This window comes from Carcharhinus amblyrhynchos, chromosome X, assembly GCF_965287045.1.
Source record: "Carcharhinus amblyrhynchos chromosome X, sCarAmb.v2.hapA, whole genome shotgun sequence".
NCBI classification, from domain to species: domain Eukaryota; kingdom Metazoa; phylum Chordata; class Chondrichthyes; order Carcharhiniformes; family Carcharhinidae; genus Carcharhinus; species Carcharhinus amblyrhynchos.
In genome coordinates, this window is record NC_137359.1 from 15,930,714 (window position 1) to 16,052,609 (window position 121,896).

The 121,896-nt window shown below is 47.2% G+C and overlaps 2 protein-coding genes across 3 annotated transcripts in view; one reads left to right on the forward strand and one right to left on the reverse strand.

The window, feature by feature from the left end:
* The window catches only part of rdh5 (retinol dehydrogenase 5 (11-cis/9-cis)), a 20,241-nt gene extending 13,363 nt beyond the window's left edge, over positions 1–6,878 (forward strand). For both annotated transcript variants that reach the window (XM_080217955.1, XM_080217954.1), the window contains 3 exons: positions 731–989; positions 1,756–1,919; positions 4,519–6,878. In XM_080217955.1, the coding sequence (XP_080074081.1) occupies positions 731–989; positions 1,756–1,919; positions 4,519–4,742 (647 nt within the window). In that variant the 3' untranslated portion in view covers positions 4,743–6,878. The remainder of the gene's footprint in view (positions 1–730; positions 990–1,755; positions 1,920–4,518) is intronic.
* A 47,200-nt stretch (positions 6,879–54,078) lies between these two features.
* On the reverse strand, positions 54,079–103,337 carry cd63 (CD63 molecule). The gene is made up of 8 exons (XM_080217874.1): positions 103,230–103,337; positions 102,872–102,975; positions 65,393–65,581; positions 62,770–62,844; positions 61,324–61,416; positions 59,476–59,601; positions 56,776–56,859; positions 54,079–56,182 (listed from the first exon to the last, which is right to left on the reverse strand). Exons 2-8 carry the CDS (start codon positions 102,935–102,937, stop codon positions 56,117–56,119), a joined length of 699 nt encoding a protein of 232 aa, XP_080074000.1. The 5' UTR covers positions 102,938–102,975; positions 103,230–103,337; the 3' UTR covers positions 54,079–56,116.
* Between the last annotated feature and the right edge of the window lie 18,559 nt (positions 103,338–121,896).

The window sequence follows — 121,896 nt, forward strand, 5'->3', positions numbered from 1 at the left end:
AAGCAGAAGTTATAATTCTAGGTTAGGTTAGGTTGATTGGCCATGCTGAATTGACTGTAGATGTGTAGGTTAGAGGATTAATGGGTAAAATATGTAGGGATATGGGGGTAGGGCCTGGGTGGGATTGTGGTCGGTGCAGGCTCATTGGGCCGAATGGCCTCTTTCTGTACTGTTGGATTCCTATGATTTCTATTTGATCAAGAAATGTAACCCTACATAGAAGATTTGGGGTGGGCACAGTGGTGCCTCACAGCGCCAGGGACCCAGGTTCGATTCCCGGCTTGGGCCACTGTCTGTGTGGAGTTTGCACGTTCTCCCTGTGATTGCATGGGTTTCCTCCGGGTGCTCCAGTTTCTTCCCACAGTCCAAAGATGTGCAGGTTAGGTGGATTGGCCATGCTAAATTGCCCCTTCGTGTCCAAAAATGTGTAGATTAGATGGGTTAGCCAGGGGAAATGTGTGGGGTTATGGGGATAGGTTTGGACTGAGGGCTTGTGTAAGGTGCTCTGTCAGAGAGTCAGTGCAGACTCAATGGACCAAATGGCCTCCTTCTGTGTGGTAGGGATTCTATGATTAGCTATGATATCAAAGGTACACTTGGAAGCAGCAGTGAGTCACTTTCTGGTCCGTGTGAAGAAAGGGTGAAAAAAATGTCGCAAAATATCCCCTGATTTCAGTCACAATTCTTGAATGTCTCAAGTTGTCTTTTGTGTGTGTGTGTTTCTTGACAGGCCTCTGGGGGTTAGTGAATAACGCGGGCAGGGCTATTCCCATTGGCCCAACGGAATGGATGACAATGGAGGATTATTTCAAAGTACTGAATGTAAATTTGATCGGATTGATGGAGGTCACGCTGACCTTTCTCCCACTGGTCAAGAAGGCCAGGGGTCGGGTGGTGAATGTGGCCAGCGTTATGGGGAGGATGTCGTTCGCAGGCGGTGGATACTGTCTCTCAAAGTGTGGAGTGGAGTCTTTCTCCGACAGCCTGAGGTTAGCGTTGGTACTTGCACCCACTGGTATTGGACTAACAAAGGCATCATGCAATATATGTGTGTACCGGTCAGTCTGAACTCTCCCCAAGGAGCTAAAGTATTCTTAAATATCAGCAGTTGTTTAAGCAACAATAATCTCTCTTGCCTCACTGCATGGAGTCTTTCTTCTCTTTAAAAAAGTTCCAAAGGGGTGCCATTCGAATCATAGAATATCTACAGTGCAGAAAGAGGCCATTCAGCCCATCAAGTCTGCACCAACAACAATCCAACCCAGGCCCTATCTCTCTTACCCCATGTATTTACCCCAGCTAATCCCCCAACACTAAGGGGCAACTTAGCATGGCCAATCCACCTAACCTACACAGCTTTGGACACTAAGGGACAATTTAGCATGGCCAATCTACCCTAACCTACACATCTTTGGATACTAAGGGGCAACTTAGCATGGCCAATCCACCCTAACCTGCACATCTTTGGACACCAAGGGGCAATTTAGCATGGCCAATCCACCCTAACCTGCACATCTTTGGACACCAAGGGGCAATTTAGCATGGCCAATCCACCCTAACCTGCACATCTTTGGACACAAATGGACAATTTAGCATGGCCAATCCACCCTAACCTACACATCTTTGGACACTAATGGACAATTTAGCATGGTCAATCCACCCTAACCTACACATCTTTGGACACTAAGGAGCAATTTAGCATGGCCAATCCACCTAACCTGCACATTTCTGGACTTGTTCCATTTTCCTTTTTAGGCGGGACATGCACTATTTTGGTGTTCGGGTTTGCATCATTGAGCCTGGCTTCTTCAAAACAGCTGTGACAAACCTGGAAGGCATTGAAAATGACCTGCAGCGTCTGTGGGACAGACTATCTCCAGAGGTCCGCCAGAGTTATGGACAGAAATACTTTGAGAAGTGTAAGTGGCACTCACTTCAGTCTGACTGGACTGAATCATACAGCGATGGCTCTGACCACCGGGAACCCCTGTTAGGAAGCTGGATGATGTTAGAGTCATGGAATCTCTACAGTGCAGAAGGAGGCCATTCGGCCCATCGTGTCTGCTCTGACAACAATCCCACCCAGGCCCTATTCCCATAACCACATGCATATATCCCAGCTAGTCTGCCTGACACTAAGGGGCAATTTAGCATGGCCAATCCACCTAACCTACACATCTTTGGACACTAAGGGGCAATTTAGCATGGTCAATCCACCTAACCTGCACATCTTTGTTCAGGGAGATAGTTACATCAGTCAGTTGCAGAATAGATTGTTCAGGAGATGATCTGTGCTGGGACCCCAACTGTTGACATTATATATTAATGATTTGGAAGAGGGAACTGAATGTATTATCTCCAAATTTGCAGATGATACAAAGTTGGGTGGGAAGGTGAGCTGTGAGGAGGATGCAGAGATGCGTCAGTGTGATTTGGACAGACTGAGTGTGAGGGTATCTACATAACAGATACAGTATAATGTGGATAAATGTGAGGTTATCCACTTTGGTAGCAATAATAGGAACATAAGAACATAAGAACATAAGAAATAGGAGCAGGAATAGGCCATCTAGCCCTTCGAGCCTGCCCCGCCATTCAATAAGATCATGGCTGATCTGTTGTGGCTCAGTTCCACTTTCCCGCCCTCTCCCCATAACCCTTAATCCCCTCTCTTATCAAGAACCCATCAACCCGCTTCTTAAAAATATTTAGCGAGGCAGCCTCCACCACTTCAACGGGCAGAGAATTCCAGAGATTCACCACCCTTTGAGTGAAGAAGTTCCTCCTCAACTCCGTTCTAAACCGCCTCCCCTTTATCTTGAGGCTGTGCCCCCTAGTCCTACTGTCTTTTTTGAGCAGGAAGAGTCTCTCATTATTACTGGAATGGGTGTAAATTGAGAGAGTTGGATACTCAGTGAGACCTCGGAGTCCTTGTGCATCAGTCGCTGAGAGTAAGCGCGCAGGTACAGCAGGCAATAAAGAAGGGAAATGGTATGTTGGCCTTTATAGCGAGAGGATTTGAGTATCGGGATAGGGATGTTTTACTGCAATTGTACAGGGCGTTGGTGAGGCCACACCTGGAGTATTGTGTGCAGTTTTGGTCTCCTTATCTGAGGAAGGATGTCCTTGCTATAGAGGGAGCTCAGCGAAGGTTTACCAGGCTGATTCCTGGGATGGCAGCTCTGTCATATGAGGAGAGACTAAGTCGGTTAGGATTATATTCACTGGAGTTTAGAAGAGTGAGAGGGGATCTCATAGAAACTTATAAAATTCTAACAGGGTTAGACAGGGTAGATTCAGAAAGAATGTTCCCGATGGTGGGGGAGTCCAGAACTAGGGGTCATAGTTTGAGGATAAGGGGTAAACCTTTTAGGACTGAGGTGAGGAGAAATTTCTTCACCCAGAGGGTGGGGAATGTGTGGAATTCACTCCCACAGAAAGTAGTTGAGGCCAAAACATTGTGTGATTTCAAGAAGAAATGAGATATCGCTCTTGGGGCTAAAGGGATCGAGGGATATAGGGGGGAGGGGGGATCAGGATATTGAATTTGATGATCAGGCAAATGCAATATTAAGTGAATAAATTTAGGATTGTTTTTGGATATCAGTCAGTTCATGTGGTGTAGGTACACCCACAGTGCTGTTAGGGAGGGAGTTCCAGGATTGTTATTGGACATCAGTCAATCCCTGTGGTGTAGGTACACCCACAGTGCTGTTCGGGAGGGGGTTCCAGGATTGTTATTGGACATCAGTCAATCCCTGTGGTGTAGGTACACCCACAGTGCTGTTCGGGAGGGGGTTCCAGGATTGTTATTGGACATCAGTCAGTCCATGGGGTGTAGGTACACCCACAGTGCCGTTAGGGAGGAAGTTCCAGGATTTTGACACAGTGACAGTGAAGGAACGGCCGATATATTTCCAAGTCAGGATGGTGAGTGTCTGCTGCCCTTGTCCTTCTCTATGGAACTGGTTGCCAGTTTAGAATGTGCTGTCTAAGGAGCCTTGGTGAGTTGCTGCAGTGTATCTTGTAGATGGTACACACGGCTGCTACTGAGCGTCGGTGGTGGAGGGAGTGAATGTTTGTGGATGGGGGGGCCAATCAAGCGGGGCTGCTTTGTCCTGGATGGTGTCAAGTTTCGAGTGTTGTTGGAGCTGCACCCATCCAGGCAAGTGGGGAGTATTCCATCACACTCCTGACTTGTGCCTTGTAGATTGTGGGCAGGAGTCAGGAGGTGAGTTACTCACTGCAGGATTCCCAGCTCTTGTAGGAGGAAAAAAAGGTTTGTTACAGACCCCAATTCCCTACAACCTTTTCTGTGTGTTTTCCAGTGACTTTGCCTATTCAGGAAAGGGGAAACAGCCTCATGATAACTCATTGGCATCACTAAGCAAATTTATATAATTGATGTAGTGGGGTCCGGGGTAAAATGAAATGAAGAGATGGTATATTTATGAACACTGAGTACCTTCGGTACAGAGCAGTCCAGACTATTTGAAGGTGTTTCTCTTTCCTTTCCAGATGTTAAGGTCCAGAGGTTTTCCATGAATGCGATTTGTGATGGGGACCTGTCCAAAGTCACAGACTGTATGGAGCATGCTCTAACCGCCAGGCACCCTCGCACACGATACGCTGCCGGTTGGGATGCCAAGTTATTCTGGATTCCTCTCTCTTACATGCCAACGATTCTTAGCGATTTCATGCTAGCTCTCCTCTTGCCAAGACCTTCCCAAAGTGTCTGCTAAATGGGGGTTAGAGCTCAAGTCAGCAGATCCGAACAAGGCAAAGGGACTACGCCGGTCCACAACAACTCTAGGGGCTGATTTTCAGGGCTTCCACCTCATGGCAACAAGGCCTAAAATGGAAGGTCCCCACCCAGTGTCCAATCCTCACTTCCAATATGGTGACTATTTCCAATCCATGGTAACAATGATCATCCTCAGCTGCCTGATCTAATTCCCACTCTGATTTTTTTTAAATGTCCTTTTATGAGATGTGGATGCCGCAAGGTCAGCATTTGTTGCGCAACCCACCATGGCACAGTGGCACAGTGGTTCGCACTGCTGCCTCACAGCACCAGGGACCCGGGTTCAATTCCAGCCTCCGTTCACTGTCTGCGTGGAGTTTGCACGTTCTCCCTGTGTCTGCGTGGGTTTCCTAAGGATGCTCCAGTTCCTTCCCACAGTCCAGAGGTGTGTAGATTAGGTGGATTGGCCGTGCCAAATTGCCCCTTAGTGTCCAAAGATGTGTAGGTTAGGTGGATTGGCCATGCTAAATTGTCCATTAATGTCCAAATCTGTGCAGATTAGGTGCTAAATTGCCCCTTTGTGTCAGGGAGACTAGCAGGGTAAATGCATGGGATTACGAGGATAGGGCTTGGGTGGGATTGTGGTTGGTGCAGGCTCGATGGGCCGAATGGCCTCCTTCTGCAATGTAGGGACGCTATGATTCTAATTCCCCTTGAACTGAGGGTCTCGCTCAGCAATTTCAGAGGGGCAATTGAGAATTAACCACATTGCTGTGGCACTGGAGTCACATGTAGGCCAGACCAGGTAAGGACGGCAGATTTCCTTCCCTAAAGGACACTAATGAACCAGAATGGTTTTTAATGACAATCGCTGATCTTTGTCATGGTGACTGTTGGGAGACGAGCTTTAAATTTCATTTACTAATTGTATTTAAATTCCACCAGCTATATGGTGGGATTGGAATCCCTGTTTCAGAGAACATTATCTTGGGCTTCTGGATTACTAGGCCAATGACATTTATCACCGTGCCACTGTCTTGCCATGATTGTAGAAGCCTGATGTAATTTTCAGATGGCAGGCCTGCGTTGTGCCCACTCTACCAAGCACTGGGCGGCATAACGGTCTAAATGTTCTACGTGGCCCCACAAAACTCTTCTGGCTTGCCGCTGACCTACCCTCGCCCTTCCCTCCAAATTTAACTGGGACTTCCCGCCTTGGATCTATGGAGGATCTTCGGAATTTCTGCAGGTCACACCCTCCCATACCCACCCACCCAAGAACACGTGTTCAATTACTCATTGGAGCCATAGCTGGGGCCTCATGCTGAGGATGCTGGGCGAGCAGGAAAGTTGCACTGTTCATTTCGGGCCTGATATCAGCCCAAAGCAAAATCACCCCCTAGATGTTGAGTCGATAAAAGACGAATTATAGTTTTCTCAGGCCTTAGACAAGTAAGTTGTTGTTCTGCGATAGTTAACAATTTCACACTGTCTTCGGAGAACGACAGATTTATCTGCAAGTATGCAGTTGGCGCACTGCGCCACAGGTTGCCCGATTGGTTTTGGTCCCTCCCTTGTCTCTAACACCCCTGAAATGGCAGATTTTGGGCACCTTCTTCGCCGTCACTGGGTGGAAAGTAGTTTGCTGGAATGGGGAAGAATTAGACCGGGTTTCGAGCCTGAGTTTCCCGGAAGCATTTGTAAGTTACATTGATAAAAGTCAGAAGGCGCCAATGGCCATCTATCCTCCTCTTATCCGGAACCCAGAATTCACAGCCAAGGAGTCCAAGAAAGGAAGAACGGCGCAGTGAAGATATGTGAAAGGTTCCTTGCTTCTCTGAGAGAAGGCTGAGCAAGGAACAGCAACTAAGGTGATTCCCTCTCGCCCCCGTTCACGACTCTGATGCAAATTCTAATGCAGAAACTGGCGAAGTGCTGGAAGGTCCCGGGCATGAGGAACCCAATTTCAGCAGAGGGTGGAACCAATGAAGAGATGGGGGGGAAGGAAATCACTGTAACACACCATGAGTCTGGCACTGTTATATCTCTGAGAAGTATTATGAATTGTGTTTGCCAACTGTTTTGTAATGGAGGTGGAAGTTTGTAAATCAGGCAATAAATTTTCTAACACTGACTTTGGTTTTTCAATCTCATTCCTTTTAAAAAAGAGAATTAAATAGAACTCATACAGGCCAAACTGGTCAATGTAGATTTTTTTATGCTCCATACTCCAAAGGCAATCCATATTCAAGATCTGGACAATATCCAGGTTTGGGCTGACAAGTGACAAGTAACATTCGTGCCACACAAATGCCAGCCAATGACCATCACCAATAAGAGACACTCTAACCACTGTCCCTGGACATTCAATGGTGTTACCATCGCTGAACCCCCGTTCTCAACATCCTGGGGGTTACCACTGACAAGAAACTCAACTGGACCCAGCCATATAAACACAGTGGCTCCAAGAGCAGGTCAGAGGCTGGGAATCCTGCAGTGAGTAACTCACCTCCTGACTCCTGTCCACCATCTACAAGGCACAAGTCAGGAGTGTGATGGAATACTCCCCACTTGCCTGGATGGGTGCAGCTCCAACAACACTCAAGAAGCTCAACACCATCCAGGACAAAGCAGCCCCGCTTGATTGGCCCCCCATCCACAAACATTCACTCCCTCCACCACCGACGCTCAGTAGCAGCCGTGTGTACCATCTACAAGATACACTGCAGCAACTCACCAAGGCTCCTTAGACAGCACCTTCCAAACCCACCACCACTTCCATCTAGAAGGACAAGGGCAGCAGATACCTGGGAACACCCCCACCTGCAAGTTCCCCTCCGAGTCACTCACCATCTTGACTTGGAAATATATCGGCCGTTCCTTCACTGTCACTGGGTCAAAACCCTGGAATTCCCTCTCTAACAGCACTGTGGGTGTACCTACACCACATGGACTGACTGATGTCCAATAACAATCCTGGAACTCCCTCCCTAACAGCACTGTGGGTGTACCTACACCACACGGACTGACTGATATCCAATAACAATCCTGGAATTCCCTCGCTAACGGTATTGTGGGTTAACCCACAGCACGTGGACTGCAGTGATTCAAGATGGCAGCTCACCACCACCTTCTCAAGGGGGCAACTAGGGATGGGCAATAAATGCTGGCCTAGCCAGCGACACCCATATCCCACCAATGAATTAAAAAAAAAACACCCTCCACCTCCCTCTGTCCAATCTGAATGAGAGGAGTGTCATGTGGAGTTACATCTGTTACCAGCATTCTTAATTTAAAAATGATTAAGGGTTTGGGGGAGGAGTCACACTCTTACCTCTGAGGTTGTGGGTTCAAGTCTCACTCCAGAAATTTCTACACATGATCCAGCATTGAATCGCCATCATGTGGATGTTAACAAATCCATTTAAAGGACAGAGAGTCCTCCTGGATACCCTGGCAATACACATCATGATCTGGCCATTTTCACATTGCTGTGTGGGGCAGTGTGTCGAAGCTGTTGTGTTTTCGATGATAGAACAGTTACTACGGGTCATTGGCTGTGAGATGTGTTAGCAATGTCCCAAGGTTGGGAAAGGTGCTATCTAAATGCAAATTCTTCCTAACACGATCCCATGAACACTGCCAGCAATTGTCGCTGCAAGGAGTATGTCGTTATGCCAAAGGGTTCCCCATGCAGGCTGAGTATCTGGGCGGCACGGTGGCACAGCTGCTGCCCCACAGCACCAGGGACTTGGGTTTGATTCCTGGCTTGGGTCACTGTCTGTGTGGAGTTTGCACATTCTCCCCGTGTCTGTGTGGGTTTCCTCCAGGTGCTCCGGTTTCCTCACACAATCCAAAGATGTGCAGGTTAGGTGGATTGTTACTTACTTTAGGGGGATTAGCAGGGCAAACACATTGGGTTATGGGGATAGGGGCTAGGTGGGATTGTTGTCGGTGCAGACTCGCTGGGCTGAATAGCCTCCTTCTGCACTGTAGGGATTCAATGTCTGAACAGATAACGCCCGTTCGAGTGTACACAGCATTTCTTTTCAATTCGTTCTCAGGATGTACGCATCACTTGCCCTGAGAACGCGCTCTTGGCAACAGCGGTGAGGCGTGAACCGTCAGAATCTTCCACCCAATGTGTGGAGAGTATATAAGTGGGCAATACTGTCAATACTCACCAGAGGGCAGCAAATGCCCTTCCTTACAATTTCCAGCTGCTGGATGGTATTAGCCAGGGAAAAGGGCGTCACATAACGGGTTTCTGTTCCGAAAATCGTGTGGAACGGAATGTGACGTGAGTGTACCTTTAAGAGTTTTTTTTAAGTCATGTTTTCTGTAGCTCTCCCCTGATGTCATTTTTGCCAAGTTAGTTGGAGAGGTTCTTTTACCTTGATGAAGGTCAGCTAGACTCAAAACGTTGGCTCAATTCTTTCTCCATAGATGCTGTCAGACCTGCTGAGATTTTCCAGCATTTTGCTGGTTTTTGTTTGAGATCCTTTAATTGCTCCTTAAGTGGCTTAAATGGGGTTGTTCATTTTTGCTTTGGGAATTAGTTTTATTACCCTGCATTGTCAGGAGGAAGAATGTTCACAGGTCAGGTGATTGGAGCACTTTCATTTTCAGTTTTGCGCTGCAGGTTTTAGTTTTAGAAGGGACATCAAACTGGAAAGAAGTCTTTCTCTCTCTTTCTCTCCCTGGTTTTGGAAACTCTGCTGGTTTGGCAGAAAGCCTTCCTGCAGTGGAAAATCTGCTGTTGGTGGCTTGACCAGAAAGTTTCCCTGTCTGGGAAGCTGTTCTGACTTCAAACTGTTCTGAGTGCTTCTAGAGAACTGCAGCATTCATCCAAAGGACTCAGTTCCAGTATCACGTGAGCAGTAGTCTTTGCTGTGTAAAACCTGTGAAAAGGGTTGTTTATAGGATTAGTTTTGATTGGAACATGTTAGATATATTTGTTAAGGGTTATGCGTTGTTGTGGTTGTTTTGTTTTTGTTTGTAATTGATAGAAATTATTGCTAATTTTCTGACAATACATGTTAACTGTATTCTTAATTACACTTTGTTTAATAAAAGCTCCTGAGTGGGTCACTTGAATCACACCCAAAGTGAAACATCTCATGCTTATCCTAGCCAAATTCCGATGCGAAAATTATAATCCAGGCGGGCTCCATATAATACTTTGGAATTTCTAACCTAAACCATAACAAGAGGTCACTAAGGGAATGCTTGTTTCTAAGAATCCCCAATGAAGCCCCGAGCAGAATTTCCCTGGCTCGTCACACAGCAGCAAGAACACATTGCATTCATATAGCAACCTTTAACAGAGTAAACTGTCCCGAGGTGCTTCACAAGAGCATAATCATAGAATCCCTACAGTATAGAAAGAGACCAGTCAGCCCATCGAGTCTGCATGAACTGTCTAACAGGCCATCTTACCCAGGCCCACCCCCTGTCTATCCCCATAACACCACGCATTTACCCCACTAACCTGCACATCATTGGACACTAAGGGGCAATTTAGCATGGCCAATCCACCCTAACCTACACATCTTTGGACACTAAGGGGCAATTTAGCATGGCCAATCCACCTAACCTGCACATCTTTGGACACTAAGGGACAATTTAGCATGGCCAATCCACCCTAACCTACACATCTTTGGACACTAAGGGGCAATTTAACATGGCCAATCCACCTAACCTGCACATCTTTGGACTGTCGGAGGAAACCCACACAGACACAGGGAGAACGTGCAGACTCCACACAGACAGTGACCCAAGGTCAGATTCAAACCCGGGTCCAATGTTAAATTGCCCCTAATGTCTGGGGGATTAGTAAGGTAAATATGTGGGGTTATGGATGTCGGGCCTGGGTTGGATGGTTGTTGGTGCAAGCTTGATGGGCCCAATGGTCTCCTGCTGCTGCTGGTTTCTATGTTTCTATGCTTCTAAAATCTTCTCAGAGTTACTTAGCCAATGTGCAGAGTGCTTGCTGCAAAACCACCTCAATTTCAAATTGAATCTAATTTATGGTCCCCACAAAAGAGGCGTGCAAGATCCAGCTGACAAGAGTAGCATTCCACCCCATCTAGGGCTTGATCCTATGCTTGATTTTAGTCAATTGTGGCCGGGTGGCCAACAGCAACAGTGAGGGTGACAGTAACCTCGAGAATCAAGCATGCTGGGAAGTTTGGTCAAGTCACATTGCACACTGATGCAGGTCAGAAAGGCAGCAGTGAGTCGTGACCTGTGAGCTGTGACCTGACACTTCCTGTGCTGACCAAATAAGGAGGGTTGTTTGGACTATGATAGACACCCCAGAGCCATTGTTACCATATATGGTGAGGCAAAGTAATGTACATGTAACTTATTTACGAGTATCTTCGTTGGTTATAATCGAACATTGTGATCGTTTTCCGATGTTATGTTGAATTGATTTGATTTATTATTGTCACATGTATAGGGATACAGTGAAAAGTATTGTTTCTTGTGCACTATATAGATAAAACATACCGTTCATAGAGTACATAGGGGAGAAAGAAAGGAGAGGGCGCAGGATATAATGTTGCAGTTACAGATAAAGTATACAGAAAGATCAGTTTAATGTAAGCTTAATTCAAAAGTCTGACAGCAGCAGGGAAGAAGCTGTTCTTGAGTACGTGACCTCAGGCTTTTGTATCTATTTCCCAATGGAAGAAGGTGGAAGAGAGAATGTCCGGGGTGTGTGGGGTCCTTAATTATGCTGACTGCTTTTTCCAAGGCAGTGGGAAGTGTAGACAGAGTCAATGGATGGGAGGCTGGTTTGTGTGATGGACTGGGCTACATTCATGACCCTTTTGTAGTTCCTTGTGGTCTTGGGCAGAGCAGGAGCCCAGACCAAGCTGTGATACAACCAGAAAGAATGCTTTCTATGATGCATCTGTAAAAGTTGGAGAGAGTCGTAGCGGACACGCCAGATTTCCTTTGTCTGAGAAAGTGGAGGCATTGGTGGGCTTTCTTAACCATAGCGTCAGCATGGGGGGGACCAGGACAGGTTGGCTGAGTGCCAGAGAACTTTCCAGAAGAAAGTGAGAATTTTAAGATGTAAGATATGCTTCGAGTCTTTGTCCTGAGTGAAAACGCGAGACTCACATTTGCAACGTGCGAATGTGAGTTTGTGTTGAATATTGGGTAACCCGAAGTATTGAATGAAGTTTTGTTTCAGTTAAATTTGTGCTGACACTGTCACTCAGACAGGGAAAATATCTGGGGAAAAGGTTTAAGTTTACAGTTGGATGACACAGTACTTTCTATAACTCAGTTGACTTTGTCATATGTTGGTAAGATATAGGAGCAGAATCAGGCCATTCAGCCCATCGAGTCCACTCCGCCATGGCTGATATGCTCCTCATCCCCATTTTCCTGCCTTCTCCCCATAACCTTTCAACCCATTAAAAATCTGTCTAACTCCTCCTTAAATGTACTCACTGTCCTGGCATCCACTGCACTTTGGGGGAGTGAATTCCACAGATTCACAACCCTTTGGGGGAAGTAGTTTCTCCCCAACTCTGTTTTAAATTTGCTGCCCCTTATCCTAAGACCTCTTAATGTCCCACAAGAGGAAACATCCGCTCCACGTCTACTTTATCCAGACCTTTTATCATCTTGTAAACCTCAATTTGATCTGCCCTCATTCTTCTAAATTCCAGAGAGTGTCGGCCTAAACTGTTCAATCTCTCTTCATACAACAAACCCCTCATCTCTGGAATCAATCTAGTGAACCTCCTCTGAGCTGCCTCCACTACATCTTTCCTCAAATATGGGGACCAAAACTGTGCACAATACTCCAGTCTCACCAATGCCTTGTATAGTTATAACAGCACTTCCTTATCTTTATTCTTTTAGCTATTAATGCCATCATTCCATTTGTTTTCTTTATTATCTGCTTTTTAAAGTTCATTTATTCGTCGCAAGTAACGATGAAGTTACTGTGAAATTCCCCTAGTCTCCGCACTCCGGCACCTGTTCGGGTCAATCCACCCTAACCAGCACGTCTTTCAGACTGTGGGAGGAAACCGGAGCACCCGGAGGAAACCCACGCAGACAGTGACCCAAGCCGGGAATCGAACCCGGGTTCCTGGTACTGCGAGGCAGCAGTGCTAACCACTATGCCACCGTGCCACTCACTGTACTTGCATACTAGTACATTTCTGTGACTCATGAACAAGGACACCCAGATCCCTCTGCACCAAAGCACCCCGAAGTCTCTCCCCATTTAGATAATAAGTCGGCATCGCATTTTTCCAACCAAAATGCTTGACCTCACACTAAGCCACGTTAAACTCCGTTTTGGCCCACTCTCCTAACCTATCGATATCCATTTGTAAGGTTCTTATTTCCTCATTGTAACTTACTGTCCCACCTAGTTTTGTGTCATCTGCAAACTTGGCTATGGTACCTTCCACCACTGTATCCAAGTCATTAATATAGATTGTAAATAGCTGGGGTCCAAGGAGCAAACCCTGAGGCACCAGTTATTCTTTGCCATCCTTTCTCCTTCACTCTGGGCCTTGTTGTCCTGAGGCACAGACTGTGTTTATGATTCCAGCTGCCGTGGTGACCAGAATTGAACCCAATTCTCTGCATGTGGTGGAACCAGTTCATAATAATGGTTGCAGGCGTGTGTGCAAGTGGATTCAATAGCACCCTTTTGCCTTTGCCTGGAGACTGAAAGGCGGGGGGTGGAATAAAGCCCTTCAGTTCTGAGTAATTCTCCACTTGAGGACCCCAATGCGTGGCCAGTCTGCCTGACACCTTATCCATCTCCCCCATCCCCCCCCCCCCCGCCAATATGGAGGACAGATAGGGGCAGGTGGGAAAATGAGCTAACAAATAAAGGTCGACACAAAGAAAATGTTTCCTCTTGTGGGAAAGAGCTTCACTAGGGACCGTCAATATCAAATAGTCACCCAGAAATCCAATCAGGAATTCAGAAACTTCTTCAGCCAGACGGTGGTGACAATGTGAAGCTCACTCTCACACGGAGTGGTCAACGTGCAAAGTGTCGATAGATTTCAGGGGAAACTGAGCAAGTGGGGGACGCACGGTGGTACAATGGATAGCACTGCTGCCTCACAGTGCCCGGGACCTGGGTTCGATTCCTGTCTCGGGTCACTGTCTGTATAGAGTCTACACATTCTCCCCGTGTCTGTGTGGGTTTCCTCCGGGTGCTCCAGTTTCCTCCCACAGTCCAAAAGACGTGCTGGTTAGGGTGGATTGGCCGTGCTAAATTCTCCCTCAGTGTACTCAAACAGACGACTAGGGGATTTTCACAGTAACTTCATTGCAGTGTTAATGTAAACCTACTTGTGACACTAATAAATAAAAACTTCACTTCAACCTAATTGTATGAGGGAGAGGGGAACAGAGGGGTACAATGGAAGTGTTAGACGAGGCTCGAGTATAGCATGAAGAACAGCATGGATTGCATGGGCCGAACGGCCTGATTCTGTGTTGAATGGCCTATGAAATCCTGTGCAACACTGATTCTGTGGATGTCCAAATAGCATATTAAATTGGATGATCAGCCATGATCAAAATGAAAGGCGGTGCAGGTTTGAAGGGCTGAATGGCCTCCTCCTGCTTCTGGTTTCTATGTCTTAATTAATTTAAAACTATCTGCAAATCTTGTTAGAGGCTGTGTGTGAAGCTGCTTCTGTCAGTGCCAAAAAAAAGTGTTTTGGTTATTTACATAGTGCCTTTGAACCTTTATCCATCTGTTGTTGAGTTATTATTTAGCATTTCTTCTCCAGTTAGCCTCCCACGACCGTACACAGAGTGAGGCTAAGAGAGGAAGCTCATGGCTGCTAGGCCAGGCAGGGTGCAGCTCATCAACTGGCCACAAGATGGAACCATTGAGAGGCTCACAGAGACACTCCAGCCAGGAAGATGACAACTCCCTACCCGGATTTCAAAAATGGATTTGCACTAACGCAGAGAATTACCCTCTAAAATTCCTCCAAAACTAACTTCTCTCCTCTCCCCTCCCCCTCCCCTGGCATCACTGATTCTTGCTGGGGCCAAGTTTCAGAGACACTGCTTTTACCCTCACCCACATGGCCATCTTGCCAGTTGATGGGTTGCTTTACTATGGAGGGCATCACTTCAGAATGGATACAAGATGGTATTTAAAAGAAAACTTGCAGAACAATCTCTCCCCCCCGCCACTCTGCCTCTCCCTCAACCTCTGCACACATACACCCAGCCAAAAGCAGTTTGGAGCATTCTAAAGATGTGCAAGGTGTTATATGAATGAAATTTCCTTTCTTTGAGATATATAGCTAGTGACAGAATCCTTACCCGGCTGTATAATCCAGTCAGAATGAATCAGGTGACATTGTTGAAATCTCACTTTCACTATCATATTCTCACATGCAGAGGTTTAGCACATGCGTTTGCAGGCACTTGCTATCACTGTGCCCCCGTCTCAATGATCCAGTGACCAGGCCGCTCTGGTTAAAGCACAGATGGAGGCCATTTAGCCCATTTTGCCTGCTCCAGCTCTCCGAAGGAGCAATGTGCTTGGTGGTACTCCCCCCTTGCCTTCTCCCCGTATCTCTGCATACTCTTCCTTTTCCGATAATGATCCAATTCTCTTTGGAAAGCCTCGATTGCATTCTTGGCCTCAGGCAGCCTCTTCCACATTGTAACAACTCAGTGAGGAGAAAGTTTTCCTCATGTCTGCAGAGCTTTTTTTACCAATCGCCTTAAATTTGTGTCCTCTGGTTCTCCATCCGTCCACCAGTGGACAGCACGGTGGCACAGTGGTTCGCACTGCTGCCTCACAGCACCAGGGACCGGGGTTCAATTCCCAGCCTAGGTCACTGTCTGTGTGGAGACTGCACGTTCTCCCCGTGTCTGCATGGGTTCCCTCCGGGTGCTCTGGTTTCCTCACACAGTTCCAAAGACGTGCGGGTTAGGGTGGATTGGCCGTGCTAAATTCTCCCTCAGCGTACCCGAATAGGAGTGTGGCGACTAAGGGATTTTCACAGTAACTTCATTGCAGTGTTAATGTAAGCCAACTTGTGACACTAACAAAAAAAACTCTCAATAATACGAATGGTTTCTCTCTCTGTACTCTGTCCTGCCCCTTCGTGATTTTGAAATTCTTGATCCAATCTCCTTCCCTCCTCCAAGGAAAACAGTCCAAACTTCTCTGATCTATCCACGTCACTGAAATTTCTCTTCCCTGGGACCATTCACATGAATTTTTTCTGCACTCTCTCCCATGTCCTCACATACTTGCTCAAGTGTGGTGCCCAAAACTGGACACAATACCACCATTGCAGCCAAACCGGTGTTTTATGCAAGGCTAGTCCGGTGTGCTACCAAGAAAGGCCCAGGCTTGATTCTGGTTAGGCCCAGTTAGCCGATCACGGCCAGTGTGCCAACCAGCAAGTACTTCTGAGTCAGAGGGAGAGCTGCCATCCTCCTCCCTCCCTCATCAGATGAGCTCCCCACTCCTGAGCATGGCTGCAACACACTGTGCATTGGAGGAGGGGCAGCTTTCTATTCAACTGTGATGCCCCATGGGGGCGAATAGCCCACCACCCTTTGCTTCGCACAAATGGCAAGTACTTCCGCGGGGGATACAGCCTTTGTGCAACGGGTGACATCAAGGGAGGGAAAGGGTGGGTAGGGAAAGAGAGCAGTGACTGATGGCAACAGGATGGGTTTGGGCATTTAACCAGGAGCCAAAAGTTTATTTATTTATTAGTGTCACAACTAGGTTTACATTAACACTGCAATGAAGTTACTGTGAAAATTCCTTAATTGCCACACTCTTGTTTGGGTACACTGAGGGACAATTTACCACGGCCAATCCACCTAACCTGCACGTTTTTCAGACTGTGGGAGGAAACCGGAGCACCCGGAGGAAATCCACGCAGACACAGGGAGAATGCGCAGACTCCACACAGACAGTGACCCGAGCCGGGAATCAAACCCGGGTCCCTGGCGCTGTGAGGCAGCAGTGCTAACCACCATGTCACCGTGGTGTCCTCACAGCGATATGAAGGAAAGGATGAGGATATAACGTTGTCTCACTTGTCAAGTGGATTTTGCTGCATATCACACCCTCACAGCTCCACCATGGTGCACTGATTGGATTTAAATTGCCTACTTTAAGAGCATTCATATAACTGGAGCTTTATAAAATGAGCTGTCACTTAGCCAACTCTTTAATAGACATCATCTTGATCCGTGTACAAAGGCTGCAACATGTTTTGCACTTCCAGTGATGTCTGCTTAATTAAAAAACACCAATGTTTTGTGTCATAATTGCTTTTTAATCATGCATTTCACAGCAGTCTCATGTATCTGTGTCGAACACAGACACACATACAAATGAATCATTTTCTGAAGGACATGCTTAGATATTCAGCAGAATAAATTGCCCACAGCTTTGCAAGAATTGAAACATGAACATTTTCTTCCTCCCCTCTCCCTCCCCCATCCCGACTCAAGCCAGGCCCATTCCCCAGCATCGTGTGCGTCAAGTGTGCTATTCGACTCTGGGTGGCATCGCAGTCGATGCTGTCCTTGCGCGTGCACAGTGGGGGAAAGGAATTGGAGGCTGGAGCATAAAAGCCAGAGGGGGCTGCTCTGCTGAGGCCTGCTCTCAGCACTGAAGTACTTCAAGAAAGGTGGATAGAATCCCATAGAATCCCTGCAATGCAGAAGGAGGCCATTCGGCGCGTCGAGTCCGCAATGACTCTCCAAAAGAGCATCTTACCCAAGACCACAACCGCTGCCCAATCTCAACACCTCTGTGCATTTACCCCCACTAATCCACCTAACCTATACATCTTTGGACACTAAGGGGAAATTTAGCACGGCCAATCCACCCTAACCTACACATCTTTGGACACTAAGGGACAATTTAGCACGGCCAATCCACCTAACCTACACATCTTTGGACACTAAGGGACAATTTAGCATGGCCAATCCACCTAACCTACACATCTTTGGACACTAAGGGGCAATTTAGCATGGCCAATCCACCCTAACCTACACATCTTTGGACACTAAGGGACAATTTAGCACGGCCAATCCACCCTAACCTACACATCTTTGGACACTAAGGGACAATTTAGCATGGCCAACCCACCCTAACCTACACATCTTTGGACACTAAGGGACAATTTAGCATGGCCAATCCACCCTAACCTACACATCTTTGGACACTAAGGGGAAATTTAGCATGGCCAATCCACCCTAACCTACACATCTTTGGACACTAAGGGGAAATTTAGCACGGCCAATCCACCCTAACCTACACATCTTTGGACACTAAGGGACAATTTAGCATGGCCAACCCACCCTAACCTACACATCTTTGGACACTAAGGGACAATTTAGCATGGCCAATCCACCTAACCTACACATCTTTGGACACTAAGGGACAATTTAGCATGGCCAACCCACCCTAACCTACACATCTTTGGACACTAAGGGACAATTTAGCACGGCCAATCCACCTAACCTACATATCTTTGGACACTAAGGGTCAATTTAGCATGGCCAATCCACCCTAACCTACACATCTTTGGACACTAAGAGGCAATTTAGCATGGCCAACCCACCCTAACCTACACATCTTTGGACACAAAGGGTAAATTTTGCATGGTGAATCCACCTACCCTGCACATCTTTGGAGTGTGGGAAGAAACCAGAGCACCCGCAGACACGGGGAGAACGTGCAGACTCCACACAGACAGTGACCCAAGCCGGGAATTGAATCCGGGTCCCTGCCACTGGGAGGCAGCAGTGCTAACCCACTGTGCCACACTCAAATCTCGGTCCCATGAGCAAGATTTGAACCCACAGTCCTCTGGCTCGGCCTTGAGGCCTAGCCACTGAAGCATGCACAAGAGCAGGCTGGTGATATGAACAATTCTCCTGTTTGGAGCATTGAGGAGCAGACTGCTGTATACACCGGCTGTCAGGATGGACAGAAGGTGAATATATACCACTTCTCCTGAAGCAATGAATTCTCCAGCTGTTCTGTACCGCCTCTGAGTCACCGCATTGCCAAACCTGTACCAAAAAAATCAGAATGCACTGCAGGAGGTCAGAGAGTGTCTCTGGACAATTGATGAGTCACATATAAAGCACGCCCCATAACTCGAGTACAGTACAGCCAAACAGTCCTGAGGACAGAACAGAATGATGGACAGGGATACAGGGAAGACACACAGCTGGAGAGCTGTGAGGTACAGAATTAATCCCTACAGAAATTAAAGATCGATTATCGTACTTGACGGCAGACAAAGCCGGGAGAAAAATCGAAAGGAACAAAATGGAGGGTAGTTTTGTTTTGACTTCCGCGTTGCTACGGCAGCTCATCAAAAGTACTCAAAACATTGGGCGGATGATAGAATTCCCACAGTGCAGAAAGAGGCCATGAAGCCTGCCCCCACTCTCTGACATCTTACTCAGGTGCAACCGCGTGTATTTACCATGGCCGATCCACCCAATCTGCTCACAGTCACAGAGTGAACAGGCGGGACTTTACAGCCTCGCCCGACCCGGAATTGGAAAGCCCCGCCCGAGGTCAACGGACCTTCCCATGCTCCGCCCCTCCCCCTCTCTGATTCCCGAGGTGGGTGGGATGGTTCCACCCTCAGCGTCATAGAGTTGTACACTGCAGAAAAGGCCACTCGGTCCATCAATTCTGTACCGACTTTCCGACAGAGAATCTTACCCAGGCCCTATCCCTGAGCGCTTACCATGGCCAATCCACCTTTTTTTGTTTATTTATTCATGGGACATGGCTGTCGTTGGCTGGGCCAGTTGCCCTAGTTGCCCTTGGAGGGCAATTGAGAGTCAACCACATTGCTGTGGCTCTGGAGTCACAGACCAGGTAAGGACGGCAGATTTCCTTCCCTAAAGGACATTAGTGAACCAGATGGGTTTTTCCTACAATGGTTTCATGGTCATCAGTAGATTCTTAATTCCAGATATTTTTATTGAATTCAAATTTCACCATCTGCCGTGGTGGGATTCGAACCCATGTCATGGTAGCACAGTGGTTAGCACTGTTGCCTCACAGAGCGAGGAACCCAGATTCGATTCCCGGCTCGGGTCACTGTCTGTGTGGAGTTTGCACATTCTCCCCGTGTCTGCGTGGGTTTCCTCCGGGTGCTCCGGTTTCCTCCCACAGTCCGAAAGACGTGCTGGTTAGGGTGCATTGGGCGGTGCTAAATTCTCCCTCAGTGTTACCCGAACAGGAGTGTGGTGACGAGGGGATTTTCACAGTAACTTCATTTCAGTGTTAATGTAAGAATGTTTGTGACATCAATAAATAAATAAACTAAACAGAACATTAGGTGAGTCTCTGGATTAATAGGTCTGGCAATAAAACCACTCGGCCATCGTCTCCCCTTATCTGCTCATAGTCAGAGAGTCATGGGATGGACCTTTCTTGTCCATAGGAATTGTAGCAGAGCGGGACAGGGTCCATGCAAAGGTCTGTTGAGCTGTTCTTTGGCAGGACCTTCCGGCTTTGGGGCGAACACGGCTGAAAATCCCACCCATAGAGTCAACAGGGCAGAAAAGGCCATTCGGCCCATCAATTGTGCACCGACTCTGTAACAGAGCATCTTATCCTTGCCAATTACCATGGCGTTACCACGGCCGAATCTGTTCATCTCTAAACATGGAACAGAACCACATTGGATCAGTAAAAACGCACTGTAAATACAGGCCTCCCACTCTGAGGGAGTTGGTTAAATGTGGTGGAATAGCGTGAAGCATGACCACAACGTGGCAGGAGCAAGTCAGCGAAGGAGTTTAATGTGAACTTGACTCAAAACAAAGTTTTTATTTTGAAATTTATCTATTTTTTTTTCAAAAATATACTTTATTCATAAAAATCTCAAGTAATCTATTACAATGTACAGGGCTTCGAGTAGCAAAACAATGCGGAATCAAAACATTTTTGCAGATCTGTCCAAACTACAGTGACTACATTTCACTACTTAAAAAACTATGTCCATGTCTCAATATTTACATATTTGTACTAATTACCATGATTACATTTCAATACTTAAAAACTATATACACGCCTCAAAAGATTACTGTGTGCCGTTATTGCTCAGATTGGCACACAGTTACGCAGGTCGAGGGTATTCTGCAGTTCCTGGGCCCTCGGTCTGCCTCCGTTAAAAGGCCTTACAGTGTGGCCTTTCCCCATTGTGCCTTTGCAGCGGCTGCCCCAAGCTTCAGCCCGTCCCTCAGCACGTAGTCCTGGACCTTGGAATGTGCCAGTCTGCAACACTCGGTCGAGGACAGTTCTTTCAGCTGGAAGATCAGCAAGTTTCGGGCGGACCAAAGTGCGTCCTTCACCGAGTTGATGACCTTCCAGCAGCAGTTGATATTTGTCTCGGTGTGCGTCCCCGGAAACAGCCCGTACAGCACAGAGTCCTGCGTCACCGAGCTGCTTGGGACGAACCTCGACAAATACCACTGCATCTCGCTCCAGACCTTCTTTGCAAAGGCACATTCCAGAAGGAGGTGTGCGACCGTCTCATCCGCCCCACAGCCGCTTCGAGGGCAGCGTGCGGTGATGTTGAGACCTCGAGCGTGCATAAAGGATCTGACGGGGAGTGCCCTTCTCACCACCAGCCAAGCCAGATCTTGGTGCTTGTTTGTCAGTTCTGGTGATGAGGCGTTCTGCCAGATGACACTGACAGTCTGCTCAGGGAACCATCCGACAGGATCCGCCGTCTCCTTTTCTCTCAGGGCCCCAAGGACGTTACGCGCTGACCACTGCTTAATCGCCTTGTGGTCAAAGGTGTGTTTGCGGAAAAATTTCTCCACGAAGGACAGGTGCTGCGGTATGGTCCAACTACTCGGAGCGTTCCGCGGCAGTGTGGCCAGACCCATCCTTCGCAACACTCGGGACAGGTAGAACCTCAAAAAGTAGTGGCACTTGCTGTTGGTGTACCGAGGATCTACGCACAGCTTGATGCAGCCGCACACAAAGGTGGCCATCAGGATGAGGGCGGCGTTGGGAATGTCTTTCCCTCCGTTCTCTGGAGATTTGTGCATCGCCTCCCTCCGGACGCGATCCATCTTTGATCTCCAGATAAATTTGAAGATGGCCTGCGTCACTGCTGCAGCGCAGGATTTGGGGATAGGCCACACCTGCGCCACGTACAACAACACGGACAGCAACTCGCACCGGATCACCAGGTTTTTCCCTGTTATGGAGAGCGAGCGTTGCTCCCACAAGCCCAGTTTCTGCCTGGCTTTCGCGATGCGAAATTTATCTATTAGTCACAAGTAGGTTTACATTAACCCTGCAATTTTCACAGTAAATCCCCCACTGTTTGGGTACAGAGGGAGAATTTAGCACAGTTAATGCACCCTAACCAGCACGTCTTTCGGACTGTGGGAGGAAACCGGAGGAAACCCATGCAGACACGGGGAGAACATGCAGACTCTGCGCAGACAGTGACCCGAGGCCGGAATCGAACTGAGTCCCAGGCGCTGTGAGGCAGCAGTGCTAACCCACTGTGCCACCCACACAGAGCAGAAGAGAAACAGGCCGTTGCCCTCTGCCTCCCGAGGTCACACAACAGGGCAGCCCGCTCACCACTCCTCACTCTCCGCCGTGATTGGCCCAGGTTGGCGCGCTGTACCTCGATAGGCTCGTGGGGCCCATGTGACCCCCCCCTTAAAGGGGCCACGCTACCACAAATTTGCAATTTCCACCTGACCTGTTGTTGAGCTTTTTATGAATTAATCATGATGGCACAGACAGCTTTTTAGAGTCTTTTAACACGTTTGCTTCGAAGTGTGAATTAAGTCTAATTATAGGCCACAGCCAGAAAATGATGTGTCGGAAACAAGTATGCTTAACGGCTGAACGGAGTTGAACTTAAACAGTCTGATGAACAACCAACTCAGAACAAAGCCCGACTTCACTTTCACTCTCGGTCAGACTCCAGATTCCTCCAGTACAACTCCTATTTGGAAGTGAAAATCTGCCTCCTTGTTCACGATTAATCCTTCAATTAACACTGTAGAGGCTGGAAATCTGAGATAAATATCAGAGAATGCACAGTGGTTAGCACTGCTGCCTTACAGTGCCAGGGACCTGGGTTCAATTCCAGCCCCGAGTCACTGTCACGTTCTCCCCATGTCTGTGTGGGTTTCCTCTGGATGCTCCATTTTTCTTCCCACAATCCAAAGATGTGTAGGTTAGGGTGGATTGGCCATGTTAAATTGTCCCTTAGTGTTAGGGGGACTAGCAAGATAAATATATGGGGTTGGGGATAGGGTCTGGGTGAGATTGTTGTTCGTGCAGTCTCCATGGGCCGAATAGCCTCCTTCTGCACCGTAGGGATTGTGTGATTCTAAAATGGTGGAAATGCGTTCAGCATCTTCGGAGGGAGAAATGGAGATGGTTCCAGGGCGTAGCTTGGAAACAATTTTCCAGCCCTTCCTGCCACTGAGGTCTTCCACTCCTGCCGGCAGCGAGACCCCGCAGCGGCTGAAGGTGCGGACACGCTCAGAACCCCGTGGGCTGCGATGGGACCAGAGGATCCTGGCGCCATCCAATGGTGGGCAGCTTCATTGCAAGAAAACACCCCGGGGGGGGGGGAGTTGGTGGAAAATCCCGCCCAATGCGTTGGCGCAACTCCCAGAAGCATGATTCACAGCGGCCGATCCAGATGGGGGGGTGGTCGGCCATTTTAACTATTAAAGGATCCCCATTAAAGTCAAACTTTCAGGCCACATTTTGCCAGGGGAGGAGGGCACACTCACCTGCCAGCCATCGAGGGCCACAGAAAGTTTCAGCCCAACCTTTTCCGTCCAATGAGGCAGAGCTGACTCCTGCTTGTCGCCTATCCGATGCTGCCCGGCCTCCTGAGGGTTCGCAAGCCTGTTTGCCCTTTAATTCGGCTCGTGCGGTAACTGTGTGGAGAACCAGCTTCCCGCCAGTCTTGCCTCCTGCGGAAACCCACATGCCAACATGAGGACAGCATCAGCAGTCAGCCTCTCCTTCCTGCCGGTGTGACTGAATTGATTCGTACGTAAAGCAAGGGTGAGTGAAGTGAGGTGTCTGCTGATTCCACACAACATTGAGTGTGAGAGCCGTGCGCTCCCTCTGTGTCCAAAGTATCAATAATTCTTCTGTTTTTACCATTGGGAGTTGATGACAGTCCCATTAATATATAAATGATAAAACATTTTCCATAACTCATTCCGAAATATTCATTCACGGGATGTGGATGTGTGGATTCATTCACGGGATGCGGGCATCGCTGATTGGACCAGCATTTCACAGAATCATAGAATCCCTACAGTGCAGAAGGAGACCATTCAGCCCATCGAGCCTGCACCGACCATAATTCCACCCAGGCCCTATCTCTGTAACCCTATGTATTTATCCTGCCAATCCCCCTGACTCTGAGGGACAATTTAGCATGGCCAATCTACCCAACCTATGCATCTTTGGACACTAAGGGGCAATTTAGCATGGCCAATCCACCCTAACCTACATATCTTTGGACACTAAGGGATAATTTAGCATGGCCAATCCACCTAACCTACATATCTTTGGACACTAAGGGGCAATTTAGCATAGCCAATCCACCTAACCTGCACATCTTTGGACACTAAGGGACAATTTAGCATGGCCAATCCACCTAACCTGCACATCTTTGGACACTAAGGGACAATTTAGCATGGCCAATCCACCTAACCTGCACATCTTTGGACACTAAGGGACAATTTAGCATGGCCAATCCACCTAACCTGCACATCTTTGGACACTAAGGGGCAATTTAGCATGGCCAATCACCCTAACATACACATCTTTGGACACTAAGGGGCAATTTAGCATGGCCAATCCACCTAATCTGCACATCTTTGGACTGTGGGAGGAAACTGGAGCACCTGGAGGCAACCCACACAGACACAGGGAGAATGTGCAAACTTCACACAGGCAGTGTCCCAAGGATGGAATTGAACTCAGGTCCCTGATGTTATGAGGAAGCAGTGCTAACCACTGTGCTACCATTCTTAACTTCCCTCCATTTCAGAGCTTTTGGAAGTCAACCACATTGCTATGGGTCTGGAGTCACATGTAGGCCAGATCAGGTAAGGATGGCAGATTTCCTTCCCTACAGGACATTAGCGAACCAGATGGGTTTTTATGACAATAGTTTCACAGTCATCAGTAATTCCAGATTTTAATTCGAATCATATTTCATCATCTGTCGCCATGGGATTCGAACCTGGGTCCCCAGATCTTGTCCTGGGTGTCTGGAATCCAAGTGCAGTTACAATACCACTACCTGCATTAAATGTATTGAATCTTAATCATGGGGACATGGTTCGTGAACAAGCCCAATTTCCACTCACTAGCCTAGGTCGCCTGTTACTGGCCTGGCACATAACAAAGAACAACACAGCACGGGAAACAGGCCCTTCGGCCCAACGAGCCCGCGCCGCCATTTTAACATTATGATTGCCCTCCTCTACCTATGACTTTTGTCTACGCCTATTGGGGAAGATTGAGGGAAGACTAATTTAGGGACAATTTGTCACACCAATCAGCCTAAGAGCTCATCTTTGGGTGTGGGAGGAAACCGGAGCACCCGGAGAAAACCCACGCAAGCACGGGGAGAATGTGCAAACTCCCACAGACGCTGGCCCAAATCCATGTATCTGCACAGCAAACAGTGATAGTCACTGAGCTGTCGTGTTGCCCGTCAGTTGGTCCAGTTTAAGTGTACACTAACGATGTGAAGCACTAGGCAACTCTCGAAGCAACATCCAAGAGCAGCCCTCGCACGACCCACTGCGTGTATGCCCCTTGTTGGACAACAAGGCAGACCGAATCACCTGTGAAGTAAAAGAAAAGACATCAATCAACATGCACATTTCCAAGTGCTCTCCCATCAGCTCAGTAACATCCTCAGAGAAATGATACATTTTACACTGTGCCCGGATGTTTATCACTTGGCAAGTGCTGGCTAACATCTGCTGATTCAAATGAGATAATACGACTCCAAAGCAACTCTTCCGAGGAGGCAAGGCTGTTTGCCGAGCCAATATCCCCACCCTCTGTACACGGCTAACAACAGCTAAACAGTTTACTCAGCTCAAAGCTGGTGACTTGTCCACAAAATGTTCGCCCTCTTTGTCAGCACTTCCAAGCAATTCATTGTTTGCTAAGAGGACAGAATTGTTTCTTCAAGGTGTCAACTAAACAGAGATGTGCTTACTATTGTCTCATTACGTATCTGGCCTCCAAACTCCAGTGTTATCCTCCCTTGTTAATTCCTGCAATACCCCATTAGTTTATCAGCATCCAAACTGGCTGTAGCATTATAGAATCTTACAACGCCATTCGGCCCATCGGGTTTGCACCAACTCTCTGACAGAGCACCTTACCCAGGCCCACCCACCACTCCACCCAATCCCCACACCCCACATCTATAACCCGCCAATCTCCCTAATTTACACATCTTGAACATTAAGTGGCAATTTAACTTGGCCAATCCACCTAACCGACAAATCTTTGGACACTAAGGGGAAATTTAGCATGGCCAATCCCCCTAACCTGCACATCTTTGGACACTAAGGAGCAATTTAACTTGGGCAATCCACCTAACCTACACATCTTTGGACACTAAGGGGCAATTTAGCATGGCCAATCCACCTAACCTACACATCTTTGGACACTAAGGGGCAATTTAACTTGGGCAATCCACCTAACCTACACATCTTTGGACAGTAAAGAGCAATTTAGCATGGCCAATCCATCTAACCTACACATTTTTGGACACTAAGGGGCAATTTAGCATGGCCAGTCCATCTAACCTACACGTCTTTGGACACTAAGGGACAATTTAGCATGGCCAATCCATCTAACCTGCACATCTTTTAGACTGTGGGAGGAAATTGGAGCACCCAGAGGAAACCCACGCAGACACGGGGAGGAGATGCAATTCCACATAGACAGTGACCCAAGGCCGGAATTGAATTTGCATTCCTTGTGCTGTGAGGCAGCAGTGCTAACCACTGTGCCACTGTGCCATCTGTTCAATCATGTCTTTCGAAAGGGAATTGCAGAAGCAGGCAAAACTCGTCGCTACAGCTAAAGGGTGGGGAGTAGGACTGGCTGAGCTGCCCTCAAAGAAAGCCAACACAGACATGAACGGGCTGAATGGCCTCCTGTGCTGCAACTGTTCAATGCTTCGCTGTTGTGAGATATGAAAGGCAGTATAGAAATGGGAGTGCTTCTTCTAATTGCTTGGATTTTGTAGTCGTTTGAAATTTTCCTTGAAAAATAGACGAAGAGAGCTGGAATAAATCCCAACACAAGCTTGGTTCTTAACAAGACCTCTTCAGTTGCTATTTTCATCCAGCAAGTTTATTTGGCAGCACTAGCATTTGAAGCCTCAAGCTCCTTCGTCAGGTAAGTGGGAGTTCTGTTCACAAACAGGGCATATAAAGACACAAACTCAATTTACAAAATAATGATTGGAATGAGAATCTTTACAGGTAATCAAGTATTAAAGGTACAGACAATGTGAGTAGAGAGAGGGTTAAACACCGGTAAAAGAGATATGTACTGTCTCCAGACAGGACAGTTAGTGAGATGTTGCAAGCCCAGGCAAGTCACGGGGGTTACAGATAGTGTGACATGAACCCAAGATCCTGTTTGAGACCGTCCTCATGTGTGCGGAACTTGGCTATCAGTTTCTGCTCAGCGACTCTGCACTGTCGTGAAGGCCGCCTTGGAGAATGCTTATCCAAAGATCAGAGGCTGAATGCCCGTGACTGCTTTACCTGTAAAGACTCGCATTCCAACTATTATTCTGTAAATTGAGTTTGTGTCTTTATATGCCCTGTTTGTGAATACAAGTCCTCACTTACCTGAACAGCAGTCCTGGGCATTCAGCCTCTGATCTTCGGGTAAACATGGCCAATCCACCTAGCCTGCACGTCTTTGGAGTGTGGGAAGAAACTGGAACATCCGAAGAAAACCCACACAGACTCAGGGAGAATGTACAAACTCCGCACAGACAGTGACCAAAGGCCAGAATCGAACCCAGGTCCCTGGCGCTGTGAGGCAGCAGTACCACTGTGCCACCGTGCCACATCGTTAATCCTTTCTGACCCTTTGTTGTAAATAACTATTTATCATTGGTAGGAAACCCTTTGTTACTTTGAGCCGCATCAAGCCTCCCCCCCCCCGATTTATTGCAGTCCTGGAGACCTCCGCTTGTCCACAAGACCTTATTATAGTGGAATGGGACACTTTACATTCTCAAACATGTCAATGAGTGACAGCACGACAGAGGATAGATTTGAATGTGAAAGGGAACATATCTTTGCTGTACATCTCTCACAAGACTCTCCAATCACTCAAACTGAATTTTGTTTGCAAAGTAATCATGAAAGAATCTTCAAAGTGCAGAGGAAAAAGGGCTTTGGCAAGTTGTGTTATCACACCACACTGCTGACTGTAGCTGCTGTATAAACTGGCCTGCTTATCACCCCCTTCCGAAATACGAAGCAGCAGATTGGATATAAGGATCTCGGAAATAACGTGTTCTTTATTGTTCCATTAGGGACCTCAGAACAGTCAAAGGCATTTATTGCACGGGAAGTGAGACATCTTGAGAGATGTGATAAGGGTGCGTAAACACAGCACGGGAAACAGGCCCTTTGGCCTCAGTCAGGCCTGATTGAGGATAGGAAAGGGCTGATGAACGTTCAGTTATATTGAGGGCCGCTTTCGATGTGGTGATTGCCCCTTTAAGAATGGAGGGGCGGGTAGGAGTCATATGACCTGGGGAACCAATTGTGCAGCAGGATGGGGAACCGCCCTCCTGTACTTCGATTCATCTCGGGAGCTGATTAAAGTCACAAGGCTCTGAGCCTCTGTATAGTTTTAACCTGTAAATAAGCGAGGTGTGTTTTCCTTAACCTTGTGAACGAGCGTCTTTACAGTCTATTAAGTAAATGTGAAGCTCTCTCTGCACCAATGACACTGTGTCCACATCCTTAACATTCATTGGATGCAGGAGTCACTGGCCAGGTTCAGCATTTATTGTCCATCCCTAATTGCCCCTCCTTGGGAAGGTGGTGGTGAGATGCTTTCCTGAGTGACTTACAAGAACAGCGCCATTCAAAGGTCAACAACATTGCTGTGGGCCTGGCGTCACATGTAGGCTGGACCAGGCAAGGATGGCAGATTTTGACCACTCACCATTCTGACTTGGAAATATATCACCATTCCTTCACTGTTGCTGGGTCAAAATCCTGGAACTCCCTCCCTAACAGCACTGTGGATGTACCTACACCATGTGGACTGACTGATGTCCAATAACAATCCTGGAACTCCCTCCCTAACAGCACTGTGGATGTACCTACACCACATGGACTGACTGATGTCCAATAACAATCCTGGAACTCCCTCCCTAACAGCACTGTGGGTGTACCTACACCACATGGACTGACTGATGTCCAATAACAATCCTGGAACTCCCTCCCTAACAGCACTGTGGGTGTACCTACACCACATGGACTGACTGATATCCAATAACAATCCTGGAACTCCCTCCCTAACAGCACTGTGGGTGTACCTACACCATATGGATTGACTGATGCCCAGTAACAATCCTGGAATTCCCTCCCTAACAGCACTGTGGGTGCACCTACACCACATGGACTGACTGTCCAATAACAATCCTGGTACTCCCTCCCTAACAGCACTGTGGGTGTACCTACACCACATGGACTGACTGAAGTCCAATAACAATCCTGGAACTCCCTCCCTAACAGCACTGTGGGTGTACCTACACCACACGGACTGACTGATGTCCAATAACAATCCTGGAACTCCCTCCCTAACAGCACTGTGGGTGTACTTACACCACATGGACTGACTGATATCCAATAACAATCCTGGAACTCCCTCCCTAACAGCACTGTGGGTGCTCAGGGATTGCAGCGGTTCAGGAAGGCAGCTCAGCATCACCTTCTTCAGGGGCAATTAGGGATGGATATACTGGCACTGGAGGGGGTGCAGAGAAGATTCACTAGGTTGACCCTGGAGTTGAGAGGGTTGGCTTATGAGGAAAGACTGAGTAGACTGGGGCTATACTCATTGGAATTCAGAAGAATGAGGGGAGATCTTACAGAAGCATATAAGATTATGAAGGGAATAGATAAGATTGGAAACCCACACAGATACAGGGAGAATGTGCAAACTCCACACAGACCGTGACCCATGCTAGGAATTGAACCCAGGTCCTTGGAGCTATGAAGCAGCAGTGCTAACCACTGTGCTACTGTGCCACCCCGGTGTCAGGAGTCTGTGAGAAAGACTCTTCAGGTCCACGGACTGATCATGTAATTAATTTAGCCATCCGTCAGTGTCCAAAGGCATGCAGATTAGATGGATTGGCCATGCTAAATTGTCCCTTAGTGTCCAAAGATGTGCAGGTTAGGTGGATTGGCCATGTTAAATTACCCCTTAGTGTCCAAAGATGTGCAGGTTAGGTGGATTGGCCATGGGAAATGTATGGATTTGTGGGGGAGAGGACCTGGACTCAGTTAGCGAGTAGGTCTAGACTTGATGGCCTGAATGGCCTCTTCTGCACTGTAGAGATTGTATTACTTGACCTCCAGTCGCTCATATCAGCAAACAGTCTTCTTTTCCTGTCTCAAGCATGGATATAATTAGCAAGAGTGTTATGAAGACAAAACATGGTGCCCCAAGTGTTTTACTCCCATGGTGCTCTCAGGAGATGAATTTGTAATCCATGGAGAATATCCAGGAACCTGGCATGGACTGTTGACAACCCAAATGAAGCAATTTACCAGAAGCATATAGCAAGCTGTTTACCATGGAAACTGTTGTTCATATTAGTGAGGTATCTAAATGGATACAAAACCAGCTTGGTGACAGCAGCCAGAGGGTGGTTGTAGAGAGTTGTTTTTCAGACTGGAGACCTGTGACCAGTGGTGTGCCTCAGGGATCAGTGCTGGGCCCATTGTTATTTGTCATTTATATTAATGATTTGGATGAGAATATAGGAGGCATGGTGAGTAAGTTTGCAGATGACACCAAGATTGGTGGCATAGTGGACAGTGAAGAAAGTTATCTCCAATTGCAACGGGATCTTGATTAATTGGGCCAGTGGGTTAACGAATGGCAGATGGAGTTTAATTTAGATAAATGTGAGGTGATGCATTCTGGTAGATTGAACCGGGGCAGGACTTACTCAGTTAATGGTAGGGCATTGGGGAGAGTTACAGAACAAAGAGATCTCGGGGTACAGGTTCAAAGCTCCTTGAAAGTGGAGTCACAGGTGGACAGAGTGGTGAAGAAGGCAGTCGGCATGCTTGGTTTCATCGGTCAGAACATTAAATGCAGGAGTTGGGACGTCTTGTTGAAGTTGTTCAAGACATTGGTAAGGCCACACTTAGAATACTGTGTACAGTTCTGGTCACCCTATTATAGAAAGGATATTATTAAATTAGAAAGAGTGCAGAAAAGATTTACGAGGATGCTACCGGGGCTTGATGGTTTGAGTTATAAGGAGAGGCTGGATAGACTGGGACTTTTTTCTCTGGAACGTAGGAGGCTGAGGGGTGACCTTATAGAGGTCTATAAAATAATGAGGGGCACAGATCAGCTAGATAAGTCAATATCTTTTCCCAAAGGTAGGGGAGTCTAAAACTAGAGGGCATAGGTTTAAGATGAGAGGGGAGCAATACCAAAGTGTCCAGAGGGGCAATTTCTTCACACACAGGGTGGTGAGTGTCTGGAACGAGCTGCCGGAGGTAGTAATAGAGGCAGGTTACAATTTTGTCTTTTAAAAAGCATTTAGACAGTTACATGGATAAGATGGTTATAGAGGGATATGTGCCAAATGCGGGCAATTGGGACGAGCTGAGGGGTTTAAAAAAAGGGCGACATGGACACGTTGGGCCAAAGGGCCTGTTTCCATACTGTAAACCTTGGTGACTCCATATTACCTCATCAACAGTGAACAGGAAAATCTTTAGGACTGATAAATCTCGTGCTTAAATGATTCCCACACTTCATTCAAGTCAGGAAGCACAATTCTGCCATTTCCTCCACTTGACCGTCCATGCTGAAGCTTAATCACTCCAAGATTTTTTTCCTCAAGTAACAAGGTGTCAATGGCGATCTCTGACTGTCCAGCCCTAGCCTGGCTGGAGGAGAAAGTATGATGTTCGCAAAACAAAGTGTGAATTGAAGGCCTTCATGGAAGCCTGGTGGCTTTTGTGATTTTCCATTGGGTCGTTTATTTCTCAAACGCCAACAATTTCCTTTTCTTCCACAGCGCCTTGGAATCCTACAGAACAGCAAGAGGCCCTTCGGCCCATCGCTTCTGCACCAGCCATCTATCCTGATCCCATTCTCCAGCACTTGGTCTGTCGTCTTGTGTACTGGAATCCACAGGAACCCTACAGTGCACAAGGAGGCCATTTTGCCCATTGAGTCTGTACCGACCACAATCCCACCCAGGCCCTATCCCCGTCACCCCACATATTTACCCCGTTAGTTCCTCTAACCTACACATCTTTGGACACCTAGGGGCAATTTAGCATGGCCACTCCACCTAACCTGCACATCTTTAGACACTAAGCGGCATGGTGGCACAATGGTTAGCACTGCTGCCTCATAACGCCAGGGATCGATTCCTGGCTTGAGTCACTGTCTGTGTGGAGTCTGCACGCCCTCCACGTGTCTGCATGGGTTTCCTCCGGGTGCTGTGGTTTCCTCCCACAGTCTGAAAGACATGCTGGTTAGGATGCATTGACCATGCTAAATTCTCCCTCAGTGTACCCAAACAGGAGTGTGGCGACCAAGGATTTTGACAGTAACTTCATTGCAGTGTTAATGTAAGCCTACTTGTAAACTTCACTTTAAAAAAAAACGAAAGGACAATTTAGCATGGCCTATGGGCAATCCTATCTATGGATCCAAGATGGAGTTGGAGGTAGAGATTGACCTAGACAATGACTGACTCCTGTTGACCCGGCCAATGACTGACTCCTGTTCCCAAGTTCCTCTCCAGTGTCCTAAAACTGTCAATAACAGCATCAACTATGTCATGTAATTGGGTTAATCCCCGATGCATTCCAAGCCAAGCCATTACTTGACTTGTTTCCCTGATATTGGAGGTTGGAGCAATCCCAGGAAGGCTGAGGTGTCGCAGTTCCCAGGAGGGTTTCTGTTGCCAAACAAAGACAATCAAATCATAAATCTTCTGGGAGCTTTCTGCTTTCAGAAACTAAATGTGAATGCACGAGGGAGATGTTCTGAAACTCATGAATTTCTGCAGACTGCAAATGGGTTTTGCTGGCAATAAACACGGCCATGAATTGCACCTGAAGGATTGTTTCTCAACAGCGAGGGCCAGTGGGCTGGACGCGGTGCTGGGTGACATTATGAGTGCACAGCAACAACATAGGAAGAGGAGGAGGCCATTCAGCCCCTTGAGAGGCTGTTCCCCGCGTTCAATGGCTGATTTGTAACCTGAAAGCAGCCTATGCTCTGTATCTGCAAAAAAACTGAGTGGTCTGATTCCTGACATTAATCTGCACACCATTGGACCCTTAGGGGCAATTTAGCATGGCCAATCCACCCTAACCTACACATCTTTGGACTGTGGGAGGAAACCGGAACACTCGGAGGAAACCCACGCAGACATGAAGTGAACGTGCAGACTCCGCACAGATAGTGACCCGAGGCCGGGAATCGATCTCGGGTCCCTGGCGCTGTGAGGCAGTAGTGCTAATTATTGTGCTGCCCATTACTAGTCCAGTGACAATGCCACTAGGCCTCTCCTATACTGTACCAAAACTCAATGCAGGGGAAAGCCATTAACTAATGGGTCAATCACTCACGTCTGTGCAAGCTTTATAAATATTTACACAGCGATGCATACAGTACAGTTACATTACGTTTCTGCTGATACAGCTCAGGTACATTGCCATATATTTTCTCCGTGACTCAGCCCTGCAAAGCTTGCTAATATGCGTTTGACTTCACCACTTATCTCACAGAGAACGACTTTCAATTGGTAGAAAATGGATGGATGATTAAGAGGCCGAGTTAATCCTGAATTAAGGTGAACTGCAATGATGTTCCATTCCTCTCCTCAGTGCCTGCCTCAGCAAAGCAAGAGTTTGAAGTGGATAATGTCTGACTCACCGTTTTGAAGATAACTGATGTTGTTTCAGTCACAGAATTTTCGTAGAAACCCTACAGTATAGAAGAAGGCTATTCGGCCCATCGAGTCTGCACCAACCACAATCCCACCGAGGCCCCATCCCCGTAATCCCACATATTTACCCTGCTAAACTGGGCGGCACGGTGGCACTGTGGTTAACACTGCTGCCTCACAGCGCCAGGGACCCGGGTTCAATTCCAGCCTTGGGTCACTGTCTGTGTGGAGTTTGCACATTCTCCCAGTGTCTGCGTGGGTTTCCTCTGGGTGCTCCGGTTTCCTCCCACAGTCTGAAAGACCTGTAAGTTAGGTGCATTGGCCGTGCTAAATTCTCTCTCAGTGTACCCGAACAGGAGTGTGGCAACTATGGGATTTTCACAGTAACTTCATGTTAGCGTTAATTTAGCATGTGACTAATAAATAAACTTTAACCAATGCATCCCAGGATATTAAAGGGGAATTTAGCATGGCCAATGCATCTAACCCACACATCTTTGGACACTAAGGGGCAATTTAGCATGGCCAATCCCCCTAACCTGCACATCTTTGGATGCTAAGGGGCAATTTAGCATGGCTAATCTACCTAACCTGCAAATCCTTTAAATGTGGGAGGAAACTGGAGCACCCGGAGGAAACTCACACAGACACGGGGAGAATGTGCAGACTCCACACAGACAGTGATCTGAGGCTGGAATCGAACCCGGGTCTGACACTGTGAGACTGCAGTGCTAACCACTGTGTCTCACATGCTATCTAGAGAGATAGCATATGCATGATGGGCTGCGCGGCCTCTGTGCCATAAACGACACGAGGGCTGGGATTTTCCTGTCCTGCCCTGATGGGAGATGGGTCTGGAGAATCCTGCTGTATGACCACTCCCTCAATGGGGGAAAATGACCATGGATTGCGCGTGTTTCTGCCAACACTTGACCAATTCTCTGTTGAGGAGTGACTGCATTGCATAAGTTGTCAAATATGGTTTCCTGGGGGGGGGGGGGGGCATTGACCCGTGAGTTCCTTTTGCCTCGCAACTGGCCACACACACTCATTCAGCTCCTGCGTCAGTGCCCCAGAGAAGCCCCTATCACCATTTCCCCGTTTTAATTCAGTACTCTGCTGCATTAATTAGTTGCAAACGAAGGGAACAATTTAAATTGGTGGGTGACTCCATCAGAGATCAGTGGCTTGTTCAGGAGGCTGCAAGAGGGTCCTTTTGAAAGCCGCCCTTCTACCAGCCTGCAGTGAATGGGTTAACACACTTACCACTGCTGCTCCATCGTGTATGGATTCAAAGCCATTTGATGTGCCAGTTTTGATTTTATTATCCTCCAGCTTTTCCAGCCCATTACCGACTAATTGAACACTGCTCTGGGTAAACAGATTACCACAGATTGTAATTGCTGCCACACGATCTAATTATCAACTGAGAGTGACACTACTTTCTGTAGAGTGCAGTTGGTTATCTCATTCAAATGGCCATCAACATATCCTTTCAGGATGAGTGTACGTGAGGCGGAGTAGGCCCCGGTGACCCCACTTGTGGTCACCGTGGCGACAGGGCTGTCCTTGCAGGGGGCTGTGCAGCTCGCTCGGAAGATTAACGAGATGGGCCGTACTCAATTTCACTTCTGTCCAAATCAAAGCCAGTCGTGCTCCCCAGGCGCTGTGAGGCCCAGGACTCGAAATCCAGGTCGGCCTGGCCTTCTCGAGAAAGGCGTACCTGGTTGAAACGCCACGGTTTCGAGCTCTGCTCACCCGAGGACAGGAGAAGCAAACCGACCTCCTTTTGAGATGAGGATGGCTTCACCTGTTAAAGATTAATCGCCACCCTTACAGCTGCTCATTTCTCACTGTGAGAAGGTTATTTATTGCGTAACTGCATCAAAAAGCCCACAGAAATCTCTTCCCCTTCCACTGGTGAATCTCCTCATTGATATGCCATTCAGATATGTAAGCAGAGGTGCAAAATGGCAACGCTTGCATCTCTCACCGCCCCCCCCTCCTCCTCACCTCCCCCCCCCCCCAACCGCCCCTCTGCTATGGTGACACTGTGGCACAGTGGTTAGACTGCTGCCTCACAGTGCCAGTGTGATGGCTTCAGTCAGGCCCCTGAGGTTGGCCTATTGGAATAGGAACTCCCTGATTAAGGGTCCAATTGATGGGCCAATCAGGGAGTCTTTTCCTTGTATTTAACCTGAGGTGTGTCAGTTCCTCTGGCACTCCTGAAGGTAGCCTGCTGACTGATAGCACTCTGTGTACTGCTGTTAGAGTTTGTAAATAAAGGGATTTTGATGGGCCAATCAGGGAGTCTTTTCCTTGTATTTACCTGGGGCGTGTCAGTTCCTCTGGCACCCCTGAAGGTAGACTGCTGACTGCGAGCACTCTGTGTACTGCTGTTAGAGTTTGTAAATAAAGAGATTTTGATGAAGGGGCTTCTGCCTCCGAAGATTTATTACAGCCAGGGACCTGGTTTCCATTCCCGGCCTTGGGTCATTCTCTTTGTGGAGTCCGCACATTCTCTCCGTGTCTGCATGGGTTCTCTCCGTGTGCTCCGGTTTCCTCCCACAGTCTGAAAGACGTTCTGGTTTGTGCATTGGCCATGCTAAATTCTCCGTGTAACAGAACTCTCTTCCCCTCTCTGACAACCCACTGACCACAAGTTCCTTCAACATGGCGTCACCGTCACTACAACCTCAAAAAAGTCCGATCGCGCCATGCTCCCACTGCAGCCATGTCGGGGAATTTGGCGCCCGGGGGTAAGATTTCGGCCCTTATTTTTCCCCACTGTCCGACAACAAGACATTTTTCTTCCACCCTGCCACCCAACCCCCAATTTTTCTTCACACCCGCTTTTCTGCATCGCGACACTAAGTCAGGGAAATTGTTTTGGGTGGGATATGGCAGAAGAGAGTGAAATTGCCTGGTAGCTGAAACTGCTACCAGATCAGCCATTGAGTGGCCCAGACCAGAGCCGATGGGCTGAATGGCCTGTCCCTGCTCCTGACTCCTATCTGTCTTCATGCAGGTAATGATGAGAGTCTGTGCTTTATTGCTGGATGGGAGGCAGTGTCCAGAAAACATGTCATGGCGTAAAGCCAACACCCCAACAGTGCAGCACGCCCTGAAGACTGCACTGGACCGTCATTCTAGATTCAGTGCTCATGTCGTAGAATCCCCACACTAAGGGGCAATTTATCATGGCCAACCCACCCTAACCTGCACATCTTTGGACACTAAGGGGCAATTTAGCATGGCCAATCCACCTAACCTGCACATCTTTGGACACTAAGGGGAAATTTAGCATGGCCAATCCATCTAATCTACACATCTTTGGACTGTGGGAGGAAACTGGAACACCCGGAAGTAACCCACACAGACATGGGGAGAATGTGCAGACTCCACAAAGTCAGTGACCCGAGGCTGGAATTAAGGGTACTGGCATTACGAGGCAGCAGTGCTAACCATTGTGCTGCTATGCTGCACTAGACCGGGACTTGAGCCCACTATCTTAGGCCCCACCCATCTGGTGGGATGTTAGGGTTCTGGTAGAAGTTAAGGGAAATTTAAACGGCCTGTCTCATCCACCGGTGGGGAGGACATACCTTGGTAGGACTGTAAAATCCTGACCTCAGACCCGGCAACAAGACCTGACTGGAGGCAACAAGAATGCCTGTTGAGGAATCAGACTGGACAGCAATTTGGTCATTGTTGGTGAGATTTGTTCTTATTTTCCTCTCTAAGCTAGACCAATGCTTTAAACCAGGACTGGGGAACAAGAAAGCACTGTAATAAATTTTCAGATTAGCTGTTCGAAGCAATTAATAAAATTCCAATTTGAGCATAACGGTAAGTGAGTTAACAACAGAGCACATCAAAAGGCAGTAATTAAAACTAATTATTCTACAAAGAAACAAGCCGGTTACAAAAGAGGGAATGGACTTTCTTTTTAGCTCATGGATCATGCTCTTCATGCACGTTGTGGGAACCTCTTTGTCCTGGGAGATGGTAACTGGAATTTTATGTGACGGCCTCGGCAACCATTTTCTTCCACTCCTATAGTTCAAAGGTCACAGGACAGTCCATCTCCACTGCGCTGGATCGAGCCCAATGGGGAACCAAATCGCAGCATTGAAGTAAAGCACCATGGGTAAAAATGCCAATACTCAATGGACAATAGAGGAGCAATGGCCAATTTTTCCTCATCATAAATTACCAGAGGCTCCAACAACATTGCAGCCATTCCTGAAGACTCCTTTGACAACACCAGCCAAACCCACGATTGCTACGATCTCAAAGGACCAGGAAAGCAGATATCTGGGAAAGCCACCAGTGCAGGTTCCCCTCCAACACTCTCACCATTCTGATTTAGAAATGTATTGGCTGCTCTTTCACTGTCACTGGGTCAAAATACTGGAACTCCCTTCCTAAATGCATAATGGGTGTATATACACCCTATGGGCTGACCAATGTGCAATAACAATCCTGGAACTCCCTCCCTAACAGCACTGTGGGTGTACCTACACCACATGGACTGACTGATGTCCAATAACAATCCTGGAACTCCCTCCCTAACAGCACTGTGGGTGTACCTACACCACATGGACTGAGTGATGTCCAATAACAATCCTGGAACTCCCTCCCTAACAGCACTGTGGGTGTACCTACACCACATGGCCAATCCACCTAACTTACACATCTTTGGATTATGGAAGGAAACCGGAGCACCCGGAGGAAACCCACGCAGACACAGGGAGAACGTGCAAACTCCACATAGGCCAGGAATCGAACCCGGGTCCCTGGCACTGTGAGGCAGCAGTGCCAACTACTCTGCCCCAAGTCGTTTGGGCGAGATTGTAAAATCCCTCCTGAGGCCAATGGAGATTTCCGCTCTGTGAGCCTCGGCTGCCCGCCCTGAATCCGGGGCTGGCGAGGCGGTAAAAGTCCAGCCTAAGTGTCAAGGGGTATGGGGAGGAAGGGGGAGTACCATGCTGGATTGAGAATGAGCTATGATTCGAATGAATAGCTGAGCAGGCCCGGAGGGCTGAATGGCTTACTATTGTTGCTGGTTTCTATGTTTCTACTCTTAGTTCTGCTTTGAAGCTTGTGATTTATAGAAAGGAAAGGTTGCACTTTACATTCTGAGGTATTAATGCTGCTTTAGAAATGTGTGAACCTCCTGCTCCTCCAGTCTTTTTTTGTTTGTGTGTTAGATTGTGTTAACCGTCTAGTCTTTATGTAGATGCTCTCTGTAGTCAGCTGCTTGAGTTGCGTCGAATACAGCTCTAACCGCTTCCTGCTTCATATACAGATTAACTACCCTTGCAGCATGGCGAGTTAAGCAAGCAGAGCATGTTTAAGTGTGACATTGAGCTGTTCAGTGTGTTGAGCTCGCAAGCTTTGCTACATATTGGGAGGCTCCTTGCAAGGCAGTCCAACAGCAAGGTGGTCAATGCAACTGGTTCATAATTGTCAATACAAAGGACAAAGAACAGTACAGCGCAGAACAGGCCCTTCTGCCCACCAAGTCTGCGCCAGTCACATTGCCCTAACTAGTTGGGGACAGTGTGGTGGCACAGTGGTTGGCACTGTTGCCTCACAGTGCTAGGGACCCAGGTTTGATTCCGGCCTTGGGTCACTGCCTGTGCGGATTCTGCACGTTCTCCCCATGTCTGCATGAGTTTCCTCCGGGTGCTCCGGTTTCCTCCCACAGTCTGAAAGATGTGCAAGTTAGGTGGATTGACCATGCTAAATTGCCACTTAGTGTCGGGGGACTAGCTAGGGTAAATGCATGGAGTTATGGGGATAGGGCCTGGGTGAGATTGTGGTTGGTGCAGACTTGATGGGCCAAATGGCCTCCTTCTGCACTGTAGGATTCCATGTTATAACACCCTGAAACACCGTCCCTGGGGAAAAGACTCTCAGTTATAACATTCTCCCACAATCCAAATATGTGCAGGTTAGGTGTGTTGGCCGTGCTAAATTCTCACTCATTGTACCTGAACAAGCGCTGGAGTAACTTCATTGCAGTGTTAATGTAAGCCTACTTGTGACACTAATAAATTAACTTTATGCAAAACTTACCAACATATTACAATTTTTCCTCCTTCTTTGAAAAGAAAGGTTTCTTTATAATGAGCTATTTCCTGGTTCACTAACTGTTTTAAGTTCAACAGTGAAAAGCAAATAAATAAACCACGTTGAATATGTACAATTGACACAATTATGACTGACATTTTTTCCTCTGAGCCATATCAACAAATCAAGTTGAACAATCATAGAACCCTACAGTGCAGAAAGAGGCCCTTCAGCCCATCGAGTCTGCACCGAACACAATCCCACCCAGACCCTACCCCCATATCCCACCAACCTACACATCCCTGGACACTAAGGGGCAATTTCTTAACATGGCCAATCAACCTAACCTGCACATCTTTGGACTGTGGGAGGAAACCAGAGTACCCAGAGGAAACCCACACAGACACAAGGAGAATGTGCAAACTCCACACAGACAGTGACCTGAGCTGGGAATCAAACCCAGGACCCTGGAGCTGTGAAGCAGCAGTGCTAACCACTGTGCTACCATGCCACCCTTGCTTACAACAACTTGCTTATGAAGTCTTCCCGATCTATTTACATGTTCTGGTGGAGAGTCACGCTTTGGACATTTGATGTTGGGTTAGTATTCAAAGAAAACTTTGATTCCTTCTCAATACTTTTTAATTTATGGGACATGGGCATCGCAGGCTGGACCCAGCTTTTATTACCCATCCCTAACTTGAGAAAATGATGGGGAGCTGCCTTCTTCAACCTGCTGTAGTCCATGTGATGTAGGTACACCAACAGTGCTGTTAGGGAGGGAGTTCCAGGATTGTTATTGGACATCAGTCAGTCCACGTGGTGTAGGTACACCCACAGTGTAGTCAGGGAGGGAGTTCCAGGATTTTTATTGAACATCAGTGCCCCTTAGTGTCCAAAGATGTGCAGGTTAGGTGGATTGGCCATGCTGAATTGTCCCTTAGTGTCAGGGGGATTAGCAGGGTAAATATTTAGGGTAATGGGAATAAAGTCTGGGTGGGATTTTTGTCGGTGCAGACTTGATGGGTGAACAGCCCCCTTCTGCACTATAGGATTCTATGATTCCAGGTCATAAAATCCCACCCTTAGAGTCCAGAAATCTATCTATTTCCTTCTTAAATATATTCAGTGACTTGGCATCCATAGCTTTCTGTGGTAGAGAATTCCACAGGTTCACCAGTTTGAAGTTCAAAGTTTATTTATCAGTGTCACATTAACACTGCAATAAAGTTACTGTGAAAATCCCCGAGTCACCACGTTCCTGTTTGGGTACACTGAGGGAGAATTTAGCACAACCAATCCACATAACCAGCATGCCTTTCGGACTATGGGAGGAAACCGGAGCACCTGGATGAAACCCCTGCAGACATGGAGAGAATGTGCAGACTCCACACAGACAGTGACCTAAGCCAGGAATCGAACCTGGGTCTCTGGCGCTATGAAGCAGCAAAGCTAACCACTTCGCATCCCCTGAGTGAAGATGTTTCTCCTCATCTCAATCCTAAATGGCCTCTCCCGTATCCTGAGACTGTGACCCCTTGCTCTAAGATCAGCTTAATATAAGTTACACCCAAGCAAAAGTCTGACAGCAGCAGGGAAGAAGCTGTTCTTGAGTCGGTTGGTACGTGACCTCAGACTTTTGTATCTTTTTCCTGATGGAAGAAGGTGGGAGAGAGAATGTCCGGGTGCGTGGGGTTCTTGATTATACTGGCTGCTTTGCCGAGGCAGCGGGAAGTGTAGACAGAGTCAATGGATGGGAGGCTGGTTTGTGTGATGGACTGGGCTACAGTCACAGCCCTTTGTAGTTTCTTGCGGTCTTGGTCAGAGCAGGAGCCCATACCAAGCTGTGATACAACCAGAAAGAATGCTTTCTATGGCGCATATTGTGATGTAAACTGTTCTTAGCTAATCTATCTGTAAATTCCCTGTAGTCCCAATTTTGGGGCCTCCTTCTGTTGGGCTCACTGAGCCTGCAACACCAGGGCAAAGTGTCCATTTACACCATCACGTCAGTTGGCTGTTTGGAGGAAGTTAACATTATGTTTTGAGGAACTAAGTGCTGTAGAGACCAGAAGGAAAACCATTCTTAAACTGAAGGCCAATTTAGGCCCAATTTACCCAGGATAGTCCATGTAGTGCTCCACCATATCTAACAACAGCCCTACATCGTCATGGAAGACATGTCCATGTCTACATCAAAGATCAAAGATTACTTTCTCAAGAGGCGAAGGAAATTTGGCATGTCTGCTGCGACCCTCAACAACTTTTACAGATGCACCATTCTTCCTGGTTGTATCACAGCTTGGTATGGGCTCCTGCTCCGCCCAAGAGTCCAAGGAACCACAAAGGAGCGTGAACGTAGCCCAATCCATCACGCAAACCAGCCTCCCATCCATTGACTCGGTCTACACTTCCCGCTGCCTCGGAAAAGCAACCAGCATAATTAAGGACAGCACACAGCCTGTGTTGGAATGTAGCCAGTGACAAATTTGTATTGGATGTAATGTGGTCAATGGGAACAAGATGTCAGGGTCAGCTGACCCAGTAAAACATGGAACCAGTCACAGTGTGATGTAATAGTCAGCTGATTCGCATTTTGCAAGAAACAATACTTTTCACTGTATCCCAATACATGTGACAATAATAAATCAAATATTAAGCTGATCTTTCTCTATACCCTAGCTATGACTGTAACACTACATTCTGCACTCTCTCCTTTCCTTCTCCCCTATGTATTCTATGAATGGTATGCTTGTCTATATAGTGTGCAAGAAACAATACTTTTCCCTGTATCCCAACACGTGACAATAATAAATCAAATCAAATATTAAGCTGACCTTTCTCTACATCCTAACTACGATTATAACATTATATTCTGCACCTTCTCCTTTCCTTCTCCCCTATGTACTCTATGAATGGTATGCTTTGTCTGTATAGCGCGCATGAAACAATACTTTTCACTGTATCCCAATACATGTGACAATAATAAATCAAATCAAATATTAAGCTGATCTTTCCCTACACCTAACTACGATTATAACACTATATTCTGCACCTTCTCCTTTTCTTTTCCCCATGTACTCTATGAACAGTACGCTTTGTCTGTATAGCGCGCAAGAAACAATACTTTTCACTGTATCCCAATACATGTGACAATAATAAATCTAATATTAATCTGATCTTTCTCTACACCCTAGCTATGACTGTAACACTATATCCTGCACCCTCTGCTTTCCTTCTCCCCTATGTACTCTATGAACAGTATTCTTTGTCTGGATAGCACGTAAGAAACAATACTTTTCACTGTATACTAATTCGGGCCGTGTACCTGGTGCAAGGAATATGTCTCCAGGGCACACCATTGAGGAGTGGGGTCAATGTAAAGGTATCTCTGCAGGGTCTCAAGGCGAAAGGCTGCCACGTGGGCACGCTGGCACACCAGCACCTGACCACCCGCCCTAAAACTGCGTGCGATATAGCCGATCTGGTCTCACCAAGGCCCTGTATCAATACTTCCCCGCTGTAGTCCCAGATGACTGCTCTCTCCTTTGAGGGGTTGAAGGGGGGGGGTGGGTGTTGTGGACTGATTGTTGGCAATTTAACCTGCGGATCACCGCACTTCAGGCGAGGGGCAAGGCATGAATAATCTCAACCAGTGCAGGAATTGAACCCGTGCTCGCTCTGTATCACTAACCAGCCGTCGAGCCAACTGAGCTAAAGCAGCGTTTAGGCCCTGCTCCTAGCATACAGAGTTCTGAGCCTTATTATTCCCAAAGCAAACAACTTTGTCAACGAAACCTTATAAGGTTGAGTCACCGCGCTACGCAGGGTGACTGATCCTTAGCCAAATGAGGCTTCTTGCCAAATTACTTGTGATCACGCATGAGCTCCCTTCCATGGGGTAAATTAGGCAACTTCACAGCAGACAGATCATAGAAATCCTACAGTACAGGAAGAAGCCCTTCGAGTCTGCACCGAACATAATCCCACCCAGGCCCTACCCCCAATCCGTACATATTGTACCCACTAATCCTCTCTAACCTATGCATTTATGGTCAATTTAGCATAGCCAATCAACCTAACCCTGTTAACCCTCCCACAGTCTGATGTGGGAGGAAACCCACACAGACATGAGGAGAATGTGCAAACTCCACATAGACAGTAACCCGAGCCGGGAATCGAACCCAGGTCCCTGGAGCTGTGAAGCAGCAGTGCTAACCACCGTGCTACCGTGCCACCCAGATATTATATTACATTATGACTTAACCTAGGTTCACAATCTTTCATTTGGTTTAACTGGCTCGGTGGTTAAGAAAGGGTTCTGCGTAAAATATAATAACTTGGGTTTTGCCATTTTTGTCACTGAAATGCAGATGAGATTGGGAGAAAGTGAAATCTTTGCCAAAGATCTGCGTGAAAGTGAATGGGTGCCATTGGAATCATCCGTTAAGGGTTGCCAGGCAATTGTCTCCAGCATCCTTCCTGTCTCAATATAGCAATGGTACAATAGGGAGAGGCGATGGCCTAGTGGTATTATTGTTAGACTATTGATCCAGAAACTCAAGTAATGTTCTGAGGACCTGGGTTCAAATCCCATCCATAGCAGATGGTGGAATTTAAATTCAATTAAAAAATATCTGGAATTAACAATCTACTGATGACCATGAAACCATTGTTGGAAAAACCCATCTGGTTCACTAAAGACCTTTAGGGAAGGAAATCTGCTGTCCTTACCCGGTCTGGCTTACATGTGACTCCAGAGCCACAGCAATGTGGTTGACTCTCAATGACCCTTGGGCAACAAATGCTGGCCCAGCCGGCAATGCCCATGTCCCACGGATGACTAAAACAAATCTCCTTGTCTAACAAGCTTGATTGCTACCTCTTCCACAAACATTGTCTGAATAGTGCGCAAGAAACAATATTTTTCACTGTATCCCAGTACATGTGACAATAATAAATCAAATCAAATGTTAAGTTGATCTTTCTCTACACCCTAGCTATGACTGTAACACTGCATTCTGCACCCTCCCCTTTCCTTCTCCACTATGTCAGACAGAAGACATAGGAGCTGAATTAGACCACTCGGCCCATTAAGTCTGCTCCGCCATTCAATCATGGCTGATATTTTTCTTATCCCTATTCTCCTGCCTTTTCCCCATAACCCCGATCCCCTTATTAATCAAGAACCTATCTATCTCTGCCTTAAAGACACTCAATGACCTGGCCTCCACTGCGGCAAAGAGTTCCACAGATTCACCACTCTCTGGCTGAAGAAATTCCGCCTCATCTCTGTTTTAAAGGATCGTCCCTTTAGCCTGAGGTTGTGCCCTCTGGTTCTAGTTTTTCTTACTAGTGGAAATATCCTCTCCACGTCCACTCTATCCAGGCCTCGCAGTATCCTGTAAGTTTCAATAAGATCCCCCCTCATCCTTCTAAACTCCCAACGAGTACAGACCCAGAGTCCTCAACCATTCCTCATATGACAAGCTCTTCATTCCAGGGATCATTCTTGTGAACTTCCTCTGAACCCTTTCCAAGGCCAGCACATCCTTAGATACGAGGCCCAAAACTGCGCACAGTTCTCCAAATAGGGTCTGACCAGAGCCTTATACAACCTCAGAAGTACATCCCTGCTCTTGTATTCTAGCCCTCTCGACATGAATGCTAACATTGCATTTGCCTTCCTAACTGCCGACTGAACCTGCACGTTAACCTTAAGAGAATCTTGAACAATGACTCCCAAGTCCCTTTGTGTTTCTGATGTCCTGAGCATTTTCCCATTTAGAAAATAGTCTATGCCTCCATTCCTCCTTCCAAAGTGCATAACCTCACACTTTTCCACATTGTATTCCATCTGCCACTTCTTTGTCCATTCTCCTAACCTGTCCAAATCCTTCTGCAGCCCCCGCTTCCTTAATACTCCCTGTCCCTCTACATATCTTTGTATCATCTGTAAAGTTAGCAACTATGTACTCTATGAACAGCATGTTTTGTCTGTATAGCGTGCAACAAACATTACATTTCACTGTACACTATTACATGTGACAATAATAAATCAAATCGTTCATTGAGCTGATCTTTCTCTGCACCCAAGCTATGACTGTAACACTGCATTCTGCACTCTCTCCTTCTCTATGAACAGTATACTTTATCTGTCTAGCATGCAAGAAACAATACTTTTCACACTGTATCCCAATACATGTGACAATAATAAATCAAATCAAATATTAAGCTGATCTTTCTCTACACCCTAGCTGTGACTGTAACACTATATTCTGCACCCTGCACTTTCCTTCTCCCCTATGTACTCTATGAACGGTATGCTTTGTCTGTATAGTGTGCAAGAAACAATACTTTTCACTGTATCCCAATACATGGGACAATAATAAATCAAATCAGATCAAAGTCGCTCTCATCTGGCCAGGGTTTGCCCAATTAGATGCCTGCGATGTGCTTTGGGGGAGGGGGAGTTTTTGAAAGGTGCTACATAAATGCACATTATTGTTGTTTCAATGCAGGTGGCACTCAACTGTTTGAGGAACTGGGCTGCATTCACATTGTGTTCAGCACAACGGCTGGAGTGTGCAAAATGATTCAATCAGGATTCTTTGCAGTGCTTGGAAGACAGTCCAAAGCTGTCAATTATTGAACAACTCAGTAAGGGCTGAGTACACACTGATACTTTGGCCAGCATCGAGCAGTTTAATGATTGGCTAAACAGCATCGGAGCCACAGTGAAAGACCTGCGCTAACGTGAGGCAATTGTAGGAAGGTGCCCCTGGCAAGAAGCCTTGCCAACTGGGTGCACAGCAGAATTTCAGACAACCGTAGAATCCCTACAGTGCACAAGACGCCATTTGGCCCATTGAGTCTGTACTGACTCCCCGACAAAACATTTTAACCAGGTCCTCTCCCCACCCTATGTCCACACGTTGAACATGGCCAATCCACCTAACCTACGCACCTTGGGACACTAAGCAGCAATTTAGCATGGACAATTCCCCTAACCTGCACATCTTTGGACACTAAGGGGCAATTTAGCATGGCCAATCCCCCTAACCTGAACATCTTTGGACACTAAGGTGCAGTTTTGGACTGTGGGAGGAAACTGGAGCACTCGGAGGAAACCCACGCAGACACGGGGAGAATGTGCAAACTCCGCACAGACAGTGACCCAAGCTTGGAATCGAACCTGGGTCCCTGGTGCTGTGAGGCAGCAGTGCTAACCACCGTGCCACTGTGTCCATCACATGAGGGCCTATGGCAGAAACTCTGGACCCTGATTTGATGCCATCCTTGGATTGAAGGTCGGCTGAGTTCAATATTTAAGAATTCAAATCTAAATGTCCTCAACCGTCACGGTGGGATTGGAACTCTCATCTCCAGCTCATTCATCCAGATGAGGGGATTACTAGTCTAGTGAAATAGCCCTCCTTTTAAACAGAGACCACGGCTGGAGTTCTCCAATCTTGCATGCCTGCTGCCAGCAAGAATGGAGAATTTGGTGCCCAGCCAATGCAGTGGGACTGGAAAATGCCAGCTGCGGGAGAGGTTGGAGAATTCCGGCCTACATCCCGAAGGTTCTTGCTTGTGTGCAAAATGGTGATACACACATGCATGTGTGGATGCACATGCATGGTCCTATTTTAACATGATGTGCTCAGGAACTGGCACATTTTAAGTAAAGCAGGCCATTGGATGCTACGGAAACATCACCACCTGATTCTGGGTGCATCAGTTGCAGGTACAGCAGGCAGTAAAGAAGGCAAATGGTATGTTGGCCTTCATAGTGAGAGGATTTGAGTATCGGGATAGGGATGTTTTACTGCAATTGTACAGGGCGTTGGTGAGGCCACACCTGGAGTATTGTGTGCAGTTTTGGTCTCCTTATCTGAGGAAGGATGTCCTTGCTATAGAGGGAGCACAGCGAAGGTTTACCAGGCTGATTCCTGGGATGGCAGCTCTGTCATATGAGGAGAGACTAAGTCGGTTAGGATTATATTCACTGGAGTTTAGGAGAGTGAATCATAGAATAGAACAGTGCAGAAAGAGGCCATTCGGCCCATTGGGTCTGCACTGGCTGCAATCCCACTCAGGTCCTATCACCATCACCCCATGCATTTACCCTAGCTAGTCCCCCTGATACTAAGGGGCAATTTAGCATGGCCAATCCACCTAACCTGCACATCTTTGGACTGTGGGAGGAAACCGGAGCACCCGGAGGAAACCCATGCAGACACGGGGAGAACGTGCAAACTCCACACAGACAGTGACCCAAGCCGGGAATCAAACCTGGATCCCTGGAACTGTGAGGGAGCAGTGCAAACCACTGTGCCACTGTGCTGCCACCATGCTTGAGTCATAGACACTTCTAAAATTCTAACGGGTCTGGACAGGGTAGGTGCAGGGATGATGTTCCCGCTGGTGGGGGGAGTCCAGAACTAGGGGTCATAGTTTGAGGATAAGGGGTAAACCTTTTAGGACTGAGGTGAGGAGAAATTTCTTCACCCAGAGGGTGGGGAATGTGTGGAATTCACTCCCACAGAAAGTAGTTGAGGCCAAAAAGTTGTGTGATTTCAAGAAGAAATTAGATATCGCTCTTGGGGCTAAAGGGATTGAGGGATATGGGGGGGAGGGGGGATCAGGATATTGAGTTCGATGCTCAGCCATGATCATAAAGAATGGCGGAGCAGGCTCGAAGGTCCAGATGGCCTCATCCTGTTTCTAGTTTCTATGTTGCTATGCATAATGGCAGATGTGTGTGTCACTGTCGAAATTCAAAAGTAGTTGTTTGCAGCAACAGATCCTTCAAGGGTCCAAGCAATGCTCCACACAACAGTTACGCACTGGCAAAGATCTCCCCATCCACCTGACTCACACTTGCATCACGTGAGGCCAGCATGTATTGAGAATCCCTTTGAGAAGCGATGCTAAGTAACAGTGCAGCATTAGATTGAGTCTGTCACTCGCACGGACTTGAGTGACCTCGGTGTGCGTTAGAATCTAGAAAAGATGACATCCACGCCCTCATTTCCCAAGCTGTCAGGAGCAAATTTGACAAAATTAAAACATGGGGACAAAGTAGAAATGGTCGAGAGCTTCAAGTTTTTAGGTGTCCAGATCACTAACAACCTGTCCTGGTCCCCCCGATGTCAACGCTATAATTAAGAAAGCCCACCAACGCCTCTACTTTCTCAGACCAAGGAAATTTGGCCAGTCCCCTACGACTCTCACCAACTTTTACAGATGCACCATAGAAAGCATTCTTTCTGGTTGTATCACAGCTTGGTATGGGCTCCTGCTCTGTCCAAGACCACAAGAAACTATAAAAGGTCATGAATGTAGCCCAGTCCATCACACAAACCAGCCTCCCATCCATTGACTCTGTCTACACTTCCTGCTGCCTCAGGAAAAGCAGCCAGTATAATTAAGGACCCCACACACCCCGGACATTCTCTCTTCCACCTTCTTCCATCGGGAAGAAGATACAAAATTCTGAGGTCACGTACCAACCGACTCAAGAACAGTTTCTTATCTGCTGCCATCAGACTTTTGTGTGGACCTACCTCGCATTAAGTTCACCCTATCTGTGACTGTAACGCTACGTTCTGCACCCTCTCCTTTCCTTCTCCCCTATGTACTCTATGAACGGTATGCTTTGTCTGTATAGTGCTCAAGAAACAATACTTTTCACTGTATCCCAATACATGTAACAATAATAAATCAAATCAGATATTAAGCTGACCTTTCCCTACCCCCTACCTGTGACTGTAACACTACATTCTGCACCCTCTCCTTTCCTTCTCCCCTGTGTACTCTATGAATGGTATGTTTTGTCTGTATAGTGTGCAAGAAACAATACTTTTCACTGTATCCCAATTCATGTGACAATAATAAATCAAATCAAATATTAAACTGATCTTTCTCTACACCCTAGCTATGACTGTAACACTATATTCTGCACCTTGCCCTTTCCTTCTCCCCTATGTACTCTATGAATGGTATTTTTCTGTATAGCGTGCAAGAAACAATACTTTTCACTGTAAACCAATGCATGTGACAATAATAAAGCAAATCAAAAACATGCCAGGCCCAGGATCCCTCAGCAAAAGTCACTTGGTGTAAGCAAAGAGCTTGCTGTGGGAGAGAAGAGGAGAGATGAGTGCTTGCCAAGTCTTAGCCACGACATGATGAGACAGAAAAAAAAAGCGGCCAAAAAAGGGGAGAGAAATGCCACACGAGTCAAGAAGTTAGATTGAGAGAGAGAGAGAATGGAGATAAAGCTTCAGCAAGATCAGACAAGAACACAGGAATAAGATTAACAGGCTGCCGTTGGGGAAGTTTCGCAAACAGAAACATGTGCACTTATATGGCACTTCAGAACAGTGCAAAGCACACTACAGCCAGCGAAGCTCCTTGGTGGTATAGCCACTGGTGAAATCTCAAAGACCTGGCAGCCAAGCTGTGTACAGCATTCTCCCACTAAAGGCAGTAAGATGATGACCCAGATTATGGGTCACATATGGATGGGCTTTCTGCTTCACAGCCCCAGGGACCTGGGTTCGATTCCCGGCTTGGGTGACTGTCTGTGTGGAGTCTGCATGTTCTCCTCGTATCTGCGTGGGTTTCCTCTGGATGCTCCGGTTTCTTCCCACAGTTGAAAGATGTGCCGGTCAGGTGGATTGGCTATACTAAATTGCCTCTTACTGTCCCAGGATGCATAACTTAGAGGGATTAGCGGGTAAATAAGTAGGGTTGCGTGGATAGGGTCTGGGTAGAATTGTTGGTACAGACTTGATGGGCCAAATGGCCTCCTTCTGCACTGTAGGGATTCTATGACAATGGGCCAAAGGACCTCTTTCCATGCTGAAAACCTCCACTCTCCTCAAACGGTATTAGTACAATAAATAAGGTGTTAGATATGTTCAAGCTGAGGGGTAAGAATTCAATAAAATACACAGGAATCCATTTGATTTAAACCAAAAAAGGCCCCCCCCAGTGAGGAGGTCACATGAAGGAACATGGGGCAGAATGCTGGCCATGCCACAGCAGGAATGTAGAATAATCCAATTAATAAAAGTCAGTAAATCAGGCAGTTTTACTCCTACTTTCAGTAGTTTACAGTTCCAGCCTCCACTGGAGAATGAGCATATATAATCCACACTGACACTCATTAACAGAACCCACCGCCTTTTGATGAGTGTTGAAAGAACCCACACTATGGTCCAACAATCTCAGACACTCCTTAGTTTCCTGACCAGCGTTTTATCCACTGGATGATCTGAGTACTTCAGTCTTTGGGACTGTGCTGATGTGTCTTATTCACGTAGGAGTGATATACAGCTCTGCACTCTGCAGGAATGGCAGCTGGTGTTCAAAATCAAGAGAATGCAATTCATAGAATCCTACAGTGCAGGAGGCGGCCCATCAAATCTGCACCAACCACAATCCCACCCAGGCCCTATCCCCATAATCCCACATAATTACTCTGCTAATCCCCCTGACACTAAGGAGCAATTTAGCATGGCCAATCCACCTAACCTACACATCTTTGGAGTGTGGGAGGAAACCGGAGCACCCGGAGGAAACCCATGCAGACATGAGGCGAGCATGCAAACTCCGCACAGATAGACAGTCATCCAAGGGCGGAATCAAACCCGGGTCCCTGTTACTGTGAGGCAGCAGTGATAACTGCTATGCCACCACGTCAGCTAGTTTGAATTTCAATTGCACCAACCCCTCTGCAGTGGCATGAAACACAGCAGGAAGCTTGTTTTATTACCACCCCACCAGATATTGAGGCTGGGGCTCAGCTCCTCCCTCTGCGACTGGATCCTGAACTTCCTCACCCACAGACCACAATCAGTAAGGATAGGCAACAACACCTCCTCCACGATCATCCTCAACACCGATGCCCCACAAGGCTGTGTTCCCAGCCCCCTACTATACTCCTTATACACCTCTGACTGTGCAGCCAAATTCCCCTCCAATTCGGTTTTCAAGTTTGCTGATGACATCACTGTAGTGGGTCGGATCTCAAACAATGATGAGATAGAGGACAGGAATGAGATAGAGAATCTGGTGAACTGGTGGTGACAATAATCTCTCCCTCAATGTCAACAAAACAAAGGAGATTGTCATCGACTTCAGGAGTGTAGAGAAGAACATGCCCCTGTCTACATCAACAGGGATGAAGTAGAAAGGGTTGAGAGCTTCAGATTTAGGTGTCCAGATTACCAACAACCTGGCCTGGTCCTCCCTATGTTGACACTATGATTAAGAAAGCCCACCAACACCTCTACTTTCTCAGACTAAGGAAATTTAACATGTCAGCTACAACTCTCTCCAATTTTTGCAGATGCATCATAGAAAGCATTCTTTCTGGTTGTATCACAGCTTGGTATGGGCTCCTGCTCTGCCCAAGACCGCAAGGAACTAAAGGGTTGTGGATGAAGCCCAGTCCAACACACAAACCAGCTTCCCATCTATTGACTCCATCTACACTTCCCGCTGCCTCAGAAAAGCAGCCAGCATAATTAAGGACCCCACGCACCCCATTCTCTCTTCCACCTTCTTCCATTGGGAAAAAGGTACAAATGCCTGAGGTCACATACCAACCGACTCAAGAACAGCTCCTTCCCTGCTGCTATCAGACTTTTGAATGGACCTACCTTGCATTAAACTGATCTTTCTTTACACCCAGGCTATGACTGTAACACTATATTCTGCACCCTCTCCTCCTCCTCCCCCCTTATGTACTCTATGAATGGTATGCTTTTTCTATATAGCACACAAGAAACAATACTTTCACTGTATCCCAATACATGTGACAATAATAAATCAAAAATATTCAGCAGACACTGGCATGCCATTACACTAGTGCCATTTATAACAGGTTCACCCTAGGAGAGAGGGCTACGATCAGGCAGTGCTGCTGGCACATTGACAAATTGGCACTGCCAGGTTGGCAAGGGGAGTGAAGTGATTCATTTTGACATGATTGGTGACTGATAGAGGACGGAGGGGGTCACTGACTCAGACTGTGGAGGGGCAAGAGAGAGCAGAAGTTACTCAGCTTCTGATTGGGGCACCATTCAAAGATGGCGCACCACAGTACTGGGGTTTTGCTGCGGTGTGTTTAGGCTCCGCCCCTTTGAAACATGCCCTCTGGAGAGAAACATGTGGGTTTTCCACACTGGAAACAAACATGCTTGCATGGTTTTGCTAAGGTTTCGCCCAGTGTCTGGCTTCCAAATAATTAGGAGCAGTGCTGGTGGGACACGAGATTTGAACAATTCAGATCCTAAAGACCCCTTCATCCACCCCCAAAAATCCATGCAAATGAAACAAAGAACGCAGCCATTTGCAAAGAGAGAATTGTCCAGCATCCAGCCCTGCTGGCAAGGTTGTACAGCACCGCCCCACCCCTCCCCCCCTAATTGCTGGCAAGATTGTCCAGCCCTCTTCCCTCCACTGGCAAGATTGTCCAGCCCCCTCTCCTCCACCCCCCAATTGCCAACAAGAGTGTCCAGCCCCTTCTCCTCCACCCCCCAATTGCCAGCAAGATTGTCCAGCCCCCTCTCCTCCACCCCCCAATTGCCAGCAAGATTATCCAGCCCCCCCCCCCCCCCCCTAATCGCCAGCAAGATTATCCAGCCCTCCTCCCCACAATCGCTGGCAAGATTGTCCAGCCCTTTCTTCCCTAGGCAGCAAGATTGTCCAGCCCTCCTCTCCCCTCCCCCCCCCCCCCCCCCCAGCAAGATTGTCCAGCACCCACCACCTCCCCCCCGACCCCCCAGCGAGATTGTCCAGCTCCCCCAATGGGAATCCCCATCGAGTGTAGCGGGGACCAGAGAATCTGCTGCTAACGAACAACGTGCCACCTCCCGCCAACAGGAAACACGCAGCCTAGGAGGTTGGAGAATCCCACCTGATAACTGTAGAATAGTGCTCAAATAAAAAGACCACACAGCGAGATGGCACACAAACTAGAAAAATGTTTATTTTGCCACATGGAACACAAAAAAAAAGTCTCTCTACACTTTTAATATATGAGAAGCCATATTGAAAGTAGCATGCAGTCAGATTTTCCATGCTGAAGAGATCGGAAAAATACCAACTTGTCTCCAGCCCTCCACATTCATTTTGTTAGGCCCTCTTCCCTCCGCAGTACAGGACAGCCATTCACCCTCAGGAAGTTTACCAACTTTCCAAGACAGACACTATTGAAGGCTGCCCCCTACTCCAATCTTGGGGAATTCCACTCACCCCTGGATTATTAAATAAACAGAAGCATTTTTGACCTGAGGGTGGGGAGGAATATTAGTCGGATGTTCTTAGGATGGAGTATTTTGACAGTCAGGTGGCCAAAGGAGACCTACTTCTCTTTATAGCTCCAGCACAAAGACCAAACGCACTTCAGGTCTCAAATGCATCTTGGAATTATCTCCCAAATAATTCTCAACTCTTGAAAGGTCGAGAAAAAGCCGCCCTGGCATTGACCAAGTTACGTGGCACACTAGATAGCTGTATTATTGGGCAAGTGACTGGAGTAAAATAGTGGGGTGGGGGAAAGAGAGGGGTCCTTTTATTCCCACATCTCAAGACAGCCACTCCCGCTTCTCCACAAGAGTACACGGACCCATCCGAACTCCGGGTAGGGGAGAAAAAAAACCACAGGGAAAAGGGAAGCCCCTCGCTGCTGCCATCAGATCAGGCAGCAGACTGTGACGCCAGGGTACACAACATTGGTCACTGCGGCACTTCACTCGACATCACATCTCGACACACAATCTTCCAGAGGGGCTGCAAGTGCCACATGCCACGAAGACAACAAAAACGTTCAAAGCAAACTCCGGGGTGGGAGCTGCCGCATACACAAGGTGTGAGCAGTGGAAAAAAAAAATCATATACACCCTCCTACTCTGCAAACGCTGTTTAATGTCATCTGCAAATAGCACCAGGGGAATGGTGCAAAGCCATCACAAGACATGCACGCTCTTGCCCTGGGTATGGGAGAGAGTGCGAGCGAGAATAAAAAGAGGTCGAAGGGCCAAAAAAAATCAAAAGGATTCTGATCAAATGTTCCAAATTTAAAAACCAGGCATTTTCACAAGCAGAGTGCCAGCTTTAAGCTGGCACTCACCACCACCACAAAGATTCAAGCTGGCAAAATTGTACAGCTGCACCCCCAGTAAAAGTAACTGGAGGATGCCAACAAGTAGACAAAGCCAAATTATGATGGCAGGGGCACAAGAAATAGGCAAGGGGCATAGGCCAAGGGTGCATTTCAACAACCAGAAGGATGCCAATGCATGCCCCCAATGTCAGGATTCCAGGCAAATAAATACCAGAGAAATGGTTCACACCATACCTGTGGGGGTGGCTTTGATCACTACCTAAAAAGGGGGAAGGAAGAGAAAGGCATTCGAACTCCAAGCCTCCTTCTCCCCACCTCAACCCATCCCGTGTGCATGCGTAAAAAAAGATTTGGCAGAAAATGCTGTCAAAAGATACAGAAGCCTCGCGATGGAACCACATTGCAGAACACGTGGAGTGCCAGGTAGTCTCAATTAAGGCAAACATACAGCCAAGTGCTGTCCAACTGGAAACCACTTCACACCAAAAGGCTCCGTAAGGGGGTGCTTGGGTAGGCCGCAATGCTAAATTAAGGCCCCTCAGCAATTTTTTTTAAGCAAGACGCTTCCCAAAAGGAGGCTGCCCCTGCAGAAGATGCTTTTCCTCAGAGTGCACCAAATCTTCGTACTCCTCAAGGAACGGAGTATGCCCGAAAGAAACTGGAGATGGGAGCTGCATTTGGCAAGTCGGTTATTTACGATTTTAGTATTTATACATTTAAAAAAAAACCATCAAAAGCAGGATAGAAAAAAGTACAGACATTAAATTTCCTTTGAAGGAAAAGAATTTCCATCGCGATTAACATTCACAGTTGTGGCAAAAAAAATTACAGACAAAAATATATATCGACAAAAGTCGGCACTTTTCAAGATGGAGACTACATCACTTCGTAGCCACTTCTGATCCCTTTCATCAGCACACACGCAAAGGTGATTCCCAGAATCTGAAAGAGAAACATTTTGTTTTTAAAAATGCAAGGCTATTTCATACATTAAAACTGATTAACTGATCATTTCTCTTGTTGCTATGGAGAGGCCCAGATGGGATACAAAATGGCTGACTGCTCCAGATGGGAGAGTTTTTGGTATAGGTTCCAATCTTGCCCCCAAATTGGCCCCAGGTCACTGTCTGTATGGAGTCTGCATGTTCTCCCAGCGTCTGCATGGGTTTCCTCCCAAAGATGTGTAGGTTGGGGGGTTGGCCATGCTAAATTGCCCCTTCGTATCCAAAGATGTGTAGCTTAGATGGATTGGCCATGCTAAATTGCCCCTTAATTGTCCAAAGGTTTGCAGTTTAGGGGGACTGGACATGGTAAATTGCCCCTTAGTGTCCAAAGATGTGTAGGTTAGGGGGTTATGGCAGGGGGTGGGTCTGGGTAAAATGCACTGTCGGAGAGTCAGTGCAGATGCGATGAACCGAATGGCCTCCTCCTGCCCTGTAGGGGTTCTATCGGTTCGATTTGTGTCTCAATTGCGCTGGTTGTTAAATTTTGCTTTATAGATCAGCGCTACACAGAAGCTATGGAATTGCCCTTACCTGGAACAAGGCGATGCCCAGCGCCACTCCTGCAACAATCACAATGTTGTTTTGGAGCCAGGTGTTAATGAGGCTCACACACCCCTGTGAGAAAGGTGGAGAACAAGACCATTAACACAGTAGTTATTGAAAGGCAAGAGGTGCAGAAGAGGGCAAATGGTCACACTGTACGGCACTAACCAGGCTGCAAACACATGGTGAATGAACCACATGGACCTCACGACAAGATCCCCAAAATGCTCTAAGGATTGGATTATAGATAGCAGGTGCATCGCACTGGAGGTAGTACAGGACAGCTTCAGTACACAACACAAATTTTATACTCTTTAGGTAGATGCAAATTCAGGGCAAGAGTTAACTTGATAAGCTGCGCCAGTCGTAAGCCCACCCCGCCAGGATTTGATAGCGTGCGACAGGGAAGCCCAGTGCTCTGATTACAGTGGAACAAAGTCCCCAGGGTGTCTGCCATCTTGCCTGACTGGGTGTGGGCATTATCAGCAAGGCTGACATTTATTGCCCATCCCCAAGTAACTGGGCAGAGAGAGTGGCTTCGGCGCTTCTGGAATTAAGAAAAAGGCTCATCTACATTAAGCAAGGGATATGAATGAACTTGGGCAGCAGAATAAGGGATATTAGCAAACCAGTGGTGTTTTTACAACAGCTTCACGGTCACTGTTACTGTTATACATAAAACAGTTGCAGGCTGCTTTAAGAGGTGATCATATGATTTGGTGGCGATGTCATTAGGGTGTTGCACAGGCTGTTTTCCAGGTTCCCTTTTTCTCTTTTAAAGGAAAGGAATATTAATGAACCTTTTGGGTTTATACAGCAATGTGGTCACTGTATATACATTTAAATGGTCACAGGCTGCTTTAAGCGCTAATTACGTGATTTGATAGTGATGTCATTAGGGTGTTGCACAGGCTGCTGCTTTACTTTGTACAATCCAGAGGTCTGAAAATAAATCTATTGTTAGTCTGAATCTACGCGTGCAAGTCACATCTTTTGTATAAAACCCAACATAATTAGGCATTAATCAGCCAGTTTCTTTTCCTAAAGAGAGCTACTTGCAGAATATGAAGCGTCCTGCGGAAGATTCAGGCCGATTTCCATTTCCTAGTCCAGTTACATTACCAAGTACAAGTGCACAATCTGTTCCATCACCCAGCTGGCTTCCAACCATGTGCCTTTTGGCTGGGGCACCACTACAGCAAATGGCAGATCACTCGAGCAACAAGACACAAGTTAGGACTCCGCATTTTACAGCGTGAACAGATTCCCAGAAACAAACCCGCCAGACACAAGGCAGGTTCCGATGTGCACCAAGGCTTTCCCTTGCTTAAAGAAAGTGATGCAAATGGATGCTAAACTCCCCAAGCACCCCAACTCCACTAAGCCTACCCAGTGGGATAGGTCAGAGACCGCAATAGCAGCAGAAGGATCAGACCCTCTGAGTGAGATAGAGAATCTGGTGCGACAACAATAATATCTCCCTCAATGTCAACAAAACAAGAAATTGTCATCTACTTCAGGAAGTTTGAAGGAGAACACACCCCTGTCTACATCAATGGGGATGAAATAGAAATGGTCGATAGGTTTCTAGGTGTCCAGATCACCAACAATCTGTCCTAGTCCCCCCACGCCGACACTATAGTTGAGAAAGCCCACCAACGCCTCTACTTTCTCAGAAGACTAAGGAAATTTGGCATATCCACTATGACTCTCACCAACTTTTACAGATGCCCCATAGAAAGCATTCTTTCTGGTTGTATCACAGCTTGGTATGGGCTCCTGCTCTGCCCAAGACCGCAAGGAACTACAAAGGGTCTTAAATGAAGCCCAGTCCATCACACAAACCAGCCTCCCATCCATTGACTTTGCCTACACTTCCTGCTACCTCAGCAAGGCCGCCAGCATAATTAAAGACGCCACGAACCCTAGACATTCTCTCTTCCACCTTCTTCTGGGAAAGAGATCAAAAGTCTGAGGTCATATACCGACCGACTCAAGAACAGCTTCTTCCCTGCTGCTGTCAGACTTTTGAACAGGCCTACCTCACATTAAGCTGACCTTTCTCTGCACCATGACTGCAACACTACATTCTGCACTCTCTCCTTTCCTTCTCCCCCTATGTACTCAATGAACGGTATGCTTTGTCTGTATAGTGTGCAAGAAACAACTTTTCACTGTATTCCAATACATGTGACAATAATAAATCAAATCAAATATTAAGCTGATCTTTCTCTACACCCTAACTAACACTGCATTCTGCACCCTCTCCTTTCCTTCTCCCCTATGTACTCTATGAACAGTATGCTTTGCCTGTATAACACGCAAGAAACAATAATTTTCACAGTATTCCAATACATGTGACAATAATAAATCAAGTGTTTCTCTACTTGGGATTGTGCACAGTTGCAGCCTGCCTTAGCGAGGAGAACTACAGGGTGGTGATGGTGGAAAGAACATTACAAACTGGCCATTACAGAGTGCAATAACATTCAGATTTTTTCCAAGTTGCACTCTGAGGTGCTCGTGAGACATGGAATATTCACCACACAGGTTCACCCTGAGGGAGTCTGATACAATCCCCCCCTCAGTTTGCTGTGCCTGAACTCCTCCCCACCCTCCCATTCCCATCTGGAGGGCACTCACACACAATGCAATGTGAAAGACGAGCAGTCATGACTGGACACTCACCTCCTGGTATATGTTGGCAGCAGTCACGTTTTTCCCACAGTGTGGAGTCACAACCTTACAGCAGGAATCTGGGACTTCGTTGGGGGGGAACCAGTCTGTGTAACGGGCACTTCCACAGCAGTGAAACTGAAGAGGGAACCAAACACACATTCAGGTGCCTTACTCTACACATATGCTGCAGGGGGAAAACAGGGGCATACTCAATGAATGGGACACTAAGAAGCTCAGAGAATCTGGGGGTGTTTGTCCACAGATCCCTGAAGATGGCAGGACAGACTAGTAGGGTAGTTTTTTTAAACTCATTCATGGGTGTCATTGGCTGGCCAGCATTTATTGCCCATTCCTAATTGCCCTTGGAGGGCATTTGAGAGTCAACCACATTGCTGTGGCTCTCTGGAGTCGCATGTAGGCCAGACTGGGTAAGGACGGCAGATTTCCTTCCCGAAAGTGAACCTGATGAGTTTTTCCGACAATGGTTTCATGGTCATCAGTAGATTAGTAATTCCAGATTTTGTTTTTCACCGAATTCAAATTCCACCATCTGTGGGATTCGAACCCGGGTCCCTCAGAACATTAGCTGAGTTTCTGGATTAATAGTCTAGGGATAATACCACGAGGCCATCGCCTCCCCAAAGTTAAGACAACATATGGGTCACTTGCTGTCACGTGAGGAATGGTTGAGGACTCTGGGTCTGCACTCATTGGAGTTTAGAAGGACGAGAGGGGTTCTTATTGAAAAACTTACAGGATACTGCGAGGCCTGGATAGAGTGGATGTGGACAGGATGTTTCCACTAGTAGGAAAAACTCGAACCGGGGGCACAATCTCAGGCTAAAGGGACAATCCTTTAAAACAGAGATGAGAAGGAATTTCTTCAGCCAGAGAGTGGGGAATGTGTGGAACTCTTTGCCACAGAGGAGGCCGGGTCATTGAGTGTCTTTAAGACAGAGATAGATAGGTTCCTGATTAATAAGGGGATCGGGGGAAAAGGCAGGAGAATGGGGATGAGAAAAATATCATCTATGATTGAATGGCAGAGCAGACTCGATGGGCCGAGTGGCCTAATTCTGCTCCTATGTCTTATGGTTTTAGGAATATGGGTCAAGTGCTGGTAGATGGGATTAGATGGGGAGGGGCGGGAGGGGGTCAGGTGTTTCTCATGAGCTGCAGGAGTATGATCATGGTCAGGTGCAGAATAATTCTCAAGCAGTCTTGTGCAATTTGACCTCCTCGCTCTCATTAACCCAGGGTGACCAGACTAACACCTTGCATGTTTGCATTCTATTTTCCCTTCAAAACAAGCACCGGCTTCGCAGCACTGACAAAGCTTCCAGATATCACCAGCTTCTCTTTGGTGGACAATCTGAAGGGACAATTGCAAAGTTAACAACATTTAAAAAGGGGATGCAGCATCACTGAAGGAGATGGTTAATGTTTATCTGCGTCTACAGCCCAGCTAACAGCATGGGCCAAAAGGAAGACGTTTTTAACAAAATTAGGAAGTGCTCACCTGCAACTGCCCGCTCCCCACTTTTCTCCAATTTGTTTGGGGTGGCACAGTGGTTAGCACTGCTGCCTCAACGCCAGGGACCCAGGTTCGATTCCCGGCTCGGGTCACCGTCTGTGCAGAGACTGCACATTCTCCCCGTGTCTGCATGGGTTTCCTCCCACAGTCCAAAGACGCGAAGGTTAGGTGGATTGGCTGTGCTAAACTGCCCCCTTAACGTCCAAAGGTGCGCAAGTTAGGACAAACACGTGGGGCAAGGTAAGATGTTCTGTCAGAGAGCCAGCACAGACACAACGGGCCAAACAGCCTGCTTGTGCACGTTCAGGATTCAATGAACTCACCTGTTCCTGCAAGTTGTCAATATTCTTGGCATTTTTGGAAGTGTTGTAATTCTTCATAGTCTCATTAAAAGAGCTCTCAAAAGCCCCACGAATCTGGTCAATGGAGAAAAATAATGTCCACAGAAATCAGTAATACACAAAAATGGACAAAACCTTCCAATTTCAACCATTAACGACCAACAGTGCAGCAGGGTTCAAAGGTCGCCTGCTCTCTGCCATTGGCCAAATGTATCAATGATCTTCTTATCCATTCTTTATGGAATATACCCCTTTTCAACAATAACCGCCAATCAAATCGACTCAAAACATCTGACTGAAGCTTATAACCACTGCACCATTCACACTGTGAAACCTCAGCTGGGACTTCCTGGGTTTAAAGATGTAATCAGTCGCTATTTAAAGTCTTCAACCTGGGTGATTAAACTGAACAAGAGTTACAAACACCCTTTGCTTCCACTGGCCCACTCAACTGAAAGGGAAACAGTTTACAAAGTTCAAGAGTTTGTTAGCAATATCCAATTAATGGAAGACATTCTTTGATGAGAGGACAAAAAGTTTAAGGAAATTGATACTGATGCAGCCAGAGCAATGGAAAATGTTTATATATAAAGGTTTTTGTTCAAAGAATGATTGAACTGGAGCATTCTTCCACTTTCCCCAGGCTCGACAGGGCAAATTCTTGCAGGAGGTCTAATGAGATAACTCCTACCAAAAGGTAATAAAACACCATTAAACCTCACCATCTTGTGGAATGACAAAACTCACTGGGCGCTACAGTGGGTTAGCACAGCTGCCTCACAGGGATTCGATTCCCGGCTTGGGTCACTGTCTGTGTGGAGGCTGCACATTCTTCCTGTGTCTGCGTGGGTTTCCTCCGGGTGCTCCAGTTTCCTCCCACAGTCTGAAAGATGTGCTGGTTAGGGTGCATCGCCCTTGCTAAATTCTCCCTCAGTGTACCTGAACAGGAGTGTTGCGACTGGGAGATTTTCACAGTAACTTCATTGCAGTGTTAATAGAAGTGTCTTCTTGCTCTCCCCACCCCCACAAACCCTTCAGGGCAACTGCCACATTGCTCAGGCAGTCCTTTCACAGTCTGTACCTCCATTCTGCTATTCACACATTCCGATCACCTAATGGACGCTATTAGCGCCTTTGAGCCTTTATCATCACCATTTACGTTCCCTTTGTCCAATTCCAGCTCCTCCCCCGCCATCCTCATTGTATAAATTTCTGCTGATTTTCTTTGCTCTCAATTCTGACAAAATGTCGTCCCTATTCCCCTCCCACAGCTGCCGGCAGACCTGCTAAAATTTTCCAGCATCTTCTGTTTTTACTGTTAATGTAAACCTACACATCCAGAGCATCAAATGCAATGGACAGTCTGATCTGGCTCCTCCAAGTTGAAGGACAGACACAGACACAGACACACAACAATGCACTACTCACCTTGTCCTTGAAGACGTAACCAGAGATGGCAGCAGCAATTTCCACGATGAAAATCAGGATGAGCAGAACTGCAAACTAAAAAACAAAAAACAACAAGTTTTCACCTCCAGGAAAACATTTTAGAAATTGGACTCCCCAACATATGACAATTTTTTTGATGGACTGGCTATGCTAAATTAGAACATAAGAACATAAGAACATAAGAAATAGGAGCAGGAGTAGGCCATCTAGCCCTTCGAGCCTGCCCCGCCATTCAATAAGATCATGGCTCCTTAGTGTTGAAAAACGTACAGGTTAGCTGGATTGGCATAGGTTAGGCCTGGGTAAGATGCTGTGTCAGAGAATTGGTGCAGACTGGCCTCCTTCTGCACTGCAGGGATTCTAAGAAAACATTCCCTCACATCCAGCAGTGGCTTTTACTGAGACTACTGGATTCAAGAAATCAATTGGGTAGAAAATTAGAAGCTAAATTTGAAATGGTCACGATCCCGGGTGACCAGAAGCCAACCAATGGGCGAACAATTATTCTAGGTTTAGACCCAAGATGTGAACACATTCTGTTCCCAATGATTGGCAGAGCCTACAAGCTGGTCACTAAACTGCCCAGATTGTCTCCACACGCTTCCCCTGGTGATTGCAGAGTATCCAAAACAAGTCAACCTCTGCATTTTTGGTCTTTGTGGAAGGGTTCACATACACACAGGGCAGGGTAGGTGTAGGAAAATGCTTTGTTGAAGGGGCGGCGCGGGCTCGTTGGGCCAAAGGGCCTGTTTCCTGTGCTGGGTTGTTCTTTGTTCTTTGGTAAGTGGCGACATAACCATCGAGTCTGTTGTGCTAGTGCAGACTCCTGGGAAAGAGAAACACAACCATCTCTGCAACAAGACCTGGACACTGCCAAGTAGCATTTGTGCCACCCAAGTGCCAGTCAATGACCATCTCCAACAAGAGAGAATCTAACCATCTCCCCATGCCATTCAATGGCACTACCATTGCTGAATCCCCCACAGTCAATAGGCAGGGGGTGGGGGCGCGGGGGGGGGGGGGGGGGTGGTATTGTTGACCAGAAACTTGCATTGCAACTGTATTTATGACTGTTCAAGAGTGGGTTTAAAACGCTGGGAGTTCTGCGGCAAGTAACACTTAGGGTTCCCCCAAAGCCTGTCCACAATCACAAGTCAGGAGTGTGATGGAATACTCCCCACTTGCCTGGATGGGTTCAGCTCCAACAACACTCAAGAAGCTCGACACCATCCAGGACAAAGCAGCCCCGCTTGATTGGCCCCCCCATCCACAAACATTCACTCCCTCCACCACCGACGCTCAGTAGCAGCCGTGTGTACCATCTACAAGATGCACTGCAGCAACTCACCAAGGCTCCTTAGACAGCACCTTCTAAACCCACCACCACTTCCATCTAGAAGGACAAGGGCAGCAGATACCTGGGAACACCCCCACCTGCAAGTTCCCCTCCAAGCCACTCACCATCCTGACTTGGAAATATATCGGCCGTTCCTTCACTGTCACTGGGTCAAAATCTTGGAATTCCCTCCCTAACAGCATTGTGGGTGTACCTACATGAGACTGATTAATGCCCAATAACAATCCTGGAACTCCCTCCCTAACAGCACTGTGGGTGTACCTACACCACATGGACTGACCGATATCCAACAACAATCCTGGAACTCCCTTCCTAACAGCACCTACATTAAGGCAGCAGCTCACAACCACCTTCCCGAGGATGAGTAGAGATGAGCAATAAATTCTGGCCTGGCCTGTAATGTTCCGTGAGCAAGTTTAAAAAAAATCTGACTGTGGATTAACACTTTACACCGACCCACCTGGAAAAACCACCATAGCAACAGACACCTCAATATCCACCAGGAGTACAGGAATGCTGGATAAATGTCTCTGGAAGTGCCACAGTAACTTAGCGAAGATCAGGAGGAACTTAACATTTATCCCACAGGTTTGGTACAAGCCTCACTAAAATACATGAAGCAAAAGTGGGAAGGTACCTACCTAGAATCCCTACAGTGCAGGAGGCGGCTTTTTGGCCCATTGAGTCTGCACTGAGAACAATCCCACACAGGCCCTATCCTTGTAACCCCATGTATTTATCCTGCTAATCCCCCTAACACCAAGGGACAACTTACCATGGCCAGTCCACCTAACTTATACATCTTTGGACTGTGGGAGGAAACCCACGCAGACACGGAGGATGCAAGAAACACAGCCACCTGAGGCTGGAATCGAACCCAGGTCCCTGCCGCTGCAAGGCAGTGGTGCTCACCACTGTGCCACAATGTCACTCTACAGTCGGCGACCTGCACACTAGGCTTGCCAATCCACACGAGATGCTCACTCCCAGTCTCCTAAAAGGCTGGCATGGAATCAACTTGGAAGTGGCCAAGCCACCCTACTAACCAATGCCGCCGCTAGTGCCACCTTCACGTGGGCAGCATGGCATGACATGCGGCTGCAAATGCGCAAGTCCCAGAAGACTGGGGCTATTTGGGATCGAGACAAAAAGCAATGATGTAAAATGACCCCGTGCCACATTGGGACTGGCAAGTGCCCCTATGAATTTCCCGACAGTTTAAAACAGTCCCGATTGGTCACTTACCGTGGTCACCATGCAGTAGTTTTCCTTCCAGGCACCACAACAGCCAAAGAAAGCCACAAAGTTGATGATGACACCGACTACGATGAGAACGATGGGGGCTCCGGAGGCAGCGACACTGGTGATGTGCAGGGTGCCATTGACTTTGGTCTGGACCAGAATACCAACCACAATGAGGGCAATACCAGAGATCTGTAGTGAGGGTGAGAGAAGAGGAAAGTTAACAGTGACGGGGGGTGGGGGTGGGGGGGCGTGCAGTGCAACACTTGCTTCTGTCAGAATCCACTGCCACCTGAAACAAAAACAGCCAGAGTGGGCTAGAAACCTATAACAGAAAACATTTGTCAAGGCCAGGCACACAATACGCATGTCACGTTTCAATAAAGCGGCAGTCACATTGAAGCACGGAGGCAGCAATTCACTCCATCATCCTAGCTTCCTGTAGACTAATCCTGTCAGTCGCACCGTTCCTCCAAGTTTGCTCCCCCCTTCCCCACCGTTCCCTCCCCTTCCAAGACCCATCCAATTTCTTGACAAAAATTATGGTTTTCGCTTCCACCACTCTGATAGACAGCGAGTTCTCAGTCATTACCACTCGCTGCGTAAAAAAGGTTCCACCTCACATTTTCTCCTCCCGACCATTGTATACCCTGCCCAAAGCCCGAGTCCTTAATCAGCCAGTGGGAACTGGTTTGGTCTCTCCGCCCTACCAGAAAAATATCTTCAAGTACGCGGAAGGCAATCAATTTATACACATTAGCACAGTACAGGGCTAAGGTGGCAACCAAATCCCACCTATCCCCATAACCCTATGCATTTACCCTAGCTAGTCTCCCTAAGGGGCAATTTAACACAGCCAATCAACCTAACCCATACATCTTTGGGCTGTGGGAGGAAACCGGAGCACCCGGAGGAAAGCCACGCAGACACAGGGAGAACGTGCAAACTCCGCACAGACAGTGACCTGAGCCAGGAATCAAACCCGCGTCCCTGGCGCTGTGAGGCCGCACTGCTAACCACTGTGCCACCGTGTTGCCCTAGGGAGAACCCTTGGGTTAAGGTTAAAAGAAAACTCAAGGTCCGATTTTATATGGGTGGCACAGTGGTCAGCGCTGCTGCCTTACAGCACCAGATTCAATTCCTGGCTTGAGTCACTGTCTGTGCAGAGTCTGCACGTTCTCCCTGTGTCTGCATGGGTTTCCTCCGGGTGCTCTGGTTTCCTCCCACAGTTGAAAGATGTGCAGGTTAGGTTAGTTGGCTGCACTAAGTTGTGCCTTATTGTCCAAAGAGGTGCAGGTTACAGGGATAAATATATGACGTTACAGGGATAGGGCCTGGTCATGACGCTCTTTTGGAGAGTCAGTGCAGACTCAATGGGCCGAATGTCCTCCTTCTGCACCTCATGTCCACACACAAAAGTAGTAGCCATTGAATAACCGCCCAGAGATCAAACCTCACCCATTCCTCTTCTCCATCGAACTCTAATGGGCCAAGCGACCTTCCAGACCACACATTTACCAGTTGGAGCATTGGAAGAAACGGACCGTCAATTAGCCCAGAAGAGAGCGTCAATCAGAACGAGAGTCAGCTACCCACACCCCATCGACAAATAGAAAGCACAGGCTGAAGGGGAAAGGGTTGGCCCAGAGTGAACTACCAACACAAATTAAACAATACACAGCCAGACTCAATTCCTCATCTGCGATGGAGGGGATTGATACAGAAGAATTAGAGAAGAGAGTGCAAAAATCTCTGATTATCCATGATTTGTTGCTGAATAGATTATGCCATTTAACTCTGTTGCGAACAGTAACCAGACTCTGGAGGAAGAAACTACCAAGATACCAAGGAGGAAGAGGCGGCCCCCTGGCAATCCCAGATTGCTGTATGTTCAGGTCGGGATTTTCCAGCCCTTCCCACCCATGGAATCTTACGGCCCCACGAGACATAGTACGAAGCCAGACTAGGCGCCCCCAACAATTTTCTATTTTGGCGCTTGAGAGAATAGGATGCTGCACTCCCATGCGTGATTCTACTGACAAACTCGTAAGCACGAATTTGTTTAACGATAAGAAATGAAGTAGCTCAATCACAATGGAACAATATTTAGATATGATAAGACAAATCTTAATTGCTAACCGATCACAATGAATTTCAATTCAAGCAATATTCCTCATACAGACTGAAAACCCCTCTTTAAAATTAGTTAACAAACAATACCTAAGAACTAGGAGCAGGAGTGGGCTATTTGGCCACTCGAGCCTGCTCCGCCATTCAATAAGATCATGGCTCTTCTTTTTGTGGACTCAGCTCCACTTACCCGCCTGCTCCCCTTAATTCCTTTACTGTTCAACCATTTATCTGTCCTTGCCTTAAAAACAATGAGGTAGCCTCAACTGGACAGGGAATTCCACAGATTCACAACCCTTTGTGTGAAGAAGTTCCTCCTCAACTCAGTCCTAAATCTGCTCCCCCTTATTGAGGCTATGTCCCCTAGTTCTAGTTTCATCTGTCAGTGGAAACAACTTCCTTGCTTCTTATCTTATCTATTCCCTTCATAATCTTATATGTTTCTATAAGATCTCCCCTCATTCTTCTGAATTCCAATGAGTATAGTCCCAGTCTACTCAGTCTCTCCTCATAATCCAACCCTCTCAACTCCGGAATCAACCTAGTGAATCTCCTCTGCACCCTCTCCAGTGCCAGTATGTCCTTTCTCAAGTAAGGAGACCAAAACTGTACACAGTACTCCAGGTGTGGCCTCACCAGCACCTTATACAGCTGCAACATAACCTCGCTGTTTTTAAACTCCATCCCTCTCGCAATGAAGGACAAAATTCCATTTGCCTTTTTAATTACCTGCTGCACCTACAAACCAACTCCTTGTGATTCTTGCACAAGGACACCCAGGTCCCTCTGCACAGCAGCATGCTGCAATTTTTCATCATTTAAATCATAGTCCATTTTGATGTCCAATAACAATCCTGGAATTCCCTCCCTAACAGCACTGTGGGTGTACCTACACCACATGGACTGCAGTGGGTTCAAGGCAGCGACTCAGCACCACCTCCAAGGGGCAATAAATGCTGGTCTGGTCTAGCCAGTGATGCCCACACCCTGTAAAATGGATGAAGACATTCAGGAGGGAAGCACTGTATCAAACAAAAACACATCTCCTTAAAGAGTGAGTCATACTGAGTGGGGTTATCGACTGCAGTGACACCACATTATCAGAGGAACACAGTGCACAAATCAGTTTTAGAAATTGCTTCCTCATCGAGGGACACTCCAGAATTCACTTGTGCAATTTTTCTTTGAAAGAAAATTCCAGTTCATCAGGAGATTGCAAAGAAAGGCTCCTTCAAACCTGCCTTCTGCGAAATCAAAAGACAGGGTCATGCTCCACACAACTATTACAATGCAGGAGAGAGGCTACTTCACCTCAGCGGAACATTTTACAGGGGCAGAAAGGTAGTTTTTTAATAAAAGAATTCAGTTGTTATTTTCAGAACAGTTTTTCGGCATCACAGACCACAAGGTGCCGGAGCAGAATGAGGCCATTCAGTTCATCTGCTCTGCCATGGCTGGTAAGTTTCTCAACCCCATTCTCCCACCTGTTCTCATAACCTTTGACCCCCTTACAATCAAGAACCTATCTTTATCTTAAATACTCAATGACCCGGCCTCCTCTGTGGCAATGAATTCCACAGATTCACCACTGTATGGCTGGAGAAATTCCTCCTCATCTCAGTTCTGAAGGATTGTCCCTTCACTCTGAGACCATGCCCTTGGATCCAAGTCTCCCCCATTTGTGGAAACATCCTCTCCACACCCACTCTATCCAGGCCTCTCAATATTGCGCAAGTTGCCATTAGATCCCCCCCGTCCCACCCTTCTAAATTCTAACGAGTGCAGACCCAGACTCCTTAACCGCTCCTCACGTTTCCATAAGACCATTGGAAGATTAGAGAGACACATCACAGAGGTGGGGGACGTTTGTCAAAGCTTTTCACCTGGCACTCATCAGAACAATATCAAAGGAAAAACAACAATTTATGAATGTGAATTGATTGAGTTTCTCTCTCTCTCCCCTCACAGTATAAATTGTTGTTCCCCCACAACCTTGTGTTGGCATCCACGTACCTGATGAGTGGCAGACTAAAAGCTTCGACAGTTCTGTCATAACTGTCAAACTCCAGTTTTATTTGTCAATCCACCTCTGAGCATCAGGGAATGGACTGGTGGGCAAGTAAGTAGGGGTGAAGGAAGAGTTCCTATCCCATTGCATTACACGCAAAAACGGAAGCCAGTTGGCCCTTTGGTGTTTGCTACTTCTTTACTATACCAAAAATCCCACCTCTAAAGGAACTTCTAAAAAGATTTCCAAATTATTTCAAACTCAAATAAGCCATGCTTTGTCACCACAATGATTTTTAAAATCAATCTTTCACTGACTCACCAGTTACAGGAAATGTTTTCTCATTTAACCTCAAAACCTAATCTAACATCTAAAAAAATCTTCAATCTAGCACGCCCCCTCAGTTACAGCTTGCTCCAAAATTCCAATATCCTCAGATAATGTTTTCTCACTTCCTAACCAAGTGCTACAAATTGAGGCCCACATTATAGCTATCTTCTTGGGCTTGGAGTAGCGTTAGACAAGGCTTCTGAATGTCTCGCTTCTGTAAGCGCCAACTTGCATTCTTCTACAGCGACTGCACAGTCATGCGACCCCGAAGCAGCCTAGTAATCAGGGCGCGGTCAGTATTTTACGGGCCCATCCTCTTCATCTCCTAGAACAGGAGTCGGAAAGCCTGTGGCCGAGTGGGCCACATCTGAGTGCACCCGCGCCCCCCAAGACATTGCGCTGACCGTTGCCCCGTTCCGCTGATTCCCGTTCGTGTTGTTTTTTTTTTCCCCTGCCGGCCTGACTGAAGTGATTCGTACGTAAAGCAAGGGTGAGTGAAGTGAGGTGTGTACTGATTCCACACAACATTGAGTGCGAGAGCCATGCGCTCCCTGTGTCCAAAGTGTCAATATTTCTTCTGCTTTTACCACTGGACATTGATGACAGTTCCATTAATTTATAATGGAAGCTTTTTCTATAAATGCTTTATTTTATTTATGTCACAAGTAGGCTTACATTAACACTGCAATGAAGTTACTGTGAAAATCTCCTAGTTGCCACACTCCTGTTCAGGTACACTGAGGGAGAATTTAGCATAGCCAATCCACCCTAACCAGCACGTCTTTTGGACTGTGGGAGGAAACCGGAGCACCCAGAGGAAACCCATGCAGACACGGGGGACAATCCGCATGACACGGTCACCGGGGGCCAGAATCGAACCCGGGTCCCTGGCACTGAGAGGCAGCAGTGCTAACCACTGTGCCACCACTTTCAGCATAGTTAAATTGAGGTATTTCAGGGTCAGACAGAGAGAGGACATGCCCCCTTTTCTTTGTGCTCTGCCACTTTTCTATCGGCTAATCCTTGTTGCCCCCGTGATGCCTTGCCCTTCTATTTTGGCTTGTTGTCTAAATCAGAATGCTGAGAGTCAAATCAGCTACTTGCCACTAGGGATAGGACAACGGATGGCCCAAAAACCATCTCCCCCCACCACACTCTGTTTCCTTAACTCTCGATGTAGAGATGCCGGTATTGGACTGGGGTAAACACAGTAAGAAATCTCACAACACCAGGTTAAAGAAAGGAACCTTCCACACACCTGACGAAGGAACAGCGTTTCCGAAAGCTTGTGGGATTACTATCAAATAAACTGGTTGGACTTTAACCTGGTGTTGAGAGACTTCTTACTGTCCTTAGCTCTCAGCAGAGGACAAAGAAATGCTCCAAAGATACGCTCAAACGCTCCTTCAAGAACAACAGGAGATTAGGAGGTAGAGGTTTATAAGATGTTAGGAGGTATAGATAGGGTGGATTCTCGGAGGTTATTTCCCAGGGCTGAAATGGTCGCTACGAGAGGACACAGGTTTAAAGGTGCTGGGGAGCAGGTACAGAGGAGATGTCAGGGGTAAGTTTTTCACTCAGAGGGTGGTGAGTGAATGGAATCGGCTGCCATCGGTGGTGGTGGAGGCAAACTCAATCAGTCTTTTGAGAGACTTCTGGATGAGTACACGGGATTTAGTGGGATTGAGAGTTATAGATAGGCCTGGTAGGTAGGGATATGATCGGCGCAACTTGTGGGCTGAAGGGCCTGTTTGTGCTGTAGTGTTCTATGTTCTATTACCACCAGAATGGCACCAACCTTCTTGTCAAGTTGCTTCAGCAAGCATCTTAACGGTGACGCAGAAAGAAGCAACTCCCACAGTCTCCATCCTGCCCAAAGATCTGGGGGGCCGGGAATGGGCTTGCCGAGGGGACGGAAAGACATCACCCCAAGTCACAGGAGAGCGGAGTTTAAGGATGACAAATTCTGGGTAATCCGTTTGCCCGCGAGTGTGCTCTTTACCATTACAATGCTTATTTCTTACAAAAATAGAAGCATCTGAACCCTCGAATCAGGAGGGATTATGCATTCATTGCCAAACAGTAATGTTAGTCTTTGGCGGGAAGAACAAAGGCCACACTGATCTCTGCTCAATGATGCAACACCACACGGCGGTACCCAGCGGTTCCAACAAACAAGCCTTGAACAAATTCACTGCATCGACTGGAGCAGCGCGTTCAACTAAACCCTCCAGATAAAGACAGACCAATTACGTATCCTTCCACAGGGTTTACAAAAAGCTACTGCATTGCCAGTGACGAGTGAAGCAGGGTCAATCACCTTTTGAGATGGTATTTGTAGAGTTGGGGGACAAAACGGCATTCACTCCGCTTCTTAAAAAACAAAACGGAATCAGAGAGGGTGATGGAATTTGCTCAGAATGAAGAGGAATAGGGAAGCTACTGTTATAGATAAAAACAAACAAAAAAGGGTGGCAAGCACTGCTGCCTCACAGCACCAGGGACCCAGGTTCGATTCCCGGCCTTGGGTCACCGTCGGTGTGGAGTCTGCACATTCTCCCTGTGTCTGCGTGGGTTTCCTCCGGGTGCTCTGGTTTCCTCCCACAGTCCAAAGATAAGCAGGTTAGGTGGATTGGCGATGTTAAATTGCCCCTTAGTGTCAGAGGGCTTAGCAAGTTTTAAAGCTTGTTTATTTGTTAGTGTCACAAGTAGGCTTACATTAACACTTCAATGAAGTTACTGTGAAAATCCCCTAGTCGCCACACTCCTGTCTGGGTACACTGAGGGAGAATTTAGCACAGCCAATCCACTCTAACCAGCGTGTCTTTGAACTGTGGGAGGAAACCAGGGCACTTGGAGGAAACCCACGCAGACACAGGGAGAACATGCAAACTCCACACAGACAGCGACCCAAGCCAGGAATCGAACCTGGGTCCCTGGCGCTGTGAGACAGCAGTGCTAACCACTACGCTGTCCTAGGGTAAACACTTGGGGTTATGGGGATAGGGCTGGGTGGAAGCTCGACGGGTCGAACGGTTTCCTTCTGCATTGTAAGGGATTCTGTGGAAAGAAAAATGCTAGTACGTCACATCTGCTCAACAAATTCCCAATGTGCGATTGGAGAAAGCCATTTAGCCAGAGCCTGTCCTAGTCATTTGGTTCTGTAACGTCCTATCAAACACTCTATACAGCCTTTGTGGGGTGGTGATGGGCAGAGTGGTGGGGGGGGGGGGGGGAGAAAAGAATTTGAGCAAAGCCACTTTGCCTCACTCCCATCACCACCCACCATTCTAATTGGTCTCATTCTCCCCAGACAGTCTTCGAGAACTGATCCCAGGGAATTGTGAAGAGTGTTACAGGATAAACTCACTGCAGGAAAACAAGGAGCAGCTGGGAGAAAGAATACGGAAAGAAAGCAACTGGAAGACACGCAGCAGGTAACGAGTGTGCAGTTACAAGCACACAGTTTTTAACTACTGCCTGACAGCTATCTCCACTCACATTATCTGCACTTTTAAGACTAGAATGTGTGTTTTTGCAGCTAATCAAATCAGTATTCTGTAAGCTGAGCGTGGGTCTTTACATCCCTTGTTTGTGATCAGAACTCCCCACTCACTTGATGAAGGGGCAGCGCCCCGAAAGCTAGTGGCATTTACTACGAAATAAACCTGTTGGGGCAATTTAGCATGGCCAATCCACCTAACCTACACATCATTGGACTGTGGGAGGAAACCGGAGCACATGGAGGAAACCCACGTAGACACGGGGAGAATATTGGCTTGAGGTATGCATTGAAGGGGCTGCTTTTTTTTTGCCCCTCATTTTGTTCACTTAGTTTGCCTCAAGAATCGGATTTTTAAAAACACCGGTTGAACCTAACTTCTGTATTCCGTGCCTCGGAATTCAAACAGGGGGAACGCCGCACTTTTCCTGATGTTTCTTCCTGGTTGCGGGCAGGGGTGGGGGGGGGAATTCAGAAGGCAGTTACAACAGGGTCAAAAATCACTTGTGACTGGATAGTAATCCACTAGGGCACCCTGTATATGTAACCTCAAGAAGCTAAAAGGCAGGCAGGAGGCATGGTCAGTGGGGAGGATTGCCAGGGCAATGGGTACGAAAAGGAGAACTGGGCAGATGAATGCAGGGCATGAGTTGGTACTCATGCATGGCATGTACAGATGGTAGCATATCCAAGATGAAACAGTGGAGCAACTGTCAAAAAAATCTGCCTGGTGGTTTGCTCCTTACCTCAGGGAACAGGAAATGAATTGTCTGTACCACCACGCTGGTTATCATTAACTCGCTCAGCAGAGACTGTTGATTGACACCATAGGGGAGCTTTGATCAAACACCAAACTCAATATCTAGTTCAGGAAGAGGCGGGGGGCTTATTCTAACGGCAGGAACAGATTTCCCACACCTCCCCCCAGGCACAAATAAATCACAGAGCATTCCTCAAGTCACCATAATGGGAATCACCCCAGAGAACAGGAGAAAGCAGATGCGTCGAACCCAAAATCACCAGCCGTCACAAAAACCAGAATGTGCATAGAACGTCCCTGGCATGGTGGCACTGCTGCCTCAGCGCCAGGGACCCGCGTTCGATTCTGGCCTTGGATCACAAATTGCGTGGAAAGTCTGCAGAGGGATCTGGATAGGCTGAGTGAGTGGGCGAGGACCTGGCAGGTGGAGTATAATGTTAGCAACTGTGAGGTTATCCACTTTGGCAGAAAGAATAGTAGGAGCGATTATTATTTAAAAGGTGAAAAACTGCAGCATGCTACGGTGCAGAGGGACCTGGGGGTCCTTGTGCACGAGTCGCAAAAATCCAGTCTGCAGGTGCAGCAGGTGGTCAGGAAGGCGAATGGGATGCTGGCCTTTATAGCGAGGGGGATTGAATATAAAAGTAGGGAGGTCTTGCTGCAACTGTACAGGGCATTGGTGAGACCGCAGCTGGAGTACTGTGTGCAGTTTTGGTCGCCGCACTTGCGCAAGGATATATTGGCCTTGGAGGGAGTGCAGAGGAGGTTCACTAGGCTGATACCGGAGATGAGGGGGTTGGACTATGAAGAGAGACTAAATAGACTAAGTCTGTACTTGTTGGAGTTTAGAAGGATGAGGGAGGATCTTATAGAGATATATAAGATAATGAAGGGGATGGATAGGGTAGAGGTAGAGAGATTCTTCCCACTTAGAAAGGACAGCAGGACTAGAGGGCACAGCCTCAAGATAAGGGGGGGTGGGGGGAGTTTAGATCAGAGTTGAGGAGGAACTTCTTCACTCAAAGGGTGGTGAATCTCTGGAATTCTCTGCCCGTTGAAGTGGTGGAGGCTACCTCGCTGGATATATTTAAGTCACGGGTAGATAGGTTTTTGGTAGACAAGGGAATTAAGGGTTATGGGGAGAAAGTGGGAAAGTGGAACTGATCCACTTCAGATCAGCCATGATCTTATTGAATGGCGGGGCAGGCTCGAAGGGCTAGATGGCCTACTCCTGCTCCTATTTCTTATATTCTTATGTTTCTTCTCGCTGTCCGTGTGGAGTCTGCACGTTCTCCCCATGTCTGTGTGGGTTTCCTCCAGTTTCCTCCCACACTCCAAAGATGTGCAGGTTCGTGAGATTAGCTGTGCTAAATTGCCCCTAGTGTTTTTTATTCATTTGTGGGACATGGGTGTTCCTGGCTAGGCCAGCATTTATTGCCCATCCCTAGTTGCCCCTTGAGAAGGTGGTGGTGAGCCACCATCTTGAATCACTGCAGTCCACGTGCTGTGGGTTGACCCACAGTGCTGTTAGGGAGGGAGTTCCAGGATTTTGACCCAGTGACTGCGAAGGAATGGCCGATATATTTCCAAGTCAGGATGGTGAGTGACTTGGAGGGGAACCTGGGTGGTGGTGTTCCCAGGTATCTGCTGCTCTTGTCCTTCTAGATGGAAGTGGTGGTGGGTTTGGAAGGTGCTGTCTAAGGATCTTTAGTGAATTGTCTGGGGCGGGGGGGGGGGGTGGAATTAGCAGGATAAAATTAGGGTTACGGGAATAGGACCTGGGTGGGATTGTGGTCGGTACAGATGCGATGGGCCGAATGGTCTGCTTCTGTGCTGTACAGATTCTACGGTTCACAGTAAAGTTACATTTGATTAGTGGGGTAAATATTGTGGGGCTGCAGGGATGGGGCCTGGGTGGAATTGTCGTCACTGCAGACACAATGGGCCTAGTGAACTCCGTCTGCGCTGTGGGGATTCTACAATTCATTGCAGAATTGACAGACACCATTTGAGATGTGGCCATGTAGTGAGTTCAGCTTCACAAAAGATCATATTGTGCCCAGTGCCAAAAATGTGTTTGATACGGTGGCTTACAGAGGAATCCCCCCCACAAACAGAGGTGAAGGAGGCATTCGGCATGCTTGGTTTCAGTAGCCAGAACATTGAATACAGGAGTTGGGACGTCTTGAAGTTGTACAAAACATTGGCAAGACCACACTCAGGGAATACTGTGTACAGTTCTGGTCACCCTATTATAGAAAGGATATTATTAAACTAGAAAGAGTGCAGAGAAGATTTACTAGGATGCTACTGGGACTTGATGGATTGAGTTATAAGGAGAGGCTGGATAGACTGGGACTTATTTCCCTGGAGCGTAGGAGGCTGAGGGGTGATCTTATCGAGGTCTATAAAATGAGGGGCACAGATCAGTTAGATAGTCAATATCTTTTCCCAAAGGTAGGGGAGTCTAAAACTAGAGGGCATGGGTTTAAAGGTGAGAGGAGAGAGATATAGAAGTGTCCAGAGGAGCAATATTTTCACACAGAGGGTGGTGACTGTCTGGAACGAGCTGCCAGAGGTAGTAGTAGAGGTGGGTACAATTTTGTCTTTTAACAAAGATTTAGACAGTTACATGGATAAGATGGGTATAGAGGGATATGGGCCAAATGTGGGCAACTGTGATTAGCTTAGGGGCTTTTGAAAAAACAAGGTGACGTGGACAAGTTGGGCCGAAGGGCCTGTTTCCATGCTGTAAACCTCTATGACTCTAATTACCACTGGTGTCCCCCGACACCCCCAAATAAAGAAGGAACTCTTTCACCCAATCGAGTGAAGCAACCTGGGCAACACAAGAACAGAAAACACCCAGGATTTGCATCAGATCACAAGATTTGTCTTTCAAACACTTCCTTAGGCAAACAGACCAGCCAAAAGATCCCATAAAGCATCCAGATGAACACACAGACACCACCAATAAGCAAACTATTAGTCGCTAAATTGTTTAGTGGGAGAATTGTTGGAACAGACAACAGCAAACATTCTGCTCTGCCTCACTTCATGATACTTAATATACAAAAGTAGAGTGGACAAAGGGATTTTACCCAGGAGCAAAGTGGCAGCAAGCTGGCCTTGTGGTGGGCATCGGCCCAGGGCACAGTAGTCAAGAGCGAATGGCAGGCTATCTGCCCCACCCTCACTCGCTCTGGGTACTACGCCAAACGTCGCTTCCAAGGATAGGCAGTCTCCCAAAACGGGATGGTTTGCCCACTTCTCATACCAGTAAATAAACACCCAAGCAACGGCAATGCTTAATGGCTCAGCAAAGAGCAACGGCGGGCAACCCAGGCTGGCGAGTGGCCCTCCTCCATCTCAGCAGGCCGCAAGATTGAAATCAGGATTGTTCACAAACCACGTGGCTCAGTTGTCAACACTGCTGTCTCACAGCGTCAGGGACCTGGGTTCAATTCCTGCCTCGGGTCACTGTGTGGAGTTTGCACATTCTCCCTGTGTCTGCGTGGGTTTCCTCCAGGTGCTCTGGTTTCCTCCCACAGTCCAAAGATGTGCTGGTTAGGGTGCATTGGCCATGCTAAATTCTCCCTCAGTGTACCCGAAGAGTGTGGCGACTAGGGCATTTTCACAGTAACTGCACTGCAGTGTTAATGTAAACCGAACTGCAACTCATAAGTACTTTTATTTTGAATAAGATTCAATACATTTAATCCACACTGAATACTCCAGAACGAGTTACAGAAAATACTTCATTTTTATATTAATGGAACTGACATCAACTTCCAATGGTAAAAACAGAAGAATTATTGATACTTTGGACAGAGGGAGCGCACAGCTCTCACACTCAATGTTGTGTGGAATCAGCAGACACCTCACTTCACTCACCCTTGCTTTACGTACGAATCACTTCAGTCACACCGGCAGGAAAAGAACTACACGGATGGGAATCAGCAGAACGGGGCAACGGTCAACACAATGTAATGCACTCATTTATTTATTAGTCACAAATAGGCCCACATTAACACTGCAATGAAATCACTGTGAAAATCCCCTAGTTGCCACACTCCTGTTTGGGTACACTGAGAATTTAGCATGGCCAGTGCACCCTAACCAGCGCGTCTTTCGGACGGAGAGGAAACCAGAGCACCCGGAGGAAACCCACACAGATACAGGGAGAATGTGCACACTCCACACAGACAGTGACTCGAGTTGGGAATTGAACCCGGGCCCCTGGTGCAGCGCTGCTGACCACCATGCTGCCCTCAGAACCCAGATGGGCCACACATGGCCCCCCCTTCCCTCCCTGCTGATCTGGAGCGGGTCTCTATTAGTGGACACAACATTGGAACAGCACAATAAAATGTACAATTTTGTGTGTTAAAAAATGCTTCCTATCTTGTGATCTTCCTTCTGGGTTGCTTATGGAGCAAATTTGGAAGTTGGATTCCTATCTTGACCTGAAAGGCCTGCTTGCAAACAAAATAGTTACTCAAGAGACCCAATACTCAAGAGCACGTAGCCAGTGACATTAGGCTAGGTTCTGTCAAGTTAGCATGCTGTGGCGACAGGCTCGTGATACAACTCCCCAACCTCAAGGAGTGCACCCGGGCCTAGCGATTAGGCCTCAGCCTTCCGCGTGGCCAGTGAGCTCAAAGCTCGCAGGATCGGATGTAGCCAGAAGCAAGGACAACTGGGACGCAGACACAAACTTGGTTGTCTGGGGGGCGCACGAGAAAGAACAGTTTGGGGGCAAGTACAACAACTTAGGGCAGACAGTTGCACATCCATCACCCCAATTATTTCGTCAAGTCAATCAAGATGAAGCAGTTTGGGGCATGAGTTGCTGCATAGCTGGACACAAATTGACTAAAATCAGAGCAGGTTCCTCAGGTGGGGTGGGGCTGAAGAGGGTTTGTCCCTCTGCACCGACTCATGCTAAAAAATATACCCCCATTTACAGCACTCCATTAAACATGGGCTTAATTCTAGCAACACTCCAAGAACGAGGTTGCACCACCATCTTAAACATGGATAATTCAACCAGGGCAGGACACATTCAGATAATCATAGAAGAACCCTACAGTGCAGAAAGAGGCCCTTTGGCCCATCGAGACTACACCGAACACAATCCCACCCAGGCCCTACCCCAATATCCCTACATATTATACCCACTAATCCCTCTAACCTACGCATCCCTGGACTCTAAGGGGCAATTTCTTAGCATGGCCAATCAACCTAACCCGCACATCTTTGAACCGCGGGAGGAAACTAGAGCACCCAGTGAAAACCCACGCAGACACGACGAGAATGTGCAAACTCCACACAGACAGTGACCCAAGCCGGGAATCAAACTCAGGACCCTGGAGCTGTGAAGCAGCAGTGCTAACCATTGTGCTACTGTGCCGCCCATAAATGTGAAAAATTTGTGCGCAGGCAGATTTATCCCCTTATCTAAAGGGACTGAGGAATGTCAAACCTCAAATTGCTTCAAGAAAGAATGACAAAGAATTTTAAACCTATTACTTAAATGGGGTGCAACGTGGTTCGCACTGCTGCCTCACAGCTCCAGGGACCCAGGTTTCATTCTCGGCATGGGTCACTGTCTGTGGAGTTTGCACATTCTCCCTGTACCTGTGTGGGTTTCCTCCGGGTGCTCCGGTTTCTTCCCACAGTCTGAAAGACGTGCTGGTTAGGGCACATTGGCCGTGCTAAATTCTCCCTCAGTGTAACCCGAACAGGAGTGTGGCGACTGGGGGGATTTCACAGTAATGTCATTGCAGTGTTAATGTCAGCCTACTTGTGATTAATAATTAAGTGGCTTTCAGGAACATCTCAATAGTGCTTAAATCTGATAACAAAAGAAAAAAAAAACAGCAACAAAAAACTGGGTTAAACCTGAAGTCAGAAGTTATTTTTAAATTGATTACATGGTAAAGTATAACCAAAGTGACTCATTACAGTGACAGACTTAAAATGACAAGAACCATCTGTTCAGCTTTTGCTGGAAGATTGCGCGATTTAATTCCACATTTCATTCATAAACTGTGGCTACAAGAGCAGGTCAGAGGCTGGGAATCCTGCAGTGAGTAACTCACCTCCTGACTCCTGTCCACAATCTACAAGGCACAAGTCAGGAGTGTGATGGAATACTCCCCACTTGCCTGGATGGGTGCAGCTCCAACAACACTCAAGAAGCTCGACACCATCCAGGACAAAGCAGCCCCGCTTGATTGGCCCCCCCATCCACAAACATTCACTCCCTCCACCACCAACGCTCAGTAGCAGCCGTGTGTACCATCTACAAGATGCACTGCAGCAACTCACCAAGGCTCCTTAGACAGCACCTTCCAAACCCACCACCACTTCCATCTAGAAGGACAAGGGCAGCAGATACCTGGGAACACCCCCACCTGCAAGTTCCCCTCCAAGCCACTCACCATCCTGACTTGGAAATATATCGGCCGTTCCTTCACTGTCACTGGGTCAAAATCCTGGAATTCCCTCCCTAACAGCACTGTGGGTGGACCTACACCACTGGACATCAGTCAGTCCATATAACAATCCTGGAACTCCCTCCCTAACAGCACCGTGGGTGTATCCACATAACATGGAACAACAGCAGACTCAAGATGGCGGCTCACCACCACCTGTGCAGAAGTTAGGGTAGTCATTTGGAAAAAAAAACACAAAAGGCAGGGGTTTTCCAGCCTCTCACGAGCAGGAAGGGGCAAACGAGGCTTTGACAGAGGATGAAGGGAATCTCAGGCAAGTGCTGGAAATCCGCAGCTTGTTCTACCCCCACAGGTGGGCGTAACTAGGGTCCATTCATTCCTTAAGAATACACATGGGCAGCATTTAGTCCGATCTTAAAAATCATTAAATTTTAAGTTTCATTCAATAAAGAAAAAAATCAGAAACGAAGAGAGAGAATCATAGAATCCCTACAGTGCAGAAGGAGGCCATTTGGCCCATCGAGCCTGCACCAACCACAATCCCACCCAGGCTCTATCCCTGTAACCCCATGCATTTACCCTGCTAACCCACCTGACACTAAGGAGCAATTTAGCATGGCCAATCCACCTAACCTACACATTTTTGGACTGTGGGAGGAAACCCACACAGACACGGGGAGAATGTGCAAACTCCACACAGACAGTGACCCAAGCTGGGAATCGAACCTGGGTCCCTGGTGCTGTGAGGCAGAAGTGCGAACCACCGTGCCGCCACTGGCTGTTTCGGCCCTGTGCAGGCGTGTACTCAAACCTTGGACAGGACTGAACTGAATTAAATATAGATAGCTGTTCCTACAATATGAAAATTCTTATCTGTGTTACTGAAATTGCTGGGTACACACTGTACCTAGCTTTTAAAAAAAAAATTCTTGGGACATGGGCGTCGCTGGCTGGGCCAGTATTTATTGCCCTTCCCTAGTTGCCCTTGGAGGGCAGTTGAGAGTCAACCACATTGCTGTGGCTCTGGAGTCACATGTAGGCCAGACTGGGTAAGGACGGCAGATTTCCTTCCCTAAAGGGAACCAGAATTGTTTTTTCCAACAATGGTTTTATCAGTTGATTCTTAATTCCAGATTTTTTTTATTGATTTCAAATTCTACCATCTGCCGTGACGGGATTCGAACCCGGGTCCCCCAGAACATGAGCTGAGTTTCTGGATTAATAGTCCAGCGATAATACCATTAGGCCATCACCTCCCCCTGCACAGACAATTGGCAGATGTGCAGCCGTGAAAGCCTGTTTGTGAAAAAGGCCTTTCCTGCTAACATTGTGTTTTCAAAGAACACCGTCAACTTTCCAAGCTATTCCCAGAACGCCTGCTGACTCTACAATGTGGTCAAGTTAGCTTTCAAGTTACATAAGCAGAAATACTTTAAAATGAAGTAAACCATACAAAGGATCCCACAGCATAGGACACACCCCACAGTCAGGTGAGCGTACAGCAGTTAAAGTTTATTGATTAGTCACAATTAAGCTTGCATTAACACAGCAATGAAGTTACCGTGAAAATCCCTTGGTCGCCACAGTGCGGCGCCTGTTCGGGTAACACCGAGGGAGAATTTAGCACAGCCAACGCACCCTAACCCGCACGTCTTTTGGAGTGTGGGAGGAAACCCACGCAGAGAACGTGCAAACTCCACACAGACAGTGACCCAAGCCGGAAATCGAACCCGGGTCCCTGGCGCTGTGAGGCAGCAGTGCCAACCACTGCCAATCATGACAAACAGTTGGCCCATTTCACTGCATTCAAGCTTCAAGGGGAAAAGAAAAGGAAAGGAAACCATGCCGCTGTCGACTGCGCATCATATCGGCGCCCTTCCTCTGCCATGCATCGCGACTCACCCAGTGTTACCTCCTCAAGCTCACCAACCAGCTCCTCCTGGGCATGTGTAGTGCGCTGGTGCTTGCTAAACGGTGGTGAGAGGGGGGTGCACAGGGGCAATCTTGCTCAGGGAATTAACAAGCTGCCCCGCCAGGCCTACAAACAAGAGGGAGAAAAAAAGCACATTAGGATGCTGGTTCCCAGACACATCTTTGCTTACTATTAAGTTACAAGCTTTAAAAATGTGGAGACGCACCTCAAAAAAAAAAGGAAGCAAAATTAGAAGCACTCGGACCAGGACATACCTTAAGCAAAGTTTACATTCCACAGACTTGGCGTGCAAAGTTTGTTTGCCAGAGTGTGAACAAGATCATTAAACAAGACAGCAAGAGACAAATCAAACAGGATATTGTGGGCTGAAGGGCCTGTTCCTGTGCTCTATGCTTCTCTATGTTCTATATGAGCGCTCTGCCTTCACATTGCTCTGTGGACAATACCCACAACAGCCAGGTTGAGACTTCTTAGCCAGAGTCCTCCCTTAGTCTGGGTCGATAGCAGGTTGCACAGTGGTTAGCTACCACATAGCACCGGGGACCCGGGTTCGATTCCGGCCTCAGGTCACTGTCTGTGTTTGCACGTTTGCCCCCTGTCTGCATGGGTTTTCTCCCACAATCCAAAAATGTGCAGATTAAGTGGATTAGCCATGGTAAATTGCCCCTTAGTGTCAGGGGGATTAGGAGGGTAAAAGTGGGGAAAACGGGGATAGGGCCTCAGTGGGATTGTGGTCTGTACAGACTCAATGGGCCGAATGGCCTCCTTCTGCACTGTGGGGATTCTATGATAATACCAGGTTCAAGTTGCCAGCATTAAAAAAAATTCACCCTTAAAAAGTGGTCACAAATAGTGGAGTACATTGTACCCGGTCCAAGTTAGTAACTGGCAGTGTAGCCAGCTTGACAGAAGCATTGTGAAGCAGTTGGCATAGCAGGACTGCCAACTGCAAAGTGCCCACCTGGAATGCAGGCAGGCCTGATAAACGCAACGCTTAATAAGTTGGACGAGTGGCTGAAGGTTAGGCAATATATCGCAGGAGAGAAACATTTGCAGCATGCATACATTGTGCCAGCTACCCAGTCTACACGGTACTGTTGTGCAGCCGTACCTTGGCAGTTTCCTCCAGACAGGCTCTCGTCTTCCAGTTGTTCCAAGTCGATGCAGACAGTGCACGCGCCTCATTGCGGCCCTCGGAGGTTACCCTGAAGCACCGAGCAGGGCAACCCCCTCTCAGCATGCACCTCCATTCTGACATCCCGGTTTTGGGTTCCACACCGCTTGGGCAGAACCTTCCGCTTCCTGCCATCCTCGACAATCGCTCAGAGTCCTTTTAGCGCGAATGCCAGAACCGTTGCTTCTGCCTTTTGATTATCGTGCTCCGATTACAAACGGGAGCCACAGCCAGAAGAATTGCAGCCACGCTGAACAGGGGTTAAGTGGGGCACTGGCCCCTCCTTTGGCGAGCACGCAGGGGGAGGCTGGGGTGAGCAGAGCCATCAGGGACAACAGTAAGTGCCGCAAAACAATACCACACATGGGGCAACAAGCTCATCAGTCTTGCAACCATGTGATCAGGATTGAAAGCCTGCAAGCCTGTGGTGACACAGTGTTTAGCACTGCTGCCTCACACCAGGGACCCAGGTTCAATTCCCGGATTGGGTCACTGTGTGTGTGGAGTCTGCACATTCTCCCCGTGTCTGCGTGGGTTTCCTCCCACATTCCAAAGATGTGTAGGTTAGGTGGATTGACCATTTCAAATTGCCCCTTAGCGTCCAAAGGGATGTAGGTTTGGTGGATTGGCCATGCTGAACTGCCCCTTAGCGTCAGGGGGATTAGCAGGGTAAATATGTGGGGTTATGGGGATAGGGTCGATGCAAACTCAATGGGCCGAACAGCCTCCTTCTGCACTGGAAGGATTTTATGATTCTATGACCCCCTGGCTCTTTGCGCAAGACCCATCAAGTCTGCTTCGCCCCCCAACAGGAAACTGGGAACCCCACCCTTCAAATGCACCTCTCCCCTCAATCCCTCCGGACGGCTGGTCAGCCCACACTTCTCAATCTTGTGATGGCAAGTTTTGCCTCCAATTGTGGCATGAGTGTGTAGAGATATCAGAAGAAAATAACACTTGCATTTCACTTTGGCACCTTCCAGAGTCCAGCACCACGTGTGAAACGCAGAAGTCAAATTTGCGCACAGCAAGCTGCCATAGGACAGCAAAGTGATAATGACCAGTTTGTTTTTGACCAACTATTGGCCAGGGCAGCAGAGAGTTCGGCCCTTCCACTTCGAAAGAGTGCTACGGGGTTCCGCTTCTTGGTAAATCTACGCTTAGTTTGTCAGCCAAACGCACTCCCTCAAGGCTGCCCCAGTTAAATCAGCCAAGCTCAAGGCTCGGGGTAGGGTTCAAGCCCACTGATTAAGCAGCAACGAATGCAGCAGTGCCCGACAGCTGGGTGAGGGCCTGACTGCCAAGCAGAATCTGCTGGGGAGGGAGGGCAAGTGTCAAGCAGGACACCCGGAAGCCAAGCCTCCTGGACGCTGGACGCCATTCCCAGTTCCACGAGGGACTTGCTTCACTTGCTGCCAACAGAGCAGCATCAGGGAGAGAGTAGACACTAAGCTCACTCTTTCATCAGCTGCACTCAAATGTGAGTGATTTGACCAGAGGGCAACACCTTGTGTCAATCCTGGCCAATTATCTCCAGTCGCAATGCACCAAGAGCGCCCCCCGCAAAAACCAATGGGCTTGCAGTTTCCAACAGCGGGTGATGGGCACAGCCAAAAAATGTTGCACTTCTGCGACAGTGCTGCCAGCTCTCCCTATGCCAATTTCCCCTCCTACCCCCCAGTAAATAGAAGACGACAGTGTGGAAGACAGGTTTGGTTGTGCGCCGCGGAACAGACGCAAACATCCGTCCAAACTGGGCCAGCAACTGCTTGAGGTTTCAGCCTGCAAGTACATGAAGGGCAGAGAGAAGGATGGTTAAGCTGCAGGTTTAACATTGCCAAACAAAAATAAATCAATTGCAGTTGTAAAATAAAATGATGAACCATAGAAGCCACCTGACATCCTGGATTTATACCAGGCTTAGGCTTCAGTCTTCACTATTGCTCTCACGTTTCTACAGAAAGTCCTTGTACCAGGAGAAGGGGGAGGCACACTGCTGCCTCACAGTGCCAGGGACCTGGGTTCAATTCCCGGCTTGGGTCACTATCTGTGCGGAGTTTGCACATTCTCCCCATGTCTGCGTGGGCTTCCTCCCAAAGATGTGCAGGTTAGGTAGATTGGCCATGCTGAATTGCCCCTGGATAGAAACGCTGTTGGTGCAGTCTTGATGGGCCGAATGGCCTCCTCCTGCACTGTCAGGATTCTAGGGCTACGTGCATTTATATAGCACCCCAACTTCATGGGGGCGGTGAACAAACAAAATCTGACACAGCAAGGTTGGAACGGTGGACCAAAACATCTCAAAACAAAATTTCGGCAGGGAATCTAGAATCAAGCCCACAAAGCCCCTACTTGTGCCAAGATTTCTTTCCATTTAAGTACACATGCATGCTCAGCCTGTGCACAGAAACTCAATGCAAACCTGTCGCGTGGGAAGTTCACTGCCACAGGATCGATGCATCTCAACGGCAGTAACAAGCAGAGGCATGACTGCCCTGCCATCAGCTACACTGGAAAACAGAACGTACCCATGCACCTTGCACCAAAACAGAGGCAGGCTTCACTTTCACCCAACTTCAGTGGCAGAGGTAGCTTTACCCACTAGAATCATAGAAATCCTTAGTGCAGGAGGAGGCCATTCAGCCCATCGAGTCTGCACTGACCACAATCCCACCTAGGATTATCCCCATAACCCCATGCATTTACCCTAGCTCGTCTCCCTGACACTAAGGGACAATTTAGCGTGGCCAATCCACCTAACTCACGCGTCTTTGGACTGTGGGATTAAACCGGAGCACCCGGAGGAAACCCACGCAGACACGGGGAGAATGTGCAGATTCCACACAGACAGTGACCCAAGCTGGGAATTGAACCTGGTTCGCTCGCGCTGTGAGGCAGCAGCGCTAACCACTAGTACGAGCCTGTAAGCAATATCAAAAAAACTACTGGATCGATTTCAATAAGATTTAGTACACAGAAACGGTATGGCCCAAAGAAAAATGGATTAGTTTTTTGGCAAATGATGTGGGTCTGGTCTGATGATTTTTAAAAAAAAAATCCATTAGCAGGAAGAGATGTTGCAGATTGTTTAATTCAGAATGTCAACCGTTTTAGCTGCAATCTATCACAGTTGTAAGATGTAAGCAGTGTTTTCAGAGCAGGTTGTTTGACGTGGATTGGCTTGGTGGCGCAATTTATCAAGCACACTTCCTGGCTTGGCGACAGGAGGGGATGGAAAAGGCCTCAAGTTTGGCATATCTTCCAGCAGAAGCTCAGAGTGGAAGTTGTCTCAGGCTGATTAACAGTCCAGGACACAACCGCTTTATGATAAGGGAGGCTAGGTTCGGTAGGGCAGCAGAGAATCACAAGGCCCATGTTACAGAGGCCTGGGGCATTCTTAGGCAGCAACCCAGAATTCAGAGTTGGAGTCCAGGTCTGGCAGGATTCGAACCCTGCCCCTTCTCGATCAGGGGGCCTCTGAAGCTAAGAGGCCCCACTCCAGCCGCAAAGTAAAAAAAGGCTTCTATTTTTAAAAATACACACCCGTGGTCACTGGATGAGGGCCAGTTCCAGAAAAAGATTTAATCTTTCACACTGAAAAGCAGTCAATGCCATTTATGTTCAAAGAAATAAACCACTCCAACCTCCAATTTGAAAAATGTGTGCGCATAGCATCAGCTAGGTCAACTCACGGTGGCGCAGTGGTTAGCACTGCTGCCTCACAGCGCTGGGGAACTGGGTTCAACTCCTGGCTCGGTGTCTGTGCGGAGCGTGCACGTTCTCCCCGAGGCGGTGTGGGTTTTCTCCCACAGTCTGAAAGACGCACTGGTTAGGGACATTGGCCGTGCTAAATTCTCCCTCAACGTGCCTGAACAGGAGTGTGGCAGCTAGGGGATTTTCACAGTAGCTTCATTGCGGTGTGAATGTAAGCAAACTTGCGACAATAATAAAATTTTAAATGCGAGGCAGATTTCAAGAGGGTTGAAGAGACTTGGGAATAGAGCAACTTTCCTTGTGCGGAATTGATGAATGGCATTCCTCAGGTACAGGAAGGGCTGTTGGCATTGCTACTACCCGCAATTGTTTGCGCACAGACCGTTGGTGCTTTAGCGCGGACAGGCCAGTTTCTTGTGCGCAGGATTCCACCCGTCGGGAGTTTGACAAGATGTTACAAATTACAAACACTGGTCTTCGCTCTGGACAACAGGAAGGAACCTTGGCCGGCAGCAATTGTAGTACCAATTGTTTCTGATCCCCTTTGCCCCTCGAACTCACACAGAACGAAGAGTTAAATTGTGCGCCAAGTAAAAATTAGATCTGATGTATTTTTTAACCAATGTTGCAATAGAAAAACATTGCCACGGGGAACTGAACCAAGTTTAACCTCAAAATAAAGAGAGTGGGGGGGGCACAGCCAAAAAGCACTGACGACACACTAGTCACAAGGCAGTGACTAGAGTGTGCGTCAGAAAGCTCCCACTTGATGTATCCGCCCTTTCCCTCACTACACTGGAGATACAATAGTGTGAAATTCCCTCTCACACACACACACAAATCAACCAGACAGGTTGTAAGAGGATCATGACTGTGATGCATGTCAAAACAGCTTGTTTTTTTTTAGATTCTCTGCCTAAGAAAGGAAATTCCTGTGGGTCAGCACCCACATACAGGCACTATTAAAAAAGAACGTCCTTCACAATAGAAATGGACGCCAGCTTCAAATTTCTGGGTATTCAGATAGTCATCGACTTCAGGAAGTGCAGTGGAGAACATGCCCCTGTCTACATCAATGGGTAAGAGTCTCACAACACCAGGTTAAAGTCCAACAGGTTTATTTGGTAGTAAATGCCACTAGCTTTTGGGGCTCTGCCTTTCGTCAGGTGAGTGGAGCGTTCCCTCTGCTCTCATCAATGGGGATGAAGTAGAAATGGTTGAGAGCTTTAAGTTTCAGGTGTCCAGATCACCAACAACCTGTTCTGGTCTCTCCATGCCAACACTGTAGTTAAGAAAGCCCCACTAACGCCACTACTTTCTCAGAAGACTAAGGAAATTTGGCATGTCCGCTACGACTCTCACCAACCTTTACAGATGTGCCATAGAAAGCATCCTTTCTGGTTGTATCACAGCTTGGTATGGGCTCCTGCTCTGCCCAAGACCGCAAAGAACTACAAAGAGTCATGAACTAGCCCAAATCCATCACACAAATCAACCTCCCATCCATTGACTCTGTCTACACTTCCCGCTGCCTCGGAAAAGCAGCCAGCATAATTAAGGACCCCACGCACCCTGGACATTCTCTCTTCCACCTTCTTCCGTCGGGGAAAAGATACAAAAATCTGAGGTCACGTACCAACCAACTCAAGAACAGCTTCTTTCCTGCTGCTGTCAGACTTTTGAATGGACCTACCTTATATTAAGCTTTCTCTACACCCTAGCTATGACTGTAACACTACATTCTGCACTCTCTCCTTTCCTTCTTTATGAACGGTATGTTTTGTCTGTACAGTGCACAAGAAACAATACGTTTCACTGTATCCCAATACATGTGACAATAATAAATCAAATCCAGCCCTGGTCAAAACTAATTCAATTGACGAGTAAATTCAGAGGCAGGTGTGTGCAAGCACTAATCTTCCATCATGACTTAACTCTCACCAACTCAAACACCAATTTGGCACGTTATTTCTAAGCAACACGTCTTAAGGGAGGCAATAGTCCAGTGACAATACCACTAAACTATTAATCCAGAAACTCAGCTAATGTTCTGCGGGACGCAGGTTCGAATCCCACTAAGGCAGATGGTGGAATTTGAATTCAATAAAAAATCTCTGGAATTAAGAATCTACTGATGACCCATTGTCGGAAAAACCCAACTGGTTCACTAATGTCCTTTAGGAAAGGAAATCTACTGTCCTTACCCGGTCTGGCCTGCGTGTGACTCCAGAGCCACAGCAATGTGGTTGACTCTCAACTGACCCCACCAAGGGCAATTAGGGATAGGCAATAAATGCTGGCCCAGCCAGTGATGCCCACAAATAAATAAAACAAAAAAAAAGCCCCTCCCCCCAAAATACTGCTGACCCTCTGATTACACTACAAGCCCCACAGATCATCCAAAGGGAGTCAGGACCCGGATTCTAGCATTTAAGAACACACAAGCAGCATCAGAAGCAGATTGTTCAGACAGATAGCTGGTTTACTGGAGATGATGATGTGCATTTAGATAGTGCCTTCTGTGATCTCAAGACATTGAAGCACTTTCCAAGTAATTAAGCCCTTTTTTTTTTAAAGCAAGTTCCCACAAACTTGGGGAGGGAAAGATAAGCGACCTGACAACACTGATTAAGGATAAGCAAAGGGGAAGCCCTGTGCTTTTTGAATATGGTGGGGGTTTTCATATAGAACAGCTGGGCGGGGGGGGCCATCAGCCTCCAATCCATCATCCAGGGACGTGAACTGTGTGCCTGCAATGGACATTGCGTCACCACTTCCGTCGTTAGTGTGCTGGGTCACAACAGGCAGCTTGCCAAACTCCTTCGACGGCTCAGCGGCGTGGGGACTTGGCCAGAAGACATAGCTTTCTCAATATCTATACTGGCTAAGTACTGACTCACAGAAAGCAGGCAGAGTCCAAATTATCTGCTCTGCACTGCTGAAGCTGGTGGGGAATCATAACTGGCTTCAGGGAAATATATTCCAGACAGCTGGGAAGAAACCACTTACACACAGTGCCTGAAGATGATGCGTCAGGCCCACTGGCTCCTGGCACACCCATGTGACTAGTAGCTCCCAAAAGTAAATAGAATAATTACCAGCAATTGGAGAGCGGGCGAGGTGACTCAGCCCCCTCCCCTCACCCCAGTTTCCTCCCTCTAATTGCTGGGTGTGCCAATTCTTCCCGACGCATTAGCTCAGTGCGTGCTCACAATGTCCCTCCTTGACTGGCGTCTGCAGAACGGCACCCACTCTCTTGAACACGCGCACTGTCCCGATGATAGTGCGAGAATCATAGAATCTCTACAGTGCAGGAGGCCATTCAACCCAGCGCCAACAATTCCACCCAGGCCATATCCCCGTAACCCCATGCATTTACCCTCCTAGTCCCCCTGACACTAAGGGGGACTTTACCATGGCCAATCTACCTAACCTACACATCTTTGGACACAGTAAGAAGTCTCACAACACCACGTTAAAGTCCAACCGGTTTATTTGGTCGCAAAAGCCACTAGCTTTCGGAGCTCCGAAAGCTAGTGGCTTTTGCTACCAAATAAACCGGTTGGACTTTAACGTGGTGTTGTGAGACTTCTTACTGTGTTTACCCCAGTCCAACACCGGCATCTCCACATCTTTGGAGGGGCAATTTAGCATGGCACCGAACCTGCACATCTTTCGATACTAAGGGGCAATTTAGCACAGCCATTTTTGGACTCTGGGAGGAAACCCACATAGACACAGGGTGGGGGGTGGGGAGAGAACGCGCAGTGACCCAAGGCTGGAATCGAACCCGAGTCCCTGGCGCCGCGAGGCAGCAGTGCTAACCTCTGGGCCACCCAGAACACAGTAAAAAGTCTGACAACACCAGGTTTTAGTCCAACCTATTTATTTGATAATATACTCACAAGCTTTCGGGGTTAGTCCCTTCGTCAGGTGACGAAGGGACTAACCCCGAAAGCTTGTGAGTATATTATCAAATAAATAGGTTGGACTAAAACCTGGTGTTGTCAGACTTTTTACTGTGTTTACGCCAGTCCAACGCCAGCATACCCACATCATGACCACCCAGAACAGCCAGTGCAGCTGCCTTTTGGATCAGATATTAAACCTGGGACCCTGCCCACTCTCAACAGAGGTTATAAAGGTCCCGTGACACTATTTCCAAGGCCCTGCAGCCTCCTCACTGTGTCTTATCCCTCAGTATCAGCAACACAATCATTTCCTCATTGTGGTCTGTGGGAGCTTTTACTGTGCGTCAGTTTGCTGTTGTGTTTGAGAATACTGTGGTGACTGCATTCGGGGGCGGGAGGGGGAATGGACTTCATGGGCTGTAACAGCCAGAGGCCGAGAAAGGCTTTATTAAAAAATTACAAGTCAGATCCTTGTTGGAGAGAAGCACAGATTCCCCCATTTCGAGCAGCTTAATCCTTAAAATGGCAGCTAATCGAACTTGAGGACATTTCAGACCCAAGTTCAAAACAGTTGCCAGATTTTCCCCTCCGAAACGAGGCAGGGAGAGCATGAGTCCAAACTAAGAGGATGACTCGCCAGGTCTGACTGGATCAGTGCCTTTCCAAACATGCCAAAGTCATCAGATAATGGCTACCCATGATGCAAGGGTCATTACTTATGATGGGAGCACTTCAAAATAAGGCCAAGGCTGGAACTCATTTGTTAATTCCAATCCTCAACAAGCCCAGATGGAGAAAAAAAACCCGGAAAGTTGCCATTTTGAAAGTACATGGCAATCCCTTTCCCTGAGGAAAAAAACCAGTGACCAGCCAAAACCCAGCTGCCCCAAGGGGTACCAGTACAGACAGGGAGGCTGTTTTGCCTTCGCAAGCCCAATCAATGAGATCACGACGGAGCTGTATCTCAACTCCCATCCCCCCCTGCCGTGGATCCCGTTCCCTCGATATCCTTAACTAAACAAGAAACCAAATTTAATTGGCTGGCACAGTGGTTAGCACTGCTGCCTCACAGGGACCTGGGTTTAAATCTAGCTTGGGTCACTGTCTGGGTGGAGTTTGCACGTTCTCCCCGTGTCTGCATGGGTTTCCTCCCACAGTCCAAAAGGTGTGTGGGTTAGGTGGATTGGCCATGGCAAACGTGTGGGCAGAAGGCCAGGATAAGATCTTAGAATCCCTGCAGTGCAGAAGGCGGCCATTCGGCCCACCAAGCATGCACCAACAATCATCCCACGCAGGCCCTGTTTGTACCTCGCTAGTCCCCTGACACCAAGGGGCAATTTAGCATGGCCAATCCACCAAACTTGCACATCTTTCAACTGTGGAAGGAAACCCACACAGACATGGGCGAGAATGTGCAGAGTTTGCACTGTGACCCAAGGCCAGAATTGAACCCGGGTCCCTGGCACTGTGAGGCAGCATTGCTAACCACTGTGCTGCCCTCTGTCAGAGAGTTGGCGCAGTCTCAAAGGGCAGAATGGCCTCTGCAGTAGTTGGGATTCTATGACTCCCAGTGCTGTGGGGAGGAGTTCCAGATCTCCACCATCCTTTGTACAAAGCAACCTCACCCCTGTACAGCCGAGCTCCAATGTTAAGGTGTGTTCTTGTCCTGGATTACCCCGCCGGGGGGACTAGTTATTTCCAGACAACAAATGTTGGATGACTAACCCATGATCCAATTACGTAGAGGGAGTGCAACACTTACGGCTCACTCCCCTGCAAAAAAATCACAACATTTGGCTGGGACGCGGGGAACGCTCACAAACAAAGGCCGCTTTAGAAATTAGATTTAACTTTTGTTACACGGTGTTTCCAAAGGTCCCCGCCAGCTACCTACGCCAAGTTGGGAATGAAAACTTCCCAAGGATTCTAAAAATATATTCCAGATGACAGCGAGACAGATTCTCAGGTCAGATGTAGACTCCTGTAGAGAGAATGGTGGTGTGGAGCTAATGCCATTTGGAAGCTGGCTAAATTATGTCACTGCCACAGATGGTGGGTGGAGGGAAAGAGGAAAATAATGGAGGTTCCACTTTGCCCCTTGTGTATCCAAACAAATTGACTCAAATTTCCCACCCATCCTCCCTAGTTCCCTCTCCACCTTAAGCCCCTTCCCAAAACCCACCTCTTGAACAGGAATAGGCCCCCTTCAAGCCCCTGCCAGGCATAAACTTTTTTATTCATTCACGGGGGTGGCACAGTGGTTAGCACCGCTACCTCTCAGCGCCAGGGACCCAGATTCAATTCCCAGCTTGGGTAACTGACTGTGTTGAGTTTGCACATTCTCCCCATGTCTGCGTGGGTTTCCTCCCACAGTCCAAAGATGTGTGGGTTAGGTGGATTGGCCATGCTGAATTGACCCTAGTGTCAGGGGATTAGCAAGGTAAATGTGTGGGGTTACAGGAATAAGGTCTGGGTGGGATTGTAGTCGGTGCAGACTTGATGGGCCGAACAGCCTCCTCTGGCACTGTCAGGATTCTACAATTTTATGGGACATACGCATCACTGGCTATGATGTGGAGATGCTGGTGTTGGACAAGACGAACATCTTGCCAAGGCCATCCCCACACCCCCACTTATTGCCTTCAAACAACCACACAACCTCAAACAGACCATTGTCCGCAGCAAACTACCCAGCCTTCAGGAGAATAATGACCACAACACCACACAACCCTGTCACAGCGAGACGTGCTGGATCATCGATATGGATGCCATCATCTCACATGAGAACACCATCCACCAGGTACATGGCACTTACTCTTGCAACTCGGCCAACGTTATCTACCTGATACACTACAGGAAGGGATGCCCCGAGGCATGGTACATTGGGGAGACCATGCAGATGCTACAGCAGTGGTTGAATGAACGCCGCTCGGCAATCACCAGGCAGGAGTGTTCTCTTCCTGTTGGGGAACATTTCAGCGGTCACAGGCATTCGGCCTCTGATCTTTGGGTAAAGGTTCTCCAAGGCTGTCTTCACGACACACGACAGCGCGGAGTTGCTGAGCAGAGACTGATAGCCAAGTTCCGTACACGAGGACGGCCTCAACAGGGATCTTGAGTTCATGTCACATTATCTGCAACCCCCATGACTTGCCTGAGCTTGCAACATCTCACTAACTGTCCGGCCTGGAGACAATACACGTCTCTTTAACCTGTGCTTAACCCTTTCTCCACTCACATTGTCTGTACCTTTAAGACTTGATTACCTGTAAAGACTTGCATTCCAACCATTATTTTGTAAATTGATGATGTGTCTTTATATGCCCTGTTTGTGAACTGAAATCCCACTCACCTGATGAAGGAGCAGAAAAAGAGTGGCTTTTGCTACCAAATAAACCTGTTTGATATCATTGGCTGGCCAGCATTTATTGCCCATCCCTAGTTGCCCTTGTTCAGAGGAGCAGTTGACAGCCAACCACATTGCTGTGGCTCTGGAGTCACATGTAGGCCAGACCGGGTAAGGATGGCAGATTTCCTTCCCTAAAGGAACATTCATGAACCAGATGGGTTTTTGTGACAATGGTTTCATGGTCATCAGTAGATTCTTAATTCCAGATTTTTTTTATTGAATTCAAATTCTGCCGTGGCAGGATTTGAACCCGGGTCCCCCAGAACATTAGTTAGGGACTAATCCAGAAACTCAGCTAAAAAAAAAAACCCTTCTGCCCTTACTCAGTCTGTATCCCTCTATTCCCTCCTTGTTCATGTACCCATCCAGATGCCTTTTAAATATTGAGAATGTTCCTGCTTCCACCACCTCCTCTGGCAGCACGTTCCAGGCACCCACCACTCTCTGTGAAAAACCTCCCTTAAACTTTCCTCCTCTCCCCTTGAACCTGTGTCCCCCTTGTAATTGACCCTTCCACCCTGGGGAAAAAGCCTCTCCCTATCCATCCACCTCTCATCATTTTGTAGACCAGGTCTCCCCTCAGCCTCCGTCTTTCCAGTGAAAACAATCCCAGTTTATCCAACCTCTCCTCATAGCCAACACCCTCGAGACCAGGCAACTTCCTGGTGAACCTTCTCTGCACTCTCTCCAAAGCTTCCATATCCTTCTGGTAGTGCGGCGCCCAGAACTGCACACAGTACTCCAAACGCAGCATAACCAAGGGTTTACATAGCTGCAACATGATTTGCCAACTCTGCGACTAACCTCTGCCTCAAGCATCAATGAGTCTCCCATTCGTAAAAGGATGTCAGTTATCCCTGAGACGCCACTTTTTGGCTAAGTCCCAAGATACTGGCATAAGATGCAGAGGCAGAAATAGGCAATTTGGCCCATCAAGCTCTGCCATTCCCAAAAAGGAATTTTAAAAAGAGGGGGACAGGTTTCACCATTGTAAAACTAGTGTCATTTCCTCCCCCACCCCCACAGTTCAAACAGAAAGCCCCTCTCACCAACAGCAACCAGAGTGTAACCATCGCTTTCGGTCTTACTGAGCAAGCAGGTGAAAGGAAGCCAAGTTTGTGGGGACAGGTCACACCTCCCCACAGTGACAAGCAGCACAGTTCCAGATTGTCCGCTTGCTTTCTGCACACCATCCCCCTCCTGCTTAGATCTTTTCTTTTAAAAAAAGTTTAGTGTCACAAGTCAGTTTACATTAACACTGCAATTAAGTTAGTATGAAAATCCCCTAGCCGCCATGCTCCTGTTTGGGTACACCAGGGGAGAATTTAGCATGGCCAATGCACCCTAACCAGCACATCTTTTGGAGTGTGGGAGGAAACCGGAGCACCCGGAAGAAACCCACGCAGACAGCGACCCAAGCCGGGAATCAAACCCAGGTCCCTGGAGACAGAAGTGCTTCAAGCCTGATCCAGAGGATAGGGGATTTTCACAGTAACTTCATGCAGTCTTAATGGAAGCCTACTTGTGACAAAAATAAGTAAGTGTGAAACAAAATTATTTGAACGCTCACAAAATGACCTCCGATCTCCCTGGATGGCATGAACAGCCCCCATTGCTCACAGGTTACTAGCCAGTCAATAGATCCAACTGACAACAACCTCATCGAGTCACTCCCCGTCCCCCAAGTGCACAAAGATCACATTTCCATGGAAATGTTATTTAGAACGAGTTGCCTTGCAACTTTAATCTAAATCTTTTATAAATGTTTCAAAGCATGGCTTCTGCGTGGCTATAGTCAGAAGCAGAGGCAGGCAAGGGCACAATATACTCGGCGGGCAACTTCAATACACACCAAGAGTGGCACAGTAGTGAGCTGCTATTGCTAGGTGGCACAGTGGTTAGCACTACTGCCTCTCAACGCCAGGGACCCATTCCAGCTATCCAGGTGGCATTTACAATAACCAGCCCGCTAAAGCTCCGTTCTGGTCCCACTATTCCAACCTCGCTTCAAACATGGACAAAAGAGCTGAACTCCAGAGGTGAGAGAGAGTGACTGCCCTTGACACCAAGGCAGCATCTGACCGAGTGTGGCATCAAGGAGTCTTAGTACAAACTGGAGTCAATGGGAATCAGAGGAAAATCCCTCTGCTGGTTGGAGTCAGACCTGGCACAAAGGAAGATGATTGTGGTGGTTGGAGGTCAGTCATCTCAGCTCCAGGACATCACTACCCTCAGGGTAGTGTCCGAGACCCAACCATCTTCAGCTGCTTCATCAACGACCTTCCCTCCATCAGAAGGTCAGAAGAGGGGATGTTCGCCGACGATTGCACCATGCTCAGCACCATTCGCCAGTCCTCAGATACTGAAGCAGTCCATGTCCAAATGCAGCAAGATCTGGACCAGATCCAGGCTTGGGCTGACAAGTGGCAAGTAACATTCACGCCACACAAATGCCAGGAATGCCCATCTCCAAGAGAGAATCTAACCATTGCCCCTTGATATTCAATGGCTGAATCCTCTACTCTCAACATCCTGGGGGTTACCATTGACCAGAAACTGAACCGGACCCAGTCACATAAATACTGCGGCTACAAGAGCAGGTCAGAGGCTGGGATTGTCCACCATTTACAACGAGTGAAGCCCCAACACCAACCTGACATGGAAATATAATCATTGTTCCTTCACTGGCACAGTTACAATCCTGGAACTCCCTCCCTAACAGCACTGTGGGTGTACCTACACCACATGGACTGACTGATGTCCAATAACAATCCTGGAACTCCCTCCCTAACAGCACTGTGGGTGTATCTACACCACACAGGAACAGCAGGTTCAAGGTGGCAGCTCACTGCCATCTTCTCAAGGGGCAATTAGGAGTGGGCAATAAATGCTGGGCCCAGCCAGCGACACCCACATCCCATGAAGTAAAAACACTGCAGGGCACAAACAAGGCCACATTCTTGCAGCTGTCCCAGTATCATTGGTGGGTAGTTTTGGATGCTTGCAACCTTCTTGAAGTATCGAGGAACGGATGGAAGATGGAGAAAGAAAAGTGAAAATTTTGTTGCGGGCTGGGACATAGGTTGAAAAGCAGATGTAAAATTGCAGCACTGGGCTACCATTCAGAATCTGGCCAAGCAAAGAGCGACGGTCGCAAGAAAAATCATCGACTTCATTACTTAAAATCACTGGCCCAGCCCCACGAGAGTACTAAACATTTTCATCTCCACAAAGTCAATTTGGAAAGAACTGTTCTGCAACAGGCAGCAGCCCATAGTACACACGGCCGCCATCAGCTTAACCGAGCGGAGGCCTAAACAAAAGCACAGTCAGAACAAAAATATGGCCTTTAAACAAAGCCCAAGGTTACTAATCTTCCAGGAAGTGTTCTGGACACAGCAGTAAACAAAGCAGGTGGCATTGAAAAAATGTTTTTCTCAAAATACCCTCGTATTAAATTAGGAAAATATGAGATGGAGGAAGAAAGTGCAACCTGACTGGGTGGGGCAGTTGGAGGTCACGTGACAAAACCTTAAAGTTCGGGAGCCAAGTTTCATTTCCTTCTCCTCCTCGCCCCCAGGCAAAGACAACAAAAAATTTAAATAAAAGCTTTGATTAGAGCTTAAAATAGATATTTAGCCTCTCAAAAAAGATGTTAGCCCTTTTCCCATGATGCAGTGTGAGGTCTGCTGCAATGTCTTGTGGGAAAATGTCAACCTACCCATTGAAAAAAAGTTTTGACATTCTTCAAGCACTCATGCCAGCAAACAACCAAAGATAGTCCAGGCAGGCTTTTGGGGCTTCCATTTTGTTGTTATAGAGATGTGGAACATAGCAACAATACGTGGCCATTTAGCCTGTCAAACATGTTCCATCACTAGGTGGCACAGTGGTTAGCACTGCTGCCTCAGTGCCAGGGACCCGGGTTCAATTCCAGCCTCGGGTCACTGTCTGTGTGGAGTCTGCATGTTCTCCCCGTGTCTGCATGGGTTGCCTCCAGGTCCTCCAGTTTCCTCCACAGTCCAAAGATGTGATTGGCCATGCTAAATTGCCCCTTGGTGTCAGGGGAATTAGCAGGGTAAATACGTGGGATAGGGCCTGGGTGGGATTGTTGCTGGTGCAGACTGGATGGGCCAAATGGCCTCCTTCTGCACTGTAGGGATTCTACAATTCAAAGGCCACCACAATTAGTCTCCAACCCAACTCCAACTTATCAAGACTCAAAACATTGGCTCTATTCTCTCTCCACAGATGCTGTCAGACCTGCTGAGATTTTCCAGTATTTTCTGTTTTAGTTTCAGATTCCAGCATCCGCAGTATTTTGCATTTATCTTAAATGTTCAGTTTACCCACCCTTTGCCCCCATTTAATACCCGTGACTAAAAACCTATGTGTTTCACACAACTAATCTCACTTTCAACTGCCATTTGCAGAAAATATTCCAAGCCTTTACTACAGTGTGTGGGTCAGAAGAACAGACTAAGATTTTCGCATTACCTCACGAAAAAAAAGGACATTTTGTTTTCCAAAAAAAGATATGCGGTCAGACCAAACCGCTCGAGTTACATTTCACTAGCCAAGGCTGCCCAGCAGACTAGGTGATAAAGTCAAGTAACTGAACATGAAGCACAGGCCTTGAAGTCACACCTTCTGGCTTGTTCTTCATTACTTTGTAAAGTCACAAAGCCACATTATTGCAACACAAGGGGTGTTACTGAACTGCCTTCAACAAGCTAACGAAAGCTGGCTGGTGTACTTTAGCCATCTACACATATCTCCGCTCTCCAATATTTGAAGGGGAGTTCAATGGCTTACTCATAAAGAAATCACCTTTGGAGTTTTCAGAGAATCCCAACGGTACAGAAAGAGGCCATTCGGCTCATCGAGTCTGCACTGACCACAGTCCCACCCAGGGCTTTGACAAAGGGTCATCTGGACTCAAAACGTCTTTTCTCTCCTTACAGATGCTGCCAAACCTGCTGAGATTTTCCAGCACTCTCTCTTTTGGTCCCACCCAAGCCCTATTCCCATAACCCCATGCATTTACCCTAGCTAGTCCCCCTGAACTAAGGGGCAATTTAACATGGCCAATCCACCACATCTTTGGAAATGTGGGAGGAAACCCATGCAGACACAGGGAGAGCATGCAAACTCCACACAGATAGTGACCCAAGGCCAGAATCGAACCCGGGTCCCTGTCACTGAGAGGCAGCAGTGCTAACCACTGTGCCCTTTCAAAGATGTATAGGTTAGGTGGATTGGCAATGCTAAATGGGTGGCACAGTGGCAGTGGTCAGCACTGCTGCCTCACAGCACCAGGGACCTGGGTTCGATTCCCGGCTTGGGTCACTGTCTGCGTGTTCTCCCTGTGTCTGTGTGGGTTTCCTCCAGGTACCCTGGTTTTCTCCCACAGTCGAAAGATGTGTAGGTTAGGTTGATTAGTCATGATAAATTGCCTCGTGTCAGGGGTATTAGAAGTGTAAATACTTGGGGTTATGGGGATAGGGCCTGTGTGGGATTGTCATAGGTGCAGGCTCGATGGGCCAAATGGCCTCCTTCTGCACTGTAGGGATTCTAAATTGCCCCTTAGTGTCCAAAAATGTGTAGATGGATTGGCCATGCTAAATTGCCCCTTAGTGTCAGGGAGATCAGATGGGTAAATATGTGGGGTTATGGGAGTAGAGCCTGTTGTCAGTGCAGGTTCGATGGGCCAAAAGGCCTCCTTCTGCCCTGTAGGGTTTCTATGCTAACAGGGGAACATACAAACCGTACAGAGAAGTATAGAATATTGCTGTCCCCTGTTGGAAAACTCCCACAAGCTGTCCTGTTAAGTATGATGTGAAAAGCTTTGACAGCATCTCTCTTTTTCTCAATTCTGCATTACCAAATGACACTGCACAACACCTACACTGAACTCAGTACTTGTAGATACAATCCACTCCAGGGTGGGGGGAGGAGGAGAGAGGGAAAGACAGTGAGTCGATGACAAAACTTCCGAGAGGGGTTCTGGAGCCAAGCAGGGCAAAACGTAAGCCCCTGGGACTCGAACCTTATCCCAAAGCTACAAACACGGCAGTTCCAGTTAAAGATACGTTGCCAACCCGACTGGTTCCCTCCCCTCAGAATAACACAAGTATCCATTTCAATTCGAGAATGTCAAGATGAACCAACAAATAAAAAAACATTTGACCAGCAGGAGATAAGAACATAAGAACATAAGAAATAGGAGCAGGAGTAGGCCATCTAGCCCTTCGAGCCTGCCCCGCCATTCAATAAGATCATGGCTGATCTGTCGTGGCTCAGTTCCACTTTCCCGCCCTCTCCCCATAACCCTTAATCCCCTCTTTTATCAAGAACCCATCAACCCGCTTCTTAAAAATATTTAGCGAGGCAGCCTCCACCACTTCAACGGGCAGAGAATTCCAGAGATTCACCACCCTTTGAGTGAAGAAGTTCCTCCTCAACTCCGTTCTAAACCGCCTCCCCTTTATCTTGAGGCTGTGCCCCCTAGTCCTACTGTCTTTTTTGAGCGGGAAGAGTCTCTCCACCTCTATCCTATCCATCCCATTCATCCCATTAAATAGCAACATTAAAACAAGTTAGGAACTGCTTAAACAGCATGAAGGAATAATCAAGTGTTAACTCGCCCAGGACCCCAGTGCTATTAAGATATGGCAGCACAGTGGTACTGCTGCCTTACAGCGCCAGGGACTCAGGTTCGATTCCGGCCTCGGGTCACTGTCTGTGTAGAGTTTGCATGTCCTCCCTCTGTCAGCATAGGTTTCCTGTTTCCTCCCACCTCCCACAGTCCAAAGATGTGCAGGTTAGGAGGTTTGGCCATGCTAAATTGCCCCCTAGTGTCACGGAGGTTGGCAAGGTGAATATATGGGGTTATGGTGATAGGACCTGGGTGGGATGGTTGGCTGTGCAGGCTCGATGGGCCAAATAGCCTCCTTCTGCACTGACGACTCTACGAAATGGGGATAGGACCTGGGTGGGATTGTCATCTTTGCAGGCTCGATGGGCCGAATAGCCTCCTTCTGCAATGCAGACTCTATGATATGGAATATAAGGTATAATGGGTCAGTGGGACTAACCCCTGATGCCACTGACACCAACTCATTCTCCACAAATGCTGCCTGACGTGGTGGGAGACTTTCCCCTCTGGCTCTTAGTGAATTTCCAGTTTGGAAAAACCTGAAATTCCTGTTTGTAAACAATTAATTTTTAAGAGAGAGAGGCAGTGCAAGATACGTGACTGGGGACACCAATAGCTGGCTCAAGGGAAGAGGAGGATACAAAGTGAGAGAGAGAGAATGGCCCAGACAACACACAAATCACTGGTACAAAATCTATCACAACTTTCCCTCAAATCAGGGAATTTTTTTGGGGTGGTGGGGGGAGAAAAAAAAACAGCTTTAAGTGTCAAACTAATCCTCCTAAACAGATCTTAGTTTATTTTCTCTTGAGAGAGAAAATATTAGATTTGCTTGCCATTTCACCTACCCTGGTGAAACAGACACACAAAAAAAAATCCCATTCCAAATGTCCAAAGCAATCCTGTCTTCTAGACAGAATATTGAGTCTCCCTCCCACACACAATTTCCTCTCTCTCTCCCCCCACCCCCACAAACCCAACACATTTCCTTTGGTAACCAAAAAAAAATGACGGGAATCCTCTCCAACAGATCCCTACATTTCCAAATTGAAAATTCACTGTCCACGTAGGGGGATTTTTTTTTAAAAGGGGGGAGTGGGGGTGGTGCATCAGTTTTGTCAAGTGTTGTCCCCCCAAATACTGTTGCTTTGGAGTTTAGCATTTATCAGATATAAGAGAGAGATAATGCTGGTAAAATAGACTTTGGAAACAAAAAAAGGACATTTTTTTGAAAAAAAAACACATAGGAAGGAGGAACTCCCATTTGTAACTAACAACATACAATAGGGAATTCCATTTGTAACCAACGTTTGCAGTTAAGATACATTCATTAACTTTTCCCCAACACGAAATTTAGACTGACGTGAAATCTGCTACTTTTTTTTAAAACAGATCCATTTAACTGTGGTCGCAACAGCATTGGATCGCCATTCTTGTTAATTTCGTCCCCCCTCAACATATAAGAAGGAACTGACATGAAACTAACACTTACCCAGAACAAGAAATTGAATATAAACATCAGATACTTCACACATTTCATTCCTCCTTCTACGGCCATCTTTCACTTGTGTGTGTGTGTGTGTGGAGTGGGGGGTTCTGTAAAGGAAAGAAATTAACATTTCTATGAAAAATAAGGCTCCAGCGTTGAGAAGGAAGTCTGAGATAAGAGGTGGGAGGGGGTGGGGGAACAGCAGTAAGATTGAGGGACGTGGCTAGAAACAGGGAACCCCAAATCCAGCCATGGAGGAAGTGAAAAAGAGAGTCTAAATGTCCAGTAGACACTTTAAAAGAAAAGACTAACGTCGAAAGCAAACACAGAATTTATTAAAGGAAAAAAAATCTGTATCTACCTCAAATCTCTAACAGCCACAACAACACAGACACTGGCAGCGCAAGCGAGTAATTCACACTGTAAACCGACGCAAAGGAAAAAAAAATCCACTGCGACTTCAACGTAGAAAATGGGCAGAGCTCACACATAAACCACACCCACGCCAATAGTCCAACCCCCCCTTTCCAGACAAGTACTCAGAATTGAAAGGCCAGCAACAAAAGGAGTCATGTTTAAAGTGAGCACTTGCAATAAGGTAAGGTGGTTATGGATTCAAACTGGCATTGCCCAACACACACTGGACTGACAGACTTGAAGTTTGGTTCAAGGCTAGAAGGGTTTTTTTTTTACTTAACGGGGCATTTTTTTATTGCCCCTTAGTGTCCAAAGATCTGTAGGTTAGAATCATAGAAACCTGACAGTGCAGAAAGAGGCCATTTGGCCCATCAAGTCTGCACAATTCCATCCAGCCCCTACCCCCATATCCCTACATATTTACCCGCTAATCCCTCTAAACTACGCATCTCAGGACACTAAGGGGCAATTTTTAGCATAGCCAATCAACCTAACCCACGCATCTTGTGGGAGGAAACCGGAGCACCTGGAGGAAACCCACAAAGACACGAGGGGAATGTGCAAACTCCACACAGACAGTGACCCAAGCTGGGAATTGAGCCCAGGTCCTTGGAGCTGTGAAGCAGTAATGCTGACCACTGTGCTACCATGCTGCCTAGGTGAATTTGCCACGTGAAATTGCCCCTTAGTGTCCAAAGATGTGCAGGTTAGGGGGGTTGGCCATGCTAAATTGCCCCTTAGTGTCCCACAATGTGTGGGTTAAGGGGATTAATGGGGTAAATATGTGGGTTTATTGTGATAAGGCCGAGGTATGATTCTCTGTCGGAGTCACTGAGAGCCGATGGACCAAATGGCCTCCTTCTGCGCTGTAGGGAGCCTATGATGTATTGGTGTGCCCCAACACAAAAGGCTCATAATGGGCCAGGCTATTTGCGTTCCTCCATTTAACATTACAAAACAGATATGGTGTGGGGCTACATTCTGTGGCTTGTCAGCTGCCTCTTGACCAGGTTAATTACACAGCGTTTTGGAATTTTCGATCGACAGTTCCTATTAATTGAGATCGTCACTTTTTAAAACAAATAGTCTCCTGTATAAACCAGGACTTGTTCATCATCTCCCTTCTTTAACTACTGTAGACTAGTTGATGGAGATTGAATACAATGATGAATCAATAACTCCATTCTCGCACAACTCCCAGAATGGTAGAACACAAACTCTCATCCGGCACTCTACATAAAGGACAAGCAAACTTATCCCACAGCTTCCAGCCCATCCAGTGGGTTTATTCCCTGTCCCCACAAAGGCAGTCATTCAAAACCAACCCTGCCAAGCAATGGATCTTGACCTTGCTATCCATGGTTATTCTAAAGTGCTTTGTCATTCAACATTAACTGGCCCAATATCCTAACATGTGGCCATCTCGCAGGCTACAATATGATTTGATTTATTATTGTCACATGTATTGGGATACAGTGGAAAGTATTGTTTCTTGCACACTATACAGACAAAGCATACTGTTCATAGAGTACATAGGGGAGAAGAAAAGGAGAGGGTGCAGAATATAGTGTTACAGTTACAGATTGAATGTAGAGAAAGATCAGCTTAATATTTGATTTGATTTATTATTGTCATATGTATTAGGATACAATGGAAAGTATTGTTTCTTGCATGCTATACAGACAATACAGACTATACTGTTCATAGAGTACATAGGGAGAAAGAAAGGAGAGAGTGCAAAATGTAGTGTTACAGTCATAGCTAGGGTGTAGAGAAAGATCAGCTTAATATTCAATTTGATTTATTATTGTCACATGTATTAGGATACAGTGAAAAGTATTGTTTCTTGTGCACTATACAGACAAAGCATACCATTCATTGAGTACATGGGGAGAAGAAAAGGAGACAGTGCAGAATGTAGTGTTACAGTCAGAGCTAGCGTGTAGAGAAAGATCAGCTTGATATGTAGTTGGTCCATTCAAAAGTTTGATGGCAGCAGGGAAGAAGCTGTTCTTGAGTCAGTTGATATGTGATCTCAGACTTTTGTATCTTTTTCTTGATGGAAGAAGGTGGAAGCAAGAATGTCTGAGGTGCGTGGGATCTTTGATTATGCTGACTGCTTTGCCAAGGCAGCGGGAAGTGTAGACAGAGTCAGTGGATGGGAAGCTGGTTTGCGTGATGAACTGGACCACATTCACAACCCTTTGTAGTTTCTTGCGGTCTTGAGCAGAGCAGGAGCCCATACCAAGCTGTGATACAACCAGAAAGAATGCTTTCTATGGTGCATCTGTAAAAGTTGTTGAGAGTTGTAGTAGACATGCCGAATTTCCTTAGTCTTCTGAGAAAGTAGAAGCGTTGGTGGGCTGTCTTAACTATAGTGTTGGCGTGGGAAGACCAGGACAGGTTGTTGGTGACCTGAACACCTAGAAACCTGAAGCCCTCGCCCATTTCCACTTCATTCCTGTTGATGTAGACAGGGGCATGCCCTCCGCTAGTCTTCTTGTAGTCAATGACTACATCCTTCGTTTTGCTGACATTGAGGGAGAGATTATTGTTGCCGCGCCAGATTCTCTATCTCTTTCCTGCACGCCATCTCATCATTGTTTGAGATCTGACCCACAACGGTGGTGTCATCAGCAAACTTGAAAATTGAATTGGAGGGGACTTTGACCACACGGTCGTAGGAGCCAGAGCTCTGCTGTACATCATCCCAGTGAGATATTGCTTGTACATAGGTCCAGATGGTGAGAGTCAACAGGCTACTCAACCATGGGGTTTGCCCCACCATTGAATCTGGCCCCAATCTTATGCTCACACCCAAACACTTCCCAGCATGGAGAGAGAGGGATTTCCAGAGTGGCTAGGTGTTTAGTCTCAGACCTTTCCTTTATGTAATTGAGAAGTGAGGAAGACTAATTATCCTAGCCAGTTGCCTCTCCCTGCTGGTTACAGCCAGCAATATCAGGATAACAATGGCTCATTTATTCACGGTGCTAAACGTTGCCTGATGTTCCAGTGCAATACTGGGGAAGAGCAGCATTGTCTCTCCTAATTTGGGGAAGTGGGGAACTCTGGGCTTTGACCTTGCCCAGTGCTGTGCAATTGGCTAACAGAAATTCTTTGGCTGTAGCGTTCATTTAGGGAGTCTGAGTGGCATAGAATCTCTTCGGTGTAGAAAGAGGCTGTTCGGCCCATCAACTTTCCAACAAATCATCTTACCCAGGCCCACTGCGCATCCCATATCCACCCTATCCTCCCCCCACCCCGTACTATCCCTGTAACCCTGTGCATTTACCACAACAGATCCATCTCACCTGCATATCTTCGGATACCAAGGGGCAATTTAGCATGACCAATCCATTAACGTGCCATTAGTATCCAAAGATGTGTAGGTTAGGTGGATTGGCCATGCTAAATTGTGCCTTAGTGTCTAAAGATGTGCAGGTTAGGTGGATTGGCCATGCTAAATTGTCCCTTAGTGTCCAAAGATGTGTAGGTAAGGTGGATTGGCCATGCTAAATTGCCGCTTAGTGTCCAAAGACGTGTAGATTAGGTGGATTGGCCATGCTAAACTGAACCGAGTGTTAGGAGGATTAACAGGGTAAATGTGTGGGGTTATGGGGATGGGGCCTGGGTGGGTTTGGGGTCAGTGCAGGCTCGATGGGCCGAATGGTCTCCGCCTGCAGAAAGGGATTCTATGATTTTCAGTTTCATAAACTGGGAATGGAGAATTATGACGTTGCAGTGACGAAATGTTTCTGCGTTGTTACTGGATCGGAAAGGAGCCCAAATGGGGAAGAAAGTATTTAATTATGATCTGGCAGGAAATCTACCTCATCGACAGTGAGTTTCAGAATCACGAGTGGATCATGAAGACTGTGTCACAAGTTGACTACGTTGTATGTTTAACCAAACCCTGGGGGTATTGTATCAGTCCCATGAATCATCGGATTGGATGAGCTTTTGTGTTGGAAGTTGTTGGAATTTAGCTTTCATTGTGGGATGAAAGGAATGGAAAGATGTAATGGAACAGTTTCTGACATTTTTATCATTCCGTTGGCATGCCTTGTTCAGCCTAACCTCGTTTGACCATTGACCTGGGAACATAGAAACTTGCAGCACTGAAAGAGGCCATTCAGCACCCTGCGCCTGTACTACCCCTTTGTTGGAGCAGTCCCAAGTGAATCACCCTCTCTCCCATGTCCTGCACCAACCCCAAAGCTGCTTTCCCCCTGCCAGGGACCCGGGTTTGATTCTGGCTTTGGGTGACTGTCTGTATGGAGTCTGCATGTTCTCCCTGTGTCTGCGTAGGTTTTCTCCAGGTGCTCCGCTTTCGTCCCACACTCCTAAGATGTGTAGGTTAAATGGATTGGCCATGGTAAATTGCCCCTTAGTGTTTAAAGATGTGTAGGTTAGGTGGATTGGCCATGCTAAATTGCTCCTTAGTGTAGGTTGGGGGATTAATGGGGTAAATACAAGGGGTTGCAGTGATAGGAGTGGGGTGGGCCTGTGTGGGATGCTCTGTCAGAGTGTCGGTGCAGAATTGATGGGTCGAATGGCCTCCTTCTGCACTTTTGGGATTCTGTGATGAGGCCTCTCTGTAATTCATCCCACGTGTAAAAAAATGTAGCAGCGTGGCCACTTTAATGAGCACGTTCCCCAAGGGCCACATGGTCGGGGCGGAGAGGCGAGGTGGGTAGCTGGGGCAATCGAGTGTGAGGGCACGTATCCCGGGAAGGGGGGTGCGGAAGGATCCTCAGTTGGGGCCAGGGAGGAATAGTATACAGTCGCATCGTTCATTCTGCCTGTCCCTGTTTGTAAATATGGCTATTTGTTGGTTGGCAATAAAGCCTTTTGTTCCTGATCCTTTTCGAGTCACTCCCAATTTATGATAAAAAACCTGCTGCTTCTTAAAGAGACACTACCCTCAAAATCCCTTTTGCAGTTGAATGCTGGTAAACTGGCTTATATGCTCTGAGAATTGGCCAGGACAATGTTGTTGATTCTGATTAGACTTGGGGGAGAAACAGAATTGGCTTTCCATTGTTTGAATCAAGTGTCTGGAAGATTAATATCTCAAAGTTGAGAGTGCAAGTCACAAGATTGATGAGTATAAGAAGCAGACACTTTTAATGCATTACTTCATCTTTGTTTTGTTTAAGACCATGCGATATAGGAGCAGAAGTTTTAATTTTCTTTAAGTTTTATTTCTCTGTGTCACAAGTAGGCTTACATTAACACTGCAATGAAGTCACTGCGAAAAAACACTCGGGGGCCTGTTCAGGTACACTGAATTTAGCATGGCCAATGCACTAAACCAGCACGTGTTTCGGACTGTGGGAGGAAATCGGAGCACCCAGAGGAAACCCACGCAGACACTGGGAGAACATGCAGACTCCGCACAGACAGTAACCCAAGCCGGGAATCGAACCGGGTCCCTGACGCTGTGAGGCAGCAGTGCTAACCACTGTGCCGCCTATTAGAAACAGACCATTCAAGAAAGTAGAGGTGTTGGTGGGGTTTCTTAACGAAAGCATCGGCATGGAGGGAGCAAGATCGATTGTTGGTGATCTGGATACCTATAGATGTGAAGCTCTCGGCCATTTCCACTTCATCCCTGTTAACATCGACAGGGACATGTCCTCCATATTCATTCCTGAAGTCATCAACTTCCTGAGGTTGATGACTATCTCCTTTGTTTTACTGACATTACTGACATACCCTTTGCTTTCCTAATTGCTTGCTGCACCTGCATGCTAGCTTTTAGTGATTTATGAACAAGGACACTCTTTGGACACCAACATTTCCTAGTCTCTCCACACTTAAGAAACACTCTGCTTTTCAGTTTTTTCTTCCAATGTGAATAACTTCACATGAATTCACATTTTATATTCCATCTACCATGTTCGCTTTGGCTGTCCAAATCCCCCTGAATGCTCCTTGCATCATCTTCATATCTGATAGAACATAGAAAAACTACAGCACAAACAGGCCCTTCGGCCCACAAGTTGCGCCGAACATATCCCTACCTACTAGGTTTACCTTTAACCCTCTATCTTACTAAGTCCCATGTACTCATCCAGGAGTCTCTTAAAAGACCCTATCGAATTCGCCTCCACCACCGCTGCCGGCAGCCCATTCCACACACCCACCACCCTCTGAGTGAAAAACTTACCCCTGACATCTCCTCTGTACCTACTCCCCAGCACCTTAAACCTGTGTCCTCTCGTAGCGACCATTTCAGCCCTGGGAAAAAGCCTCTGAGAATCCACCCTATCTATACCTCTCAACATCTTATAAACCTCTATCAGGCCACCTCTCATCCTTCGTCTCTCTAAGGAGAAAAGACCAAGCTCAGTCAACCTATCCTCATAAGGCATGCCTCCCAATCCAGGCAACATCCTTGTAAATCTCCTCTGCACTCTTTCGATGGCTTCCACATCCTTCCTGTAATGAGGCGAACAGAACTGAGCACAGTACTCCAAGTGGGGTCTGACCAGGGTCTTATAAAGCTACAGCATTATCTCCCAACTCCTAAACTCAATTCCTCGATTGATGAAGGCCAGTACACCATACGCCTTCTTAACCACATCCTCTACCTGCGAAGCTGATTTGAGCGTCCTATGAACCCGGACCCTAAGGTCCTTCTGACCTTCCACACTGCTAAGAGTCTTAACCTTAATATTATGTTCTGTCATCCCATTTGACCTGCCAAAATGAATCACCACACACTTATGTTACCTTATGTAATCTTGTCTTATGTTATCTGATGTTACAATGATAATATTGTGTGGGATAGCGCTGGCATTCCACAGCCTTCAGTTTGAAGTATGGGCAGGATTTTCAACAAACAGATTCCAATATTACTATCGGTTACATTATAATAGATTCCGGTGTTACCATTGGTTACATTATAACAGATTCCAGTGTTACCATTGGTTACATTATAACAGATTCCAGTGTTACCATTGGTTACATTATCACAGATCTCAGTGTTACCATTGGTTACATTATAACAGATCTCAGTGTTACCATTGGTTACATTATAACAGATCCCAATGCTACCATTGGTTACATTATCACAGATCTCAGTGTTACCATTGGTTACATTATAACAGATCCCAATGTTACCATTGGTTACATTATAACAGATTCCAATGTTACCATTGGTTACATTATCACAGATCTCAGTGTTACCATTGGTTACATTATAACAGATCCCAATGTTACCATTGGTTACATTATAACAGATTCAGATGTTACCATTGGTTACATTATAACAGATTCAGATGTTACCATTGGTTACATTATAACAGATTCCAATGTCACCATTGGTTACATTATAACAGATTCCAATGTCACCATTGGTTACATTATAACAGATTCAGATGTTACCATTGGTTACATTATAACTGACTCCAATGTTACCATTTGTTACATTATAACAACAAGCCGTCCTGGATTTAAAGTTTTGGTATACCTGCACTCTGCGATGGGTATTTGAAACTATTGGCCCAAAGTGGGCAGATTTGAATCTGTGTAGAGGTAAAGTCGCCATCATCCCAGATGACCATGGACTGTTCTCCCTTTTGAGTGCGGGTGAGCTGGCTGGTGGTTGTTCAACCTGAGGATCACCACACCTCAGGCAAGGGGCAAGGCTGGGAAGACAGAGCCTTCACAAATAACCTCAGCAGGTACGGGAATTGAACCCACGCTATTGGCATCGATACACATCATGGTCCAGCCAACTGAGCTGAACTGAGGTTATGGAGAAGTGGCCCGCTCTGGCTCCATGTGGCTACTTGTTACAAGCATTAGCTATGGCTTGGTTGGTACCACTCTCCATTCGGAGCCAGTGGCCGATCTCGGGCTATATTGCAAAACAAATCATGCCAGTAATCGAAGCCATAACCTTCCCGTCTTGGATGACCTAAATGAGGAAACCCTGGAAGATAATATAAAGCTACTGACTGGGGTAGTACATCATGCGGTGCAAACCCTTCAGCACCATGGCAGAGAACATAAAAATGTGTTTCCGTTATTTCACAAGCCATCAGCAACCTGAATGTAATCGTGATCTGAGGGGATGGCCGGCATAATGTGATGTCTGATTTCTGGAGAGCTGTAATCTCCGGGTGCAACATTTCAATCTTGCTGCTGCCGAACTATTCATTGGTGGCCATCGCTGTAATCATAATATTCAATGCGTTTTGCGCTGAATACGTCCTTAACAGGCTTCAGCTGCTCACAGGCCAATGGCTTTTGAATCATCTGTTTGGAACCAATCTAATAGGACACAATGGTTTGGCACAAATACATTCTCCCCATGTGGCAAAGAAAGGAATTTGGGAGTACATGTTTATCATGAGAGGGTTTTAGATCATAGAATAGAACCCTACAGTGCAGAAAGAGGCCCTTTGGCCCATCGAGTCTGCACCGAACACAATCCCACCCAGACCCTACCCCCATATCCCTACATATTATGCCCACTAATCCCTCTAACCTAAGCATCCCTGGACACGAAGGGGCAATTTCTTAGCATGGCCAATCAACCTAACCCGCACATCTTTGGACCGTGGGAGGAAACCGGAGCACCCAGAGGAAACCCACGCAGACAGGAGGAGAATGTGCAAACTCCACACAGACAGTGACCCAAGCCGGGAATCGAACCCAGGACCCTGGAGCTGTGAAGCAGCAGTGCTAACCACAGTGCTACCGTGACCAAATGAGAGGTAATGGTGAATCGGTAGCCTTTCTTTTTACCCATTCGTGGGACATGGGCATCGCTGGCTGGGCCAGTATTTATTGCCCATCCCTAGTTGCCCTTGAACTGAGTGTCTCACTCAGCCATTTCAGAGGGCAGTTGAGAGTCAATCACATTGCTGTGGCTCTGGAGTCACATGTAGGCCAGACTGGGTAAGAGTGGCAGATTTCCTTCCCTAAAGGATACTAAGTTTTTCAAAGTTTATTTATTTATTAGTCACACACAAGCTTATATTAACATTACAAGGGGAGGCAATAGCCTAGTGGTATTATCGCTGGACTATTAATCTAGAAACTCAGCTCATGTCCTGGGGACCCGGGTTCAAATCCTGCCACGGCAGATGGTGGAATTTGAATTCAATAAAAAATATCTAGAATTAAGAATCTATTGATGAAACCATTGTTGGAAAAACCCATCTGGTTCACTAATGTCCTTTAAGGAAGGAAATCTGCCACCTTTACCCAGCCTGGCCTACATGTGACCCCAAAGACACAGCAATGTGGTTGACTCTCAATTGCCCTCTGAACAAGGGCAACTAGGGATAGGCAATAAATGCTGGCCAGCCAGCAATGCCCAGGTCCCATGAATGATTATAAGATAAAAGGAATGAAGTTACTGTGAAAATCCCCGAGTCGCCATACTCCGGTCCCTGTTCGGGTATACTGAGGGAGAATTTAGCATGGCCAGCACACCTAACCAGCACGTCTTTCGGACTGTGGGAGGAAACCAGAGCACCCAGAGGAAACCCACGCAGATGTGGGGAGAATGTGCAAATTCCACACAGGCAGTTACCCAAGCCAGGAATCGAACCCGGGTCTCTGGTGCTGTGAGGCAGCAGTGCTAACCACTGTGCCACACTGAAGTGAACCAGATGGGTTTTTCCGACAATGGTTTCATGGTCATCAGTAGATTCTTAATTCCAGATATTTTGTATTGAATTCAAATTCTATCGTCTGCTGTGGCGGGATTTGAACGCGGGTCTGCAGGATGTTAGCTGGATTAGTAGTCTGTCAATAATACCACTAGGCCATCACCTCTCCGTGCCACACAATCCCTAACTTTCTTTCCCAAATTAAGACAACTCACTTAGATCAGTCCTGGGTCATTGTCTGTGCGGAGTTTGCCGTTCTCTCCGTGCGTTTCCATCGGGTGCTCCGGTTAATTAATTATAACAAAGGTGCACTGTCAGAGAAAGAAGGTTCACCAGGATGTTGCCTGGTCTCGAGGCTATTTGCGATGAGGAGAAGCTAGGATTGTTTTCACTGGAAAGATGGAGGGGAGACCCGGTCTACAAAATGATGAGGGGCGGGTGGATAGGGAGAGGCTTTTTCCCCAGGGTGGAAGGGTCAATTACAAGGGGGCACAGGTTCAGGGTGAGAGGGGGACAGTTTATGGGAGATGTGCGGGGGAGGTTTTTCACACAGAGAGGGGTGGGTGTCTGGAACGGGCTGCCAGAGGAGGGGGTGGAAGCAGGAACATTAACAACATTTAAGAGGCATTTGGATGGGTACATGAATAGGGAGGGAATAGAGGGATACGGACTGAGTAAGGGCAGGAGGTCTTTTTTTAGTTTAGTTAAGGCATCATGATCGCCACAGGCTTAGAGGACGAAGGGTCTGTTCCTGTGCTGGACTCTTGTTTGTTCTTTTGTTCTTTATTGTCTCCCTCAGATGAGACTTCGGCCCTGTCTGCTCTCTGAGGTGACTGGTGGAGTTGGGAGACTGAGGCCTAGCGATAATATCATTGGACTCGCGATTCAGGCTAATATTCTGGGAATATGTATTTAAATCCCACCATGGCAGCTGGTAGAGCTTAGCTTCAGCTCAGTAATGGCGACCATAACAAGACTGGTGTTAAAAACCCATCTGGTTCCCTTTAGGGAAGGAAATCTGCCGTCCTTACCCGGTCTGGCTGACGTGTGACTCCAGAGCCACAGAAATATGGTTGATTCTCAATTGCCCTCTGAAGTAGCCTGGCAAGCCACTCAATGGGCAACTAGGGATGTGCGACAAATGCCAACCTTGCCAGTGCTGCCCACATCCCATAAAAGATGAAAGAAATATGTGGAAAGGTGCTGCCCATTGACCCCATTAAATGGCGGAGCAGGCACTGAGGTGGAGCTTAAGTGTCCATTTTGCAATTAACTCAGACCCATTTTTTGTCAAAACACTGCGGCTGGAATTTTCCAGTCATCCAAGCCACCAGCTGCCAGCGAGGACAGAAAATTTGGCGCTTAGCCATATCTCCATTCACTGCAGCGGGACTGGAGAATCCTGCAGCGGGACTGGAGAATCCCACCGGCGTGGATGGCCGGAGAATTCCGGCTTGCACATCCAATGACTTTTGAAAGTGCATTTGCTTTTATTTTGCTCACAAACCGATTTGCATGCAACACAATCCTGAATGAAAAGGGCACTGACTTGTTGATCATCTGTAAGAGGAAGGAAGGACTGGGCCTGGAAAATTCCTCAACTCTGATTTGCATCCTGCTTTGATGCCATTAATATACAGCTGAACAGCAAGGTGGGGCCACAGCTTAACTGCCTAATAAAAAAAGCAGCAACTTGGGTGGCACGGTAGCACAGCTGCTTCACAGCTCCAGGGTCCTGGGTTCAATTCCAGGCTTGGGTCACTGTCTTTGTGGAGTTTGCACATTCTCCTCATGTCTGCGTGAGTTTCCTCCGGGTGCTCCAGTTTCCTCCCACAGTCCAAATATGTGCGGGTTAGGTTGATTGGTCATGCTAAGAAATTGCCCCTTAGTATCCAGGGATGTGTAGGTTAGAGGGATTAGTGGTATAATATGTAGGGATATGGAGGTAGGGCCTGGGTGGGATTGTGTTCAGTGCAGACTCAATGGGCCAAAGGGCCTCTTTCTGATGATTCATTCATTCTATCCCAAGCCAGTTTGTGGACTATGAAATAAGACACTAATACAGTGCTTGATAATAGGTTTATTCACAGAATGAGCATTACGTATGCCTACTACACAACATTCTCTCTTTATAAGTGCTCTAGGTCACGGAACAATACCCTTCACTAACTTCAACCCCATCTTGTCCCAGCGGTCCCTCTTTATAAGTACTCTAGGTACTTAATTAAACAATTCCCTTAAAGGAGCCGGTCTTGACTCTGTTTTTAAGTACACCAGTAAACTAAAAGAATTAAAGTTTATTTATTTATTAGTCACAAGTTGGCTTACATTAACGCTTACATTAACATTAATGAAGTTACTGTGAAAATCCGGAGATCGCCACATTCTGGCGCCTGTTCAGGTACACTGAATTAACTAGGTAAACAATTAAATAAACCAATTAATTAAATGGGTAGCCCCTTAAAGGAGTAAGTATCTCTTCATATTCTGAAAGTAAAATCAGTAAGACCAATTGTTAGCCCCTTCAGTGTTAATGGAAGAGAAACAGAATTTTAAAGGAACATTACATCATTAAAGGGAACTGCCATTTTAAGGGACTATGAAGCACTGTAGCTCCTGCAATGCCCACTGGGTATGGTAGACCTGAAGCATACTGGTGGGTACTGTGCACTACCTTGCCAGGGATGCCCGGCTGCCAGTGTAGGTGCAGAAAAGGGGAAGACAGTCGGGCCTGATGCCATTTTGACTCCGGCTTGGGTCATTGCCTGTATGGAGTTTGCACATTCTCCCCGCGTCTGCGTGGGTTTCCTCTGGGTGCTCCAGTTTCCTCCCACAGTCGAAAGATGTGCAGGTTAGGTAGATTGGCCATGCTAAATTGTCCCACAGTGTCCAAAGATGTACAAATTCAGTCGATTGGCCATGCTAAATTGCCCCTTAGAGTTCAAAGATGATGTAGAGTTGCTGGTGTTGAACTGGGGTAGGCACACTAAGTAGTCTCACAGCACTAGGTTAAACTCCAACAGGTTTATTTGTTAGCACGAGCTTTCAGAGTGTTGCCCCTTCTCACCTGATGAAGGGGCAGCACTCCAAAAGCTCGTGCTACCAAATAAGCCTGTTGGAGTTTAACCTAGTGCTGTGAGACTACTTAGTGTCCAAAGATGTGTAGGTTAGGGTGGATTGGCCATGCTAAATTGCCCCTTAGTGTCCAAAGATGTGCAGGTTAGGTGGATTGGCCATGCTAAATTGCCCCTTAGTGTCCAAAGAGGTGCAGGTTAGGTGGATTGGCCATGCTAAATTGCCCCTTAGTGTCAGGGGGCCTAGCTAGGGTAAATGCATGGGGCTCCAGGGATAGGGCCAGGGTGGGTTTGTTGTCGGTGCAGGCTTGATGGGCAGAATAGCCTCCTTCTGCACTGAAGCATTCTATGATTCTATGACCGTGGGCTACCCGGACTTGTTAATCTTCAGGCCTGGGAGTCGGGCTCACTGGGACTCCTCAGTCCCATGATAAAGCATCAGCCATAAGGAGTTCAACAGTTCAAGAAGGTAAATCACCATCACCTTCTCAAGGGGCAATTTGGGATGAATGGCAAATGCTGGGTCCAGCCAGCGACACCCACATCCCGTAAATGAATATAAAAATCGATAAATTGCAGGAGAGAATTCCAGGGACAATGATGAGGCAGCTGAAGGACTTGCTTTACTCTGCTGGGCATAGGTTGTAAAGTAAATGTGAAGTTAAATTGAGGAAACCACCCTATCGGGGTAGTCTGTGTGTGCATTTAGTCAGACTGTACATTAAAAAAAGCTCTCACATCTCCTGTGATGTTCCTCATGTTCAGTCAGGTGACATGATGGTTTATGTGTTAAGGAATGACATTTTAATCCATTTGCTGTTCTACAATCGAGTGGAAATTGCAATCATTGTCTTTAAAGGGAGCTTAACCTGAATTTCTTCTATTTTAAACTTGAAATTGGAACGATTACAGTTGTGTGAGGAAGTTTAAAACAAAAGCAGCACAGAAAATTTGGGTGACAGACGATGGGCGGCATGATGGCACAGTGGCTAGCACTGCTGCCTCGCAGCACCAGGGTCCCGGGTTCAATTCTGGCCTTGGGTGACTCTCAGTGTGGAGTTTGCACGTTCTCCCCGTGACTGTGTGTTTCCTCCGGATGCTCCGGTTTCCTCCCACAGTCCAAAGATGTGCAAGGTAGGTGGGTTGGCCATGCTAAATTGCCCCTTAGTGTCCAAAGAGGTGCAGGTTAGGTGGATTGGCCGTGCTAAATTGTCCCTTAGCGTCCAAAGAGGTGCAGGTTAGTTACTTCTGCATTGTAAGAATTCTCTGTTCCTATGAATGCGGAACGGGCTGCTGAACCTTTGGAGTGGTGAACATCCTTCAAAATCTGCGATACCTTCCACTTTTGTGACACATGGTGACATTTCCTGCTTGCACAAGCAGTCAGCCGCAATCGGACCTCACGATCCGCGATCCGACAAGATCAGGAGACTTGCGGGGGAGGCAGGGTGCGGTGGTTTGGGAGACGTGTAAAGATGATGAAAGTGTTCAACAGTGCAGGGAAGGAGATGGTTCCCCACTCGTGGGCGTGTCTGGAGCCCCAAGGCAACAGTTGCCAATATATCCAAAATGAAATTCAGGAGAAATGTCTTCACTCAGGGAGGGGTGAGAATGAGTTACTCGTTACCACAGGGAGTGGTTGAGTTGAAGAACGTAGATGCATTTAAGAGGGAGTTGAGAGAGAAAGGAATAGAAGTATTCACTGATAGAGTTAGATGAAGCAGGGGAGGATGTTTGTATGGAGTACAAACACTGACAAGGCCCTGTTTTGCAAATCGGGCCTAATTTTATGCTCGGCACTCTAGAATAGCACCTTTTGCACTGGATTTCTCAATCGACTTGGTTGCCACTGGCTCTTAAATTGCCTGCACACTCCCAAAAAAAATTAGACGATACATTGGGTGGGACATTCCTTTCTGTTACACAAGGATTATTATTAGAAAGTGCTTTAGTGCAGACAAACACCACAACTACTCCACGCAGGCAGCACTGAAGGAAGCAAAAACAATCCATTTGTTTTTAGTGTTGGCAGAACAACAGGACGGAGGGGGAATGTTGGCCCAGTGGGGAGAATGCCACTGCTGTCCTTTGAATGGGAGATCGTTTCCATCTTACCTGAGAGGGCCTCGGCCTAACATTGCATCCGAAAGGCCTCTGACAGTGCAGTGCAGTGCAGTGGGATTGCAAGCCCGGATTCCCCACTCAGTTTTGATTGCAAGCTCAAATCAAAAATCCTCTGACCCAAAGGCTGGAGTGTTGGGCCAGGGCAGCACAGTGGAACAGTGGTTAGCACTGCTGCCTCACAGTGCCAGGGACCTGGGTTTGATTCTTGGCTTGGGTCACTGTCTGTGTGGAGTTTGCACATTCTCCCACGTATCTGCATGGGTTTCCTCCGGGTGCTCCAGTTTCCTCCCGCAGTCCAAAAATGGCGGGTTAGGTGGATTGGCCATGTTAAATTGACCTTTAGTGTCCAAAGATGTGTAGGTTAGATGGATTGGCCATGCTAAATTGCCCCTTAGTGTCGAAAGATGTGCAGGTTAGGGTGGATTGGCCATGCTAAATTGCCCCTTAGTGTCCAAAGATGTGTAGGTTAGCTGGATTGGCCATGCTAAATTGCCCCTTAGTGTCAGGGGAATTAGCAGGGTAAATGTGTGGGGTTGAAGGAGTAGGGCCTGGGTGAGATATGGTCAGTACAGACTTAATGGGCTGAGTGGTCTTCTTCTGTACTGTGAGGATTCTATGGTGACCCAAGCTGGCACGAATGGGTAAATTTAGCATGACCCCAGATTGCCCCTGATTACTTTCACTCTAAAGTCTAACATAGGAACATAGGAATTAGGAGCAGAAGTAGGCAAATTCAGCCCTTTGAGCTTGCTCCGCCATTCAGTCAGATCATGGCCGATCTCTCCCTGAAATCCACCTCCCCGCCTGTTCCCCTTATTCCCTTATCCCTTTTTCTATTGGAAATATATCTACCTCCTTCCTGAAACCAGTTAATGATTCAGATTCCACCGTGCTATGGGGCAGCGAGTTCCACAAATTCACCCCCCTCTGTGAGAAGTAGTTCCTCCTCATCTCAGTGTTAAATCTCGACCTATACCCTGTGATCTCTTGTTCGAGATTGCCCCACAACAGGAAACATTTGGTCCACATTTACTTTACCAATCCCATATCCCTCGATCAGATTCCCCTCATCCTTCTAAACTCCAGTGAGTACAAGCCTGTTTAATCTCTCCTCATACACCAACCCTTTCATCCCCAGAGTCAATCTGGTGAACCTCCTCTGAACTGCCTCCAATGTCACTGCATCCTTCCTCAAATAAGGAGGCCAAAACTGGACACACTGCTCCGGATGTGGTCTCACCAACACCCTGTACAATTGCAACAACACTCCTCTCTGCTACTTCACCCAAAGGCTGTGGAATTCCCTGCCCAGTTGAGGCTACCTTATTGAATGTTTTTAAGGCAAGGATAGATAGATTTTTGAACAGTAAAGGAATTAAGGGGAGCGGGCGGGTAAGTGGAGCTGAGTCCACGGAAAGATCAGCCATGATCTTATTGAATGGCGGAGCAAGGGGCCAGATGGCCTACTCCTGCTCCTAGTTCTTATATTCTTATATTATATTCCAGCCCATTTATAGGTGGCCATTTGTCTGATTTTATAGTGGGCAGTCCAGATTTCAGTCTGTCGTGCATTGGATACTTTTTAAGTCTGGTATTCTAGAGTGTTCAGGGACAGAGAGTGAGATAGGAAGAGAGAAATCACACTGGGGGGAAAAAAAATGTTTTGGGCCAATATCCTTGGGCAGATAGGAGGGGATTGCAGTCTGCAGTTATACTTGGGGAAATTCCCTCGACAACACGGGCAGCCAAGTTATTAAGACTTGGCACTGTTACAGCCTTGTCTCCCCTTGTGTGCAACAGAATGTTTTAAACTTTCTAAACTCGAATGTGAGATTTTGGTTGGGGAGAGAGGAGAGGGTAATTCATGATCGAGGCAGTCACGCAAGCCCTGTGGGAGGAAGCTTCCTCGTTCTGAGCCCCTTTAGCATTTTTGGGAGTGTCTCCCCAGATTCACCAAAGAGATCCGAGAGTTTTGGAGTTACATCGGACAATTCAAATCAGTGGGAAAGGATACATGCAAATATTTTAATCACAGTTGCTGATTTTTTTTTTCCCCAAACAGTTTCCAATAAAGACAATCCTTGGAATGCAGATATTTTACTGTTGGATGAATCCTGATTGGTCAAATGTTATTGTACATCATGTTTATAGTTTCCCCAACAGAGTCATAGAGGTTTACAGCATGGAAACAGGCCCTTTGGCCCAACTTGTCCATGCCACCCTTTTTGTAAACCCCTAAACTAATCCCAATTTTCCATATCCCTCTATACCCATCTTACCCATGTAACTGTACAAACGCTTTTTAGAAGACAAAATTGTACCCACCTCTACTACTACCTCTGGCAGCTTGTTCCAGACACTCACTACTCTCTGTGTGAAAAAATTGTTCCTCTGGACACTTTTGTATCTCTCCCCTCTCACCTTAAACCTATGCCCTCTAGTTTTAGACTCTCCTACCTTTGGGAAAAGATGTTGACTATCTACCTTGTCTATGTCCCTCATTATTTTATAGACCTCTATAAGATCATCCCTCAGCCTCCAATACTCCAGAGGAAAAAGTCCCAGTCTGTCCAGCCTCTCCTTTTAACTCAAACCATCAAGTCCTGGTAGCATCCTTGTAAATCTCTTCTGTACTCTTTCTAATTTAGTAATATCCTTTCCATAATAGGGTGACCAGAACTGTACACATTATTCCAAGTGTGGCCTTACCAATGTCTTGTACGACTTCAACAAGACGTCCCAGCTCCTGTATTCAATGTTCTGACCAATGAAACCAAGCATGCCAAATGCCTTCTTCACCACTCTGTCCACCTGTGACTCCACTTTCAAGGAACTATGAACCTGTTCTCCTAGATCTTTGTTCTGTAACTCTCCCCAACACCCTACCATTAACTGAGTAATTCCTGCCCTGGTTCAATCTACCAAAATGCATCACCTCGCATTTATCTAAATTAAACTCCATCTGCCATTTGTCAGCCCAATGGCCCAATTGATCAAGATCCAGTTGCAATTTGAGATAATCTTCTTCACTGCCCACTATGCCACCAATTTTGGTGTCATCTGCAAACTTACTAAACATGCCTCCTATATTCTCATCCAAATCATTAATATAAATGACGCCTGGAGTACTGGGAGCAACACAGTGATTAGCACTGCTGCTTCACAGCTCCAGGAACTTAGGCTCGATTCCTGGCTTGGGTCACTGTCTGTGTGGAGTTTGCATATTCTCCTCATGTCTGCGTGGGTTTCCTCTGAGTGCTCCAGTTTCCTCCCACAATCCAAAGATGTGCAGGTTAGGTTGACTGGCCATGTTAAAATTGCCCCTTAGTGTCCTCAGATGCATAGATAAGAGGGATTAGCGGGTAAAATATGTAGGGATATGGGATTAGGACCAGGTAGGGATTCTAGTTGGTGCAGACTCGATGGGCCAAATGGCCTCTTTCTGCACTGTAGGGTTTCTATGATACTGTGTACAGTTTTGGTCTCCTTACTTGAGAAAGGATATACTGGCACTGGAGAGGGTGCAGAGGAGATTCACTAGTTTGATTCCGGAGTTGAGAGGGTTGGATTATGAGGAGAGACTGAGTAGACTGGGGCTATACTCATTGGAATTCAGAAGAATGAGGGGGAGATCTTATAGAAACATATAAGATTATGAAGGGAATAGAGATGATAGAAGCAGGGAAGTTGTTTCCACTGGCGGGTGAAACTAGAACTAGGGGGCATAGCCTCAAAATAAGGGGGAGCAGATTTAGGACTGAGTTGAGGAGGAACTTCT

Bases quoted from the DNA above. Each gene is read 5' to 3' on its own strand.
- cd63 (XM_080217874.1), bottom strand. From the start codon at position 102,937: ATGGCCGTAGAAGGAGGAATGAAATGTGTGAAGTATCTGATGTTTATA. The intron at 59,602-61,323 runs GTGAGTTCATTG...TTCCCTCTTCAG, and splicing joins TTGACAACTTGCAGGAACAG to TTTCACTGCTGTGGAAGTGC. The intron at 56,183-56,775 runs GTAAGGGCAATT...TTTCTCTTTCAG, and splicing joins TGGGCATCGCCTTGTTCCAG to ATTCTGGGAATCACCTTTGC.